Source organism: Malus domestica, chromosome 13 (assembly GCF_042453785.1).
Source record: "Malus domestica chromosome 13, GDT2T_hap1".
NCBI classification, from domain to species: Eukaryota; Viridiplantae; Streptophyta; class Magnoliopsida; order Rosales; family Rosaceae; genus Malus; species Malus domestica.
The window spans coordinates 11,609,870-11,747,614 of record NC_091673.1 but is presented as its reverse complement, the minus strand read 5'-3'; the positions used below and the strand labels follow the sequence as shown (position 1 = coordinate 11,747,614).

The following is a 137,745-nucleotide window of genomic DNA, read 5'->3' as shown; positions in this document are numbered from 1 at the left end:
TCCAAGCTATTTTTTGTGGTACGTATACATTTCTATCATGTATATAATCCACACGTGCTAGTGGAGTTGATCACCATATCTTATAATTTGGATAAATCCAACAAATAGGCAATAATAATTGAGTTAGCAACTTGTTAAATCACGTTCTAATGAGTATTGATACGATGATCAAATTTTATTATAGAGATGAAATCTACCAATATAAGTAAGTCACACTTTTCTACAAAAGATAGTACAAAAATGTGTTTTTTCGTAAAAAATAACAATAAAAAATTAGAATTCATGCTAAAAAATCTACATATATAAAATTATAGTAAATTGTAGCAATGGTTTCTCAACTTTAATCAAATTGGAGCAATGGCCTTCAACTAAAAATCCATTACAATTGATCCCTCAACTCATCAAAATGTGTAGCTATAGTCATTTTCGTCAACTTCGTTAGAATTTTGTCAAAATAAGTTATGTTGGAAGGACCATTGCTATAATTGGGGTCCCTCAACTCATCAAAACGTGTAATTATGGTCATTTTCGTCAACTTTGTCTTTTGTCAAAATGAGTTATGTTGGAAGAACCATTGCTACAATTGAGTTAAAGTTGATGGACCATTTCTCCAGTTGGATTAAGGTTGAGGGACCAATGGTAATTAATTTTTAGTTGAGAGATCATAGCTACACGTTTTGATGAGTTGAGAGACCAATGGTAATGGATTTTTAGTTGAGGGACCATTGCTCTAATTGAGTTAAAGTTAAGGGACCATTGTTACAATTTACTCATAAAATTAATATAAAAACTTTGTTCAGTAGAAGCGTACCTTGGTCTTAATTCACTTTATGTAGACATAGATATGAAAAATTATTATGCGGTACCGGAACACATTAGGTGGTATAACTAATCTACTCATAATTTAGTTACTAAATGTGGATTGATTATTAATATACTATACTCTAAAATATAGTGCTCGTTCGGAAGTGCTTTTAAAATGACTGAAAGCGTTTTTGGTGAAATTATTTTTTGTACCAATCCTTAACAATAATGCAAGTGAATTTTGGAAAGCACTTGAAGTGTTTTGTTGCAAGAAGCACACACCTAATGCTTCTTGCAGAAAGCACTTCAAGTGTTTTTAGAACCCAAAAACATTTTTTCCAAAAGTGTTTTCAGTCATTTTAAAAGCACTTTCGAACGAGCATTCCATCGGATATTTGGACATATGGATTAGTTGGATTAGTTCTACCATGTCTTGTCTTGGTGCGCTACAGTACAATACGATAATTTTTTTCCATAGATATGGCATAATTTATTTGTGACAGTTTACTATCAGTTAATTAGACTCTCAACTCAGCGAGAGATAATTGACACCATTATGTGGTATAACAAGTTCACTCATGTTGAGAATGTAAATTTTACATTGGACAATTATATGATTTTACATGTGCTTATAAGAAGTTAAATTACTCTGTTTTATGATAGAACTTCAACTTCATGCATGATATTGGAATATATTACCCACGTGTTGAGCCAAACAATCCACGTGCTCTCACGTCACCCAACATGTGTTTTTCATGTGTTAAATTTAAATGACTCAGCCATGAAGGGCTTTTTAAGAGTCTGAATCCATATTAGAAACTAAGAAACCTTACATATGCTTATAAAAAGTGATATTACTCTCTTTATATGTTGTTCATGAATTTTATAATAAAACCTCAACTTACTTATTCCATATTATTATAACACGTGGATTCGTTTTTATTTAATATTACATTATAACATAAACTCGTCATCTATACATATTATATAAGGGGTGTGCTATCCACACACCCCTTTTTACTTCTCCCACACCCCTTCTTAATTTTTGTCATTTGATCTTCTTTAATTCATCCGATCCGACGACCGAAAATTAAAAAGGTGTGAAAGAAGTAAAAAATGGTGTGTGGATATCACACCCCATTATATAATGCATGTATCGAGTATACCAAGTAACAATGTTCTAACAGCATACAATATATAGTTTTTCCAACCTAGAATGCAATTAATAATTTTACCAACACGATCAGTATACCCCCACATGATATGGGCATATATACTAATTTCTTCTTTCCCTTTTGGACTTTAGTCAAATTTTAGGCGTACCATCAACACTTCAAAACAGATATACGAAAGAACTCTACCGATTAGCTCAACAGTACTTTGAAAGTTATCATAATATAATCTTCTTATATTTCATTTTCATATCAATAAATTTTTCTCGTACGGTGGATGTTCTAAACAAACCTTCTTATACATATATTAATTAATTAAGGCACATAGGACAGCAGATGGTTTTATTGTGGTGTGGGAATCGCTGGAACATAATGCATATGCAGCGAATTGCCCTAATATATTCACTCTTCTTGTTCTTCTTTCAAGTCACGACGACCGTATTGGATGCCGACTTCTTCTTTTTCTTCTTTGTCCTCCGCATGGCTTAAATCACGAAAACTGTATTTGATGGCAATGTTGTAAGTCTTATGATTGTCCTCTGTGCTTTGGCTAACTCGATTACTGCAAACTTTATACGATGTTTGTTTGACAGATTTTTTGCTTTTCTTGGGCTTCTTGGGCTTCTTGGGCTTGGCGAGGAGCAAGCTGGGATTGATAGTTGTCGCCCTGCCCATGTCCGGGATCTGGAGTAGTACTACTACCGTAATACTGAAGATGATCATCATATCCATACGGAGGAAGAGGAGGTGGTGGTGGAGAATATTGAATTACCATATATTGATTAGGAGGCTGGGCAGGATGGTAATCCGGATAAGGATATGATTGTCCAGGAGTAATGCTACTGTATAACATTGACTCTAGTCTGCAGCGCTCGGACATGGGGTTTTCCTTGTATGATCGATTTAGTTGGAGGCTTGAAACAAGAATTGGTTTAATTTTGCCTGGTCCTGTCTCATGAATGATATGCTATAACTTTATGGTTATTATATGGATGAAGAAGAGGAATCCAATACGTATAAAGCCTTAGCTTAATTCCCAAGCTAAACTACTGTGCATATTTGGAAGGTAGTATATTGGATTGTTGACCCTACCAGTAGGAGTTCTTGTTAATCGTACAACATTAGTTCGTGGCTTCCAACATTAGTTTTGGGCCTATTTTGGAATTCTGAAGATTCAAAAACATGGCTATCTTTTTTATGGGCTGATTTTCTAGTCGGAATAGGAATGTAATTCCTAGTTATCCTTTCGTTATTTTATTTCCTAGTTTTTAGAAAACCTTTTCTATGAGGGTTTTAATTTGGAGTAGTATAAATAACGCTTTTTAGCCATTAGGGTTAGGGTGAGAACGCACGCATTATTTTGGAGAACTTCAGACTTTTTAGCTACAAGGTGTTTTAAAACCTTTTTCTAGTTAATACATTTTCTTTAGTTTTTATAGTTGTTCATAACTAATTTCCGTTTGCTAGGGCAAAGTCATGAGCCTTAGCATGAATATGTGATTTTATTATTAATTTGCTTATGATGCATGATTGCTTTGAATTATTAATCACCGCGATTAAACTATCTAATTGTCTTAATAATTCGCCACCGTTAGGGTTTTTAGACAAGTAATTTGATGCAATTTTTGTTGGAACATCAGCCTGAAATTGAAGAGGGCTTCTTGTACTTTGTTTTCAATAATTAATTAAGAGTTGGTTTTAAACACAAATTATTCATTCAATCTCTATGGAAAACGATCTTGCTTGAGCCGCTATACAACAACTTTGCACTCTTGTAAGTATTTTTAAGTGTTTTTATCTCTACTTTTGCAGGTGGTAAAAATCCTATCAAGAAATTGACGCCGTTGCTAGGAATTGTTTTAAATAATTTGTGTTTATCATATTCTTAGTTAATTATTTTTGTACCTAACTTTTTATTTTTTATTTTATTTTTATTTTGGCAGCAGTGAGGCACGGCTGAATGGCAGCAGTGAGGAAATAAGAAAGGCACGGCTGGAGCTCCATTTAAATCGCAGCTCGTTAGGGTTCCCATCAGCACGTGTGGTCCGTGTGAAGAGGCTCAGCAATTATGTTGTTCCAGCAGGTCATGGGTTCGATACTAGCGCGCTGCACTTTAGTGCTTTCTTTTTCATTGTTTTTCCTGGGCCTTTGTTTCTTGCACCATGTCGCCACTTCGAATCCTCCCCAGGTGCATTCTTTTCCTTCTTTTTGTTTTATTTTCTGTTTTGTTTTATTTTATTTTTTGTTTTTAATTGTCTTTTATTGTCCGTTTCTTTCGTAATATTAGCTATTGTTTATTTTTATTTTTATTTTTATAACTTATTTTGGTTTATTTTTATTTTATTTTCCACACCTTGAGAACAATGTGTGATTTAAGTTTCGGGATGGAAATAGACTTTTTAGGTTTTAAATTTTTGAGTCAAATAAATTTTTTTGTTTTTAAGTTAATATCCATAGATGATTTTAAACCTTAGAACAAATGGACAAGGTGAAGATTAATCTCATAGTAAAGTCTTTTTTATTTATAACTTTATGGTTATTATATGGATGAAGAAGAGGAATCCAATACGTATCAAGCCTTAGCTTAATTCCCAAGCTAAACTACTGTGCATATTTGGAAGGTAGTATATTGGATTGTTGACCCTACCAGTAGGAGTTCTTGACTATTGTTAATCGTACAACATTAGTTCGTGGCTTCCAACTTAGTCATGCATTGTGAAATATTTTGGCTAATGTTAATTAGCTTTTTGTGAATCATGAGGATTTACTTTTGAATGAAAATGTTATAGAATGTAGTAGCTAGCGTATACGCCGTATATTGTAACTATTGTAAATATGTTGTAAAATATTTAGTTACAAGTTATTATGTTACTCTTGAATCATGTATATTTCTTTCGTTGGAAAGAAATTTGGTTTGTATTTTTTATTGACTCTCACTCTCATCCAATAATATTAATTTTGAAAATATCCTTAATAGAAAAGAAAATTGAATAATAATTTAGTCCATGTCCGAGCAAACACCAAACTGTGGACAATACTATTTTCATTATCCTGCTTATTAGTATAATATTACACCAAACGCTTCACTAAGTCAGTCTATCTTAGTCTAATCTAAGCCAACCCGTCTTAGTCTAATCTAAGCCAGTCCAGTTTATTTCCTGAAGTTAATCTGGTATGAGATAGTTCGATGCAACAAATGCACCTAATAAGGCAAGCATAGGCCTAGGCCTACCCTCACTCCTTTTCTTTTCAATTCTAACATCACTCATCTTAAATCTAAATTTAATACCTTATTTGATGAACAAATCAATAACTCTTAAAATTAAAATCTAAAGTCTGGTTTAGTTTAAAAAAATAAATAAAAAATTCTTTCACATTGTCCAACCAAAGAATAATAAACTTTGAGCTTTTCCTTCTCCCTTTCTTGAAATTTATATATTTTGTCCTCCAAATGACCTCAACCCACAACAATATTAAGATTTGTAAATTTCTCTGTTCTCTTTAAATTTTCACTAGATTTTTAAAATTTCATATATTATATTATCCAAATTTTCGAGCCATTCTTCTCATTTTTTTGTCGAAAATTCACAATCCATTCTATATTGACTTGGGTTGATGCTAGAAAGATCATCTATTTGAACCATATTTTGAGACACATGATTTGGCTGTTAATGGTTTGACTACTTCTTTAAACCATTAAACAAGGAATCTAATCATCAATCGCCACATTATTTGGTCTCCAAAATATAGTAAAAAATATGGTCTCTCTCTAGCATTTTAATTGACTTGATATTGGAAGGTCAATTTCAAAGTGAAAAAAAAAAAGCATTTAGCCACTCAAAAGTTTAAAAAAAAAAAAAAACAAACGATAGTATTTACACTAATGAGGTGAGGGAGTGAGATAAACCTTATAATGAGCTTGTCATAATAATGTGGTTCAATTTCACCTTTGGCGAGAATCGAACCTAAGACCTTTTACTTACAAATGAAGAAGAATATCAATATATCGTAGTACTAAATGGCTGCCACTCAAAAGTTTTAATTTGCTCACAACTCCAAACATGTATTCTACTCTCTTATAACTACTATCTATTTATTTTATTTTTTAACATTTATGTGAAGCTTCTTTACACGTAAAATTTTGACTCCGCGACTAATTTCCTTTAATCTTATAGTATGATCTTATTCGAATATTGATATACTTGCAAAGTGATTGCTAAACCGAAATTCCAAAGTACCATGCATGCGGATGCAACATAATGCATTGGGTGTTCGATGTACACTCTGGATTCTTCATGACCACGGTCGCTTGTAAATGTGAGCACTTGGAGGCTTGCATAAATTAATATTCTGCATAAATTAAAAGGAATATTAAGTACTCTGAACCTGAAGTGCATGCTAGATTGATAGCCCAGATGTGCAATGTGACCTCTTGGAATAACTTTTAGTTTTTATGAAAAAAGGGAAGAGAATTACAACACGAAACTTTCCTGAAGGAACCGACACGTAGTACTTTAGTTAATTGGCCGGTGTTTTTTTGACAATTGTACTCTCAGAATGCCAAAACATTTTGACATGGAAAAGATTCCAATGGCTTCGCGGCAACCTTAACGCATCTACTTTGGTGCGGTAGTTGAAATAGGGTAGAGTTATCCAAACATTCATTTTTATTTCTCACACATTTGTTCTTAATTTTTTTTGCTATATAATTGGATTTGAAAATTAATAAGGGTGTATAAGATATAAAAATGGATGTGTGATTATCATTATCGTTGAAATGGGTATGTGAGCATTATTGTTGATGCTCATGGTTCAATCTTGTTCATATCAATGGCTTCTCAAGGTTAATACTTTCAGCGAGCATATTATAGATCGTTGACTTACAAGAGCAGGCTCACCATTTCTTTTGGTTTTGGAATTCTGATCTGGATTATTTTTGGGCAACAAGCAATAAAAAGTTCTCATTATGTTTCAGTTTGTAGATTGGAGGCTCAAAATTAGGATAATGGTTGCTTAATTATTTGCCTTGTTCGCTAGGTTTGACTCAAGATAAAAGCCCTTACATAGATGAGTGAACCAAGGGATTTTGGAGTATCCTTTGCTTGCTTGCCAGGCTGCTACATATGCCTTGAAAACAACCTGAAATTGGGGATGAAACTTCTCTCACAAGCAAGGATGCTATATGCTGCACTAATTTTAAACTTATATTCAAATTTTATAAAGCATACCAAATGATACCTCAATTTCTACAACTCTTTTCAACCAATCATAATGGCACTATCACATTGAATTCCACAATTCATAGAATATTAATCCAAGTAACCTACAACGAGCAAGTCTTTATCAACTTTTGTCCAACTCTAGCCTGGCAATGTGCCTTGGTTCGGACTTATCAAATTGCAATCTACTTATGCCGTCTCCAACCAAAGGTTGACCATAGGGTTCGTTTTAGCCCTCTGACTCTCCAAGATATTAATATTTTAATGAACAATACATGGCCATATTTGCCTCCATCTCCAACCGAGGGTCATAAGACTCGTTTTAGCTCTGTCACAAAAAACCGTATCCAACCGAGGGCCAAAGGGTCAAACATAATTTATTATTTAAAAACTACAACTTAAATATAAAACAAATTTTGTAAAATAGAAGTTATATGTTGTTTCATGTTACATAATTTAATTTAATGTTGTATAATGACTTAGGAAGTTATAGGAAAAAAAGTAGAATTTAAAAAATATATGAAACGAATTTTGTAAAATAGAAGTTATAGGAAAAAAAATAGAATTTAAAAAACAATATGAAACATATTTTGTAAAATAGAAGTTATAGGGAAAAAATATATAATTTAGAAAAAATATAAAACAAATTTTGTAAAATAGAAGTTATAGGAAGTTATAGAAAAAATAGAAGTTATAGGAAAAAAATTGTGTAAAAAAATAAAAATAAAACTGTAAAAAAAAACAAAATTAAAAAATAATGACTAGCTGATGTAACATCCCACATCGCCCAGGGGAGTGGATCCTGTAAGCCTTATATGTATATTCCCATCTTTACCTAGCACGAGGCATTTTGGGAGCTCATTGGCTTCGGGTTCCATAGGAACTCCGAAGTTAAGCGAGAAATGGGCAAGAGCATTCCCAGGATGAGTGACCCACTAGAAAGTTCAGCTCACATGAGTTCCCAGAAACAAAACCGTTAGGGCGTGGTCGGGGCTCAAAGCGGACAATATCGTACTTCGAAGAAGTCGAGCCCGGGATGTGGTATGGGCCCAGGCCGGGATGTGACAGCTAACGTCAGCTAGCTGTTGCATTTGAAATTTGGCCTAGAATTCTTGTCGAATATAACCGACATGAATGCTAGAATTTCTAGCCCAGTCCGGGGCTAGCTGGCTGGCTGGATTGGGCTAGCCGGTTGGCCCTTTGGCCCTTTCAGATTCCGTGGAGCCCACGAGCCCTTTGGCCTAGCCCTCGGTTGGAGACGATTTTGGGCTATTTTCGGCCATCTAGCCCTTTGGACCCTTCGATTGGAAATGACCTTACCACAATTTAGCTTCGTATTCCTTGTAACATCATTACTTTTGATTTTAGAAGTTGTATTTTTACTAACAATGTATAGAAATATAAGCTAATTATGTAACTTATAAATTGCCACTGAGTACTACGGTCTAGTATTTTTTCATTTATAAGTGAACAAAGGTTTTAGGTTCGATTATCACCCAAGGCGAATTCAAACCAAATTATAATAGCTAGCTCATTGTTAGGTGAATTCAAACCAAATTATAATGGTTAACTCATTGTTAGGTGATGTGTCGATATTATACCATATATTTTACCATATTATTAGTATTACTTTATTAGTTATTTTGGTAGAATTTTGATACTTTATTATATATTTTCAATGTAGGACATTCGACTTCCTCTAGAGCAAAAAGTGATCAAACGAATGAATTTTGGAGTGATTCCAATTGGAGGATGTTCGTAAGTCTTTCAAGATGATTGTGTCAAAAATCCAGATTTTTCTACTACGCCGTTTGACCATGCAATGAAATAAAGACCCAGCGCGCAACTTTCCCATATTGACATTTCTGCACGTTTTGGGTATTTTGAAGGTCAAGATGGCATATTTTGAGGAGGATTCCTTCTGAAGATTTGTTAGGGACGTCTCAAGCTTTAAAAAGAGACCTTTTGGGACCAAATCGGTTTTTAGAAGACCTTTTGTAGGAAGGATTTTATTTTCTAATAGTATAAATAAGGCTTTTTAGCCATTAGAAGGGGAAACGCACACACTACTCTAGGGAGTTTTTGAAGTTTATTTTTAAGGTGTTTTGAAAATTCTTTTCTTTTATGGTTGTTAGTAACTAATTTTCGTTTGTTAGGGAGATGCCATGAGCCTTAGCATGAATATGTAGTCTTTATTTAATTGCTTATGATATTATGCATGCATGCTTTGAATTATTAATCATTGTACTTTAAATTGTCTTTTATGTCTTAATGCTTAACTACCATTAGGATGTTTAGATAAGTAATTAATGCAATTTAGTCGGAATGCCACCAGGGAATTGAGTATTGCTTCTTGTGATTAATAGTTGTAATTTCACCTAGGGCGAATGTCATGTCTTAGGGATTGCATGGTTTTTCAAAGGGTTTTCACAAAGCGTAATGAGTTATGCATGTTTATATTTGATCTGAATGTCACAGATGAATTGCATGTTTGATATACGTTCTAGCTTGACTGCCACAAGTAGAATATGCATAAGGAAAACCTAACCTTCAAAATTGCATGTGTAATTCATAAGTAATTGGTAAATCTACATTGGATTGTTAAGGGGATAACGGAACCCTAGGCTTTTACAATTTGGTTTTCAAAACGTTTTCTTTTGTTTTCTTTACTTTGTCAATTTATTTAATTGTTTAATTTAAAATTCGTTTTTAATATTATAGGTCATAAAATCAACCTCTTCCAAACTTTGTTTTCAAATAATTAATTAAGATTTGATATTTACATAAATTATTCATTCAATCCCTGTGGAAAACAACCTTACTTGAGCCGTTTATACTACAACTATCTTGTTCTCTTGCAAGTATTTTGTATGTTTATCCCTACTTTTGCAGGTGGTAAAAATCTTATCATTAGGATTAGCCAATTCCCTCGACCCTAGTAAATAATATCATATGTACAAAAAAAAAAAAAAAAACTACAAATTATCAACATTTTTTTATTAAAAAAAATTATTAAAGGGAAAAACCTCGGCAACAATTGATGTCCAAGCAATCAAGGTTGAGGGCATTAAACGCTACATAAGGAAGACAATGATCCGCAAAGATTTATTAAAGGGAGAATCCTCTACAACAACCGATGTCCAAGCAATCAAAGTTGTGGGCATTAAACACTATAGAAGGGAGACCATGAATCCAAAAATGCGGATTATCAAGAGTGAGAACTAGATAAACTAATGCATCCGTAAAAAATTTGTTTCTCAGAAAACATGGTTCCATTCAATGTGATTGAACTCTGAGGCCATCCCACGAATATCCTCAATAATAGAATTTAGGTTCCAAGGACATCCCATTTTCCTCTATCAACGGTGGTCTTCGAACAAGTCTTTTTCATTTATTTTTTGAAAAATAATATTTTGCGGTCCATTTTTAATTTTAATGTCACTAGAACGAACATTATTGTTGAGGCATTAACGAGTGTAAATACATTTTAGGCTTTCTAGCCAAAATGGTTCCTGAGATTTGCATAACACATCACTTTGGTTCCTGAGATTGAAAATCAATAGAAATGGTCCCTACGATTGTCCACCATCCATTGTTTTGGTCTTTCTGTTAAAAACTCCGTTAAATGTCCAAGAGCTCTTGGCCGAAAGTTTGGGCAATTTTCAAAACTTTGTAATTCAATCGTTTCTTAATCAAATTCGACCCATAATATATCAAAATGAAGATAGGAAAGTGTAGAACAAGATTATACCTATTTGGAAGCCCAATAGTTGTCGGAGAAGGCCAGAAAATAGTCTGAAAGATGACTAGTCTGTGGGAAAACTGGAAAACTCGTCCAAAATTGGGTAAACTTTAAATGTTCATAACTTCTTCAATACGCAACGAAATCGAGTGATTAAAAAAAAAATCATACTTATCGACAAGGCAAAGAGAATGGTACCTTTTTCGATGGCTAAATTGCCATGGTTTGGCCGGAAAACGGCTAGAAAGTTGCTATCTTTGTCTCGAATTAGCCAATTTCGAGCCGTTTTCCGGCCAAATCACGACGAACTAGTTGTCAAGAAAGGTACCATTCTCTTTGTCTCTTTGAGAAGTATGATTTTCATTTTTGAATCACTCGATTTCGTTGAGTATTGAAGAAGTTATGAACGTTTAAAATTTACCCTGTTTCCGGTGAGTTTTCCAATTTTCCCGCTGACCTGTCACCTTTTAAGCTATGTTCCGGTCATCTCTGGCAACCATTGGGCTTCCAAATAGGTATAATCGTGTTTTACACTTTACTATCTTCATTTTAATATATTATGGGTCGAATTTGGTTAAGAAACGATTGAGTTACGAAGCTTTGAAAATTGCCCAAACTTTCGGTCAAGAGCTCCGGGACATTTAACGGAGTTCTTAACGGAATGACCAAAATAATGGATGGTGGACAATCTCAATGACCATTTCTATTGATTTTCAATATCATGGACCAAAGTGATGTGTTATGCAAATTTCAGGGACCATTTTGGTTAAAAAGCCTACATTTCATACTAGTACTAAGAATACCATGTGCATAGTTTGGTCATCGAAACTCAAACTTCTCACTTACAAGCACTTACAAGTGAAGAAGAATATCATTAGACTTCTCACTCATTGAATGTTGGTTATATGTATCATTTGTTACATCATATTGTGAAACCAATATAATACAAATCTATCACATGCATATATGTGTACGCAAATTTCAGTTTTGCCTATGCTTGAGAAACTTCGTTTCCTTGTAAGTCACTCTCCTAACAAGTTGTTTGTTCATAAATAAAAAATAGTTTGAAGAGTTATTTATTAATTTGAACTTAGTGAATGAATAACCTTTCTTCTTTTTTTACGAATGAAAGAGCTAAGTTTTGTGGAACACGCTATGTGTCTCATAATAATTTTTATTTTATTTTTATGAATAAGCAGATTGTCTCATTTTACCATGAAAGATTAAAAATAAACATTTAATTACGAATATAAATATGATTTGTCAAACACTTTAGTAGTACATCATCAAACGATTTTGAGTCTGTAATTGATACCTTGATCAACCATTGATCGGTGAAGTACGTAATGGTTTTATTTGAATTCATAGGCTAGGTGAAAATCATAAGAATAGTTTCTCAAGTATGATTTCCATCATTGACAAGCTAGCGGATGAATTACAATTATTGATGTGCAAATTTTTATTTTGCTAATCCCATGCAAAGCAGAGGGATGAATCATTGTAAGTGTTAGCCTCTTATAAAAATCCAATGCAAACTAACTACATATATAAGTTTTCTTTATTTCTCTCTTAAAATTACACATAATTAGAGATGATTATGTAAATATATAAGCATGTAAATTAATGTACATAAAACGCAGAAAGAGGCCTACAGACCTCGGTTATTATATGTATTTTTATATTATAATGCATATAATTAAGGCAGTGAACAAGCCACTGGTTATTCAGTTATGGTCCAAAAACCATTGATATATAGTAGTTCACTCTTCATCTTCGCTGGTGTCACTTTCATCTTCGGTGGATTCATCATCTTCTTGTTTCTTTCGGCCTATGTACTTATTGCCAAAGCCGAAAACTCCAGCCTTGTCGGCTTTGCCCCCGTTAATGGTATTCCCTTGTACCCTAAAAACATCGCCTTCCGGCTTGCCATTCTTTTTCTTGTGGCCCTTCTTTCTTTTGCTGTCAGTAACTTTGCCGTTCTTGGCAGCTGCAGGCTGGGATGCACTATATGGTGTCCCGGAGCACCTGCTGTTTTGGTGCTCAATGTGCATCACTGTACGTTCTTCCGAACCAACTTGCTTGTGATTATTGCGAGGCCTTAGAAATAGCGTGCCTGCTGTGTCCATTTTTCTTTCTTTGCATACATCTTTGCGATGAGCTTTCTGTCCTTCTATAGTCGAAGTAAGAGAGAAAGGAATCTCAGCAGCTTCGAGAAGCGAATATGATTTTCCTGATCGACGTCCTTCGTGCATAAAGAATCGAATTCTGAATATAGCGGATGATTAGCTTTCGGTTCTTGTTATCGGACATGTCAGTTCATGTTGTTTTCGCGCAATAAGAATGTTGGCAGAATTTCAAGTCTTTCGTGTTGAGGTGAATTCCACATGAGAGGATAGATATTGCATGAATTTATAAACAAATTGAGTTACTCCTCATGTTACCAATTAAATTTTAAGGAAAACTAATGAAAATAGCTTGAAAACTTTAAGTTTTAACGAAAAAAACAAAATAAAGGGTAAACTGAATAGTATCAGGATTAACTTTTAAGTGTAAAAATGTGGTTTTTCATTAAGGTGAACAGTACCAGGAAATTTTCGTTAAAGTTCCCTTAATTTTATTACGGAGGCTCAACTTTCTTCAATTCGACCACAGTTTCATGCTAATAGGTTTGCACAATATTCTTACCACTAATTATCGCCAACTAAATAATATTCTTACAACAAGTAGCACAGCTGGTAGGGCTAGATATATACGACTTCACCAATCAACTTTATTTGTAGGATCAAACGAAAAGAAAAACTTTATTCCATTTTTCTTTATGTTTTTCTCCTTTTGGCTTAACCAAATTTGACTTTCCATAGTATTTGCAAATGTATTCGTTTCATTCCAACGTATATATAGGATGCTTTACTATGAACGAAGGATGTTTTAGATACTCTTATTGATTAAGGGGTGATTCGAATTATGGGTCTCTTTCAACTTAAAAAAATATAAATTCTACTGTAAGCTAATTAATCGTTTTGAAAAGAGTAATGTTAGGGAGACTAAATTTGCAAACTAATGATGTGTCATCAATAGGAGTTAACACGTTTATCAACGTTTAAATAATAAACCAATCATTTCATGTCCTTTAGTTTTCATAACTTTGCCTACAAATTTAGTCTCCTTAGCATTATTCCTTTGAAAATAGAGAAAGGCTAAGGAAACTCTCTCAAAGTAGAACTCTCTGTAGACTTTTTTTTTTTTGGTCAAACACTCTCCATGAACTCTTTACCACCTCAAAGTTTAGGGTAATGCTATGAAGACCAAATTTTTACCAAATTTTGTAAACCAAATGAAGTGGTTGTTGATGATTGAATTATTAATTTTGATAACGTGCTTATTTTCAATTAGTGACACATCATTTGGTTTACAATTTTGATTTGATCCCGTTAACATTATCCCATAGTATAACATTCATTCCCGTTCCAACATATTATAAAAAAAATAAGGAAAATTAATAAAAGGTTTTGAAAACTTTACATTTTAACCAAAAACCATCGAATAACTTTATTTAATGATAATGACAAAAAAATTAATAAAATATAAACATGTGTGCTCAACGTGCGTTATGTTTCATAAACAGTGTAGTACGGTTAAGTTTCACAAATAATGTAGTACCATTAAGTTTCATAACAGTGTAGTAAGTTTTATAAATAGTATAGTACCATTAAGTTTTATAAACAATGTAGTAAGTTTCATAAACAGTGTAGTAAATCTCATTAAACAGTGTAGTACCGTTAAGTTTCATAAACAATGTAATAAGTTTCATAAACAGTATCTGTGACGACGCACGGGTCCTGCGCGTCAGACTATTTTCGGTTCACTGATAAGGAAGATAGAGTTGGAGTGGGGCGTCTACAATGTGATACTCAAGTATGACCCGGGTTTTTTTTTAATTTTTTTTAACATTAAAATTATGTTTTTTTCATTAAAATTTAAATTTTTTTTGTTATTTTTATTAAAGTTTAAGGGTTTTTCATTAAATTTTAAGTCTTTTTCATTAAATAAAATTATAGCTTGGTTTTTTGTTAAAATAAATTTAGCCCAAGCCCTTTTCATGAAAGTTCCCTAGAAAATATTGTGAAAAAAACATAAGGTAGCAGAGAGTCCATGAAGAGTTCCACTTTTGAGAGAGTCTTCTTAGCATTTTTCTTGAATATATTATTGTACAAGTTACGAATAAGGGTTTTAAAGACATAGATTATGAAGAGTCACTTGTGATATTTTAATTTTTTTTTTTTTTTTTGTTGATTATGAGATGCTACTACTAATAAGTCTGTAAGCTACACTAAAATTAAAGAGGAAGACTGCAAGGCAATTCACCACTTGCGATTTATAATCTTATAATACAATAATTTGGTTAATACGCAAAGGGTTCATTATTGCGTAATTCAAAGTTTTGAACTTATGAAATCTTCGTATTTATTCAACATAATTAAAAGATAAATAATTTTAACCACTTGTTTAACAAGGATTAAGTGTTGGTGTAAGATTATTTTGACTTTGTACAAGATATAATTAAGTTTCATTTCGTTTCTTAAAGCAGCGATATTGGGAGGAGGAAATAAGACCTTTTATGAAAAAATAAGTATTTTTAAGGAAAATAATGAAAAAGACTTGAAAACTTTGAGTTTTAACGATAAGAACAAAATAAAGGGTAAAGTGAATAGTATCAGGATTGACTTTTTAGTGTTAAAATGTGGTTTTTCGTTAAAATAAACAGTACCGGAAGCTTTTCGTTAAAATTCTCAACCACTTGAGCTAGAATTCTTACCAAAAGTTTTTACCATTGTTTACTTATTAATTTATTTTTAGAAGCATAACCTATAAGTACATAACAACTTATAAAAACTCTTACCAGACCACAAGTTGTCATTCATGGACTTGGATTGTCTACCCTCCTCATCTCATGCCCTTCCTATCCTCTCCTATTTCCTATGATCACGGTTAAGCCACGTCAACATTTTATATTCCCATTACTTGTTGTCTTATTATTTCTATAAAAAAAAATCAATATAAAATGTTGACGTGACTTAACCGTGACCACAGAAATAGGAGGGGATGAGAAGGGCATGGGATGGGGAGGGCAGACAATCCAAGTCCGTCATTCATACCCTACAACAAAAATAAGCAAACAACACAGTTTCATGGTCCAATCAAGTCTAACGTACGAGATCATGATCAGATAGCTTGTCCAACCCACACAAAAGTAAGGGCTTTTTTTTTTTTTTTTTTTTTTTTTTTTTTTTTGTAAATTGGAAATGCAATATCTGGGCAAAGATGCCAAAAGATTACAAGAAGGCCTACAACGAGGCAAACAAGCACAAACACAAGCTACAGAAACAGTAGTGCAAGAAGGTAGAACAAAAATCATGACGCCGCATCTAATGCTAAAGCGTCTCTTCTCACACTACCAAAAACAATCAAGAGGGGCAAAGAAGCCCATCATTACACAAAACATGAACCAAGGAAGATGGGGGTTAATCGACCCAGATTAAGTCACATACTTCCCTACAATGCCGCGACGCCAAGAAATCCGCAGCCGAGTTGGTCAGTCTTGGGATCCAAGACCAACGGCAATCTTGGAAGACCGATCCCAAACTGGAACACTTCCTAAGAATGGGAAAAGCATCCCAACTGCCCTTCCTTGCCAAATCTCTAAGGCAAGAAATTGATTCGAGTGAGTCCGATTCCACAATTATCGAGTCTCACCCTCTATTAGCCCCTAGCTTGCACCCATGCAAAATAGCCAAAGCCTCCGCCATTGCAACACCATTAGCCTTTATACAGTACCTACAAGCCGCCAGGAAACGACCCTCCTCATTCCTCGCCACCACCCCTGTGAAACCCATCCCATCACTTGCCACCCAACTTACGTCAACATTAATCTTAATAGCACCCGGAATCGGTGGGGACCATTGGACTACCTCATCCTCACTCCTTGGGCAGGGTAAAGACCTAACGCTTGGTGCTGGAATATATTATTTAAAAGCCAAGACGGAGAGGGAAATAGCTGCTAAAACCCTCCTTGGGTTAAGAATTAGATTATTCAATAGGAAGTCACATCTTGATTTCCAAATATGCTAGCAAGTAAAGGCTATGTAAGATAAGAGCATAATCTGTACCTCCATCAACCCAATAGCCAATTTAAACATCTGAAGAAGCCAATTTGCCCAGTTTGAATCCTGCAGCCAGTTCGCTCTAATATTCAACGTACTCCTTAACCAAACACCATCCACCCAAAGGCATTTAAGAAACATATGTTCTATTGACTGATCATGTGACTTACAAATGGGACACAACGGAGAAGGAGAGGACCGACGTTGATATAAGTTCGCCATAGTAGCAATAGCCCCGTGCATAGTCCTCCACATGAAGTTTCTAATTTTCGGCGGTGCCTCTAGCTTCTAAATGATCTTCCATATAGCACCGGGGCAATTGGTCGACGTGACAGGTGAATGGATCCTTCCAATATTATGATTCAAGTTCCAATAGTAACCAGATTTGACGGAATATGACCCCCTCTTCTCATAGGGCCATACTAGCATGTCCTTAAGCACCAGGTCACCAGTTTACATCCCCAAGATCGCCTCAAAATCTGCCTCCGCCAAGAACGAATTTAAGAAATCAATGTCCCACTCCCCACTGTCCTGGCAAATTAAGGACTTCACCATTAGATTTTTTTATACCGGCACCGTCCTTAAAGGGGAAAGTCTACCTAGGGGAATAGAAGGGAGCCACCTATCCACCCAGACCCGAGTATCATTACCATCCATAATCTGCTAGTGAGCCCTATCGCATAGGATCTCCCTTCCAACAAGGAGGCTAGACCAAATCCAAGATGCTCTCCCACCCCGCTTAGCCTCGAGGAAAGAGGAATTCATAAAGTACCGGGCCTTAAGCACCGACGCCTATAGAGATTTTGGCTCCATAATCAACCTCCAACACTGCTTGGGTAAAAGGGCATCATTGTACATCGAAAAGCTTCTCAAACCAAGACTTCCCTCCTCCTTTGATCATCCCAGTTTCTCGCGAGAAACCCAGTGTATCCGGTTTTCACCCTGTTTTTGTCCCCACCAAAACTTCGAAATCATGGCATCCATTTCGTTACAAAAAGATGTGGGAAACTTAAACAAATTCATTGGGTAAGCCGGGATTGCTTATGCCACTGCCTTAATAAAGATCTCCCGCCTTGCTTGTGAAAGAGTAGACTTTTTCCAACCTTTAAGCTTTTCCAGTAGCCTCCCTTTTACATAGGCAAGACCGGCTTTCTTTGATCGGCCCCACATAGCCGGAACCCCGAGGTAAATTCCCGGATCCCCGACCTTCTCCATACCAAGAATGTTCGCCAGATGTTGTGTGACCTCCACAGGCACATTGGAGCCGAAGCATACACTGGATTTCGACTTATCGATTTGTTATCCAGAAGCCGCACAAAAGTCATCAATCAACTGAATAAGGTGCTTACAATTCCCTTCCTCCGCCTCGAGAAAGATGAGAGTATCATCTGCAAAAAGAATGTGGGAAATATTTGGACCCGATGGATTCATCTGCACCCTTCTTATCCACTTCTTATCGCAGGGTTGTTGAATGATGAGCGATATGACTTCACTGACCAAGAGGAAAAAGTAAAGGGATAATGGGTCACCTTGCCTAAGACCACGAGATGGCGCGAACTTTGAACCCGGGTGACCATTGAGCAAGATGGCAAAGTTCACCGAAGAAATACAGCTCATTATCAACTTTCTCCAACTGTCATTGAAGCCCAATTTCTCCATAACCGCCATTAAGAAATCACATTCCACTCTATCGTAGGCTTTGTGCATATCCAACTTGATTCCCAACTCAAATTTGCATTTCGCTTTTCTCGTTTTTAGGAAGTGGAAAAGCTCATGCGCAATACCAATATTATCTTGAATTTGCCTACCTGCCACAAAAGCATTTTGGGTAGGAGAGATCAAGTTTGGCAAAATCTGCTTGAGGCGGTTGGCCAACACCTTGGAAAACACCTTATAGGAATAATTGCATAAACTAATGGGGCGAAATTATGACACATACACTGGATTTTGAACCTTTGGAATCAACACCAAGTGAGTAGCATTGATATGCCAAGGGTTTTCAGTTCCATGCATCAATTCCTTAATTATTTCATTCACATCTGCTGCAATAATATCCCAATGAGCCTGGTTGTTTGGTAGTTAACTTGAATCCAACTTTTTAAACTCAAAAACAATTTCCAAGTTTGGTATGACTATTTTAAAAAACTAAACAAAAAAATATAGTATATTCTTTAAAAACAAAAAAAGTGAGTTTTTAGAGTCTTTAAACTTAAACTCACTCATGTTTTTTTCTCTCCCTCCTCCCCTCTCACTCCAAATTGATCTCTCTTTTCTTCTTTCTCTCTCCTCCTTATCTTTTTTTTATTTTTATAATCTTTTTCGTCTCTCATCCAATCCACTCTCTTCATTCTTTCGGTTATTTCTCTCACTCATCTTCCTCGATCATCTTCCTCGATCATCTTCTTTCTCTTTCCTCCAATCATCTCTTACTTTCTTTCCTCCTCTCTCCTCTTTCTCTCTCTCAACCCCTCTTTTTGGAGAAATTTTTAGTTGTGACGGGAACACGGATGATACATCACATATTTTTATGCAAGTGGTGGAAAATTTTAATTTTTAAGTTATTAACCTTTTAACACACATAACCCACAATTTATATAGGGATACATGGTGTACCACCTCGTGTGATGGTCACACTGAAAAATCTCTCCTTGTTTTGGATCTCTTTGTCCAGTTTAATTATTTAGATTTAAAATTTTTAAATCACATATCAATCAAGTTTTTGAATCTTAAATAAAATTGTTTTCAAGAAATGTTCTTAAGAAATATTTTGAGAAATAATGAAAATTTTCAAATAGAATACCAAACAGGCCTAGCCCATCACATCCAGTGGCCTCAAACAAAAACCTCTCTCCCCCAAAGCACCAAAACCAACCTCTCTCTCTCTCTCTCAACGTACATCATGCTTCTTTGATAATGATAAGTTATTGTTGCTTACAATTAAGCCTTTTGTTTCAATACAAATATTCGAATATTTCCTTCTTTCTTTTATCTAAATTCAATTCAAAATTCATCACTAATATAAATTAAAATGTACAACAGGTTTGAGACACTGACTTCTTGTCATCTTCTTTCACGTAGTCTCTTACTTACGACACTTATTTACATTAGTCTAAACCAAGAGGAATTAACACATTAATGTGAACCAGAACCACTCAATGTTTAAAAATAACAAATAATGAGTGATTGCTAGGTGCTAAGCAAGCAATTTTGGAGTTATAAATGAAGATGGAAGCTGCAGCAATCCTGGATTGGTTTTTGAGGAACAACGCCAGATAGCTCAACACCCCATTGGAAGCCTCTTGCTTCAACCATTCATTCAATCTCATCATTCAGAGCAGCCAACCCGCTCAATATCAATTCGATATCACCGCTTTTGTGATCGGATTTCTTGCAAGCTTTTACCAGCACACTCACCACTAATGGTACAAATGCTCTCACAATTATTTGGACTCACCCACACAATGCGGCAGCATGGTACAATTACTATAAAACTCGTCATTCACGGAAGTCAAAACTCCCCCTTAAACGGCGCAGTAGCGAACGTTATTAACCAACTGTAGTTTGCGGCTTATATACCAGCCAGCGTGTGAAGCCGGAAAGATCGACGGTGCCGTTGCGAATGCTGAGGATGAAAGTACACGCACTAGCATTCAGGTATCAACAGAATCAACACGATTAGTGGTATAAACTCACATTCTGTTAATATAACAAGAATTTTTAGTCATGGCGTTGCGTGTAGCGGGTAAGTCGTGATTTTATGATGAGTATGAGATCACGAAGCAGGGTGTGGTAAGAGAGTACGTCAAATGTAAACTGTTACTCCAGAATAATTTCCTTTAGTTAATTTGGTTCATGTGTTGAAATTTTTTATGTCTGCTGTCGTATTATACTATTTTCCCCATTGATTCTTAGGATGCATTCATGTCACCTTGTTTGGAAAACAAAACCACGAAAACATATGCTCCCGTTATTATTGTTTCTACAAGGGCTATAGCTCCTACAAGAGACGTTTGAAAGTCTTAACATTGACTGCATGGAACTTCCAAACAGAAAGAGAGAGAATTGGAGTTCCTTTCCATCCAACAAGAAGGCACTTCCCGTTGGTCCCCATTGTGCAACTCCTCCCACAAGCAAACTGTTTGGCCGTAAGGTCTGCTTGGTACAGGGATGACAAGCTAAGATCTGCTTCCACCATTCCACATTTTCCAAACAAACTCCTCCACCCATCGATTTTCATCCGCCAGTTTACCCTCTCTTCGTCTTCACTCGCAACAATGTTCTTGATATCAAGACTCAAATATGTTTCCTCCAACTCCATCCGTAGCGCGCTGCCTCTGTCCATACAGGCATCGAGGCACTCAAAAAATGCACTGTAGTAGAAGAGTGCTTCGTAGAAACGGTTTATGAAGATCGGAGAGTTGTGATTTGCCTCGACTTCTTTGACCACCATGAGGCGCGGATTGAGGCTTCTGAGGGCTTTCATCAGAGATTCCAAGCAATTGGGTTGGCTCATTATACTGGATAGCAGTAGAGGGCAGTAAACTGCAACTGCTTCACCAGTATCTAACTCAAAGATACCTTCTTTGATATCTTTGATATCTTTTACCATGGCTATCTTGAAGGTAAAAGGTAACTTCAATGCCTCAGCAAATTGAGCCAGCCTTCTGCCGGTGTCCTCAATTTTCTTCCTTGATTTCACTCCAACAGCAGTAACTTTTAGCATCTCAATTGGGCATTCATATCTTGTCGCAAGCGCTTGCATCAACACGATGCAGTGCGCCCCGGTTCTGATTGCAAGGTCAACGAAATGAATCTTTTTGGTTGATGCCACACTCTCCACAATCGCTTGGATGCCCGCAAACTCGGTAACTTGAAAGAAGGGAACTTCAAGGAAACATGCCATTAAAGAAGGACTTAAAGCCGCCATTGCTTCCTCGACATGCATAGTGGCAACATCTCTACTTTCCGATCCCTGTGATGTGTTTCTGCCAGTTTCTCTGTCAGCCTTCTGTTGGAGAGCTTTGGAAAAATAGTAAACAACTCTTTGAACAGAATTTCCGCTACTGGAAGACAGGAAATCACATAGATTCTGCAGCTTTTTCGCGCAGCCATATTGTTTCTTTGCAACCTTCTCAGCACAAGCTAAAAGAAGGTGCGCAAGCCCAACATCTTTTGTTTCTTGGTCTGAGAGGCCGAAGGGAGTGCTGCCTAGAACATGGTCAGCCATGCAGTCATCTGTTTGCCTCCGGGAAGAGAACTGTATGAACCGTTCCCTTGCAACTCTCATTACTTCGACAGTTGACAATCCAGAGGCACAACTCATGGTTTCAAGAGAAGAATACAGCTGAGCTTTCCTTGTTTTTCGGAGTGCGAAAAGTGTACGAATGTTCTTGTGGGTTTGTGTCTCTTTATAAGCTGACCTTCTACGCTATGACTTGTTTACATGTTTTGACAAAATTTGTAGGATATGCTATATAGCTTGGCCTTCTGTGAAATTCCAAGGCCAGTCTGTCAACAGCTGTATGAAAACTGAATTTGTTAAGTAACTCGATCGGATTAGGACATATGTTTAGAAAACTAATTAGTACAGTGAAAAAATTATGGTTTCCCTCCAATGATTCTTGTTGATCCGCAAAAGCCTGGCAACAGTTTAATACATCCAAACGCTACATACGAAGGTTGTGCATGTAAAGCTAGGAGTATGTGAGCGCTCGACGACATGATCCAAGCAAGAAGCAAATTATTCGTTCTGCTGATATAGTTTTCACCACCAAGGATCTGATATTTCTATAAGTAAATTTGATTTGGACATCAGGCGGCATGTTATGACCAAAAGGATAAAGGAATAAGGATTAGGGATAAGACAAGCAAGAAAAAAAAATACACCACAGAATATTAGAGTGAAGAAAGTACAAACTGGAAGCATGGCTTTCGTAAAGCATCGCAGAACAGAATAATCGAGTTCATGGAAGAAAAGAAGAAATACAAGAACTGTAAAACCACATGAAAAATCAAGAACATCCGATCTTTGAGTAATATGCATACACATGAAACTACAGATTGTATTACGTTTAAGGTATTTGAATTTAGATAGCTGTGGAATAAATTGATACATCCAGTGTCTTATGAACTTATGATCCATAGTCGTAGAGACGTGTTTGGATGCACTTGTACATGTTTATGGTGTTCATAAGCAGTTGCCTCTCTTAACAGCTCAGTTTTCTCCGCGCGGGCATCCTTTCAATGATAACTAGAGCAATGCGATCATCATCTCGATGGACAAAGAGGAAAATTCAAAGAGTACCATAATATTCGACTTATTGTTAACAAATTCACTCGTTAGAATTTATGTGACAAAAGTACAGTTCTGGTGCTTTCTCCCATGTTCGTAGATTCTGTAATCCCTCATGGGAAACATATATATCAGAAACTAGAATTTGAAGCTCAACCAAGAAGATAATAAGATGTCAGAGATTTAAAACTACAGGCAACCTCCTTTTTATTTATTTCATCAAAGAAATTTCCAAAGAGAAAGAGAATGGAGAGGTGTGCCCTTCCATCCAAGAAGCAGGCATTTCCCATCCATATTGAGCGTGCAAGAATTCCCGTACGGAAAATTCTTAAGAATCAGGTCTGCTTGGTACAACGACGATGAACTCAATTCTATCTCCTCCATTCCATACCGCGCAAAAAATGCCCTCCAAACATCAATTTTCACATTTCGGATATTCCTTTCCTCTCCTTCATTTGCCACAATATTTCTAATTCCGGTCCCAAAGTACATTGATTCCAAAATACTTCTGTTTGGATCATCTCGTTGGATGCAAGTTTCCAAGCAGTCAAAGAACGCAGCGAAGTAGAAAAGGGCATCAATAAAGCGAGTTACAAAGACTGGCGAGTTGTGATTTGCCTCAACTTCAGTGACCACAGTTACACATGGACGGATGTTTTTTATCACCTTCATTACAGACTCAAGTCGATCTGGTTTTGGAACCATGCTCCTCAGCGCGAATTCAGAGTAGACCGCAACTGTTTCTTCAGAATCTAGCTCGAACATGTCTTCTTTGAGATCTAGCATGTCTTCTACCATCACTATTTTAAAAGAAAAGGGTAAGTTCATGGTTTGTGCAAAACTCCCCAACCTCTTACCTGTTTCCTCAACCGATTCTCGACAAGTAGTTCCAACAGCAGTTATCTTGAGAAGCTCAAGCGGACAATCATAACGTGATGCTAAGGCTTGCATCAGACCTGTCCACTGCACCCCATTCCGGATTTCCAGATCAATCACATGTACCTTCTTAGCCTCAGCCACATTTTCCACAATGGCTTGAATTCCAGCAAATTGTACTACTTGCCCAAAGGGAAGCTTGATTTGACATGTCAGGGAGGTATCATTAGGAATCTTCATTGCTATATCAACATCAAATGACTGCTTGTTCCCCAAAACTTTTGGTGCGACTCTTCCAGTTTCTCGATCAATCTTCTCTAGGAGAGCTTCAGAAAAAAAATGAACCACTCGTTCAACTGGATTCCCGGTACTGGAAGAACGTGAATCACAACGTTTAAGCAAATTCCCAGCACGCTCATACTGCTGATAACCTACTTTCTCTGCAGAAGCAAGAAGGAACTCAACAAGCTCCACGTCTCTAGCTTCCTCATCTGACAGGCCCGAAAAGGAGGATCCAAACGGATGACTCAGCATGGAGGGAACATCAGACACTTGAGAATAAGTCTGAATGAACCTTGCTCCTGCCACCCTCATGATTTCTTCAGTTGAAAGCTTCCTGCCTGTAGCCACCTGATCTGTGCACGTCTTGTAGTTGCTTGACTCAAAATTTCTTTCTCCATTCAACCGCTTAAACCCGCTGCCATAGCTGTTCAAGAGATCAAGCCCTGCCAATGAGGAGAAAGGGTCTCGCTTCTCTTTCTTTGGTTCAACATGTGGAACCAAATTCGGGATGTCTTCGAGCTTTGCAATCTTCCCTAAGCACGCTTGGAATGGCACTGAGAGAGGATCAAACTGCATGGCATCATACAGTCCATAGTATGGAATCAGTGGCTGCTGCTGTTCTTCTTGTTGATACTTGGGAAGCAAGTTTCCTCCAGAGGAGTAGTCATTTCCACAGAATCCATGATCCGAATCAACGGAACCAAACTCCCCCAACTTCCCCCATTCCTCTGCTCCAAACAAATTCACTTGTTTCCCGACATTGTTCTCCGCTTCCATGCCATCAAAACCTTTCTCATTTGAGCCGAATATATCATGAACTCCACCGAAATTGAAATCCCCGAAAGAAAACATAGCATTCGTCATCACGAAAAATCACGATTTAGGCTCTCAATTCTAGTTGGTAAAAGCACTTTTTAATCGCAAACATGAACACATTAAAGATCGTCTGAGTTTCTTATTCCTAGTTCCTTACTTATGAAAGCATCATTATAAATTTAATATTACCCAATTTTGACAGAGTCCTATATCGCATGGAAATCAAGGGCAGAACAACGACATCGATGTTTTTTATGTTATCAATATGGCCTGCATCCCAAAGTCCAAAAATATGAATGCCATTTGTCCACCAACAGATGTAAATTTAATATACATAATTCTCAATATAGTATGATTCAAACAAGGCGTTGATGTATAAACCCTAATTTTTAAAGAACAACGCTAACGTCACCTCTTTGTCCAACCATTTGTGATTATTGACATGTTTTAAAACTTAAAAGTGAAAAATCAATTTTTTAAGGGTAAATTACACAATACCCATCAGGTTTGAAGTCTATTACAATCGCATACAACATCATTTCACTTTCATACCTCAACTTCCTTCCCCCCACCACGACCTGCGACCCACCTCCCTTCCCCCTGCCGCCAGGATCTCGTGATTTTTAGTGTGGGTGAGTTTTGAAAATACTTTTGAGTTTGAGATGATTTTTGGTCTGGTTTTGTGGTAGATCCACCTAATCTCGGGTGGAATTTTTGGGGGTGGGTGATGGGGGGATTTTTAGGAGGGGTGATGGGGGATGGGAGAAAGGAGTGGCTAGGGTGGGACGAACTGGGGTTTTTTTTTTCTTTTTCTTTTTTCTCCCTCTTCTTCTTCTTCTTCTTCTTGCAGGTTTTTGGATTCTAGGTTAGGGATGGGGATGTGGGTCGCTTGGAAGGGGGTGGGGGTGAGGGATAGTGGGTTTCAATTTTTTTTTTTTTTTTGAGAAAATTTAGGTTTTAAAAAAAATAAAAAATTATTTTTATTTGCCACGTGGCAGATATCTGGCAACCACGTCAGTATTTAACGGATCAATTGATAGAAAATGTAACGAATGTACTATATTGAAATAAAATAGTAGTTGAGGTATGAAAGTGAAATGTTTTGAAAATATTGTATGCGATTGTAATAGACCTCAAACCTGAAAGGGGTACTGTGTAATTTACCTATTTTTTAATCATCATTGAATATATGTTGAGAATGGATCCCATATTGACGAAATAAGAGACCTTACATGGACTTATAAGTAAGTTCGGCTACTCATCATATTGTTAATTGTTTTTATGGTAAAACCCTCAACTTTCTTCAATATCTCTTTAAAAAAAAAATCAAATTTTCAAGATTCATGATGTATAAACCCTAATATCCAAAGGTCAGTATTGCATCCGCCTCTGTAGCACATCTCTTTCACCCACTTGTGATTAACGTAATTTAATCGCACAAATTTCATAATTGATCATTCAGTTTCATAACCATCATTTATAAATCATATCTGTATCAAGCCTGAAATGTTCAGGATTAAACAAGCTTAAGCCGCGTTGATCTATAAACCCTAATAATTAAAACAAATTCTGAAGAAAGTTCCCCAACTTAAGGACCTGGTGCAACTGCTGACCATGGCCGGCATGCAACTTAAACACCTACGTTATGGTAAGCAATCAATAAAAATTTCCTTTATAATTTGGAGAAAATTTCAATTTTAGTTTACAGATTGTTGCTAAAACAATAGTTTAATTTTATCAAATTTTTTACAAAATTAAAACGTGTGTGACATACGAACAAGCCTCGCAATTGCTTCATAAAAAGTTGATCAAATAAAGTCATTGTCCATAAATTTCAAAATCAATATATTGTCTCTATTAATTAATGAAATCCTTTTTGTCAACCAAAAGGATGGTGAAAAGATAACTTAGTCTTCTATTACACAAAAAAAATGATGGGCAATAATATAATTTCACATGTCCAAATTTTACTGTTTTTTATTGAAGCCTCACCTACAAGTATATTTAAAATTTTAAAAATTTAAAAAATAAAAAATAAATAAAAATAAAATAAAAAACAAAAACCTCTCACTCCCCCACGTTCTCTATCTTTCTCTCTCTATCTCTCCTTCTCAATTTCTAAAAAAATGTGTTCATACACATAAAGTGTGTAAGCAAATGCTAGTGTGAATTAAATCGAGACAACTAAACATTACGAACAAATAGGCCTAAATGCAGAGCCCAGCCTCCTACATTGGCCTCTAAAGTAAGAAACTTCAAAACTGGCCCAATTTTCCAATTCCATGTTTGTAAGTTCTTAAGCTAATTAAACTATTGCTTTTCAGAAGATAAATAACCTAAACATGGATTAGGAGCTCAAATGAGAATAAGACTGGACCTATTCATAAGCAGGCTTTTGACATGGATTAAGGCCCATTAAAGATTAAGGCCCAATATAATTAGATTTACTGTGTGACTTGCCAATTAACCCGCCACTTTTACCTAAAAGCCACGACCCCCAATCATATTCTGACACCTCAGAAATCATACATCAGTCGACGTGGCATAGACCCAACAAATATCGTATAAACACCGCCCGGTTCTCTCTTTCCTCTCCGCTTCGTATTTGTATTCCGTATATAATTTGTTCATTTAATTCAACCGGGAGAGGTTGTGGTGGTGGTGGTGGATCGGATCGGTGCAGATCGGACCGGACGGCGATGGCGGAGGACAAGTACAACCGGAAGAACCCGGCGGTGAAGCGGATTTTGCAGGAGGTTAAGGAGATGCAATCCAAACCCTCCGACGATTTCATGAGCCTCCCCCTCGAGGTTTCCCACTTTTCCCGATAATTTTACAAATTCAGACTGTTGATCTTGTAATTTTTTCTGTTTAATTCACTTTGTTGGTGAGATTTGAATTTGATACCCGAATTTTGAATTTAATTGAATTTAAATATTGGGGGCTCGAGCTGAATTTTGATTTTTGTTTCCTTTTTTTCTCTTTCTAAATTTCAATTGGTTTTCAATTTTAGGGGTATTTTGAAATTGGGGATATTGTTTGGACTAGATGCTAATTATCAATGTATCAATATTGTTAGCTGATTAGCGTTTGTTTGCAGGAGAACATATTTGACTGGCAATTTGCAATCAGAGGCCCTAGGGACACCGAATTCGAAGGTGGGATTTACCACGGGCGGATTCAGTTGCCGGCGGAGTACCCGTTCAAACCCCCTTCATTCATGTTGCTGACGGTAATGTGTTGTGCATTTTTTGAGGTTAATGGGCTAGTTTGCCGGTTGGAATAGTTTTTCAGTCATGATGTGTTGACTTGTTTACTTCACTTGCAGCCAAATGGTCGCTTCGAAACCCAAACCAAGATTTGCTTGAGCATATCGAATCATCATCCCGAGCACTGGCAACCGTCATGGAGCGGTAAATTCCACACTCTCTTACGTATTGCGTGTGCTAGTGTATGGTTTATGCAGACAAAATGTCTCAAGAGCTATAATTTTGTAAGCTTATTATTTTACGTAGATAGGCTTGGCAATGTTCCAATATGCATTTTCTAAGCAGCATCCATATTGCTCAGACCAATTCCACACCCGAACTCATAACATTGTATAGATACGTCACTAAGTCATGGTTAGCTTGAAATGGAGTTGGAACTGGACTTGCTTAGGGGTGGTTTGGGAGTGAGGTGCTTAAAAAAAAGGACCCATGAAAAAAAGCTGTGAGGGTTTTAGGTGTTTGGTAAACTGAAAAAAAAAGGGCTTATTTTAGAAGTTGTTGTGAGAATAAGCTGAAATCAAAGGAAAAAGCTGAAGCTGCTATTTGCAGCTTTGGAAAATTGGTTTTTTTTTTAAGCACACGGAGTTACAGTGCTCCTTTAATGAAAAGACCCACTATCAGACTGCTTTTTTTTTCCAAAAGCACTTTTATAAAAATGTTTAACAAACACTCTGCTGATTTTTTTCAGTTTATTCTCACAGCACAGCCGCTTATTCTCATAGCAGCTTTTTTTCAAAGCACAGCAATACCAAACCAGCTTTTAGTCCAATGACCATATCACTATGGTGTTCCTTCTTTCGGACTTTTCCTATTTGTATTCTTAACGTGTCTCTATTCAATTATTGATATTTTAAGCGGTATTGAGAACACAGTCTGTGCTGATGTGATGTGTTTCACACAACTGAAATTTTATTTGATTCCTGGCTGATTGACATTTTATTGTCATCTTGCTAATGTACTGTGTCTGTTGGCAGTGCGGACTGCTTTAGTTGCACTTATTGCTTTCATGCCTACCAACCCAAATGGTGCATTAGGTTCACTGGAATACAAGAAGGAAGAAAGGCGTGCCCTGGCCATCAAATCTCGTGCAGCAGCCCCAAGATATGGCACTGATGAACGCCAGAAGTTAATGGACGAGGTAAAATATCCGCTGAAAGTTTCGTTGCAATTACACAATTGAAGATCTCATGACAGAAACTTGCTAATGGGTAATATTAATTTCACAGATTCATGAATATATGCTGAGCAAGGCACCCCCTGTTCCTCAACTGAGCCCCTCACAGGCTTCGGAAGAGCATCCTTCAAACAAGGAAGGCAATGTTCAGGAGAGTTCCGCAAGCGCTGGATCCACACCCGCGGAGGAAACTGCTGGGGAAGGGCCTGCAAACCCAACAGCAGGAGACAGGATTGTCGAAGAAGTTCAGGAAGCCCCTCTGAATGCTAACCCTGCCCCTGTAGCGGCAAGGGCGGTGGACGAAGCTCCTTCCACTGGATCAAGTCAGCTGCTACAAAGGCCAGAAGTTAAAGTACACAAACCAGCTGACGATCGCTTGTTCACATGGGCTGCTGTTGGACTTACCATCGCAATCATGGTTCTTCTATTTAAGAAGTTTATGAAATCCGGCGGACACGGTGCTGTTTTCATGGACGGATCGTAGATTTAGTGACGATTCGAGCTGCCCTTGTAACAGAATATGCGTATATCTTATACGGTAGTTAAAAGACATCTGTTTAAAGTTTTACATATATTTGAAGTATTTGTGATCCATTACGATCATCTAAAAAGTACACAGTTGTAATTAAACGTAAAATGTTTTGCATTCGTGAGCTTTGGCATCCCAGAAACATTTTCCCTGTCAACAAATCGTTATGTGCGTATTTAAACGCATATAATAAATGTATCGGTTTATTACATGCGTTGTTCTCGTTTGATATTCAATCAGATGGCCAGAAATAAAGAGGCGACGGAGAAAAGGATGGATGCTTGTCATCGCTCTAATTTTAATTAATTATCCATGCACTAAGAACGGTCTTTTTCAAACATGTTCCCCTCGCGCCAAAATTAGCTTAAGGCGTTAAGTTTTTCCATGTTGAATTCAACGTGCTCATTAAGCAGTGAAATATTTCATCCCAAGTCGACAACTTCTCCATAAACAGAAACTTTTCGATTGAGACGGGAAAACACGGGATCGAACAATGTGATCTCTCATCGAAGCACCGAAGCATCTGTTCTTTCATAATTTCCTACTCTAACAGCATTAGTGATCGGAAAATAAATTGGCAAGTGACGATGCTACTACGCCATTCCATGACCGGCTTCAGGGTGCCTGACTTCAAAATGATGAGTTATCCGTTGTCCAGCTTCTAGCAACCTATATCGAACATATTAGTTGGTTCAAGATGATGCGCAGGAGGAGATGGTATCAGCAAGTAATTAGAGGCTGCATCTTTTCGTGTATTGCCCTGTAACACTGGAGACTGCACAGGGGAAGCTTCGACTTGGAATCCCGATACTTGTATGCATTCGTGCAATTTGGACCCGCACATTTTTCGCGTGGGGGAGGATAGCTAAATAACACAAACCATCTAAGTTATAAAATTTGTCAATCTCAAGAAGAAAAAGCAAGATTAAAAACACACAACTGGGGCTGGTTAGAAGAAAGCAAATGCTGTACCTGCAAGGCACTGGACTGAAAATACTAGGCAGACCAATATCATCAGAAAATGTAACGGTGGTTCCATTAGGACCGACAACCCATCGGACAGTGTTTGGTGCCAGTGTGACAGGACAGCCGGTCCTCCCCTGCATAATATTTTAGTTAATACTGCATGAGAATAAATGTGAAGGGCCACGAGAAAAAGGAAGACGAGTGAAAAATGTATAATAATCTCTCAAAGACCTTATTCAATTCGTCCCTTTGCTGCTTCAGTTTTTCTTCCTTCTTCTTCTTGGAATCTTGACCCAGTATTCTTCTGATTGCCCCAGCCTAAAAATTAGAGGTGAGACTGTTTCTACATTTTCCACCTGAGTTAATATTATAAAGCGTGATATAAAGGCCAAACCTCAGCTTCCCTAGCTGCATTCTCTAACTTCACTTTCCGTCTCTGTGCAGCCTCAGCTTTCTTTAATTGCCGTTCCACTTCAGACATTTTATCCTTCTTGCCTGTGGTCAACCAGCCAACAGAAAAACTGAAAACAAGTTCAGTACGGGTGTGCATATGAATATAATCAGAATTATGCAACAGACACGGAAAGAATATGCGCACTTTTACATGGGACAGAAAGCAAATCACTTGCAATGTCAAGAAAACCTGAACCAGGTAAAATATCTTTTCCAGGCTGGAGGGTCCGGTTACGTGTAGTGAGGGTTGATTCTTTCCGCCCTTCTAGAAGTAGACTAAGAGATCCTGTTTTCAGCTTCTTCCCATTTGGTTCAGGTTCATCATCAGATGTTAATTCTTCTTCATCGTCTTCTCCCAAATACTCTTTATCCTCGTGCATTTTTTCTGACCTTGACCTATTTTTACTAGCTGTTCCTAGCCTTGATGATTTATAGTCTCCACTATCATATCCATGAAAGCGAACGTCCATTTGAATTCTCTCTGAACGAGCAACCTTAGATGCACTTAGTCTTCCAAGGAATCGGATTTCTTCATCTTCATCGTCATCTTCATTAAATCCAGCATCCAAGGCGCTTCTCTTAGGAGCCCGCTTGCTCTTCCGAACTGGCTCATTGACCCCACCTCCACCTGCATCATCCTGCATCAATAATGTTATGATACACGGCATTGTTACAATGTAATCATGAACAAATCACACAAAAAAATGGGGGTAACTTTTGAAACCAAATAGCAACCGCTGAACTAGAAACTTTTCAAAGATTTCCTTGTCATTACAGTTGTGATTACACAGAATTAAAAGAATAATCATTGGAAAAATCAGACAGGGTGACAAATAAATTCCACTGTACAGGTCGTACAAAATGAGACAACAATTGCAATAGTAACGAGAATCAGGGTGAGGTACCAGAGCAAGGGGAAGGGGATTCAGTTGGGGTGTGAAGGCATCTAAAGAGCTTAAAGATTTAGCGGTGGACGAGCCACCATCATTGCCAACATCTGCTATATACTTGGTGTTGAGTGTACGAGTAACACCTCCAAACTTAAGCTTTAACTTCTTCGGGTTGTTCTTACTTCCCAATCCATCAGAACGCACTATTTTCTTCTTATTATTCTGATTCCCATCAATGGTTCCTTTGCCAATAGGGATATTATAGCTGAGTGAAAATGTCGGTGGATTTAACCGAGGTTTATGTGATATGATACTCCTCTTCTTCCTGACAATGCAACCTCCAGGCGAAAACCCAGCGCCACCGAAGCTTTCCATCTATGCCGAAACAGTTGCAGTTTTTTTATGATACCTAACATTCAGAAAACAAGGGGTGGAAGATCAACACAATTCCATTATTTTACAAACCCCACAGTGAACCGGAAGATAATAATACCAAGTCCCTCAGTAAGAACTAAATCACGATGAACCTATGAATCTAATAGCGCCAGCAAGTTGTATGAAAGAAACCAAGTCACCTAGGGCATGTCCGGGGCTGCTTCTTAGAGGACTAAAAGTGTTTGACCATGTTTGTCAGAAAAACTTAAACGTGCTTCTAGGTCATTGAAGCGCTTTTTCCAAGTGCTTAATCACGAGGCTTTCGATTTTTTTTTTATAAATTTAATGTATTTCTAATAAAATCACTTCTACCAAAAACGCTTATGAGCCCTACAGAAGCACTCCCAAACGGATGAGCACACCAGTGATACTGATGAGGATGCCAGAAATAGAAAAACAGCACCAAACGGTCCAAACTGAAGCTTAAAGATTTTCATTGCCTTGGTCTCCCTATGGATTTTTTAGTTTTTTTAGACAACATTAACTGTAAGAACAAACCACTTGGAGTACGTTTTCCTCCTTTCACCTATTTCCTATTTTCTGAGCAACCAAACAGAAAATTAAGGCCCCACTAACGTCCAGTACTCTAATTCACCATAAAACTAACAAAAGAAAAAAACAAGAAAGTAACTCCCAACATTTTGGCTTCTTTTCTTGAATCCTGGGTTGGTATTTCAGATTTTCAGTGGAAACAAACAGAGAACAAGAAAATAAAAGAAAAGAAAATTGCGGAAACTGGAAATTAAAAAAGCGAAGTCAAAAGCACATAATTACCTTGACGAAGTCAGGGAGCAGGCGGAAGCACAGTGATGGAAGAGCCAGGAGAAACCCTAACCCTAACCGGGGGAAATGGAAACGAATGGTTGAAATGCAGTGAGTGAGAGTGCGAGAGTAGTGGGATTATGGCATTTTGGGAATGGTCTTGATTTGGTAAAGCATGAAAGTGGATTATTATCTCCTCACTTTCTTCTTCTTCTTTTTCGAAACTTTAACTAAAATTTTCGTTCACGTTAATGAAAAATCATACTAATAAAAATTTATATTTTTATATTAAAAAATTAATTATATTACAATTTACTTTACTATTTATTTTATTTTTATAGTTAAAATTCTAAATTCTAAATCATTTTTATTATTATTTTTTTCTTCATTTACTTAGCGCAGCTTTCTATGCAATTAGTTTTTTATTAGGTGTTTTTGTCCGCACGTCTTTTTTATATTTTATATACTTTTTAATTTACAATCATCAAATTAAATAAAAAAATATCAAAACATAAAAATTAATATTTTTTAATTTTTAATCATCGAATCAAATAAAAAAAGATAGTGATATCCATACATATTTTTTTACTTCTTACACACCCTTCTAATTTTCAACCGTTGGATCGAATGAATTGAAGAAGATCAACGGACAGAAATTAACAAAGGGTGTGTGAGAAGTAAAAAGAGGTGTAGATAGTACATCCCATAAAAAAATCAATTAAAAATTAACGGAACATGCGTAAGAAGGAAAGAAAAAATATATGAGTAGCACCATTCTTTTTATTTTGTGAGGTGGATTGTCTGCCCTTCTATTTCCATACTCTTCTCATCCCATTTTGTTTGTCTGGTCACGGTTAAGTCACGTCAATATTTTAAATTAATTTTTTTATAAAAATAATAAAACAAAAAGTAATAGGAATATAAAATGTTGACGTAACTTAACCATAACCACATAAAATAAAAAGTGATAAAAAGAGTATGAAAATGAGAGGGCAGAGAATCAACCTCCTTTATTTTGTGTACGAAACCAGTCGTAGGCTTGGGAATATTGCTCAAGCGGTCAAACTCAATACTTGAGGCTAGACCTGCCAAGCACAAACGGGAAACACTGCTGACTTTTTTTTTTTTTTTTAATACTGTGTATGTGGACCAAAAAATAATCAAAAAAATTATAGAGACGACACGTGGATTTTTATAATAAAATACAAAATTACTCTTGAGACACATCAGGATTTCCATGCTCATGCAATGGACAATAACGGCTCAATCAAGATCAAATGTGACCCTGATCTTAGGTGTTGATTGTTTTGCAGGTGCATTTTCGTCAAAAAAGAAGACGGAAATTTGCATTCACAATAGATATTTACAATATGGGATGGGGTATGAATTAGTGACAAAGTCGTCATTCACAAAATTTAAACCTAAGATTATTTATTTATAAGTAAAAATAAATATCATTAAATTATAATACTAAATGATAATTCTCTTCAACGGTGATGTCGTGCAAGATATTGGCCTTGACGGTCCAGAATCAAAGCACTGCTTACCTTGATTAGCCATGGAAGAACGTACTAGTTTTTTGTAGATTTCGACATAACTAAAGTTAGTTAACCCATGTGTGTCTTCTGCATTCAACTTAGGATCCAATTTTCCATAGTTAAGATTAGTTTTGAATATTTCTCGAATTAAAGCTACAGACTAGCTGTTTCCATTTTTTTATATTATTTATCCTTGCTCATAAAGAAGTATTCTTGTAAATAATTTTTTTTTTTTTAACTTTTGTGTCTCAATTGTCTACTTTCAAAAGGACGATTTTTGTTACGTATTTGTAACATTAATATTTTTGGTAAGGAGCTTATAACTCGAGTGATTAAATATTTTTACATGAGCATTCCAGATCTTTCATAATTGCTCCTCCCTTATTATCGAATATCAACAAAAAAGAAGATGTAGATAGAAAGATGTATAGTTGAATGGTTGACATAACTCTTTATCTCTTATTTGTTTCTCTTTTATCTCGATCAAGTACTCTTCAAACATAGTGGAATAAGTGATGTAGTTCTCGAAATACAATTTCTCCCTTTTTTCATTTGCTCTACGAACATCACTCTCTAATTTTCTAATAAGAGAGGTGTACAGACATAATAGACATTTTTAAGAGTGCTAATAATAATTTTCTTCAAAGTTTATACCCTTAAATAATCAAATATATGTGGATTCGATGAACTGATTAATATTATCAAAATCTCATGAAACAATTAACCACAAAATTTAAATACTCCAAATCTTTGGTTTGAGATCCCCTATTCAAACACATTCTTTCAAGTTTCAAATCCCTATACCCCGAAATGAATGTGATACAAAAAAAAGTGAATTTGCATAATAGCATATATACAAGTAAATCCTGTAGGCTAGGTGTAATGCTTCTCAAGAAATAAAGACAAATAATACATGCTACAGTACAAAATGTAAGCTTTAATTTATGTATTCCTACATCTCTATTCTTATCAATTTGCTAGTTATGTGAGATGCTTTTCTTGTACAACAAGAAACAGCACAAAACAAAAGGGAAGGAACTGAAGATATATATACAGAGAGATCTTGATCATCACTTGATCAAGGAAGCAATGGCAAGGCAATTGCTAGCCATTTTACGAAGCTTGTCGTCGTAATCACCCAGCGGAGATTACTCTCCTTCAAACCCGTCCCCACACGGCACAGCATCGGTTACCACCCTGCTAAGCATGCTATTAATCGTGCCAATGTCGTGGCTCTGGATTGCATCAATGGCGCTCTGAAGGCCGTCCATTAGAGTACATGTCCTTGCAATCACTGAGAGCAGCGATCGTTCCACGTGCAGTGTTAGGCGTTGTCAGAAGTTTTGAGGCTGCGGCTAGAGACATCTGGGCGTGTGCGGTGCAAACCTTGATTGCCATCCCAAGCGCGGATACGGGGTCAACCTTGGGTGGTTGGAAAGGGGTCAGGGATAAGATGCAAAGATCAAGGTAGTCGGTGTTTTTGCATAGTTCTTGGATCGCCGGGTTAGGAGGGGTTGATGATGAGGCCGTGTTGAGAACAAAAGGCTGCGCAAAGAGGTTTCCGCGCGGGCTGACAGAAGAACGGCGAAGAAAGGATGAGGAGGAAGATGGAGAAAATGAATTGCCAGCAGGGGGTGATGCTTGTGGAGGCTGTGAAGGAGGGTTTGGGGAGGGAGTTGGGGCCGGGGGCCGGAGTAGGACTACGGGTTGGTGGGGGGCCTGCTGACCGCGATGAAGGGAAGACTTGACCCGGCTGTGGCTTACTAGGAGGCACGGAAGCCTGCAAGTTAGGTACCTCAGTTTCAAGTCCCGGGGCTTGCATACAGCTTTCGCGGGAGTTATAAAGCCGAAAATGAAGAAGAATAAGATGATGAGAGGCGTTTGAGTATAGCACCTTGGATCCATTGTTGTTTCTGAATTTGTTTGTAGGGTGGAAGGAATTCGAAGAGAAGAAAATGAAAGAATGGGAGGCTTTTGATACAAGATAATAACCACTGTGTGTGATGATAGGTTGACAGATATGATTAGTGTATTAGATAGAATGACATGTGTCATATTGTGATTGGTTGATGTATGGAGTTAGTTAGGAGTGTTGGTATTAGTATAAGCTATAAATACCACATTGTAATGTAATTATTGTTATGAAGGAATACAAGTGAAAATTCATCTCTCTCTCTCTCTCTCTCTCTTGTTAACACTTACATTTGCTTTCTGCAATATATCATTTTTGAAACAAGATAATAACCACCGTGTGTGATTGGTGAATAATGCCTTATATTGTTTGGCTATCAATGGAATTTAACTTAACACATTATTTGTATTCACAGTTTTGGCTTTCAAATTAGGGGACTAGAATTCAATCTCCTATAATAGGAGGATGATCTCTCTCTCTCTCTCTCTCTCTCTCTCTCTCTCTCTCTCTCTCTCTCTCTACTCGGCTATTTTGTGCACTGCATACCTTATAAAAGAAGAGCTTAAGCTTGTTTTTGTTGTTTGTTGTTACATACCGACCCTAACCCTAATATACTACCCCGAACCCTGGCCGATCCTAATCCTAACCCTAACCCTTTACTCTTCCTTGTTCCTCACCACTTGGGCTAAACTCAAGGTCAACTAGCATCAACATCTTGGACAACAACTTGAATTCACATTATATACGGTAGCAAATGCATATAATGTACCGATATAGGTACATCAAATTTGTCCAACTCCAACATACAGCAACAAACAGCTGAAACCATAAGTTAACTAGATCTTATTCAGATAAAAACTAAATCTTGTGCAAACTAAAAGGCTTGCAGCTGCAAGAAAGGAAGCAATTGATGCATTCTACTTATTCACCAAGCAGGCATTGAGGACAAAGGATTTAGTTGTCATGAGACTCATAGTGACTCTTGACGACAGTAACTGGGCACGAAGCATTATTTACGATATGGATGCTGACACTGCCCATTATAACCCTGCAAAAACAACAAGCACGTCGAAATCCAATCATAATCCTAAACATTGAATCCAAAGATACATACAGTCAACTAAAAGCAGATTCTTAAAAAGGTTCAGAATAATTTCCCATGGAAAAGAATGACACATCCTCAACCAACTCCACCACATGTACACAACAATCCCAAAACACAAACAGAAATTCTAAGTCTGTTTTTAGCCAGTTAACTTGTAAATTTAGTAGACGTATCATAAAAAAATTTCAAAAACCACCCCTAAACTTACAATTCCTGTGTCCATTTTTAATACACAAAGCTATTTTACACTGAAGGGGTGGAAAAATTGAATTATGCCACACAATTGGCCAACATAATAAATTGGTATCAAACTCGATCGTCATTCAGGGAGTTTAACCTATAACCTCCCACTTACTAAACCGTAGTACTAGTGACACAGTTTCTCTGTTCATTAAACTATCAAGTTAACTGCAACTTTTGCACGGTGCAATTCATTTCAAATTAAAATCGAAAACATGCTATGAATTATAATGTATATGAATATGTACCTCTGAATCTTGCCAAGGCCTCTGCTTCCAATAACAAGGAAGCTCAAGGGGGTCTTGTCAATAGCCTCAAGAATCTTCTCACGGGCATCGCCCCAGTAGATCTTCATCACCACCGTAACCTGCTCCAATCCAACCCAATAATTATTAATTATCACACCACTTATTAGTTATCAATTTTTTTTTTAATCATATCATCAAAATATAGCTTAATTAGTATGATTCTTCAAGATTAATAATAATTAAAAGAAATCAATTTCTAAACTCTAACCTCTTTCTGCGTCGCACCGTTGGCGATGTTGATGGTTTCAGCGTCAGGGTTCACTCCATACTTCTTCATAACGTTGGGATCAGAAAAATCCTTCACAGGAATCAAAGCTGCAAACAAGTCCATCGATTTATCAACTAATCACCATGCATGCACTCATAATCTCAAACAAAACCCACAAATCGAATTTAAAAACTAAACACAAATTTTCCAAACTTGAAACAAAAAGTCTTGATAGAGACCACCATAGTTTTATGTATTTTTCAGTTTTTTTTTTTATCAGTGCTGAAAATTGAGTCACACTCATTACAAACAAAACCCAAAAATAAAAAACAAATGACAAAAGCAAGAGAGAAAGTTTAAATCTTGATCTATAAATTTATAGAGAGAGAAAGAGAGAGGGGGCGGCGTACGTGAACCGGTGACGCCCCAGAGCTGCATCTCGCCCTGCTCGTAGTACTCTTCAGGCCGGACCACCACCAGGATAAGGTGATCGCCTTTCCGGGCAACGTTCTCGACAGCCCATTTCAGGGCTGCCCTGCTGCCCGGCGAGAAATCCACTGCCACTCCTACTCTCCTGTCTTCCATCTCTCTCACTCTCTCTGGAAAGCTGGTCAGAAACAACCGAAAGTTCAGAGTCTTGAGAAAGAAGAGCTCTCCATGCAATGACCACCATGAGGGAACTCGGGTATGTGTAACGATGTGATGACTCCACTTGTAGTTTATGCTAGCCGTTGGATGGTTCTTTGTGTGGAGCCCCGAGAATTAGGAATAGGCTTCGGCAGACCGTTTCTGATATTTCGGAGGTCATGTACGAAATTTATAAAAGAATCCCTCTTTAAGATAGTTTTTTTTTTTTAAAAAGTAAAACAATGTATTGATGTTAGGAAACAATTACAAAATCAAAACAAAATTTAGCACTCACTGATTGTAAGTTTACAAATATCATTAATTATACTTAAAAAAAACTGCAAACATAACATTCACTAAATAATAAAAACAATTCAATCTTAAACAACCAAACATGAAAAAAAAAAACTTCAAAACTCTAACTTTAAAATTTCACTTGAATATATAATATTATTATATTAAAATTTTGAAAACCATCATTTTTTTATGTTATTATCGACAATCAGAATATCTCATTGTACTCTAAATTTTTATATTGAGTAATGCTAGGGAGACTAAATTTGTAGACAAAATTTTGTAAATTAGACAATGAGTTGATATATGTACTCATTTCCTATTTTTGACACATCATTTAGTTTACAAATTTAGTCGTCTGAGCATTACTCTTTTATATTTAAAAAGGAAAAAAAATTACTCTTATAAGGAATGCAATGAGGTTTTGAACTGTTAACAAGAGCCAATTTCTAAATATAGAACATTATTACATAATATTATATGACAAAATTTTAAAGATCCCTTCAAATTTAAGGTTTTGTGCGACTACACATTTCGCTCTGTCCGACGTTCCCTCTTGGCATCGGACGGTGAATGTTTTGGGGAAGTGATATTGTTTGTCTTTGCTTCGAATTATGAGAATAAGACACGATTGAATAATGACAGTTGATATGTTAAAATGGTTATGTGTCACTGTGTTGGGGATCCGGGAGTGTTTCGCCCCAAAACGCGCGTAACTGAAACGACATGTCGTTTGCTTTTATGAGCTTCAAATGGAAGGCTTGATTCCGGCTTGTTTTTTACAAGGTTGAGATTCAAAGCAAAGACTGCAAACCTGGGGATTTTCATAGTGTTCTAGAGCATTTAATATTCTAAATTTCCTTTGTTAATAAATAATAGGGATTTTTGAACATTAATCCTTGCAAAAGATTAAAATTTAAAAAAAAATATGGTGCTAGATTAAATATTCAATTTAATCCCTTGAGTGTACTTTTATCAAAATTTACATTCAATTTTTGTTATTTAATGTGTATTTTTATTTAATCTCTCCATATTAAATTTTAATTTTATTAATATGCACATATTTAGTTTTTTTTTTAATTAGAAATGAATGTAAATGAGAAAATATTAAAAAAAAATTGTGATACAAAAATATATAAATACATAAGTGTTCATAAATGATTGTGCCAAAATATATAAAATTGACTTTTTTTTGTACCGAAATATTTGTACCTACATGATTGTAACGAAATATATTATAATGAACCTAAATGTATGTTCCGAAATGTATTATGTTGAATTAATGTACCTAAATGTCAATACCGAAATGTATGTACCTAAATGTCAATACCGAAAATGTATGTACCTAAATATCAATACCAAAATGTATGTACCTAAATGTATTTACCGAAATATAATAATTGAATTAATGTACCTAAAAGTCGATACTCAAATGTGTGTACCAAAGTGTACATAACGAAATACATTATATTGACCGAAATGCATTATATTGAATCAATGTAACTACATGTTTGTACCGATGGATATACCAAAATATTCAAATGTATTAATGTACCTAAATAGAGAACATACAAAATTGTTATCGGAATATATATTATAAAAAAATTAGTTGCCTAAATGTAGACATTAAAATATATTATGATGAATGAAATAAAAATTAAATTTAAATGTAATTAATACATTAAAATAAAAATAAAAGGATAAAATAAAACATCAAAATACAACTAATAAATGATATGATTAAATGTGCTAGGGACTAAAATTGGATTTTAATCTTACATATGGTTATAATCTAAAACTCATCTTTTTTAAGGATTAAAATGAAGTTTTCTATAAATAATAATCATTGTTTGTGAAACGAAGGATGATTCTCTCTTTTTCTAATATCTCTTCTTCTTTTTTATCATACTTGAATGATTATGGTTAAATCACGTCAATATCTTATATTGATTTTTTATAAAGACAATAAGATAAAAAACAAAGTGTGAGAGAAGGAGAATGAATGGGATGAGAATAGGAGGGAGAGAAACCTACTCCCGAATCCCCAATTGTTTAGATTTGTCATTTAATTATCGTTTGAATTATTCAATTCAATGTACGAAATTATACTTGAATGTATAAAGGGAGAAAATGGTTTAGAAAAATCGCTTCTCAAATCATAATAGGCAAAATTGCTTGCTTCTTGTTCTTTTATTTCATGTGAGAAACGTAAACGGTCCGTATTATGATTAATAAATAATGTTTAATTATTTGCATCTCGTTTTTTTACTTTAGTGAAATATGTGATCCGCAACTCTAATAAATGTAGAAATATCTGATGACGCATTATTCATTATTTATCATGTACATACAATCAATTCATATCATTATTAATTAATCATGACTTATTGTGGTTTTATCTAAGCGTGTAAATATGAACGCATCAACATGGTTTCTTGCTAGTTGTTAATTTGTTTTTGGTTTTTCAAGATAATTACTACAAGAATATGAGAAAAGCTAGAGAAGTAAGGAACCTTACGGCCGTGTGCTTCAAGTTTCATGGGTTTAAGCCTGAACCCTCATTTAAAAATGCTTCTAAAATAACTAAAAGTGTTTTTAATGAAAATATTTTAGTAACTAATTCTTAATAAAAATGCAAATGATCTTGAAAAAACATCTGAACCATGTGCTATGAGAACGGAGACTTTGATTTGTGATAATAGTCATAATTATGGTCTATGAATATGGATTGCACTTGATTTTGATGACGTGAGGTTTTTTCTTTGAAATAACCAAGATCTAACCGCTAAAAATAGTACTAAAAAATTTAGTACCTCACGCGCCGTAGCAGATTAACACGTGATTTACAGGATCCACACACGAACATTTCTCCCTCACTCCAGTCCTTCTGCTTGGACCACAAGTTGGTGGTCCGGTAAAGAAAGGATTACGAAGCTTCTTTCAAACTATAAATTGGAGGTCTCAGATTCGAAACTCACTGCTGGTATGGAAGCCACACTTGTGGCCAAGTGTGAATCTTCATAGCCCCAAGAATAAATGGATAATCGTAATTTACCATCAATAGTCCCCATTAAAAAAAAATTTAAAAAAAAAAATCCTTCCACTTGAACTCAAGCATGCCTGACCCGATCAAATCACAGATGTCATCGCAGCCGTCCATCTCAAAATATCCCGGCGAAGAAAGTGGAAGAGGAGCCCCAGTAAACAAGTAAGCTCGATCCACTTCCAAAGCCAACTCCTCCCAGAGATTCTCCCTCCGTCGCTTTTTCGGGTTTTCCTGTTTTCGTTTTGTTTTCTTCGTAGCCAGAAAACGCAACTGCAAGTTTTTGTTTCAGCCTTCTCGTCTCCAGCGTAAGGACGTTTGATTTGTGTTCTGCTTCTAAACGATGGCGTTTTGGTGGGCTCTGTTCGTCCTCGGATTTGCTTACGCCGTTTGTCGGTTCCTCTTGTTGCTCATTCCCCACAACGTGCCTTCTATCGATGTCGATGCTTCTGACGGTACGCTGCTACCTCCCTCTCCCTCCCTCTCTCTCCCTCTCTCTCTCTCTCCTCTTTCTCTCTCTAGATTGTGTGATTGATTGATTAATTGGGCGTGGTTTGATCAATGGCAGTGTTGGATGACGGGAATCAGACGCAGGAGAACAGTTTCATATACGTGAGTTTCTCAAAGATTTTTCGCCCTTTTGATTGTATTTGTTATTAGAATTTGTAAATTTTTGTAAGCATTTGTCTCCAGTTCTTTGATTGTAGTTAATTTCTTCGCATTTATCGGTTAATCTGATCTAGTTATAGTTTTGGAAGTAATTAAATTGCTTGTAATTGCATTCAAATTTGTTTCCTTATGCACTTATTCTTGTCGTTTGAGTTGTATTGAATGTGATTGTGTGAAGCATTCATTTGGTTAGCCTCTCATTGGGGTTTTACGGTGCAGGTACCTCCGAGGGGAAGGACACCACAAGCGGAGACCAAGGTTCAGTGCTATGAGCCTGCAACCATGAAATACTTGGGATACTTCCCTGCACTGACACCCGTTGAGGTTAGACGTGTTATGCATGCTTGGATGTGGGGTTTGGTGAATTAAATGTGTAGGGTGTTTAAATATTGTACTCGTCTTTCTTGAATTCTAAATGGGCAGATTATTGTTCCATTCGGTATTAAGTGATGAGGTTGATTTTGTGCCTGCATTAAATGGGCAGATAATTTTGCATTTACAAACAAGTTCAAATGATAAAAGAGGTGGAGATCACCCAGATCAGAATATCACAAAATTGGTGAATTCCGCTTTGTAAATGTCAGGTCAAGAAGCGTGTAGCTCAAGCAAGAAAGGCGCAAAAAGCATGGGCAAAGAGTAGCTTCAAGCAAAGACGCCAGTTTCTGCGGATTCTGCTGAAGTATATTATCGAACACCAGGAGCTTATATGTGAGTAAGTACTCTATTCAAATCTCTCTCTCTCTCTTTCTCTCATATATGGGTTCCACATGTACTGTGTTTTTATTAGAGATTAGTTTGTGTACTTACACACATAAATTTTGATTAGAATATCTTCACGTGATACGGGAAAGACTATGGTAGATGCATCTCTAGGGGAAATAATGACAACATGTGAGAAGATCACTTGGCTTCTTTCAGAGGGTGAGCGTTGGCTAAAGCCTGAATACCGGTATTTTTTCTTCTGCTTTGTTTACATTTTCTGTATATTATCTGATCTCCGTTAATTTGAGTAGGATAACAGTCTGCTGTGATAAATACCTTGTTGGCCATCTCCATCATGGTTTATTTAATTGCAATATCAGTGATATACATTTTGCGATGTTTGCTGACTTGAATGATATCAGTACCATCTAAATTTTTATGTTAATGTTGACTTCTTATAATGTACTCTTTTTCGGGCATTCACCTTATCACTAAATCAAGTTTACCATTTCAATCAAATTTCTTGCTTTTTAACCCATATAAGGAGCTTCTATCTTTATTTTTTTAATGGTTTTTAGGCAACATAGATTCACTTCCACCAATAGACGTATAATTGTACTGTATTGTGATTATTGCTCATGAAAAAAAATTCAGATGTTGCGGAAGGTCAATGCTTCACAAGAGATCCAAAGTGGAATTCCATCCCCTTGGAGTTGTTGGTGCCATTGTGTCATGGAATTATCCTTTTCATAATATTTTTAATCCAATGTTGGCAGCAGTGTTTTCTGGAAATGGCATTGTGATTAAGGTAGTTATTGTTAGAATGCCCACTGTTATTTTATTTAATCACTAGCTGCACTTTTGTACTTTTTGTTAGAAAGACACTTCACTTGTCTCTGTATCCCTAAAACCTTATTCCATTCAACTTGATGGTTGTGTAAACACCCCATATCAGTGTTAGCTATTATTCGTTACTGGGGATTTAGGCTATATATCATTAAAACCTGGTTCAGAACAAAAAGTATATATAAATAGTTTATCTTCTAATGATTTGCTCTGAAGATTATTTGTTAATTTGACAGAGTTATATGCTTGTAATTGCAGGCTTCAGAACATGCAACCTGGTCTGGTTGTTTCTACCTCCGAATAATTCAATCAGCCCTTGCTGCTGTAGGAGCACCTGAAAATTTAGTTGACGTTGTAACAGGGTATTGATTTATTTTTTTTTAAGTTGGGAGTGGGGTTGTTTACTTCTCTAGTCTTGTTTAACTGTCTGCTTATGATCAAACTTTTTCTATCTCACTAGGTTTGCTGAAACTGGAGAAGCACTGGTGTCTTCTGTTGACAAGATCATATTTGTTGGATCGCCTGGTGTGGGTAAGATGGTATGTTCTTCTTTTGCCTGATTGGATGGATTTCCTGTTCTTGTTTAATTCCTAGAACAGGCTTCTCACTTCCAACTTTCACTTCTGCTATTTCTGCAGATAATGAGAAGGGCTGCTGAGAATCTTACACCAGTTACACTTGAACTTGGTGGAAAAGATGCATTCATTGTTTGTGAAGACGTGGATGTGGAACATGTATGGTTTTTTTCCTACCTCTGCATGTATTTCATCAGACATGAACATTTAATTGCCAATATTTTGGATTATAGTTTTTTGTATTCACTAACACTGTTTAAACTACTCAATTTAGGTTTCCCAAATTGCTGTGAGGGCAGTTCTTCAGTCAAGTGGACAGAACTGTGCTGGGGCTGAGAGATTCTATGTTCATGAGAAGATTTATTCTTCGTTTGTCAGTCAAGTTTCCAAAATTGTAAAATCTGTTTCTGCTGTAAGTATGTCCCTTTCAGCATGTTTGGTATGAAAAATGAATCTTTAGGTTGTTTTGCAACTGTTTTTTCCTTTTCGCGATTTCAATGAAGTTTGATTTCACAGTTAGCAGTTGCATCCACTACATATCCTTTTAATTACAATGTCAGCCAGACGCAGACCCATCTTCCCAGGTTCTTTGTGATTACATAGACTGGAATGGTCGGGAAAAAAATACTGAAAAATTATGCAGCTAGTTATGTGGAGACAGTTATACAACGTATACTTATAGATGGGCCCAATAAGAGCTGTGCATTCTATAATTTTGAATAACGTAAAGCATTCCGTTGAGATCAAGTAGCAGTTTTAAGAACTTAATGTTTAAAACTTGTGAATTATTTGGTCTTATTTGTAGGGCCCACCACTTACCGGAAAGTATGATATGGGAGCTATATGTTTGCAAGAGCACTCTGAAAGGCTTCAAAACCTTGTAAATGATGCCCTAGACAAAGGAGCAAAGTTTGCTGTTCGGGGAAGTGTTGGCCATATAGGTGAAGGCGCAGTTGATCAGTTTTTCCCACCTACTGTCATTGAAAATGTAAATCACACGATGAAGTTGATGCAAGAGGAGGTATCTAAATTCGCGTGTTTTGTGGCATTTTCTGGTGCACCTTTCATCTCCAATTAGTTACATGGAGAAATGCCTTCTACATTTTTGCAGGCATTTGGACCAATCATGCCAATAATGAAATTTAGCACTGATGAAGAGGCTGTCAAGCTTGCTAATGACTCAAAATATGGTCTTGGCTGCGCTGTTTTTTCTGGCAGCCAGCGTCGTGCAAAAGAGATAGCTTCCCAAATACACTGTGGAGTTGCTGCAATCAATGATTTTGCATCAACGTACATGTGTCAGGTAAATATTTTATCAGCTAGCAATTGATATTGTTTCAGTTTTCTTCCTTGTTCTTTTCATTTTTGGTTGAAGATGAAAGGTTTTCATTGTGATAAATCAGAGATCTCTTTAGTTGAGGTGTAAAAGTATCCTTGTTGCAACATAACTCGTTATGATTTTGTTCAACATGATGACATTGTTAATCCAATGAACTAAAGATGTCTCGTACTCTCACGAATTTTCAGTCCCTGCCATTTGGTGGTGTGAAAGACAGTGGATTCGGAAGGTTTGCTGGTGTAGAAGGATTGCGAGCTTGTTGTCTTGTAAAATCAGTTGTCGAGGATAGATGGTGGCCGTACATTAAGACCAAGATACCGAAGCCTATTCAGGTCAGATAACAAAATTGAACTGTAATGTCATCTCTCTCACACATTAAAACTACAAATCTGACTGATTTTCTTACTTGGCCAACAACAGTATCCCGTTGCGGAGAATGGCTTTGAATTCCAGGAATCACTTGTTGAAGCGCTCTATGGCATGAACATTTGGGACCGCTTGCGAGCATTGGTTAATGTTCTAAAGATCGTTACAGAGCAAAATTCTCCTGCTAACAATAAGAGAAGAGATGACTGAGCCTGGCACACGAGGATTGGAACATTTTCATGGGTTAGCAGAGTTACGAGATATCCCGGGTTTTGGTTTCCCGTTGAAATACATAATCACGGAGCATCAACCTAATTGCTTCCCCTTTTGTTTTGTTGGTTCTAATTTAGTCGCAGCATGTATTTCTCCTAAGAATGTCTTGTTAAATCCTTCTAAACATATTCTGAATCGAATGCAGAAAAGGAACAATGAGTTTTGATTTTAATGCAGACTAAGGGTCTACTCTCGACAAACGTATTTTATCGGATTTCGTACTCTCTTTTTCTCCTTCCGCACTCTACCCTTGTTTTTGGTCATAAGAAATTAAGAAGGAATAAATTAAATGAGAATCAAGAGACAAAAACAAGAGAAGTGAAGAAGGAAAACTGGAAGTGCGAAAATCGTTACCGTGTTTCTGGTTTTGGGCTCGGGCTCTGGATTTTGTATCTTGTGGTTTGAGTTCAGTTTGGGGTTTGGGTATTGTGCTTAGGGTTTTGGAACTGGTAAATCTCAAACGACAAACCATTTAACCAGAAACTTGCAGATGCCAAATCTCAAATAGCAAATGTTAAAATCGAAACTCCAAATCTCAAATTACAACCCGAAAAACCTAAGGATATTGGCTCTCTTCACTGTTTAATGCCGTTCCAACTAACTAAAAGAAAAGATGAATACAACAACAAAGTTGATATGCTGAAGAGCTGGGGATGTTTTTGGAACATTGGCACTAAGAGCATAGTAATCAACCCTAGAATTCTCTAGGATCAACAAACACATTCCCAAGTGATCCCTTTACAAGCAGTTCATCTTTGTCATCAGCGTGGTTGATCAAACTCTTGCCGTACCAGACATCTTCGATACATGACATATCGGAATCCTTAGGGACATGCTTTATAAGAGGATCACATAACCCCAGCTCAGTTAAAATCAGTTTGCTGTCCTTCACAGTTTGTCCCAACCTAGAGGCGAAGTTCCAGACGGATTTCATAAGCTCCCCGACGTTCTCTCCCTCTCCATGAAGCCCGTAGAGAAAGAGAAACCCGAAGGAGCTTTGCATGGAGACACTGACCGGCAGATTTAGGCAGGAGAAAATTTTCTCCGTTGCATGGCTTAGGGTAGCATGCAAAGATCTCAGTGGATGAGACTTGTAAGCTTCACAGGTATTCCATATGCTAAAGATGATCCAAGAGCTTTGAGTTTCGCCGGCGGTGTCCTTACTACTTTCCTGACTGTTTAAGTTGATCCAGCCTTGTTCTTCAAAATAGAACACCCAAGTGCCGAGGCTGAGCTTTTCCTTCAAGATCACGTCAATATCTGTTGGATATATGTCTTTGCTCCTTAGTCTGCTTTTGTACAAGAAAATTGCCTCGTCGACATGTAGCTTCTCTATTTTTATATCTCGAGGCATCGGATCCTCTACAGCAGAACAAACTGGCTGAACAAATATGATTAGCGAGCTGAGCTTCCTGTAGTTGCATTTGTAAGTGAATAGATTGGTGGACGCGGTGTTGCTCTCTTCAGTTGCCAAGAATGTGTACTGTGCTCCCTTCCTCAGCAACCACTCCTCCACCGAGTTCATGAGTTTCAACCCGATTCCCATCCGCCTAAATGGAAAACATACATAGTTATAAGTTGTCTAGTTACGGATGATTTGTAAAACAGTTTTTTGTTATGCTATCCGAAAAACAAAGTGGAGAATACCGGTGTATAGGAGAGACGCGAAGGCCTAGTATGCAACCTATCACGTATCTTGCCCCGGAACCAGTCCCTACATGCTTTATGCATCCTCGAACCACGCCAACAAGTTCCCCGTTTTCGAGCAGCTCTGCTACCTGTTGGCAATTTTCAAACATATTAACGGTGTAGCAATGCTACGGGTCATTTGCATTAACAACCCCTTGGAGGGCTGGGGGACAAAGGGACTATTGTATAAAAAGTAGCTAGCTCCAAGAAATATATAAATCATGCAAATGCTTATTGGAAGAGAGATAGAAAAGGATTAATGATTGTGATATATGAAAATTGAAAAGGTTTTCATACTGTTTGGTGTTGGAAAAATATAAGAGGGAAAATAGTAAACCCTAATTAACCTACCAGCATAACATGAAGGGGGTAGAACCTAATCCTACAAAAGGGGTCACCCATCATGCTAGTGAAAATGGAGAACCCCTTTTTAGACTCTAGCTCACAGTCCCTCTCTAGTTTCCCCACCACTTCAATATCTGTGTCTTCACTGAATTCCCTTATGAGAACCTTGGTGTGATCTGCAATTTCAGCCATGTTTTTTCTTGCTTTGAAAGTAGCAAGTTGGTTATTAGATGTGAAGTGGAAATCAATCTTCAGTAGATGAATCTTTCATGAAGTGCCTCTTGTTGCATTCTTATATATATATACTTTTATGCTACCCTAGCTATCAATTGTATAATTTGTTTTCTTTTTTGTCTTTTCTCCTTTTTCCTCGTGGTTTGTGTCAAGAGGTTGAGAGCTATCCAACGTTGATGACTTAAGGTACCGTTTGGTACGTGGTACGGGACGAAACGAAGTGGCACGAGGCGTTTCGTCTTATATTTGGTGCACCTAAAACTGGTGGAACAGGCTGTTCCACGAGATGAATTTTGGGTGAATTTTTGTTCCGCCTCACCCCCTGGAACGACTCGTTCCACATCACATCCGTGGAACACAAAATTATAACATCTATGTCTCCTTCTTCCTCGTTTCCATCAGAGGGCATCTTTGCTCTCTTTCCGTTCCGTCCAGTCATGTCCCGTCCCGTCCCATTTCGTTCCGTCTCGTCTCATCTACATACCAAACGATACCTAAAGGAACCTTGTATAAGCTTATAATAGTTTTGGAGGGGAGCCTCAACCACCGTTTTTGTGTCAAAACAGGTTGACCCATGCATAAAGCTTGATGAGCACATATGCTCGACATCACTCAATATAATGTGTTGTCCACGTCCTTTACTATATACGATTATATATAACATATAAAAAAAATATAATACTTTGTAAAATAAATATTCATTGTTATTCAAAAGTGCACTAGTCACATACAGCATCACAAACAAGTTTAACCAAGCAATCAAATTAATCAACAATCAAACAAATAGAGTAGAATCAGACATCTAGAATCTTAAGGAAGTGCATATACATAGAGTTTTTGGTAATATTTGGATAGGATAGGTAGTCTTAAAAAAAGAAATAAGAATAATAATGTTTCTTTTAAGAAAATAATAAAGCTTTAAAAAAATAATGTTTCTTTTAAGAAAATAATAAAACTTTAAAAAAATAAAAACAAAAAGATGTTTATCTTTTTTCCTGCTGGCAAAATATTCAGAAAAAAAATGCTTCTTTATACTAAAAAAAATAAAAACAAAAATTAAAGATGCTTATCTATCTTACATATGAGAAAAAAATAATATAAAAAATAAAACTTAACATAAAAGAAGATAGTGCGTAATAAATGTCAGAAAAGTAGGATCATTTTAAACTCTAAAGAGAAAAAAAATATAAAAAAAGGAAAAAAAAAGCCCCCGCCACTCATCTTCTTCGTTGGGAAGACAAATGGTCTGCAATCAGAAAATTTCAGATATGGGCAACTCAAAAAGGAAAACAAGGATGCTCAATGAATGCCTTAGGCACGCCTCGGGTGCCTAGGTGCACCTCGTCAAAGCTAGGCGAGTTTTTTGCCCACTCCCACAAAACAGAGGCGCTTTTCCTCCCACCCCACCTCTAAAGCCGACTAGGTGCGCCTTGGGGCAAGGTTTTTAAAACACTGGTTTTGCTATACGTGAGAGAACGTGTAAGATGTGAAAGGTTGTCCCACGTCAGAAAGTTAATAAAGAACCTTACATAGGCTTTAAAGGAGTTGGACTACTCCTCCCATTACGAATCATCATTTCAAGGTGGAACCTCAACCAATTCCTTCATGATATAAAAGCAAGTTGACACAAGTGCGAAGCTCAACGACTACAAATATTTGATGTCATCTTGTTCACGTGTTTGTCTTAAATGTCACTACATGAGGGCATGTGAGAAGGTGCACGCATGGAGTAGACAATTAGCATTTGAATTGTGTATTCCCTTGCTTAACTCGCTCGATTAGCAAGTGAATTGTTCAGATTGTTGCTTTTGGCATTATTCCAATGCTTTTACTGATGTTATTGTTTTTTTCTGTTAAAAAAATAAATTCTTCGTCCATCATATACCAACTTCTTTAATTGATGTACCAAAAAAGCCAGTCTATGTAGAAGAAGAGATGATGTGAAAAGGAATACCTCAATCACATTGAGCTATACATGTTTGCGCAGATCTACCAGTTTCAGATAACATCATAGATGTTCTTTGAAATTAGTCTTCACGTTTATAATTGTGCTTTCTCTGTCCTTTTAACCCTAGTTCCAGTAACTTAACTGCAGAATGCAGTACCTTTCCACGTGTTACTGCTTCCATAACACGCGAGCACACACACCTACATAGCTCATGCAGGATTCAACATGGGATTTCACTGGTAACTAGGGTTCCAGTTTGACAGTAAGAAGATGAAATTGATCTCAAAATTAACTGTCTCACAGACCTGGCTAGGGTTTTGTAGCTTTGTACAGTCAGAGAACTCGTCGTGTTGCGCAATGTGTACAGAATCTTGTGTAATTATTTTTGATCTAGGGCTATAAAACTGCACCTGCAAAGAATTATTACATGAGCAATTTCAACGTGGTAATGAGTGGAGGGGGTCGCATAACCTTTTTGCTGTGTGCCGACGATATCAGAAACGAGGAAATTGAAATATCTATCAGTGCCAGAAAAAATTCCAGAAAGATATGTCGAAGGTGTGTGAATGAGGTTGTTTGAGTACAATGTGGACATGAGTTAGTCTCCCACAATTTGACACGTACGTTTTGGAGGGTTCCCGACAGTAATATTCTCACATACCCCACCTTTTACTTCGCTACAAATTAATGTTATAAGAGATAGACTTCAATCAACTCATAGCTATCACTCTTTTTCAAAACTTACTCATTATTTATTTATGAGAGTCGAATTTAAGACTTCTTACGAAGAATATTTATTAAACCATAGGACTACAACTAATTAATAGGCTTATATTAAAAGCAAAGAATAGTATAATTGTTTTCATGCTCATACCAGAGAGGGGTTTTGAAGTTTTATAGCCCTTTAATCTTATTTCAACTATTAATCCTATCCTGACTTCATGAGTAAGGATTAAGGTGAGCTATTACCCAAATGGTGATGCTATTCACACACTTCTTTCAATTTCCGGCTACCAGATCGAATAAATATCGAATGACGGAAATTAACAGAGGGTGTGTGAGAAGTGAAAAGAGATGTGCATGTGGCTCAAGACAATAATAACTTAAACATGGATATTTTCTGGAGTTGTTATCAACACTTTACAAAATTATATGCACTCCAAATTTATAAAAACACAAGATAAGTTTTGCATAGGCTCAAAATCGTATTGTCTTACTCATCTCAATCCATTTCTCAAAGTCTCGTTTTATGCTAACCATACCAACCCACCAAACGAGGCTTAATATGATGTTCTAATTTGTATTAATTCTAGATAAACTTATTTGTGGAGGAAGTTGAGGTTTATAAAATCAATTGGGAAATGAGTTTCACCCTTAAAACTGAAAAATCTTGAACCGAATAAAATCAGGGGTGTGATATCCACACACTTATTTTTACTTCTCACACACCCTTCTAATTTTCAACCGTCGGATTGAATGAATTGAAGAAGATCAACGGGCAAAAATTAACAAATGATGTGTGAGAAGTAAAACAGGATGTGTGGATAACACACTCCTAAAATAATCAGGTACGTTTCCATTGGTTCTATTCGTTTAGGGCTTAAACTCATTTGATCGTTTTTTTGTTGGGTTCAAATACCCACCAACGAACTCAAATCAAATAAAAACTAGAAAAATCGAGTGAATGACCGCATTGCATCGGAGTGTGGATGGAAGTTGCAAGACTGTGAAGGAGGATAAGTTTTTTATTGTACGCGCAACACGAAAGGTACATCACATATTATCATATAAGTGGAGAAAAGGGGTGTACCACTTCATGTTCTTGGAACACCGAAGGAGAGATTTTTCAATGTGACCGGTACACGGGGTAGTACACCACGTGTCACTAAACAAATGGTGGGATATGTGTGTTAAAAAGTTAATAACTTAAATAATAAAATTTCCCACAATTCCTATTAAAACACGTGGTATACCACTTGTGTTCCCGTTACAACTAAAAATTTCTCACACTGAAGAATCTCTCGAATGAGAGAATGGAGATGAGGAAGGAAGGGTGAGACAATGGGGGAGATAGGGGGATGCTAATTCAGATATCAATATGGGTAGTACTATTTACTCACCTATTTTATTTCTCACACGCCTTTTAATTTTCGATCGTCGAATCGAATGAATTAAAGAGATCAACGGCAAAAAGTTTACAAAGGTATGTAATAAAAATAAGTGTGTGAATAACATTATCCTTTCAATATAAGAAAAACTAGTTACATCGATAAGATTAACTTCATATAATTGGTCACATTTGCTTTTTAAGTGGCAAAAATCAAGAATCGAACTTTTTTTTTTAACAAATAATATTATCCATATTAAGGGCTGGGGGAGTGGAATAAGCCTCGCAATGGGTTAAGCATAATGTGGTTTAAATTCGTCTTTGGCGCAAATTGATCATAAGACCTCTTACTTATAAGTAAAGAGGAATACCATTAGACTGTAGTACTAAGTGACAACAAGAATCGAGCTTGTTCAAGCCAAAATTTTTATTATTGTCATTTCAGTACAGCTTCATTCATTAGTTTATCGGTTAAAATGTCCAGCTCTATGAAAAATTATTCAAGGTAAAAATAAGATAAATTTGGACCAGAAAAAATCCGTGCTCAAAATAAATAATTATTGAGCGGGATTTTTGTCGGTACGAATAGATTAAAGTACAAAACTCTCATTTCTCTGTCAGTTAAATTATCTACTTCTAGTGGAAATTTCACTCTAACAAACTTTTTAGCACCTACAAATTAGTCTTGGGCTGTAATTCCTTGCAAATTTTCATATGCTTCACTAAGATTGGACCGGACTTTCCTGGCATTGTAGAGCCTCGAGCCACGCCTAAACCCATTTCTAAATTCCAAGGCTCAAACCCAAGTCTTGCCCTCCACGAGGAATTCAAGTTCTATAATAGTATTTCAACAAAGAGAAGAAAAGAAATTCCATAGTAGTAATATTTCATTTTCTTTCGGACTTATGCCCCGTTGTCAACAAAAAAGAAAAAGAAAAAGAAAGAACTAACGAAGCTATGTTTTCAAATCGTAAGTAAAGTTATGAATATGCACGTAAGCATATTAGTATTACTACATTCAAATGTTTAACCAAAGTGGTTGATATAGTTGCACTAAATTCATGTTTTGATACATTGGAAGGAATTGAAATATGTGTAGTGTGAAGTCAGGATTTGATAAAATAAGAGAGGTGATTTTCACACACCATTTTTAACTCCTCACACGCATCTCTTTATTTTTAGTTGTTGGATTGAATAGATCAAATGAAAACAACAGAAGTGATTAAACAAAAGTATGTAAGAGTCTAAAAAAGAACTCAAATGTTCTCTAAGACAAATATGGCTTGACTCATATGTTATTTTGAATGTATTTTACATATCATATACACGTTTATATTGGTCTTAGTGCAACATTACATTATTTAAATTCCTTTAGGGGTGCAAAACTAAAAATTAGGTGAAATTTCTTAACTTGGTTGGAATCATGTGAACCCGATAACCCCATCATCTTTTCATTGTTGTTTTTAGACCTGTCATAATCCTAACTCACTACTCGCCCTCCATCGCCGCTTGAGTCAACTCCAAGATCGAACTAACTTTCTAACTACAAACTCCCACCTGGAATGTCAGCTTCTATGCAACACAATCTTGGAACACACAATGCACAAAACAACGCATAATTGAGTTTAAACTAAACAACAAAACAAATCCACTCAAACCATGCCAACCTAGAACACTATATTTAGCTTGTCTTCTTCCTCAACCATCCCAATGTCCTTCCCCCATTTTCTACATTTAGGTGGGCCGAACGCGGCCCAAACACAGAAATCGCAAAAATAGCAAGTTGCTTAAACTCCAACGGTAATGCGAATTCACATTTCTCCCATAATTTTTCATTTCTCTGTATAAATAAATCCCCATGCTTTTTCCAATCCCATCACCCAAATTCCAACCCCATCATTTTTTTCTTCACAAACCCCCAGCCTCCCTCTCTCTCGCTCTCTCCCGTCGCAATCCGCCGCTCCGGTCGACAACGGCTGGCTTTCAGATGATGATCCGTCGCAAAATAGCATCTGGGTAAGATTCTGAAACGCCATTCTCGCACTGGTTTGTGAAAAAATCGAAGAGAGACAGAGGGGGGAGAGAGTGAGTTTATGATAGAGAGGACGACGACAATGGAGGTTGAGAGGATGAGGCAGCTGTTACTTCTCTGGTGTAAAAACTCCTTCGTGGCTCTCGTGGGTGCTAATCACACCGCCGCCAGGTTCTGCGCCCGCTAAATCCCATCATGTTCTTCGCTGTTGTTTTTTTGCCTTCTATTCCTTCGTGAAAAACGTTGCAAACTTGCAATCTTTCAAACTTTTCCGCATCTGGGTACTCCCCAAACCGGCTTTTCGAGCTGTTCTTTGATCGGATCCCGCGCTTTCGCTGAGCTTTTCGCGGGATTTTTGGACCAAAAGTGTTGAAAATTAACAGAGCAATGGAATTGGCTGACGGGTTTGCAGCCAAGGATCAAAACAAGGTGAAGTACCTTCATGGTGGACAGATGGGATTGGATTCCGGGACTTACTTGGTGATCAATCTTCCGGATTCCAAGGCATTGCGGATTATTTGGTGCTCCGTTTTTCTGGGTTTAGTTATTCTTTCACTGCCCTGCTTTGGAACAATTCAGAGGGGATTAAAAGTTTCCCAATTGGATTTGAATTTCGAATCCGAAAATTTCAATTTCAAGCAGTTGGGTCTGCTTTTTCGTGATTTGGCCGGCGAAGGCCTGCGCAGAAAGGGTGATACATCTCTCATTGTGGCTCCTGGCAACGCCGGTACGCTTCAAAATCTTCACCCTTTTGATTTCAATGGATTTGATTTCGTTGTGGATTCGGAGTCGGTGCCGAAAAGCTCGTTCTTGGACGAGTCTATGGATTTCGTTTTCGCATTCAACTTGGCCGATGCTAAATTTGCTGATCGCATTCTGAAGATTGGCGGCATTGTTGCCGTTCCAATAAGCATCGACCCTTCGAACGCCTTTAGGCCAAAACCCAATTACAAAATCGTGTATCTCCGCCGATACGCTGCCACTTTTGTGGCAATGAGGAAGATAAGTCCGGCTTATGACTTGCCCGTGACGTCCCGGCGGCTTTGTCAGTTGGAAACCGAGGAAAAGAAGACGGTGTTAGAGGGTCTGGAAGACGTGCTGCTGGAACCGCCGAGGCTCGTTTTGGCCAAATCGAATGAATACTTGAAGAAAATCAAGTTCCTCCCCGAGTTGTTGGGTGATTCCCTCGACAGTTACAACCGCCGAGTGTTTGTCAATGTAGACCTAAACGAGGAAAACCGCGGCATGATCGAATGGTTTGATCAAAACTACCCGAAAATGAACAATGAATTCGAGGTCTACAACCTCGAGGTAGAGCCCGAAGAGGCTTCAAGCACCCCTGAAAACGACGTTTCGGACTGGTTGAAAGACAATGTGAGGGAAGAGGACTACGTTGTGATGAAAGCGGAAGCGGAAGTGGTGGTGGACATGGTGAGGAAGAGGACAATCTGTCTGGTGGACGAGCTGTTCTTGGAGTGCAGCAACGGATGGTGGCAGAGTGGGAGGAGGAATGGTGGGAGCAAGAGAGCTTATTGGGAATGCATTGCTTTGTATGGGAGGCTGAGGGATCTTGGAGTTGCTGTGCATCAGTGGTTCATGTGATTAAATTGAAGAAAATTTGATGTCTTTTGGTGTCAAGAATTTTGCTGCCTTAATTCTTGTGTGTGTGAATTGTTTGGGTTGGTTAATTTGAGTTATGGTGTAGCTTAAATGGTTTGTTTATGAAACCCTATGAACATAGCTTTTGTTTCCCATCACTTATATTTGAAGTGTTAAGTGGAAGGGTGTCATACCGATTTATTTACAAAATAAAATAAATAATATTATTAGTCTACTAAGTTATTTAAATTTGAGGTGTTTGAAAATTGAGGTCAATGCATGAAGAAAGTATTCCCTTTTTCTTTGTTTGTATCTATTTTATTTTATGACACCATTTCTATATATTGATTCATTCAAATTGTTTCATGTTTGTATACGTGTATTGTTCTAAAAATCTATGCCTACCGCTGTCTAGGCGCTAGGCGGCTAGCCATTGCCCCCATTAATTTCTAGGGTTTGAAAATAAGAAATGACATCTAGACTTGTCTAGGTCACGACTCTTACTTAAACAGAAAATAGATAATTGTCATTCTGCGTTTTATTTTTCAATAAATTGTAAGTGAGTTTATTTTATTTTATTTTATCAAACGATATTATTTATACTAAGAAGGTAGGGAGAGTGCGCTAAGCCTCACGATAGGCTAGCAAGAGGGTGGTCCCCTCTTCTCACGTAAAAGCAATTAGAATTCGAACACGATGCATTTTACTGAGAATGATAGATTTTCTAATACTTTATAGTCTATATGTCATTCTATTTTTACAATTTATGTATCCTAATACAATTATATACATATTTTAAGTATAAATAGACATTATTTATATAAAATGTTATATATAAATTTAATAAAAATTAAAAACAAAACTATTAATAGACGACTAAGCGCTAGGTCTTTGTCCGCCGGCCTATTAGTGCCTAGTATCTTTTAAAACCTTAGCCCAAATATCTCCTCTTATATCAGGTCTCAAAACAAAAATCTTGATTTGCATATTTCTATTTATTTATTTTAATACAAACAATATTAAGAATAGGAGATTCGAATATAGAGCTCAGTGGATAAAGAAATCAAACTTGGAACGTTGTACGCATAATAAATTACTTGAGTTACAAATGACTTTGTTATCGACATGATCATTGATAAACTGATTATTGGTGATTTAATAGAACAAATAGGAAGTGCAAATTCACATCTTGAATAAATGGATGGATGAATTTGGCATCCGGAACCCCAGCAAACAGGGACCATGCCAGTTTTGCGGTTTTTACCAAATGACTTTCATTTGGTACCGGTTGCTTTCTTCTCGATTCCATAGGATCATCCTCCCAATCAAACAGGACGCGCATGGTGACGACTTTTTAGAAGAAGAAAATGGACCTCTCTATTGGTAGTTGGATAGTGCTATTCACACATCTTTATTTATCTCTTACACACTCTCGTTAATATCTGTCCGTTAGTTTTCTTTAATTTCTTCGATTCTATGGCTGAAAATTAAGAAAAATGTGAGAAAGATAAAAAATGAGTGCTAATAGCATCATCTTTTGCAGGGACGAAGCTAGAAATTTGTAAGAATGAGGGCATCTTCAAACAACAAGGTACAATTAAAAAACTCAAGAATTTACTGCACAAAACACTTATATATTAATCCATAAAGTTTTTCATACAACATCTTACAATATTATTCAACGCATTTTCATGCAAATAGATCTCTCTATAAAAATAATCATGTTATCATTGATCCATTGATCTCTCATTCGATGTTCAGAAATTTCATTGCCGAAAATGCTCTTTCAATTGTGGCAGTAGTGTAGGAAATTTGAGTAGTTTGAGTAGAAATTTTTTTGTCCCACATTTGCCATTCTCAAAAGATTTTATCACTTTATAAGGCTTTTTCCTTTAGAAAAAGTGATTGGAGTAATAGGCCTGGAGGCTAAAATTGGGCTCACCCTTGGGGTTGGGCTTTGGGTGTACTAATTAATATATAATTAATTATAATTAATATATATTTAAGGCTTTGGGGTGTACTAATTAATATATAATTAATTATAATTAATATATATTTAATTGTCAGGGCCTTGGGGCTCTTGGGCTCTAATAATTAAATTATTTAATTAATTATTTTTCGGATTTACATAATTATTTTTAATTAAATTCGAATTTAATTATTTATTTATTTTTTATGAAAAGACTCATCCTTTCAGATGAAGTCTGAGAGTTCTTTCGAACACAAAGCAAAGCATTCATCTGAAGAGATGTCTCCCAACAGTCACACCTCATTCTCATACCTGTTGCAAACAGGCATCCATCTACTACATATACATCCATCTGTATGACATTTAGAATATAGAAAATAATCAATTTCATCTTCTACATTCCTAAACCTTCTTACTGAGAGAACCACACTAAATTCGCCAGAAGTTAAATTTTCCGGTGCTGGAATTTTAACTTGATCGTTGAATCCTGGTGAAGCAGATGTCCGTAGAACTATAAGCACAGAGTAAGGACGAAATTTCTGTTTCAATGACATTACGGTACGCAAGCCTCAATCTTCAAGTTGTCTGTTTTATAATTCGTATTCTTATTTATATTCTGTTAATTCCTATTGCATTTATTATTTATTAGCATATATAAATAGTCACAGATTGTTGACATATATCCAACAATCTTGAAACAGAAAATTTATGGATCAACAATCTGTAAATGTGAATGGCACTGTGCCAAAATACTCTGAAAAGCCTGAGAAGTTCAAAGGGTTGGACTTCAAGAGATTGCAACAGAAGATGTTGTTCTTCCTGACAACAATGAATCTCGCTCATGTTGTCAAGGAAGAAGCTCCAAAGTCTAATGAGAATCCAATGACGAGAGAGACTGTCATGGCAATTGAAGCTTGAAATCATTCTGAGTTTTGTTACCGAAACTATATCCTGAATAGTTTGGATGACAATCTCTATGACATTTATTCTTTGTGCAAGACAGTGAAGGAGTTGTGGGAATCCCTGGAGAAAAAGTATAAGATTGATGATGCCGGTTCAAAGAAATTTGTTATCGGTAAGTTTCTCAAATATACAATGGTGGATTCAAAATCTATTGTATCTCAGGTCGAAGAAATCCAGAAGTTGATCTATGAATTGCATTCTAAGGGATGCGAGATCAATGAGCATTTCCAAGTTAGGGCGATAATCAAGAAATTGCCAACTTCCTGGAATGACTTCAAAATTTATCTCAAGTACAAGCGTCGTGAGATGAATATGGAAGATTTGATTATGAGGCTACGTGTGGAAGAAGACCACAGAAAGGCAGACCGTTCTGGACGGTTTGCAGCCATTGAAGCCAATGCGAATTATGTTGAGGGAGGAAACTCCAAGGCTAAGCCGAAAAAGAATAAGGCTCCTGCTCCGAAAACCAAGCAGTTTGTGCAATCTGCCCTTGCTCCTAAAGGCAAGAATCTGAAGAAGATTAAGGGCGCCTGCTATGTGTGTGGCAAATCTGGTCATAAGGCACAAGATTGTTATTATCGCAAGGATGGAAATCATGGCCACGGAAACAACAACAACCATGCTAACATGGCAACCACCGATGAAGAATTGGCTGCTGTTGTATCCGAGGTTAACATGGTCTCGAATGTGAGTGAATGGTTGATGGATAATGGTGCTACGAAGCACATATGCGCTGACATAAATATGTTCATCGAATATCACCCTGCTGCCCCTGGAGAAAAGTTGTATATGGGCAATTCTGCCTCATCTGCTGTGGAGGGATATGGCAAGGTGGTACTCAAATTCACATATGGGAAAAGTTTGACCTTGCTGAATGTGCTGCATGTTCCTGAAATGCGAAGGAACTTGGTTTCTAAACCAATTCTAATTGCTAAAGGCTTTAAACTTGTAATGGAATCCAACAAATTTGTACTTACCAAGGGTGGGATGTTTGTTGGAAAAGGGTTATGTGGCTGATGGCCTTGTGAAACTCAATGTAATTGCCATTGATGATGCTAATAAAATAAATGCTTCTACTTATATTGTTGAGTCTTCTAATATTTGGCATGCTAGATTAGGACATGTTAATTTTCGTTCTATGCATAGAATGGTTAAATTAGAATTATTACCTAAATTCAAAATTGATTTTAATCATAAGTGTGAAACATGTACTGAATCAAAATTTGCTAGGCAAACGAGAAAGTCAATTTTGGAAAGATCAAGTGAATTACTTGGATTAATTCATAGTGATCTTTGTGACTTTAAATCCACACCAACTCGTGGATGAAAGAATTATTATGTCACTTTCATTGATGATTGCAGTAAGTATTGTTATGTTTATTTGATTCATAGTAAGGACGAAGCTTTGAATATGTTTAAGACATATAAAGCTGAAGTTGAAAATCAACTTGAGAGAAAAATCAAAGCACTTAGATCTGATAGAGGAGGGGAGTATGAGTCTACTGCCTTCTCAGATTTTTGTGCACAACATGGAATTATACATCAAACAACGGCTCCATACACACCACAACAAAATGGTGTTGCCGAAAGAAAAAATAGAACATTCAAAGATATGATTAATTCCATGTTAAATAGTTATGGGCTTCCACACAGTTTGTGGGGTGAAACTTTACTTACTGCAAATACCATATTGAATAAGGTTCCTCTAAAAAAATTGACGAGTCACCTTATGAACTATGGAAATGACATAAACCCACTTATAAAATCCTTAAAGTGTGGGGTTGCTTAGCAAATGTGCAAGTTCCATTACCAAAAAGAACGAAACTAGGACCTAAAACTATTAATTGTGTATTCATTGGATATGCAAATAATAGTGCTGCTTATAGGTTCATTGTTGTGAAATCCTCGATTTCTGACATAAATGTCAACACTATATTAGAATCAGCGGATGCATAATTCTTTGAGGATATATTCCCTTACAAAGAAAAAGAATCTGGTTCTAATACAAAGAGGGTTCATGATCATAGTCATGATGAAGTCTCTTCTTCTGGTGTCCAAGGAAATGATGTGGAACCAAAAAGAGGAAAAAGAATCAAAGTTTCTAAAAACTTTGGACCATATTTCATTTCTTTCTTGTCCGAGAATGAACCTAGAACTTTTAAAGAAGTAATGTCTTCTTCTGAGGCCCCTTTATGGAAGGAAGCAATTAAAAGTGAAATGGAATCCATTATGGAAAATAACACATGGGAATTGGTTGATTTACCTCCTGGTAGTAAACCAATTGGTCATAAATGGATTCTCAAGAAGAAACTTAAGGCGGATGGAACCATTGACAAGTTCAAGGCACGTTTAGTAGCCAAAGGTTATCGCCAAAAAGAAGGGTTGGGTTATTTCGACACCTATTCTCCAGTTTCTCGCATAACGTCAATTCGGACGTTAATAGCGATTGCGGCTGTATACAACTTTGATATACATCAAATGAATGTAAAAACAACATTTTTAAATGGAGAACTAGATGAAGAAATATACATGGAACAACCTGAAGGGTTTGTGCTTAAAGGATAACAAGGCAAAGCGTGCAAATTAGTTAAGTCGTTATATGGACTTAAACAAGCACCAAAACAATGGCACGAGAAATTTGATCATACTTTGTTGACACATGAGTTCAAGATAAATGAATCTGATAAATGTGTCTACATTAAGAGTAATGATAAAACTTGTGTTATTGTCTGCTTGTATGTGGATGATATACTCATAATGGGAAGCAATAAAGATGTAATCAACAAAACAAAGAAAATGTTGAATTCCAGTTTTGACATGAAAGACTTAGGTCAAACCGATGTTATTTTAGGAATTCAAATTAAGAGAAATATTGAAGGATATGTCCTCACACAATCCCATTATGCAGAAAAAATATTACGAAGGTTTGGTCAATTTGACTGCAAACCTGCTGCAACTCCTTTTGATCCTGGATGCAAGTTGGAGAAAAATAAAGGCGATGCCATATCTCAACTTGAATATTCTCAAGTAATTGGAAGTCTGATGTACTTGATGAATTCAACTAGGCCCGACTTAGCTTATGTAGTAAGTAGGCTTAGTAGATATACAAGTAATCTGGCACAAGAGCATTGGGATGCTTTAGTACGAGTGTTAAGGTATTTAAAAAATACACTTGACTACGGATTACACTACACAAAATATCCACATGTTGTACAAGGCTTCAGTGATGCCAACTGGATTATGCCAACTGGATTTCTGACACTACAGAATCCAAGTCGACAAGTGGATATGTTTTTACCTTAGAATGTGCAGCAATATCTTAGAAATCCTCCAAACAAAAATGTATAGCTCGGTCCACCATGGAATCCGAGTTTATAGCTTTAGACTTGGCTGGCGAAGAAGCTGAGTAGCTCAAAAATTTTCTGGAGGATATTCTGATGTGGCCAAAGCCGGTCACGGCTATATGTATACATTGTGATAGTATGGCCGCGCAATCAAGGGTCAAAAGTCATGTATACAATGGGAAGTCACGTCACATTAGGCGTCGACATAATACTCTTAAGAAGTTGCTCTCCAATGGAATAATATCCATTGATTATGTGAAGTCAAAGGAAAATATATCTGATTCTTTGACAAAAGGCCTACCAAGAGAGCAAATATTATTTACATCGAAGGGAATAGGTCTTAAGTCAATTCAATGAATCGAACTGGGCAGAAACCTAACCTAGCTGATTGGAGATCCCATGGTCTAGGTTCAATAGGCAAACTGGTTGAGTTTGATTCAAAAGTTGAACACACACCTTACCCATTCTTATGATAAAATGTGTGTTGTCTGTTGACGTTTGAGGGGTTATGTTTTATACATTTAATGACTTTAATATCTTGTTATCAAGAGGAATATGGCAGACTATTCTTAATTAATGTCACCTATATAGGAGTAAATGGGGCCACATTTATGAGAATTGAAATAGCTAAATTCTCTAAAGCTCCTACGAAATCCGGAATCTGTTCAGGGCCAAAATGAACACAACCGTATGAATTGACGTGTGGCAGCCATGATATGTGTGTAGCATATTGTCTCTGTTTACTACTGCGGTGAACAGTTCAAGATCTTCCACATCCACTGCGTCACCAAGTAAACCCGATATGTTTTCACTAGGGTAAGTTCAAGTCCAAAAGACACTTCACCTGATGCATATCATGACTATTCTCTCTCAGTTTTAGGCAGCCTAGTCACACATTTGCATTTACATTTGCATTCAAATGTGGGGTACTTATTGGAGTTTGAATGAAATTTCAACTCAAATGTGGGGTATTGTTGGAAATTTGAGTAGTTTGAGTAGAAATTTATTTGTCCCACATTGCCCATTCCCAAAAGATTTTATCACTTTATAAGGCTTTGTCCTTTAGAGAAAGTGATTGGAGTAATAGGCCTGGAGACTAAAATTGGGCTCACCCTTGAGGTTGGGCTTTGAGGTGTACTAATTAATTGGTAATTAATATATATTTAATTGTCAAAAGATGGGCCTTGGGGCTCTAATAATTAAATGATTTAATTAATTATTTTTCTGATTTACTTAATTATTTTTAATTAAATTCGAATTTAATTAATTATTTATTTTTTATGAAAAGACTCATATTTTCAGATGAAGTCTGAGAGTTCTTTCTGAACATAAAGCAAAGCACCATTCTGAAGAGATGTCTCCTAACAATCACACCTCATTCTCATACCTGTTGCAAACAGGCATCCATCTGCTACATATACATCCATCTGCATGGCATTTAGAATACAGAAAATAATCAACTTCATCTTCTACATTCCTAAACCTTCTTACTGAGAGAACCACACTAAATTCGCTAGAAGTTAAATTTTCCGGTGCTGGAATTTTAACTTGATCATTGAATCCTGGTGAAGCAGACGTCTGTAGAACTACAAGCACATAGTAGGGACGAAATTTCTGTTTCAAGGACATTGCGGTACGCAAGCCTCGATCTTCAAGTTGTCTGTTTTATAATTCGTATTCTAGTTTATATTCTGTTAATTCCTATTGCATTTATTATTTATTAGCATATATAAATAGTCACAGATTGTTTACATATATCCAACAACAATAGCAACTAGAAGAGTTAATGCTAATGTCACAAGCATGTAAACTAGCGGATATATCTTGTCTTTTTTCCATTAGACCATTTTTTTTATAGTTAAATTAGAATTGACGTTGGAATTGAAATGCAATCCAATTTTTCATTTGTAGTTTAATTAGGGCTTCGAAATTGGAATGCAAAAGTACACACACACACACAATTGAGTGGGGGCGGATGCCCTCCTAAGCCCTATACAGCTCTGTCCTTGATCCTTTGTCTTCCTCTTGCAAAGCACTGAGCATTAGAGAGATTGTTAGTAATATGCAAATTTTGTCAAAATACGGTTAACTTGATAATCTGACGAATAGATAGGCCAATGACGTTGTTTGGTGGACTAATTCTATTTTCGGGTGCTTGGAAAATAATTTCCTAACTTAATTGAGAAGCATAACACCATCTTCTTGGCAATATTAAATAATGAGAGGATACATGAAAGAAAACATTTCGGAGCAGAATCATGTCATGCCCTTTTTTACGGAATGAGGAACCAGAGGATTCTTTAATCATATTCGTTCACTGTGAATCGTGTTGTCAGTTTTTATCAAGTACTATTTGTGTTTAATTTTAAATAAATTTTTTAAAATGATTTATGATCGCACGTTTTACGATGAATGAACACGATTAAATGATCCCTAAAATCTTCACAAAGATAATCCGAAGAAAATCCTCATTCCTTTTTTCACATCTTGTTGTTTTGGCCTTGCCATGTATAAGCATACTAGTTTTGGTTAGAAAAACAGGATGCCTTTTGGTGAATTCCTTTCCAGAATCGACGAACTGAGAAATTCGAACCATTTAAGAGAGGGAGGGGTGCCACTTAGTACTACGGTCTAGTGGTATTCTTCTTCATTTGTAAATGAAAGGTCTTAGGTTCGATTATTGTCAAAAGTGAATTTGAACTACATTATTGCTAGCCCATTATGAGGTTAAACCTACCTCTTCTTTTTATATAGATAATATGGTTTTGTTCAAAAAAGAAAAGAAAAGGAAAGAGAGTCTAGTTCGATTGTATGATGTAGGCAGGCTAATCGAGACCTTAAGTTTTAAAATAAGCAGTCTGAATCTCTCGATCTGTGAAATCTAGAATGTGAGATCCTCTTCGGATCTCGATTCCAAATCGGTAAGGATTATTTTTTCCAGTTTTTCAAAAATATGAATAAAATTATTATTCTTTTGAATCAAATTTGAAACCTCTTACTCACAAATAAAATTATAAACCGGTTCGTTTAGCAAAGGCGGGTACGAACAAACCCCGCGTCAGGCTGCCACAAAACCAAACGCCAAACAACCGAAATCAACACGCTAGTTCAATCACAACCGTCCATTCCTTAATTTTTCAAGAGATTTGTTTTCTTTTCTCCGGCGAATAATCTCACGTGGGCTCCATCTCCATCCACCAACTTAAATTTTTTGAAATCACAAAATTAAATTCAACGAGAAAGATCGAAAAATTCGAACCAGACCGGTTACTTAAAACTGAAATCGCCCACCAAACTCTAATCTCTCTCTCTCTCTCTCTATCCGATTCAAACACTTGAACCTCACTGCGACCCAATCCAACCAACCCCCCAAAGGTACTCTCTCACCAATTTCAAATTCCACTTCATTTTTAGGGTTTCGATTCCAATCGATTTGGGGATCAAGATTCATCAACCAATTTTTTAGTTTTAATTAATTTTTTTTGCTTCAGATTTCGTGATTAGAGTTGAAGTTCGAACCTCATGGCGCGGATAAAGCCGCAGGCGCTGTTACTTCAGAGCAAGAAGAAGAAGGGGCCGACTCGAATCAGTATCACCACCATAGTTATGTGCAATTTAATCATCGCCTTGGCTGCCTTGTCGTTAGTCGCCACTTATCGCTATTGGTTCCGAAGGTACCATTTCAACTGATATTTTCAAAATTTTGATGATTTTATCTGTTTGGAAAGTTGGATTATATATGGGTAGTTTCAGCTACTTTTTTTTATCGTGCGCGCTAATTTGCCCTCGTAGGTCGCTGGACCAATCTGGGTCGGAGTTATCTAATCGAGAGGTATTAATTTGGAATGGGTATTTTCCATTTGCGTAATTAATTAAGAATGAATTAATCTTCTTGTTTGGATAATAATTATGCGTAAATGTGTAGTTGACTAAATTAGGTGGGTTTTTTTTGTTTGTTTGTTTAGGATTTTGATGGGTTTGGAAAGAAGGGCGATCTTCCCGGTTATGCTGTAAGTTTCTTAAGTTCTTAAACACATTTGCTGTACTGCCAACTTTCTATTTGGTGTCACATTGCATGAACCTGCAATTTTCGATTTCTAGAATTAACGCGGCGGGGTGGTTGTGGACCTTGTGGTGTTGCTGCGGCCGTTAAATTTGTTATGTAGCAAAGTTTATCAATAAACCTCTTTTCTCGGAAGGTATCTGGGTTGGGAAAATTTAACAATTAGGATTGCTGCACCGGTTTCCTTCGGTGTCATTTCATTCCTAGTCTTTCCGCTGATGTTTTATTTTTAGAGTGTAAGTCACCTGTCTGCTTTTCCACAATTATAGTTATTCACTTTCTTTCTTCTTCCACTTCCCTGTGTATTTTGTAGATTCTAAATACACCAAAAGGTCCTATCACGGTGGAACTTTTCAAGGATGGTTCTCCAGAGGTCGTGGATAGATTTATTGACTTATGGTGAGTATTCGACATCACATGTATCTTGCATGCATACTTGCTGTAGTAATATTAAATCATCTCTATTTGAAGCTATTTCTCTACAGAGTAAGAGAATAAAGTTAAAATTATGGGACGGGGTGACCTTGTACATAGCTGTTAGTAAAATTGCTCGGATCCAAGGGGTTTATTATTTAATATTTTTATCATCTTATAAGCCAAGGGGTATATTTTGTTGTAACTCCTTTGTAAATTATCAAATACGCAACAACAGGTTAAAGGTTCATATAACCTTGGTGATATGGAGACCTAGTTGACTTGTATCCAGGCTAAATTGTAAATAAAATTAGAACTTCGACGATTAGAAATCATTTCAAGATTCTGAGTAGCAGTAACATCCAGAAATAGACTTGCTTGGTTTTTGTTGGTTGTAAGGGCAATAGTGTGTTATGCCGTCATGGCACTTCTAAGGCATTAGTTTTGCAGTCAAAAGGGACACTTCAAGGGGATGTCGTTCAGTCACGTGATCAAGCACTATATAATCAAAGGGGGTGGTTCCCAAGGACTTGGAGCTGCTGAAGATTGGATATCAAAAGGGAAGCTTCGTAGTCAACTTGTTACGAGGTTTGTTTCATAGATAAAACTTTTACATTGGTTGTGTGGCCTGTTGGTCCTGTGTTGCAAAGCTGATAGCTTATTCTTGCCTGTGTGAACCTGTAGTCCGAAGCATGAAGCTTTTATGCTTGGAACTACGAAGGCTAGACCAGACAACAAAGAATTTGAGCTTGTTATCACAACTGCACCAATACCAGATTTAAATGATAAGCTAATTGTATTCGGACGGGTCATCAAAGGAGAGGAAGTGGTACAGGTATAAAATTCTGTGCAGCTTGGGTAACTTATTATCATGCCTAGACTTGGATAATACCTAATTTATAATGCTTTGCATACGGTCTTCCATTCAGGAAATTGAAGAGGTCGATACAGATGAACATTATCGGCCTAAATCATCTGTAGGGATCACCGGCGTGATTCTGAAACATGAGATCTAAGGGCAACTCAATTCTAATGTGAAGTATACATGCACAGCATCGTTGCTGGTTTGAGCGTCGTCTTGCTGGACTGCTCTTGCATTGTTTGTGACAGTACATCATTTAGGTTTCTGATGTTCCCATCCGATTTTTCCTCCTCTCTCGATTTGGGTTGTAATTTGCAGTGGGGAGGGGGGAGTTTTGATACTTTTTTTTTCTAGGTACAGATTCCATATGTGGGGTGGACAAAATACGACAATGCAGCTAAATCTGATATGCGAGTTTGTTGTGGTAATCATTGTGTGATATTTCAAATTACGCTTAATTATTGTTAGTTTGTTATGCCCTCTAGATTGTGACTCATATATCACTTTGCCCACCGAACCTCATTTTGTCCGACTTCGCCCCATGAACATTCTCTGTATCACTCTTTCCAAGGTTCATGGGTCAATTAAGACAAAATGGTTGTGAGGGCAAAGTGAGAATTGAGTCACCTTTTATTTTTTTATTTTTTTTATTTTTATTATTAAGAAACCTCGACGTTATAAGGAACATTTTATTGATTGACGAAAAAAAGAAGTTACACTTAATTGAGAAATATGAATTTTACCCCTCGCAATACCAAAAAAAAAGAAAGAAAAGAAATACATGAAAAAGAATGGACATAAACTTTACCCTTTTAGAAATGAAAATAAGAAAGATACAAGGAAAAGGGGGACATGAAATTTAACTCATTTAAAACAAAATCTAAGACCAACTCCAATGGTGGGCTAAAAGTCAAATTATCTCCCAAAATTTCCTCCCAAACCCAATCCAACCCAAGGGGAAAATTTGGGCTAAATGCTAAATGCTAAACCAAGGTCAGATTTCTCCCAAAATTTAGCCCATAAATCGGAATTTAAATTTTTCAATATTATCGGAATTTAAAATTTTTTAGATTAAAATGTTCATAAAATTAATTTACGATAGTCTACATATTTATTTAAAAAAAAAATTTATCCACAAAAATAGCCTAAGTTCATTATTTAATAATTTTAGGCTAGAGCGGTTGGAGCATAAAAGCTGTTTCTGGACTAAAAACTAAATTTTCCGGGCTAAAATATTTGGTTTTTAGCTCAACCATTGGAGATGGTCTAAAGGTAATAATCTGCAAAACAAAAAGAAAAGACGATCATGCAAATAACAAAAATCATCAAAAAGAGAAGACAAACCTTAGGTTGGTTGGGATGTCTAAAAATCATGTCTAGAAAAGAGATACCATACAAGGGAAGACGAAAGCAACCCTAAATTCGCCAATTTATTAGCGATGGCATTCCCTTCTCAAAAATATGAGAGCAATGGTAAACCATGTGCTGCAAAAGGAAAAGGCAATATTTCCAACGAATTTGAAGCTGCCAAGGAGGATAAAAAGAGGTAGAAGCAAAGTAGGAGATCACATTGGAAAAGTCAATTTTGAGCCACAGATTTTGCCAACCCCGCGAATGCCATTATATCACAATTCTGAGGGCATAACGACAATTGAGCTTTTATTTTAGGAAACTTTAACGAAAAGCTCCTGGTATTATTCATTTTAACGAAAAACCACATTTTTACACTAAAAAGTCAATCCTGATACTATTCACTTTACCATTTATTTTATCCTTATCGTTAAAACTCAAAGTTTTCAAACTCATTTAATTAGTTTTTCTGTTATTTTATGCCTAAGAGAATAGGACAGAGTTGTCAAGCTACGAGGGCAGAGCTTCAACAAGAGCTTTGTACTTTTTTATCGGAATTTATTGGCAGCGTCTAATGATGAAAAGGGGTGGGGAGTGACTAATCCTGATGGAATTAGCGCGTGCGAGGCCCATACCAATCATATGGACTGCGGCCCAGTCCACTACCGAACCCATATTTTTCAAAACTCGCGCCAAAAACCGGAACGATTTCTCTTCCCTCCCATTTAAAACCAAAAAAATGTGTATTACTATTTAATGCAATATTCACTCAGAGCAGATTACCAGGGCGAGTTGTAAACTCAGCGAAAATGAACTCAATCAACTCGGCCATGGACATCGATGAGCAGAAAGACCACGAAGATCCGCTTCTCAAATTCATCGATTACGCCAGGTCCGTCCTCTCGCCCGAAACGGACGAAAATCTGGATCCGAATCAAAACGGACCGGAGACCAGTACTCGACCCAGCTGGAACTGGACCGCCTCTCGGATCCTCAAGACTTGCAGCGCCTACTCCAGCGGCGTCACCACCGCGATTCTGCTCTCAGACCTCGCCCAGGTACTGCCCTTAATCGATTTCCTCTCTCTCTCTCTCTCTCTCTCTCTCTCTCTCTCTCTCTTTGTTTGGTTGCCGAGAAAATGTGGGGAAATGAAAGAAAGGAATAATATGAGAGTTTGTGTTTGGTTTCCGATAGGCGTGGAGCGAGCAGCGTAGGGACAGGCCTCTGAAGAAGATGCCGGAATGCGTGAAGCAGTTGAGGAAGAAGCATAAGAGGCGGAAGCTTCCGAACACCGTGACGATTGACTCCATTTATGAGAAGAATTTCTTGTCATTGAGTAGTGTTTTGGAGGCCGTTGTTGTGGAGGCTTTTGTTCTTCCGGGTAGTCTCTCGTGTCGAAAATTTCAGTTTGCAATGTGATTTTTGTTTGCATTTGTTGTTGAAATTAGTATTTTGTATTTTCTCAGGTACCAACATCCATATGCTTTCCTTGGGGGATTACTGGAGCTCCAATACCATTGACATTTATCTCCACCGCCGGTAATTACCCGAAATCTTGGAGTCTACTGCTTTTATATGTGTATTTGCAAATTACAATTACATTTAAGTTTAATCCGAAACCAAAATGTTGAATTCTTGTGCCTGCAGGTACTGTGACTTAGTAGATCCCCGTAATGGGATTCTGAAGAAGGGGAGGGAGATCTTCCTCACTGGGTGCTATCTTCGTCCTGCCACCGGAGGAGGATCTAGCTATCCGCGGTTGTTGCCAACAGAATATCTAGTGATATTGCTAGATGAGGTAACTTTTACTGTTGGACTTCTTCGGTGCCTTGCGGTTGGGAAAAGGTTTGGGTATGATTTTATAAATTTTTTTCTCTTACATTTCCTTTTTGTCTTCACTAATGTAGGATGACGATGGTGATTCATTGTTGATAGGAGCTAAGTTTTATTCGGATTCATTCTCTTCAATTTCTGCAGCTAATAAAGATGTCCCTTATTCATTGTATGCAAGGTTAGATAAATTTTCTTTATATTTTAATAAATCGAGATGTTCTATGAGGTATAGAGGTGTTTCGTGGGGTTAAATTGTGCGTGGTGGTGAACCACTTACCTTGGTTTTCCTATGTATGCATAGAATTGAATCTATTGGGCCACTGGAAGTTCATGGGAAGTTTGGAACTTTACAGAGAAAACAAATTACTCTTGTTAACGAAGATGATGTCAAGCTACAATTTCTGCTGTGGGGTGATCAGGTTGTCCTGGCCAATCTTTTGAGGTAAACTCTTGCACTAGATTTCATATTTTTTTTAATACTTGTTCCTTATTATGTCCATAATTCAATTTCTTCAGTGTGGGAAGTATGCTTGCACTGGATAAACCATATGTCTCTAGAGCTATAGATAGTGGTATCGAAACAAGTGGTGAAGTTTGCCTTGAATTTGGTAGCGCAACGCAATTGTTTTTGGTGCCTTTCATTCAACATGAGGAGCAAGTAAGTCATTTATCTTCGTTTTACTAATTGGGTTATCACTTGAAGTGCTGCAGACTAATTTCTGTATTAATCAGGTATGTGTAGCACTGACACCAAATCGGTATCAAGGGTCAAGACTTCTGAGCACAATAGATCCCAGTCAGGGTCCACAAGTCTCTCAAGTTTCTTTGCCATGTGATTCACATGGGTCTATTGACTTCAGTAGCTATCCTTTCCGAGTGAGTTTCTTTCTATTATACTTCCTCATTTTATTGACTGCTATTTAGCCATGCCTCTAATTTAACTTCTGTTAGAAGCTACGAGTACCGTGCTTCTAAAGGAATGCATTATGTTTACTTTATCAATGGCTTACTGTTTGAAGCTTGAAGCGTTACTGGATATAACTTTTGCACGGGTTCCTTGTGTATCTGTCTAAGTCATACTATGATTCTTCAGGAATTATCTTTAATGTCCTTATCCATTCATGTAAACCTATCGTGCTCTTATCTACTACCCAATGAATCACCCAAGTTCATGTGAAATCAACTGCCTGTCCTGACGCTCTTGTTACCATTTGTTCTTAATTTTTATTAACATCTCTTGCTTGTGAAGTTTTGCAGTCATTTGTTTCTGGCCTTCGTGACAAGATGACTGGTGTCAGTCTTTATGGTGTTGTTACCAATATTTTCAAAGAAAAACATACCGCAGAAGCAGTTTTCTCCTTGAGAATTGAAGATACCACTGGACCAATTTGGGCAAAGTTTCATTTTGTGAAGAATTGGTATGGAGAATTAGTTAATTGAATACAGATGGTTTTACAGTCTCTTCCCTGATTATAATTTTTACATATATAATGCTGATGCTGATTTTACTTCTATGTATTTATTTCCTAGGTCGCTCGGAAGGTTAAGCCTTGGTCACACAGTGTACATATCAGGCCTGACATGCTCTATGACAAAGCGGAAGTGGTGAGCTTATTCAAGAATTACAATTAGTCACCTCTGATGTCAGTATGTAGGCTGGTTAACGTTTTTTCTAATGTTGGCAACAAGTCAGCTTATAGTTTTTGTTTGGACACTTTCTGATTTGTTTCTAGATATGTGATTTAGTTTGGTTTCCACTTAAACATATTTGCTTGGCAGCTTGGAAGCATCATGGTTTGAGAACAGTGCTGGAGCTTCTTTCTTCAACCTCAGTTGCTTGCCAGCATTACTAAATTCATCTTGTCTTCGTAAGTTGTCAAGACTCGCTGATCTATCCAGCCAGGGTAGCTGCACGCAGGTACGGGATTTGTATGAACTTAACTGTTGGCTAGTAGCCATGATAAAACATTTGACTTAAGTTTCTGTATGTATTCGCTTGTCTATACTCCTGAATTTTCTGCTGTTAATCTACTATGTTCACTGGCCTTTATATTCAGCTTCTCTTCGTGTTTGAGCTTATCAATAGCAAATGTTGGCCAGTTTATCACAACTTTGTTTCCAAAATATGATTTGGAATCAAGGAACGATGGTAGATTGGTAGGCCTGACTCCTGAGTGTGCTCCTGCATTGGTTTTGTAATTATTATCAGTACACCAACACCCACCGCTCATACAAAACTAGTAGAAAAACCACACCTAAAATATAAAGGATTCATAGTTCTGTAACTTTAAGACAAAATTATCTTGCATCCCTTCTTTGAATCAGTTCTCTTGGATGTGTAGTTATCGTTTATCATGTGGACAGATAGTTCAGGTTTGGGCAGTTTGGCTGGGGGCTCAGTCCAATGTCAGTACAAGATTTTCACATACCACATGTGGTCATTTCGTTACCGAGCTCCCCAATGGGGTTATGGAGTGTGGCTTCTGTAATGACAACAACTGTGGCGCTGCAGTTATCCGCACTTTCCACCTGAAAATCACTCTCGCAGACGAGAGTGGGAAGGTTTTTGCGTGGTGTACTGGTCATGCTGCTGCAGAGTTGCTGCAAATATCTCCTGACGAATTCCATGAACTGCCTGAGGTAATCCTATGTCACTTTTACAATCGAGTCACAAGGATCTCCTCTTTCGGGTCCTTAATTTTATGATCTGTATCGATGTTTTGTCGAGAAAACGCTTCCAGTTTTTGGTGTATGCGAAGTTCTTATTGATCTAAAATTTTGCTCTGTATCCCAGGATGAACAAGATATGTATCTGGCGTCATTAGCGAAAGAGCGATTCACGGTCGCGATTGTTAACTGCAAGCGGGAGGGTTGTGAAGGCAGTGATGCTCTTATGCAAGAAATTGAAGGCGTCTCATGGGAGATCACTCGGGCATTGAACAATGAATAATTCGTTGGCTTGAAAGTGTAATACTCTTAATCTTCGAGTAGGTAGTTCAATTTTGTGTGAGCAGAGTATAATAAGAAATCGATATATTTTTGGTGCAAATGAAGTGGAATTTTTTTTAGAAAAACGGACCAACGGTTCAGTATTCACTGCTACTTATCTTCGAAACTATCCTCAACTTGCACAAATAGTGGGCAATGAACCGTTGAGATTTTTTAGGTTTGACGTTTGTGGGATGACAAGTTTCTTTTAAACATTATTATGATGGGTTTGTTTTGCGATTTAATCAAAAACTTTAATCTATTAGTATAAAATATCGTTGTATATAAAAATGAAAAATTAGAGTTAAACTTTGGTTAGTTACTATTGTGTGAGAACACAATGAAAACCAAATCCATCTTAAAATTCAAGATATATTTAGTGATATGTTTGACCGTGATATAATGGAAACAAAAGGCGTAATTGTAATGGTATATTTGACTGCGTTATAATGAAAGTAGAAGACATAAAGGTTATCTTTATAATTTATGAAAGAGTCGTACACGACGCGTTGCTGAACGAAAACAGCGTGTTCAGATTAAAGCTTATAGAGTCGTATTGAAAACGAATAAATCCATTTCTTTTACAAGAAAGAATAGATCTTTACGGATAATGTCGTGTCGGACATTAGAGTTTATTTGCATCTTCCTTGCCATCTTGATTGTGAGTAGTACTGTTGGCTTGAGCACCGTATAAACATGTATTAGCAATTTGCTTAGATGATGAGGCTTGTTATTTTAGGCGGGCCAAAATTTGTAGGAGCCCATAAAAGGAAAATAACTATAAATAATAATTGGCCGTACTAGGGTTTTAGGGATTCAGGGTTTAAGGGGGGGTTTAAGTCACAGAAAGCACTTCAAGCTCCAGTCTTTTGTTCATCAAAGCATCCAAAGCTTATCATTTCGTCGCCAATGGCGGTTTTCCATCACCGTCAGGCAAAACCCTAGCACAGTTTTCCCTCTTCAATTCCAGGGTTTGTAAATTATGGAGGATTTCGACGATGATTTCGGGGATTTGTATGCAGGCGTTGAAGCGCAGGCCAGTTTGGCCATCAATGGCGTAGCAGACTTCGCTCACTTTTACACAGAAGATGTAAGTGATGATAATGGAAAGGCGAAAAACGCTAGTCCTGGCTCCGATTCGAAGAAGCCCGATTCTGTCTGCGAGGAGTTGGGTGAGAAAGTTTCGGCTTTGGAGGAGGATGAGGACTTCAATGGAAGTGATAGCGAGGATGACCTGAAAATAGTGCTGAATGATGAGGACTGTGAGGGCAAAGTGTTTCCAAATGGCGGCCGAGGGAGAGTGAAGAATGATGAGCATGAGGATGAGGGTGATGATGGTTTTCCGCCTACGAAAGAGTATAAGGTATTATCTTTTTTTTTTTTGTCTAAATTAACTTGAAACGAGTAATTTTCAATCTTTGGTTACAGAAAGTTCAAGTATTCGGAATCTTTATGTATAATCGAAATCTTTCTGCTTACAGAACTAGATGTTCATAGATGATGATTACGATTTTTCATATTCATAGATGCTTGGTGCTTTGTGCTTTGTGCAGTACCATGATAATAGTATGTGCTATCAACACAAGGGGTCGAGCTCTCAGATTAGTGGTATTCGTGATCCCCCTAATCGAATGGTGGCTCAAAATAGATATGGTTTCAGACTTCCTTGGTATAGGTTAGTAAGTTACAAACAAAATTTTAAATATTGGACAGACCCAATTTATGTATAATTGGGAATTTTGGCTACAGTTTGAACCTTCTTAAAAACGACGGTTTTAGAGTAATACTGAACTGGACTATGACACATTAGCGTCATTGTTTTCTTTATTCCAGGACCATACTTGATGTAAACATTGAATCATTTGAGGAGAAGCCATGGAAGTATCCTGGAGTTGATGTAACAGATTATTTCAATTTCGGTTTGAACGAGGACTGTTGGAAACAGTACTGCATCTCCCTGGTAACTGAAATAATGCCATGCTTATCATCCCAAAGAAATTTATGGTGTAAAAATAGTGTCCGTTCTAGTCTTCTAGATCCCATTTAGATGTTCTGGCAGGTTGAAAAAGTTTTTTCCCGAAACTTTCTATGCTGTACTTGTGGCTGTGCCGTTAATAGTCTTGTGATATGGCCAACCGGTTCTCATTTGTTTTCTTTAGCACAGCTCTGAGTAAATAAAATCCTAATACTTAAAATGCATTGCAGGAACAACTATGGCTAACATCTATGCAGTTTGGGATCCCTGTCTCAAAAGCGTCAAAATTTTATCAGGTTATTTGTTCTAATTTTTTGAGAATCTCATTATATCACCATAACAATTGTTCAAATTTTACGTGTTGACATGTCCACTAATATCTTCCTTACATAAAATAGGCTAAAGAAGCTGGATCTGCGTATGAGAAATTCTCCCAGGAAACTATTTATAAAGAAACGAACAATGCTGGACCAACAAAGTTTGCTCCGCCTCCATCTAGAGATTCTGATTCCAGTTTCAGAGAGTTGGAACTAGTATGTCACAGTTTATTACTATTCTCTGATTCTTGTATTTAGAAAACTTGGTTGAGATGGTTATGACTTGGCTTTTGATTTCTTCAGCCAAAAGGAAGAGCAATTCAGGTTGAAGATAGTATGGTTGAACGCCAACCATCTTTTGATAGTAGGCATCCACGTAGTTTGGATTCTGATGTTGTGATACAGGTTGGCTGTCACTTTGAATTGTCAGATGGATTTGTTGCATCTACCTTATATTAAGTTATCACTAATTGATTGATTGGGCAGATTGCGGTGCAGGATGGCACTGAGGAAACCTCAAACTCTGGTGAGGAACAGGGCCATACAAATCTTACTGCACATGAGGCATCTGATAATGGAGAATTAACTGCAAATGGCAACCAAATTATTCCTGCCGAAGAAGATGATTTATTGGTAGGAACTCCGGAAGGGAACACAAGAAGATCAGACAGGTTTGTATTCTGTTATATGTGGAGCCCTAAATAATTCAATTATTAGGTTCCAATTTCCATATATAAATTTAATTACAATTTCTGAAGGCACCCATAATTCATATGGTTTTCCTTGACATCATCAGGTGTTCCCCGAGGATCAGTGCCACTTGTCCAATGAAAATAGATTCTGATCAAAGAAATAACCAGGTCGTTGCTCTGGATGGGTATGACCAAATTCAGGGGAATGCTGTCTCATTGGAGACTACTGAAATTGCAAATAAAACAAGGGACGGTGTTGGCAAGGATACTTTGTATGCTGATCAATGCCTGATGGAGGCACAATTATCATTTGGTGATGACGATCAACTTAGCCCCACTTCATCCTGTTTTGGAAGTGATTCTGAAGCATCAAAGAATGGTGTTCATTTTGATCCAGAAGATATTCATACTCCTGTCACATCATCTTTTGAGAACTCGAAAAGCAATGGCATCAAGAGAACAATAGTTGATATAAAAAATTATTCCACACGTAATAGTCATGCTCAAAAGGAGCATAAGCATCAGAAAAGGAGGCTTCACAGTGTTGTCGAACCAAAGATTCACATTAAAGATGATGATGATGATGATGCTTCCCTCACCTCGGAAATGGAGGACCTTTATGACAGGGATAGCTCATTGAATTATAGCAGACAGAAAAAAATTCTGCGAGATTTTGGCTGTAGTGATAGAGAAGATATTTCAGATTATAAAGAATCTCGGAGATATGCCGACAACCATGTTCATACCGCTAAAACAAATTATGTGGATAGAAAAGGTAATCACAAGATCCAAGACAAGCTAGATCCATTTTTCAGAAAAAACTGGAATGAAAGGGAGTATTTTTGTGAAGATAGGGATAGAGATTGGCATCGTTTTGGAAGAGCACGATTCTCTAAGGAGAGGAGTCCTCTCTCGAGCAGGGAGTCCAGGGGGTGGCATTCCAGTTATTCCCCACACACTGTTGAAGAAAGGGATGCTCAATTTAGAAGGAATGCCAAGAAACTGCAGTTTCAGAAAATACCCATCCATGGTGGTGGCCGTTTCGGTTATAAACGTGAAGATGACTTTGTGGGAGAAAAATTTAGGAAATGTGCTTCATTCACTGATCAAAGAACGAATAATTTGGATGAATTTGATGAAAGGCAGTTTCCTCGGCTCAGGAGAGAATTACAACACTCCAGGGGAAGGGGTGGATATGTTGACAGTCCCAATTTTGATTGGGATGATTCATGGTCTGAGAAAATTGAAAATGAATATTGCAGACATGGAGAAAATCAATATTTGTTCGATCAGTCTTACAAAGAATCATACGCAGGGGATGAAGGAAGGTGGATTGATTCCCTATCACCAAGAATTGATGTTTCTCACACAAGAGCAACTGATGAAAGATATTGGAGACATGCTAGAGAAACATACTCTGCTGAATTCAAAGAAAGTAATTGGTTTGATAATCGTTATAATGCTGATGAAATTGATGACATCATTTATCCGAGTGATCAATTTAAGTGGAGAAGATCTAACCAGCGATCTGAAGTCCTACACTGGACTGAGGATCAGTTAACTGTCAGGTGCCGTGGTGATAAATTGTATTCTGAGAAGTCATCCCTTTCATATCAGAAATTTGTAAGACATGACAAATTTCATGCTAAATATGGTTCCTACAATGATGCAATGCATGTTGATATGCTATCAGAGCAGGATAGACTAGAATTGATGAGAAAAGGAAGTAGTGCTAACTGTATTAATAGTAGTTCTAAGATGTATATCGGTAAGCATGAGCGGACGGCCCTGAGGTGCAGAGGTTCGATTGACTTGGTTGTTGGGGAAGGAAAGGTACAGTTGGGGGAACCCAAGGTGAAACCTTGTATCATTGTACTTGTATATATGAGTGCTCGACAAGAGTTGAGCAATCCCTTCTTATTCTTTTTAATGCTATCTCATTGCACTTTTGCTCTCTTCTTTTCTCTATTTTTTTGTTTCCTTTCCTCTTATATCGTATTTTAACTTTCCTCTCTCTTAAGTAATGTGTTGCCTATATGTTCTTAATTGTTGGTTCCCATTAGGATGGCCTTCTATATCCAGTGTGTCAAGCATGTAAGTTGGGGGAATAAGGTTCCCCGTCAATCATTAAGGCATTATTGTAGAATCTTCTATACTTTCCTATTCCTCGTTATCTGTCAGGAATTTCTGGGTAAAGTAGGCTTGTCATGCTTGTTGATTTCATGGAGGTTGACAAGTAAAAGAGACTGCTTTACACCTTGCAAATCAAAACATGGTGCTAAAATATTTGAATAAAATAGGTGTTTTATATTGGATGACATATGATAACAATGGGTGTTACTTGAGATATTGTTCAAGTTAACAGAATCTATAGTATTTAAGGTTCCAAAACCGAGCGCAATGACGTTCTAGGATTCATATAGCCGACCCCACTTAGTGGGAAAAGGCTTTGTTGTTGTTGTTGTTTCTTTTCAAATTTGCTTGTTTTTCCACACTACCTGTCATCACATGCTTCTGTTATAGTTTTGGGTGGTTTTCATATTTATCTCTCATTTATAGAATGTATTTTGTACAATTTCATGTTCTTATTTCCATGTTTGTTTGTGTTTTGATTTTTAGGGTTCATTTGATCTGAAAACTTTGGTCTTCTTTGTAACACCATTGGGTTAATGTGATTTCATTATTAGTCTGCAATTATTTTAATTCCAGTAGTTGTGGGACTCCTTTTGGGCACATACCCAGTTGAAGAAGAAAATGGGAGGGATTCTCCCTTATTTAGCTATCGTCTTTCATTCTTTATTTATTGAGATTCTTTCTTTCTTGCTGTCAAAAAGTTGCAACCTTTGTCTCTTTGCTATTTCCATGCTCTGTTAATTTATACTTCAAACTATGGCTAATGTCCTACTGGCAGTCATGCTCTTTACTTTTCTTTTCTATTGTCTGAATATTCCTGCAATGCACCGACAATTTAGAGCTCTTAATCCTTGTTAGGCAGTCTCCTACCAAGTATCAACTGAATATTCAATGTGAAAATCAAATATTTGTGTTTCTTACATCAAATCTCAGTATCAAAGGGAAAAAGGAAAGTTCCTGTCTCCTGGATTTGATTGATTAGATGTCCTTTGAACACAAGTGATACTTATTGAATAGTCCCTTCACTTTATTTACCTAGTCTTTTACATCTGCCACCTATTTGAAGACATTTTAACGGATGTTGCAGGGCCTGGGTGATATTTCCTTAGTTTGAAGTCTTTTACATCATACTTGGAACTTGCTGGAATTTGTTGGTGGTTCATTCTGCTGCATGTTTCTAATCGTCTGTTTTACTGTTTAGTTGACTAATATTTTACAAAAGTGTGACATTTCCTTGCTTTACGCTGCAGTCTGTAAGAAGCCACAAACGTGGAAGTTTGATTCGCAATGGTATGCTGGAAAATATGGATCCAGAGTTTGGTGGTGAGCAGACAACCTTAGCGGATTGTAGTCAATATGAGAAGGTGAGGGCAGTCCAATTTAACACCCAAAAAGTCGGACGCAACCAAAACAATACAAAAGGGCTCGATAAGTTTCCAGTTGAAAATGGTGATTTGGATGCTGAAGCGGGCCAGACTCTGACAGAAGACCTCAAGACGGCACATCCCTTACAGGGAAAACATGCTTCTGAGTATTCATCAGCAGCTCAGAATGTGAATAGGCGAACATTCTGTGGAGAAATTGGTTCCAGTGGGGACAAGGTTGCAGAAGGATATGACAACCAAAGGATTCTTGCGACGAAGGCAAAAATGGAGAAACGTGGGGAGCGTTTTAAGGAGCCAATCACCCTGAAAAAAGAGCCAGACAAGTTGTCCAAGCCTGAGATTGATCTAGTTGAAACAGCTGAAGCACAGTTACATAGGCCAAGCCGAAAGAGGAGGTGGGGCGGTATAGAGGCTGTTTAGGAGACTTGTGGTTGAAGTCTTTGACAGGATGACTTGTGCTATTTGAAGCAGGTCAATAAACTATAAAACACAACTCAGCAATCAAGATGAAGAATCAGGTTAGAAATTTAATTTGCTTTCCTCTTTCATTGAAATTGGAGGAAAGATTTGATATCTAAATGTACTGACATTTTCCCTACCTGAAAAAAGCTCATTGGTATAATAATAATAATCTCCCATGGTGATTCATTTTTGAGGATTTGTACAATTTCGTAGGGAGTCGCTGCTTTCTGTTAGTTTCTCATACAATCTTATTTCTTTGAAAAAGTGATGGTGATGATCAATTGCAGATGGCCAAACATCAAGTTCATGAATTTTTTGCTCGAATTCGTTACGTTTTTTTTGTTCAGAATGCAGACTGATGCCATTCACTCTAATATCGTTCTTGCCTGTACGCGAGCTTTATAGCTGGTTGTTTATTTTGTTATGGCATACAAGCTCAGCTAATTTTGATCACATATTTTGACATTGTGTGAGCTACTGTCCTGCTTTATACAGGTTACTCCTTAAAATTTGATTTTATGACTGATCATGCTTTAAATGGAAGAAAATGAGATCTAGAAAAAGGGATCCTACGTTTTATGCGATGTAAGAGATACTAATAGGTAATATACGTCTGGTTACGTTGAAAAACTTAGTCCGACTACATTAAAAAACTTAGGTAAGACACACTGCCAATGTCATCCTATACAACGCCTCTTATAAAAAAAATGAGACGAACTATTTTTTGATCTCATCGGATTACAATGAGCTTTCCTGATATGTGGCCATGTAGAAAAGGAACTGCAGAGAGTTCTACCTAAAAACACATGCTCGCATGTTTAGATTTTGGATTGTTTTTGTCGGATGCGCTATCTGATCTTTAAAAAACTGACCAATGAGGGGGTTCCACGTAGAATAACAAATCTGTCCTCATCAGAACCCAGGAAAAAGAGTGGAAACGTGGCAAAATGTAGACCAGTCTACTCAACTCAAGTACATGTCGTCTCACTTGGAGGAAACTGTTACCCGGTGACCGTTAGTTTTGAGATTGCTCTTCTGGAAATTCCAATTGACTAAAATATCCTTTCGAATACGAAATCCCAAGAAACTATAACAAAATGATATAATCTAGTAACTTCACACAAACTTTACTGAAAATCGCAACGCTCATTTGCTGAAAAAACACTAGCTTGTAATGCAAGAATCGTTAATCTCATTCAAATCTCCCCAGCCACAAAAAAAAAAAAAAAAAAATCGTTCATATTCCAAGTAAGAAATGTGCTTAAATTGCCACTGAACTTTTATTCGAAATCCAACTTTTTAGATCAACTAAAATTAAATAATGTGCCAGTTGAATTTTATACCAGTTTATCACCTAAAACTTCAAAGTTTGTCTAGCATGATTATTCGAAATCCAAATTTTGCAGATAATAAATCATTTGTTATTTGTTCACTTAATTCATGCTATGAGCCGATTTGTCATTCTAAATTTTTTATTTTTATTACTCCAGTGAAAATCTATTAAACTCTCATGTGCTAAGCACATGCATGCCTATCATTTCAATACCAAATAAAATGAGAAGAAATACCTTTTTTACTTTGGTTTTTGTTGTTTTTTTTAATACAAGAGAAATGTGTAGGGTCCAAAAGTGCGCACGTCCACGGCTATAAGGATATAATAGTAATTATACAGACGGCATTCTTCCTCTACCCGCCTCACATTCGCGGTTTCAACGTGGATCATACAATACAGTTTAATCCGTTAAAACACACACAGACAGAGTCACAGAAATGCACCTTCTCTCTTCTCCCTCCTCCTCCAACCCCCCCAACTTCTCTCTCTTCTCCGCCTCCCAAAACCCTAACCCCCTCTCCAAATTCACCTTCCGGATCCCCACTTTGCCCCTCCACTCCTCCCCCTATTCCCTCCCCGCCCCTCCGCCTCCCCGCTGCTCTTCCCGGGACTCCTCCACCCCTGTCCTCGACCCGCTCCCCGCAAACGCCACCGTTTCGACCGAGAGCCAGAGTAATGATGTCCCGCCGGAGACAGAGTCCGCGAAACGTGAGCTCGTGGTTCGCCGGCCGGCGATGGAGGTCTCCGGCGAGGGAGATGGTGGCGGTGCGGCAACTACTGTCCTCGACGCAGGGCTTGCCGAGCTGGCGAAGAAGATGCCGATATTCGAGCCGGAGGCTGCGGAGTCGGGCGTGAAGGAGAAGCCGTTGGCGGTGAACTTGGACTTGGCGTTGTACAGAGCTAAGATCTTGACCAGGAACTTCCGGTATGCGGAAGCGGAGCAGATACTTGAGAAGGTATGTATGGATATGGAGTTTGGGAAAGTGTTTGTGAAAATGCGAGTTTGAATATTTTTGGAGTGCTTGATTGGTAATGCTCTGTTTGATTTGTTTTTTGGTTTGCGAAAGTGTATATATTATTGGCCGGAAGATGGGAGAGCTTATGTGGCATTGGGGAAGGCGTTGAGCAAACAATCGAAGACCGCGGAAGCTCGAGCTGTGTATGAGAAAGGGTGCCAAGCTACTCAAGGAGAAAATCCATACATTTGGCAGGTGGGTTTTCTTTGTTTTTCCAAAGTGAACTCTCTGCAATTTGTTATTCATCTAGGAAAAATGGAAGCATAGATGTCTGGAACTTCATTGATTATGACCAATGGCTATTGATGCATGTTAGTTTTCGGGTTTTGTTAAGATGAGCCGCTTACATTCACTAAGAAAGATGGAGTTGCTGCCTAAATTAGTGAATGATTTAGTTGTTGATTCTTTATGGATATGAACAAATCAGGCACTCCGTTGTTTCTTGTAAGCGTCCGAAAGAATCTTGTTGGGAACTATATGTGGGAATAGATCTTGTTAGGATTGATTGATTGATTTTATTAATTGAGGTGGTTTTTTACAGTGCTGGGCTGTTTTGGAAACTAAGATGGGAAACATAAGAAGGGCTAGAGAATTATTTGATGCCGCCACGGTTGCTGATAAGAAACACATTGCTGCCTGGCATGGGTGGGGAGTTCTAGAGCTAAAGCAGGGAAATATAAAAAAGGCAAGGCATCTGCTTGCTAAAGGTCTAAAATTTTGTGGCGGGAATGAGTACGTATATCAGACACTTGCATTGCTGGAAGCTAAAGCAAATCGCTATGAGCAGGCTCGGTATTTGTTCAGCCAGGCCACTAGGTGCAATCCCAAAAGCTGTGCCAGTTGGCTTGTAAGTCATCATTTTCTTGCACGCACGCAGGCTTCTCGATGACAAAGTAACTTTTCATTTCTTTTCTGGTCTGTTGAAATGTTTTCTCCTATTAATTTGTCCAATTCTTACAATGCAGGCATGGGCTCAGTTGGAGATGCAACAAGAAAATAATCGTGCTGCCAGGCAACTATTCGAGGTGATTTTTTATTAGTAAATTATCAAATAGGTCATGCATGTCTATCAGTTCGTCTTAGGACTTTGCAGCAGTATTTTTTCTTAGAAATTTAGAATGATTTAGTTACTAAATGGGCTATGTTATTTTGTTTCGGTTTATTTTCTGTGTTTCTGGTGTTGATTTTGATGTTTTCCACCTCTCTGTAGAAATCGATACAGGCAAGCCCCAAGAATAGGTTTGCGTGGCACGTTTGGGGAATGTTTGAAATTAATATAGGTAATGTTGACAAGGCAAGAAAGCTTTTAAAGATTGGCCATGCACTCAATCCAAGGGATCCAGTTCTCCTTCAGTCCCTTGCTTTATTGGAATATAAAAACTCAACCGCGAATCTTGCTCGGCAGTTGTTCAGGAGAGCATCTGAGTTGGATCCAAGGCATCAACCAGTGTGGACGGTATGACTCTCTTATCAGTACAGAGATCTGAGTTTGATTGTAAATCATAAACCTGATGCAATTTTTTTTGTTTGATATGACCGGCCGTAGCCGACCCCACTTAGTGGGAAAAGGCTTTGTTGTTGTTGTTGTTGTTGTTGATATGACCGGCCTGATAAATTATGTCTGTGACTTGTATAGGTAATGTTTGAAATTAATATAGATAATGATTGTAAATCATAAACCTGATACAAGTGGAATCTGTGACTTGTATACCGCTAATTTATTGGGCGTTTTGTTGCCTGCATAAAGTGACTTGCATCTTCTTGTTGCTTACCATGACATTCTTTTTTATCTTTGTTTCATACAACATCATAATTTCTTTGTACAAAAGAAAAGTGATTTCCCTCTTTTATGCATTGACTACTTGCTGATAAAACCTGATAGAAGTATCTTTAGGATCACAGGGCTTGTTTGTGTATACATGCATCATTGAATTTAACACAAAACTAATTCATTGATTGCAAAATCTTCGGATGTTTAGGCTTGGGGGTGGATGGAATGGAAAGAAGGAAACATAGAGACAGCAAGGAAATTGTATCAAAAAGCATTGTCTATTAATTCAACTAGTGAAACTGCTGCTCGTTGCCTACAGGTAATGACCGTAATTAGGTATCTGGTATCTTATATATACTATATAGAATGTTCAGCTAAGTTTTTAATGAAACTTCCTTTGCGTCCTTTCTATCATGATTGTTAGCAAAAGGATTAGCAACGACACATAAGAAGCAATATTCTTAAAGATGAAACATAGATCAATCAATGTCATTGCAACGTTATCCACATGTGTGATTATGAAGGCTTTAGGCAATGACCATCTGTTTGTGTGGCAGGCTTGGGGAGTTCTAGAACAGAGAGTTGGTAACCTATCAGCGGCCAGGAGATTATTTAGGTCCTCCCTCAATATAAATTCTCAGAGTTATGTCACATGGATGACATGGGCATCATTAGAGGAAAATCAAGGAAACGCTGTACGGGCAGAGGAAATTCGCGACCTCTATTTCCAGCAGGTTAGTACTCACTAATTAGCTAGGTTACTGCATCTTACACGTGAAAAGGCTATTTGTTTGGGATGCAAGTCTTGGAAGGCTTCAGGCCCTCAACATTGAACACTCTTTTTGGCTTCTTGCAACAGCGTACTGAAGTTGTAGACGATGCTTCATGGGTTATGGGATTCTTAGACATCATAGATCCGGCCCTTGAACGTATAAAGAATATCTTGAGGTTGGACCAGAGTTCAAAAGAAATGCGACAGGACGCTTTGCGAACAATAGTTGGAGCAAATGAAAGTAGCATCGATGAAGAGCCAATCAGCCCTTCCTCTAATAGCAATGACATGGAAAGCGAGAGTGGGTTCGATGTGGATGCATTTGTTAAGGAAAAGTTATCTCTAGACCCATCAAAGCTAGAAGTTCAGATGGTGACCTCGCGGCCTTTTCCGGTAAACAGAAGTAGAGTGTGAGCATTGTAGTGAGATTTGCCAATGGAGAACCTGTTACATAAGATGGAGAGGATCTCCAGAGGGATCTTCTAGTACAGAAAAGGTAGAGCATTTGAATCGTATATAGGATTCATTTGACCCTGCAATCTCCCACTGAAATCCGGTTGCAGTATATATACTGGGATAAATTAAGAGGCCTCCTTTCTATGGCCTCTGTGATTAATTTGTAGCATGAATTTTGAGGGTTCGCTTTGTATATTTCATATCTCTGACTCAAAAGCTTGAATTGTTCTATCGGGGCCCTTGTAATTTACTGGACAACATCAATGGCAATACCATTTTAAATTGGGGTTTACACAACAAAGTTACGTCGTCACAGTTGGATTAGTCACACCCAGTTATCGAATTATTTATGTATAATGTACTGCCCATGCATATACGTGAATCGAATTTACAATCTTCTCCAATCAATTAATAAAGGAGGACTATCGTTTGATCATTTGGCTATTGGTCAATTTCTTTTGGTCATTCTGTTGTCAATCAGCACACATGATTCCAATGAGTGATTCTAATTAGTTATTGGTGGAGTGTAGTCGTGTACCACACTGATGAGATGATAAACAAGCATAACCATGCATGTAAATCAATATATATATATATATACACACACACACGATTAATTAATGATTGAATCTTTTGATGGTACTACATAAACGACTAGATGCTAAGGAGACTCTGAAAATGAGCGACCCTAATAATTATTTTTCATATTAGGCCTAAATTCCCATGAAAAATGCTAAGAAGACTCTCTCAAAGTGAGACTTTCTGCCCCCTCACAATTTAACATTAATTATCGTCCCAACATTATAAAATATCGTATAAAAAATAAGGTGATAAAAACTCATTTTTTAGAAAGTCTCCTTAGCATTTCTCATCCGACAATATTATAAGTCGCGAGTTTAAAATTATATTATTGTGGATGAGTCAAATTTTACTTATTTCAAATCAACTCACTCATCATTTAAAAAATAATAATTCAAGTTTCCCTTTACAGTAATTTCCACGTTTTTTACTACAATTCAAGTTTGACCCATCTGTCTTAACGAACAAAGAAAACAGTAATGGAATGAAACCGCTGAAAAATTACATAGGAAAGTATCTGCGTGTCTTGGAGTCCAAGTAAGGAAGAAAATCTCAGAGTTGGAGCAAGAATCAAGATTCAGATCAGGAAGATAGCGGACAGCCGGATTCAATCCCAAGAATTAATCCCAGAAGACCAAACCAGAAATGGTTTGAAGGCAGTGAATTATGTGCCAAGTAATGTTTCATAATTCCTGGGAAAAAACCCTATATATAAACCAAGGTTTAACAGAATATGACCCAAATTGTTTTGCTATCCTCTCCTCCTACCTTTCGTTCTCCGGTAAATTTCTTTATGTAGTTTATCTTTTCTACCCATTTTACTTCCAGATTTCTTGTAAGTTTATAATTTTTGAAGTGTTAGCACTTTTGTTAAGTAGCTTTTTTTTTAATTAAGGTTTCTCAAACACTAAGGGGGTGTAGTCAAACTCGGATTTGAGATGATTTTAAAAGACTTTAAAATCCTAGTGTAGTTAATTAAAAGATTTTAAAGGATTTTAGAATCCATTCAAATCTACGTGTAGTCAATTAAAAGATTTTAAAGGATTTTAAAATCCATCAAAATCTAAGTGTATTAAAAAAATTAAGATTTTGGAGAATTTCAATAAGTTGTGGATTTTGTGGGATTTGAGAGCAAAAGTACATATAACCAAGACTAGAAAGAATCCAACCTCACCCCCCTAGGATTTCAAATCCTTCCACCACAATCCATTCAAATTCTTTAAAATCCATATGAATTTTGTAGGTGTCTTTAATCCTCTTAAATCCTATAAAATCTATCACTTTTAAAATCCCTTAAAATCTTTGTTTAAAATCCATATGAATTTTGTAGGTGTCTTTATTGTTGTTCTTGTAGTTTCTTTCTTTTTGTTACTCTATATTTTTTTTTTGTCCGAACTCTCGATCAATTCGATTCCTGTACTTAGTTTTCATGCCCTTTAATTCTTTCTTGCACTAATTAGTCGCTTCTCATGTATGCACTTCGATTTTCTATTGTTTAAAACATCAGATATCCTAAAAAAATGAAAACCATAAGAAAAAGAAAAAAAACCCTAAACCATTATATGCCAAGAGTTTTTTCTTTTCTCATGTCTGGAGATTTAAATGAGGGAAATAAACTTGGAATTTAAGTAAAAATCAGAATTTATAAATTGACATGCACCAATTTAGAAATTCTCTTGTTTTAGTACTTTGTTCAATTCGTGTACTTCTTTGTTGTGCATCTATATATATATATAATATTTTTTTTTATTGTTGATTGGATTGTATCAAGCACTTTTGGAAAAAGCCACTTCGTGACTCTTGAGAATCCAACTTTGTTTTCAGGTTCTCCCTTTTTTGACTAAAGAAAACATGGCCTCTTCCCATTTATGCTTCGCCTACTTTTTCATGATGCTCATGTTTAGATTCTGCATTCTACATGGAGCACATTCTGGTACTGCAACTCTCACCTCTGCTTAATTATGTATATACATAATACACCTGTGTGTGTGTGTGTGTGTGTGTGTGTGTCCTCATATCAAGATATAAATGTATAAGTGAGTGATTCATGACTTTTTACTTATCTGCAGCAACAACTTTGGAATCACAACATGCGAACTCAACCCACAGAAAGCTTTTGCAACAAGGTAAATATCAAATAAAAAATTTGTATTGTTATTGACACTTAAAAAATGTCATCTCACACTTCTCTGTACTATAGATTTCTCATCTTCGGTAGTCCATGACAATATAGTTTTTCATAAGTTTGTTGTCTTCACAAATAAATCAGAATTTCAAAATTTTGTTTAATTGTAACATGCTACTTAATTAATAAGGTTTGAATAAATTTTGTAGCGAGCTGCGGAGACAGAGACATAAGCATCTCACAGGGCCAAATTTCAGCAACTGGGATCCCAAAGTACGCAGTAGAGATTGTGAACACCTGTACTGATTGTGCTCCTTCACAAATCCATGTCCACTGTGGTCAGTTTGCCTCCGCAGAAGTTATACCCCCATCTGTCTTCACAAGGATCGCGGACGACGATTGCTTGGTGAATGGAGGAGAGCCATTGAGGCCCCATGATGTCATCAGCTTCACTTACGCTACCACCTTCAAGTTCCCCATTTCTTTTAAGTCTGCCCAGTTTTGCTGAGCCCCAAACACTTTCAAGAGATGATATAATAAACAGTTGCATCTTGCATGTAGCTCAGCTTTTAGTTTCCAAACCCTAGCTACTATAGCTAATATTTTATTTCCGATATGATTTATATGTTGATGTAATAATATTTTTTTATATTAAATTTTCAACTCCTGCGTAAGTTATGTGTTATTTTTTAGAAAAAAAAATGGCCTCACAAATTGCTTATTGTTCCTTAGGTATTTTGGTACTGTAGTTTTTGAATTAATGAACTCCGTATCTATATAGCCATGAATTTAGTACCAAATGCAAAAAAATTCTTTTTATTTTTTGGTGAACAGCTGCAAATATTATTTGATTTTGAAGATTGGAACAATTTATTTCCCCCATTCATTTCCTTCAGATACAGAAACCAAAACAAGATCTAACGAAGGCTTCAACCTAATTGGCAAAGTGTGCTGGAATATAATTTACAAGGCATGCATCGAACCTCCAAAACAATTTCTGTGATAGTTTCAATCCTCTATTCTCATATCTATCAAGGTGAAAAACTGAATTGAAGAAGCATAATATATAATATTAGAACACAGCCTACAAAACAAAATTCCTAGACAAAATAAAACATAGGAAAAAAGTGGTAAACGATATGCATAGTCTGTCTCATCTTCCTCTTGGATTCACTATTTGTGAAAAAACTGCACTTGTGTTTAAGTCATCGATCGTAGCCTCACTTGAAACGGTCTCTTCCTCAATTGTCAGTGTGGCATTGTGCATAGCATAAGCATCATTTGCTTTATCTTGAGCAGCAACTGCTTCTCCATCAGGGTTTTCATGCAGTTGAAGAGCAAACTCAAGGTTCCAAAGCACGTCCCCCATTGAAGGGCGTTCAAGTCCATGATCAGCTAAGCATTTCTCAGCTGTCTCTGCAAACTTTTTCAAGCACTCAGGATTAATAGGCGGCCCTGACTTGAGATGTGGATCAATAATTTCGAAGAGAATTCCCTTTTTTAGACAATGTATTGCCCAATCTGCAAGACTAACTTGCTCCTTAGGCAATGAAGCATTGAGGGCCGGCCTTGCACACAAGACCTCAAACAAGACTACCCCAAAAGAGTAAACATCAGATTTTTCCGTCAATTGTTGCCTCCGAAAATATTCGGGGTCCAAGTACCCAAAGCTGCCCTTCACCATTGTACTCACATGGGTTTGGTGAAGATTAGGACCTGTTTTTGATAGCCCAAAGTCAGAGACTTTAGCTACCCAATTCTCATCCAACAATATGTTTGTGGTTTTCACATCTCTGTGGATGATGGTGTATCTTGCACCAGTGTGAAGATAATGCAGTCCCCTAGCAGCTCCAATGCAAATTTCCAACCTTTGCTTCCATGACAAGGAAGGATTTTTGCTCTTGTACAAATGCTCCCTTAGAGTCCCATTAGCCATGTAATCATAAACCAGAATCATCTCGCCGTCCTCTTCGCAAAAACCAATCAAAGAGACTAAATGCCTGTGCCTGAGCTTTGAAAGCATCTCGATTTCCGTTTGGAACTCGTGAACACCTTGCTCTGAAGATGGATTTGATCTTTTAATAGCCACTTTGGTGCCTCCATCAATAATGCCCTTGTAAACCTTCCCAAATCCTCCAACCCCAATAACTTGAGATTCGTCGAAATTCTTGGTGCCATGTTTGATCTCAGGCAATGAGAAATGCCTGCAAAGACCTGCAGCCAGGCTCGAAAGATGGCTGCTACCTGTATTACTCTTGCCCGAAATAGTTGATGTGTTAGAGTTACCATAAAGAGGCAACCAATTGCCCATCCCGGGATCCATTCCACTCTTTCTCTTCTTCTTTATGTACACAGCAATGCACAATGCCGCAACCACAGCCGCGCCGCCAGCAGCCCCGCCAGCTATTCCAATTACTTCACCCTTGCTCTTGGACCCTGCTGGGGGAGAAAAAGTACTTGCTGCAGCAGCCTCAGCGTCTTGAAGCATCTTAGATGGCACAGGATTGGGACCGGCTAAATTCCCACGCGTATCATTGAGCTTAAAGATCTCCAAACCATTAAGAATCGAATCATAGTACTCTGGTTTCTCGGACACAGATGGATGCAATGCCACCCATATTTCTTCGTCACCATCTCTGTCATTAACAAAAGTTGCATAATCCTTGTAAACCGGCACTCCTATGGACCCTGACCAAGCAATAACGTCCGCAGTCTGCTGCGCTGTTTGGTTGTTGAGAAAAATATCGAACACCCTCTGATTGATCCTGGTGAGTTGAAGCTCACAGAAATGTAACCTAACAACATATGTGAAATTTGCATCAACGGTGAAAACCCATGTGAGATTGTAATTCTGATTGATTTTCGAATTCGGTCCCATCGATCGCGCAGTGCCGTAGACGTTGGGAGGAGCAATGTACTCCGGCAAATTACTAGGATATTTTATGCTAACATTTTTCTCAGCCTGACATGTGACTCCAAATGCTGCACCGAACAAGTACGGCGAATCGTCGTACCATGTTCTTGTCAGCCCCGAATCATTTCTTGTCGGAATAAACTGTCCACCGACATTGAGCCTAAACATTGTCTGAAGGGAAGAGTTTTGTACATCGATGGTTTGGTCCTGAAACCCGATCATGTTCGCTGGCTGAAACATCTCGGCCGGCATCGAAATTACCTCAATGCCATTGACAAAAGCATAGGACTTATCATGTTGCGACGAGGGTACGAATGTTATGTTGAGATTGCCGGATTGGGCGGGAACGAGTGAGAATTCTCTCATGATGTAGGCCTGCGTGAGAGCTTGGGTTGTAATGGCGGCGCTGAAATTGCGGAGGAGTGAAAACCCGTTTGCGATCACGTCGAAATACGAGTTCGAAGCCTCGAGGCCGTCATAGGAAGACGGATAAAAATGGAGCCTGACCAGTAGGCGCTGTCGTGGGGAAACAAAGAACTTGTAGGATGCTGCAGAGTTGAAAATTCTTGCAGACATGTACGGGATTTGGGAAGGCAGAGAAGGATCTTGGTATTGCGCCGTCGCGGTCTTTGAATTCTCCGAGGATTTTAGAAACCGGGAATCTGGTACCCATCTGCGGCCGTCGGAGTCGGTGCCACCGCTCGAAGAGCCGCAAGCAATGATGTAAGATTCAGAGCCAGTGTCTTTGCTGAGAACATGAATGGCGTTTAAGGAGAAGGATAATATGATCAGAGAAAGTAAAATGTGGGTTTTGGAGATCATAGCTGGAAAGAGAAACCCTTTTGATGGGAGATTCAGGAACTGAAAGGTGAGGGAGGAAGATGATCGATGTAGGACACAGGAAAAAAAATAGTACAGGAGAACAAGAACAAAAGAGGAAATGTTTTCCTGTCCAAAATGGACTTCTCTAGGGCTCAATTCAATGACAATAGTTTGACTGAAACTAGATCTGCTTTTTTTTGTTTCATTGAAAGGTAAAGATTGAAAATTTACCTGGGATTTTCAAGAGGAGGCAAGAATTACAAAATCAAACTGTGTTTTGCTTTCATTTCTTCTGTATTTTTTGTTCCTTTTTTTGTGAGGGAGGTTTTTTTGCCAGGGTCTAACGGGAACGTTAGGATAGGAGGGGTTGTTACTGGTTAGAGAGTAACGGGGCAAGAGAGAGGAACGGTAAATGCTCTTTGGTATTGACTGCCTTGGCGTTTCTTTAGGTTAGGTTTGGGTGGTGATGCATTTAGATTGTTGGGATATAAATGGGTAAATAATTACTGCACATCATTTTTTTCCTTTTGCACATTCATACTTATTTATGTTCATTGGTACTCGTGCTTTATTCGATTTTTTTTAGTACATTGATATTTTTATAGGAATGAAGAATTCGGCTCACTTTCAAGTATAGAGTAATACCACCAGACTATAGTACTAAGTGACTCGTGCTTCATTCGATTTAGATACTAGAATAAATATCAGTGTGCATGAGAAGAAAAATTGTGTGTAGAAATCATTTTTCTACAAATGTGCTGTTCCATAAAGGAGGTGAGTCAGCTTACTATGATGACTACATGAACATGTATACAATATTTATGCACAAAACACATCATCAAATAAGGAGAAATTTTGATTTTTCTTTCTTTTGTTATGTTGTTCACATTTAACTCGTCGTGCCTTACGCCTGTAAATAGATAGTCGAGAAAAGTCCCATTGAAATACCTACCTGTTAAAAAAAAAAGAGCTGTTTCTTAATCCTTTCTTAAATATTTTCTCACGTTAACCATTTTGATAAATGCCTTCAACGTGAGTACAACTATATATCTCGTAGTAGTCGAGCAACTTTTATAGTCTGTTTTTAAGAGAGAACCGAACGCCACGGCCACCATCACTAACAGTACCACCACCGGAACCAATAACTATTATGAATTCTGTAGGACTTCCATACGGAACCGTGACTAATGTGTTTAACGAATTAACACTTTTCTGTAACCAAAGTGCCATTTCCACTAGGTCCACCACCACACTCGATACTGTACGTTTCCTTGTAAATGGCCAACGTAGCAGGTTCCCATATACCAAAAAATCGAGTGGACAAAAATAACTTAAAGGATGCATGGCCCTTGTAAAGAGTCTTCTCTGTCTGGCTTTTCATTTCAAAATCACAACGCGCAGTTGGTACTTGTTGCACTGTAACGGGATGCCGCAGATGATACCTCTCCCTCTGGGCACGTAGCGAATGATGCTCACCATGTTATGCATTCAATTCCCCACTCGAAGATCACGCTTAGTCGAAGAGAGAAGAACAAGGTGGCACATCTATTGGCAAGACTGAGTTTGGCTTTAGACAATCAACTAATTTGGTTTGAGGAACCCTACTGTAATTTTGGATCTTCTCTTTGAGGATGGTACAACTTTGTAATTTGTTGCTGCTGAACGCTCTTTTTCCTTTCATCCGGTTTGAAATCCCCGATAAAGTTTTTATCGAGGCCCATTTATTGCACCCTATACTCAATTATGTTACATATTCCTTTGCCTATCAATGAATATCGTACTTGCTCTAAAATAATCACAAGTGCTTTTCTAAGATTTACTTGCATTTTTACTATAAATTGGTTCCAAAAATATTTTCTCTTAAAAAATTTCTCAAACAAGCCCAAGATTATGTTACCATTAGTCTTCCTTATTATAGCTAGATGGGTAAATCGCTAAAATGGTCCCTGAGATTTGCATAACTCATTACTTTGGTCCCTGAGATTCCAAGTCGAAAAAAGTGGTCCCTGAGATTGTCCACCATCCATCATTTTGGTCATTCCGTTAAAAACTCCGTTAAGTGTCCCAGAGCTTTTGGCCGGAAGTTTGGGCAATTTTCAAAGCTTCGTAACTCAATCGTTTCTTAATCAAATTCAACCCATAATATATCAAAATGAAGATAGGAAAGTGTAGAATAAGATTATACCTATTTTGAAGCACAATGGTTGCTGGAGATGGCCGAAAAATAGCCTCAAATTTGAAATTGCTCAAACTTCCGGCCAAGAGATCTGGAACACTTAATGGAGTTTTTAACGGAATGACCAAAATGATGGATGGTGGACAATCTCAGGGACCACTTTTATCGATTTGGAATCTCAAGGACCAAAGTGATAAGTTATGCAAATCTCGGAGACCATTTTGACGATTTAGCCTAGCTAGATTGCATGTGGAAAATTAAATAATGCTTTTTTCAGAAATCAATACACAAGTTGAAGGAAAAAACAATTACGGACACTCAAATTTTGTGATTATCTCAAAGTTACAATATTAGTGTTAGTAAAGAGTTTATACGTCTCAGGACTTTTCAAACGCGACAAGGATATTTACACTAATTGTTAGCTTATATAGGTGAAATTAACCCTGAGTCAAATTTATTCAGACCATAGTCGACCATCTCAAATTAAAGTTACAAAAAAGAATCAAAATTGTCAAATTTAAACAAATTTAAAATTAAAACCAGTGAATCAAACTTTTTGGAGTATAATTACAAGGTATCCTTTCCAGAAAATCACTTCAAAACCCTAGGCAGTGTTTGCCAGTATACCCCTGGCTGCAGCGTCTGCCTTAAGAAGCATTTTTGAAGGCACAGGATTTGAACCCGCCAAGTTCCCGTGCTTGTCATTAACCTTAAAAACCTCCAGTCCATTGAGTATGGCATCATAGTACTGCGGATGCGTCTTCACATTCGGATGCAAACCCACCCAAAGAAGATCATCACCGTCTCTGTCGTTCACATGAGTGGCATAATCCTTGTAAACCGGGATTCCGATTGCCCCGGCCCACTGGATCACATCCGCCGACTCCTCCGCCGTTTTATTGTTGAGATATATATCGAACGTTCTCTGGTTCACCAGTGTGTTTTGAAAGTCGCAGAAATGGAACCGAACGACGTAGGTGAAATTTGCGTCCACCTGAAAAACCCAAGTGAGGTTGTATTTCTCGTTGAAGTGAGGGTTCGGCCCCATCGATCTCGCAGTTTTGTACACCGTTAGAGGAGCAATATATTCGGGGACGTCCTTCGTGTGTCCGATGGTGACATTTTCAGGAGCTTTGATCGAAACCCCGAGAAATGCCCCGTCGAAATACGAGGCCCCGTAAGCTGAATTTAGTAGGTATGGCGAGTCGTCCCACCATGTTCGTGCGAGTCCCGAATCCTTGTTTGCGGGAATGTACTCCCCTCCGACGCTTAACCTGTACATTGTCTGGAGGGAGGAGTTTTGGACGTCGATAGTTTGGCCTCGGAAGCCGATCAAGTCGGTCGGCTTGAAGATTTCCTCCATTGGGATCACCTCCACTGAGTTCACGAAAGCGAACGTATTTTCGCGATTCGGGGACGGCGTGAACGTGATATTGAGAATGCCGGACTCGGCGGGGACAATTGAGTACTCTCTTATGATGTAGTACTGCGTGAGGGCCAACGCTGTGATGAAAGGACTGAAGTTTTTAAGCAGGGTGAGGCCGTTGGCGGTGACTTCGAAAACCCCGTTCAAGGAATCGGCGGAGTCGTACGTGGATGGGTAGAATTGGAACCTGACCAACATGCGTTTGCTTGATGGAACAGAGAACTTGTATGATGTTGCAGAGTTCATGATTCGTGCTGTCGTGAATGGGACTTTGGATGGCAGGGCAGGGTCTTGGTACTCGGCTTTCGCAGTCTTCGTATTGTTGGAGGCGACGAGGTATTTGGAATCCGTTGTCCATTTCCGGCCATCAGAATCCGTTTCCCCGTCGGAAGACGAGCCACAGGAAAGTATATAGGACTCTGAGCCGGAGCCTTCGCTTCGAACACGAACGGTGTTTGATGAGAACAAGGATAACAAAACCAGAGGAAACAAAATGTGGGATTTGTAGATCATTGCTGGAAAGAGAAACCCCTTTGAGAGGGGATTTGAGAGGTTAGTGGTGAGGGAGGAAAAAGGTCTATTGTGTTAGAGTACAGGAAAACTTGGAAACTTGGAAGAAAACAAATTGTTTGGCTTTCATTTTTACTGCATCTTTGTTTTCTTTTTGATCTTTGTTTTCTTTGGAAATTGATTGTGTGTGTGTTTTTGTCCCAGGGGTGTAGGGGACGTTGGGATAGGAGGTCGGTATTGGTTGGAGAACAACGGTAAGACAGAGAAACCGCTAAATTGTCATTCGCATTGACCGAGTCCCGGATGATATTTTGGGTTTTGCATATATAAGCCTTTATCCAAAGGGATCCCCATTTTCAATGGCCTCATATTTTTCTTTTGTCACCTAAAGTTACGTAATAAATATGAACCTTATAAATTTTTAAGTACATTCATTTTTGTTGTTGTTTATTAAGAAAACGAAGGATTCAAGCTAGAAACCTCTTTTCTACAACTGAGAGAAAAATATTGCTAATTAAACTAAGTGTGTTAGGTTGTAACAATGCATAAACAAATCATATTTTATGAATATGATTTAGTTTTTTAGTTGTATAAAGGTAAACTAAGAGTGATATCCACGAATGGAGAAAATGGAAGAAGTAGTCTGGCAATTCAAGGAGCTAACCATTATTCAATGGAAGGAAGAAAGTTTGGAATTGTTTCTGGGACTGAGGATTTTACATTCGTTAAGGGGTATGGGATTATGGATACATAGAATCATAGATCTGTTCTTAAGTTGAATGTCAAACTAAAGCACTATTAGTGAAAGTAAACGGCATTTGGTTTCTGTTTGTTTTTGCAAACTGTTGTTATTGACACTGCAAAAAGTTAGTCTTACTCATACAGCCATACTTATAATAGCAACAACACTGCAAAAAAGTCGGACTCACTCATACTTATAATAGCAAGTGCTTAGAAATTGTCCCAACTTTACAACTTAGGTGTTGAGTTTGTAAGAAAAGACTTACTCACACTTATAATAGCAGGTGCTTAGAAATTGTCCAACTTTACCACTCAACAGTTTGTAAGAAAAGACTTTATGTTGTACCCACCCACCCCCACCTGTTTTTTTAGCTATATTTCTATATTCCTCCTGAAACATGTTTAGGTCTATCAATTTAGTCTTTATTCTCATTTAAACCTAGCCATCTCTCTCTCTCTCTCTTCCTTTTAACCGGTTCTTCCACTCTCTCTCTTTTCCCTTACATTTTTTTTTTCTCTATCTACCCACTCACCACCATCAAACACTACTTTACATTTTTTTTTATTAAAATGTACTTTTACTCTCTCTCTTTTTCTTTTTCTTCATCCCTGCAACCTCACTCTCCTTCTAACTCCCGAAGCTCTCTCTCTAGCTCCATCAAAACCAGCCACCACCAGTGCTCGTTCCTTCACAAATTTAACCCCAAATCTTGATACTTCGAACCTTTGGGACATAGGGAACACGACTGCAGCTTTGCATGCAACATCAGAGCAACTCCGAGTCCTCTGCCATTGAAGACCCGAGAGCTTTGAGCTCTTACCCTTAATCTCAGCCCTGTTATCCGCTACATGTGCATGCATACCTTCCCCGAGGACGAACTTCGGCGAGTTTGTTGCTGTGGGTGCACGGACCCCTTTGAATTCGAACCCAGGTAATTAATTACCTTGTTGTTTGTTGGTCAGTGTCGTAAATGTGTGTGCAGTACAGTGTATGTGTGGTGTGGGCTGCGATGTGTGTGTGTGTGTGTGTGTGTTGTGCTATGTGTGTTGTGTCGTGTGTGTGCACGTGTGCAGTGTGTGTGGTGCACGTGTGTGTGTGTGTGTAAGCGTGTGTGAATGTGTGTGGTGCACGTGTGTGTGTGTTGTGCATGTGCTGGCGTGTGTGTATGTGTGTTGTGTGGGTTTGGGCTCAAGCCAAACCACCCCTTTGTTCCTAAACTATCCAAACCCAAAACCCAATAGGTCCTAACCCTATTTAACCTAAACCTAAACCCTAATCCGGATCCAAACCTAAGACCCATTTTCATTTCTTGAAATTCTATAGTTGGGTAATTTGATAAATTGTACATTTTTTTGTGCTTAGGTGAAGTTGCTAATGGGAAAATTCTTAATCCTTATACACACAACTCTATTGCTACGGAGTATCTGTGAGTGGACCCCTTCTAAAATTACATGATTTCATAGTTTAATTGCATAAATGAATAGCATGCCTTACGAGTTTATGAACTGATTTTATATTAAGCATGTTTATGGAACATGTTGCATAAATGTCATTGCTTACATAGACATGATGTCATCCCCTCAAACCAAATAATGGGACGTCTATGTTTACAACATAAGTCTTGTTTCTCCCACGTTTTTTGTGCAGCCGATGTGGGATATGAAAACGTATACACAAACAGCGAAGTGAAGATGGTATTGCCAAAAGCTAATTGGAACTTCAATTTCAGAAATAAAAGGGGATACGAGCTGGGATGAGGAGCGAAGGTCTAAAATAAAATTGAACTAAAGCACCGTCACAAAATTGGTTTCCAACAAGGATGATTGGTATTGCTTAATATATGTTGGGCCTTGAAAATTTTAACCTAGAATTTGGTGGGTCGTGCCAGGCCCAAGCAATAGTGCAAAGCTTGGGGGACACGCAAGAACCCCAGTAGCAAGCTAATGTAGCGAGCCCTCACCCTAAAAAAATTAATTTAATATCATGTAAACCATTGATTCACGTATCAGATATTAAACTGATAAGAACAGATACTACACTTGATCTTAGCCAAAAGGCCGAGAAAGGTATGCTTATGTCAAATATTGAGCATTCATTTTTATACGCAGCTTTGTTCTTCTACTTTTGTCCGTGGTCGATGTGGGATTCTAATGCACTATTTCGAAGTACTCTTTCTGTCCACGTACTTCAACCCAAGCACACCTAGCAGCTCCCGCAAAGCATACATAGAAAAGCAAATGGATTAAGCTAATAAGATAAAAAAAATAGAAAAAATTAGTGAAAGTACATAACTCAAAACTACAGCTCTTGGGAAATATCCGTTAATGGATGTTTGAGATGATGGCTTTGAGCTTCTTCTGCAATGCTTCAATTTCTCCTCACCACCAACACCAAGGTCTCTTCTCTCTCCTCTCTCTCTCTCTCTCTCTCTCTCTTTTTCTCTCTCTCTCTCTTTTTCTCTCTCTCTCTCTCTCTCTCTCTCTCTCTCTAACAGTTAAGTTTTGTGCTAAAAATTTCAGCCAAAGTGAAGGTTACAAGCAGCAAAGGCCTTGAAGAAGTGAAGAATCTCATAAGAACTGTTGGGATTCCATCAAAAACCTCATCTCCAGCAAAATCTCTTGAAAATGGCAAATGGGTCAAGCTCATCTGCGGTGCAAGCTTCGAGGATGTGGTTGATATCAGGAACCGTTCTCTGGTTTACACTCTTGCAGGAGGTAATTAACTAAAATTTAACTGATTTTATGCTGACCAAGTGAGATTAGATATTGGATTAAATTGATGTTAATTGCTTCACAACCGATTGGTTGCGATTGGTTGCAGTTGATTGCATAGACTGCGCAGCGGATGTGTCAGTGGTGAGTGCAGTGAACGAGGGGATTGATGCAGCAGTTGGCATTTTTAGTGGAATCACCACACGGCGTCGCTTGTATCAAGGATTATCCAGAGCATCTCCTTCAGGCACTTAAGAGAGGCCGTTTCTTTGGTTGGGAAACTGTCAGTGTCAAATGTTCCAATAAATACTTGGGTAATATAGGCTACGTTCGGCTTCTTGGTTGGGCTGTTAAAGACTAAACTATGATTTGGTGGGTTGTGCCAGGCCCGAGCAGTAGTGCAACTCTTGGACGACACTCAAGGACCGCAATAGCAAGCTATTGTAATGAGCCCTTACCCTTAAAAAATTAATTTAATATCCTGTGGACCATTGGCCCACGTATCAGATATTAAACTGATAAGAACAGATACTACACTTGATCTTAGCCAAAAGGCCGAGAAAGGTATGATTATTTCACTGTTGGGCTTCCATTTTTATACAAATTAACTCTCCTAATTTAATAAGCTGGCTGATGTGGGACTATAATACTTTCTTGCAGTGATGTTTCTAACAATTATATCTTATCACTCTCAGGCCTATAAAACCACTTCTTATCACCAAAATCCAGAAATTAAAATAAAACTTAACACTACTAGGAAACTAAGCTTTACACTAGGACCTCTACTCTTTAGGATGACTCAAGCTAAGAATATTGAACAAAGAGGGTTAAACAAACAAACTCTCTTTAACGATACTTCAATATCTTACAATGCTTGGTGAACTAAGTATGAATGCTCAACCAAGTTTGTAGACAAGGGAGGAAGTCTTTTGAACCTCATCTAGGACTAAGAGACATTATATTCTTTTGTCGCTTACCTACAACAATGAAAGGGAATCTCTCTTTACAACTTATTAGACATTACTTTATTCACACTTACATTTTATATCTCATAGATTCTTATTTTTGTCACATCACATATTATTTTAAGATACTGTTTCTTTGGATATCACTTAATGTCTTGTCGATGCCACGAGTCGTCATCATATTCCACCACGCTTCCGCATGCCTTAGTCCCATCCATCACTGGGCCAGTACTCGTCATCCAGCTCTTCCGAATCATCATCATACCCATGCCATTGGTCTTGTTCTTCCCAGTACAAGAGTTGTAGCTGAGATCAACTCATCCACTTTCTGGCTGCATCTTGGAGATTGGTACTTCTTCTCCATGGCTCGATTCGAACGACAAAGCTCGAAACAAGAAACTAGATGGGTAAGTGGAATCTGAAAAGTAACTAGTTAATGCTTCTAACTCACTGGAGAGATTGCAGAATGCTATGGTTGAAACATGCCGCATGATATCATACCATTCCAATCTGATGCAATCTAACATCTTTAGGGGATCATTTGGTAGTAAAGTTAACAACAAGATAGTAAAATTTGTATCCCATTCCACGTTTGGTGATTTTTCGTTTTCATGATTTGAGTAATTACTCGAGCCAAATTATTGGGATAACATCTCCCCTGTGTGAAATCGACACCAACGTTCGCGAAAGAACCATATGCCTCATCTTGCTCTCTACATCCCAAGTCCCGACGCTGTATGTGACCTTGTCTCGCAACGTTAACTACCATGACTTCGTTTTGTGACATAGTCCCTGACCTCGTCTCTTAGGACTGCCAAGGTATTTTGTTTTGCGTTTGCTTTAAAACGCAAAGGCACAACACCAATAAATTAAATCAACTCATGTGTTGCTCAGGAAGTACTAAAAAAACAAAAACAAAATAGAAACAAAGGAAGGTATTTTGTAGTCATCTATTCTCCAAAGTTAATTTGAGTTGTGCTCAATCAACTTATTTGATGAATTTTTTAGAGAGATCACATCGTGTTATTTCTCTAATTAGAAGAACGCTGTTGAAACGCTAAAACGATATGGAGTGAATTGCACTCTAAAATAATATTATGTAGTCCAGAGAGGTGTCAAAAACGCTCTTGCTCGCGTAACCACAGAGGAGGCAAGTCAGATCATCGATCACCCACGTGTCTCCTAGTGAGGTTTGCTCTGATTGGGAGGATGTCATTACAAATTCTCCATGCTCATACCTTAACTTCGGGAAGAATACGAAAGCTTGCACATTCCTGAATCCGAAACTCTGTCATCCGTTCCATTCCATCACAACATTTATGAGGATTATAGCAGCAAGCAAATAAGTTACTTGGGTTGGGCCGTCAAAATTTGAACTTTGATTTGGTGGGGTGTGCCAGGCCCAAGCAATAGTGCAACGCTTAGGCGACACGCAAGAGCTCCAATAGCAAGCTATTGTAATGAACCCTTCCCCTTAAAAAATTAATTTAATATCGTGTGAACCATTGGTCCACGTATCAGATATTAAACTGATAAGAACAGATACTACACTTAATCTTAGCCAAAAGGCCGAGAAAGGTATGCTTATTTCAATTTTGGGCTTTCGTTTTTATCCCACGTCTTAACTCTCCTACTTCTTCAGATAGCCGATGTGGGACTCCCCCATAGTTTCTTGCAGCGCCGTTTCTAACTTTGCACTCTAACACAATTACTTCTTACCACTCTCAGGCCTACAAAACTACATCTTATCGCCAGCAAGCAGGAATATAACATCACATGGGATGGGATTGATCGATGAGATCAACCAGTGCTCTTTCTGGCTGCACCAACTTTGAGTCTCCTCTGTGGCTCGGTTTGAACGATAGAGCTGGAAACAAGAAACTAAATGAGGAAGCCGGATCTGCAAAAGCTTTCTGTTCCTTGAAATATTTATGCTTCTAAGTCGTTGAAGAGATTGCTGAAACATGCCGGAGCCGTTTCAATATGCTGTAGTTTAATTTGTTTAAGAAAGTTGATGTTTTGCTGAGAGCAAATTGCTCTAGCTAGAAAATGCTAAGGCACAGACACAATAAGGCAATCAACTATGCTCTTTTCCCTGAACAAAACAACTGAAATAGTTTACCATAGAAAAACCTCTAATTCAACCTTGTCCATGTTGGTCAAAGGGAGGGATACTGTGAATCCACACGTGGGGAGAAGAACGTCATTGACCTAAGTTTGCAAGAGCGTCGGCAACCAAAATTGCTTCTCGAAAAATATGTTCAATGCTGATACTAAGAATTCATGATGAATTATAATATCTCAAAAAACTATATAAATACGTCAAAAAATAGAGCATGTCACTAATATAACCGATAATGATTTTCAAATTTGTTTACTGTCCTGTGTAAAAAGCTCGTAACAATCCATCTCTGAGAGCCATACCTTCAGAAGAGAGAAATCTAAAAAAGCAAGGGGAGAGAAGCCAGCACAAGAGGAATTCCATCACCATGTTGCTTAGCAAACACATAAAATTAAAAGGGTTTTTATCACAAATAGTCCCTAAAATTAACACACCCAATCAAGGTGGTCCTTAAAATTGAAAATCAATCAATGTAGTCCCTGAATATTACTGCTGAAAATCAATGTGGTCTTTCCATTAAATTTCCGTCAAAACTTCTGTTAATGGCTGGCATGGCACATGTGGGATCCAATATAATTAAATATTCCCAGCTAATCCAACTGATTCTCGCCGAACCATGTCCACAATTGCCTCCCTCCGTGTCCGTCTGCAACGTAGCTGCTGCCATGTGAGCACCCAAGAGGCTGTGACCTGTGAGCACCCAACCCAAGCACCAAGCCACCATTTTCCCCACCATGTTTTGTAGAAACACACAATCTTTGAGAGACCAAGAGGAGGGAAAGAGAGAGAGGTCGAAATCATGGGTTGGTTTCTTGCATGTTTTGGTTCTTCCAAAGACAAAAAAACGCAGGAGTAATCAGAGGGAGTAATCTGGAAAGTAGGGTGGTGTGTGGAAGGGATTACCAGATTAGGTCGGAGGGGGAAGGAGATCGTTCGATCTCCTTTGTTCTTTTTTTTCATTTGTTTTTTCATTTTCAAATTGATTTAAAAGATGGTGATTGTTTGGATTTGCAGGAATTTGGATGGTGATGGTTTGGATTTGCAGGGAGGGAGGAAGGGTGTAGGAATTTGGATTTGCAAGGAGGAAGGAAGGGTGCAGGGATTTGGATTTACAGGGACAGATGAAGGGTCCAGGGAGGGAGGAAGGGTGCAGTGGAGTAGGGTGCTCACTCAATCTCGGGCGACCCTAACAACACCACGACTGGGCTCGACGTCGTGGACATGGCAGCAGCTGCGCTGCAGACAGAGGGAGGAATCGAACCTTGCAATGGTGGACGTGGTTCGGTGAGAACCAACTGGAGTAGCTGGGAATATTTAATTATATTGGTTCCCTCATGTCAGCCATGAACAGAAGTTTTGACGAAAATTTAACGAAAGTATCACATTGATTTTCAGCAGTAATATTCAGAGACTATATTGATTGATTTTTAATTTCATGGACTACCTTAATTGGGTGTGTTACTTTTAGGAACTATTTGTGATAAAAACACAAATTAAAAAGAAAATAGCAAAAATATTCCCCACTACTTGTTCTTGTGCTGACTTTGAGGATCGATATAAACTATTCACATGCCTTCCTCGTTATACCCGTATTGCAATTAGTTTATGCTTATTTCACACACCAAAAACAACCATGTTGTGTAAGATATTCAGCATTGATTGATGAGACTTCAAAATTTGACTTATGAGGTTTGACTTGGACAAAAATTTGAAATAAGTTTTCTTGTCACAAGAAATAAAGTTTTATCCAAAATACGAAAATTATTGAACTGAAAATCAGTACTAGTGATCACATCTGCTAAGAAATTTGTTCATCTAAAAATATGGGCCCAAGAAATAAAGTTAAAGGAAGTCACCAACCACTTAATACTATAATTAGGAAGGAAGTTAAGATGAAGAAATTTATGAGAAACGGATTTAGGTGAAACGGAAAAGAAATACCACCCTGCCATGCCTTGCCCAGCTATTGGGAGGGCAGTACCTGCATGACTTTCCTGCATCCATCTTCCTTATACTTCAAGCAAGGAGCTTCGTTACGAGTAACCGGAAAGTAAGACTTATGCCCTTCCCATTTTTAGCGGTAATTTTTTGTTGCATCGTGTAAATTGATTGTCTTCCTCTTTTATTTTCTTTCCAATCATCTGTAACAAATTAAATCCCTGAGTTTTATTCGAACCTCCAGTTCCGAAATTTTCATAGTTTTAAAAATGGAAGGTTCAAAACATGTAGATTCAATTCTTTGATATCATAAATCTCATAACTCTACTTATAGTGGCTTAATAGTTTACAAGTAATTTATAGCTAACACTGGTTCTGTTACTCTTGCGGACGAGGAAAACTTGTCTCTCACAGGGTCCATATTCCCATGTTACTATAGCTCTCAATGCACTATGCCACATGATGAAAGCTATATGAATATGAGGATATACACCCCATTACAGGGGAGTCCTTCTCGATGGGGAAGAAAAGAAAGATGAATAGAGGTGGAGTATATCATACGAAGTATGTAGATACATAGTTTCAACATTTTCGGTGCTGTGAGTTTGTGATAACATTGCTCGGAACAATTGTGGTTTGATTTTGATATAGTTAGATGACCATCAAGATGGTAGTGTGTTGGAAAGGATGCAGAACTGTCCAAGAAGATATTCTTGAGGTGAATGTGGCATCTCCAGTTGGTTTATTGAGGAGGATGGATATGGCACATTGGTAGCATGATGTGCATGAAGTAGACAATATGAACTAAGTGCATTTCTTATATTTATTCTTCGATATCATTAAGTAGCTTATGAATTAGTATCCCTGACTTCGTTCATAGGTTACAAGATTATTCTGTAAAGACAGCTTGTCGATGAAAGTGAGAGATCAAAAATCGACAGTAAGCACCTTCGGGAGCTTAGCTTTCAAGTTGGATCGGTCTACCAGTTCATCGATGAGCTGCTTATTCAACCGGACAATGAGGTTAGTGGTAAATTACAATTACTTTCACTTGGTGATTTTTGGTGCTGGTCTTTTTTAAGAGTCGCAAAGTAAGTTGAAACACCAAAATTTTTTTTATTGAATTGGATGAACAATTTATTTTTCATTATGTCATAATGCATTACATAATGTCTCTTTCAAACACCAAAACTTTTTTATTGAATTGGATGAAATGAGATACAACTAGGTAACCATAATAGCTTTTTCAAACAATGAAACCAAACCAAAACCGTTTAAAACCAAACCAAACCGAACCAAAAGGTTTGGTTTCATTTCGGTTTTAGCCTAAAAACCGCACCGAACCAAACTGCAAAAACTTACAGTTTTGGTTTCACTCAAAACCTTACCAAACCGAACCGCGCCCACCGCTACAAGCAATGACATCATGCATGTATAAGCAACGATGTCATTGCTTACATAGACATGATGTCATCCCCTCAAACCAAATAATGGGACGTCTATGTTTACAACATAAGTCTTGTTTCTCCCACGTTTTTTGTGCAGCCGATGTGGGATATGAAAACGTATACACAAACAGCGAAGTGAAGATTGTATTGCCAAAAGCTAATTGGAACTTCAATTTCAGAAATAAAAAGGGATACGACCTAGGTTAAGGAGCGAAGGTATAAAATAAAATTGAACTAAAGCATCGCTACAAAATTGGTTTCCAACAGGGATTGATTGGTATTGCTTAATATATGTTGGCCTTGAAAATTTTAAACTAGGATTTGGTGGGTTGTGCCAGGACCGAGCAATAGTGCAACGCTTGGGCGACACGCAAGAACCCCAGTAGCAAGCTACTGTAGTGAGCCCTCATCCTAAAAAAATTAATTTAATATCATATATACCGTTGGTTCACGTATCAGATATTAAACTGATAATAACAGATACTACACTTGATATTAACCAAAAGGCCGATAAAGGTATGCTTATGTCAATATTGGGCATTCGTTTTTATACGCAGCTTCGTTCTTCTACTTTTGTCCGTGGTCGATGTGGGTTTCTAATGCACTATTTCGAAGTACTCTTTCTGTCCACGTACTTCAACCCAAGTACACCTAGCAGCTCCCGTAAAGCATTCATAGAAAAGCAAATGGATTAAGCTAATAAGATTAAAAAAATAGAAAAAATTAGTGAAAGTACATAACTCAAAACTACAGCTCTTGGGAAATATCCGTTAATGGATGTTTGAGATGATGGCTTTGAGCTTCTTCTGCAATGCTTCAATTTCTCCTCACCACCAACACCAAGGTCTCTTCTCTCTCTCTCTTTCTCTCTCTCTCTAACAGTTAAGTTTTGTGCTAAAAATTTCAGCCAAAGTGAAGGTTACAAGCAGCAAAGGCCTTGAAGAAGTGAAGAATCTCATAAGAACTGTTGGGATTCCATCAAAAACCTCATCTCCAGCAAAATCTCTTGAAAATGGCAAATGGGTCAAGCTCATCTGCGGTGCAAGCTTCGAGGATGTGGTTGATATCAGGAACCGTTCTCTAGTTTACACTCTTGCAGGAGGTAATTAACTAAAATTTAACTGATTTTATGCTGACCAAGTGAGATTAGATATTGGATTAAATTGATTTTAATTGCTTCACAACCGATTGGTTGCGATTGGTTGCAGTTGATTGCATAGACTGCGCAGCGGATGTGTCAGTGGTGAGTGCAGTGAACGAGGGGATTGATGCAGCAGTTGGCATTTTTAGTGGAATCACTACACGGCGTCGTTTGTATCAAGGATTATCCAGAGCATCTCCTTCAGGCACTTAAGAGAGGCCGTTTCTTTGGTTGGGAAACTGTCAGTGTCAAATGTTCCAATAAATACTTCGGTAATAGGCTACGTTTGGCTTCTTGGTTAGGCTGTTAAAGACTAAACTATGATTTGGTGGGTTGTGCCAGGCCCGAGCAGTAGTGCAACTCTTGGACGACACTCGATGACCGCAATAGCAAGCTATTGTAATAAGCCCTTACCCTTAAAAAATTAATTTAATATCCTGTGGACCATTGGTCCACGTATCAGATATTAAACTGATAAGAACAGATACTACACTTGATCTTAGCCAAAAGGCCGAGAAAGGTATGATTCTTTCATTGTTGGGCTTCCATTTTTATACAAATTAACTCTCCTAATTTAATAAGCTGGCTGATGTGGGACTATAATACTTTCTTGCAGTGTTGTTTCTAACAATTATATCTTATCACTCTCAGGCCTATAAAACCACTTCTTATCACCAAAATCCAGAAATTAAAATAAAACTTAACACTACAAGGAAACTAAGCTTTACACTAGGACCTCTGCTCTTTAGGATGACTCACTCAAGCTAAGAATATTGAACAAAGAGGGTTAAACAAACAAACTCTCTTTAACGATACTTCAATATCTTACAATGCTTGGTGAACTAAGTATGAATGCTCAACCAAGTTTGTAGACAAGGGAGGAAGTCTTTTGAACCTCATCTAGGACTAAGAGACATTATATTCTTTTGTCGCTTACCTACAACAATGAAAGGGAATCTCTCTTTACAACTTATTAGACATTACTTTATTCACACTTACATTTTATATCTCATAGATTCTTATTTTTGTCACATCACATATTATTTTAAGATACTGTTTCTTTGGATATCACTTAATGTCTTGTCGATGCCACGAGTCGTCATCATATTCCACCACGCTTCCGCATGCCTTAGTCCCATCCATCACTGGGCCAGTACTCGTCATCCAGCTCTTCCGAATCATCATCATACCCATGCCATTGGTCTTGTTCTTCCCAGTACAAGAGTTGTAGCTGAGATCAACTCATCCACTTTCTGGCTGCATCTTGGAGATTGGTACTTCTTCTCCATGGCTCGATTCGAACGACAAAGCTCGAAACAAGAAACTAGATGGGTAAGTGGAATCTGAAAAGTAACTAGTTAATGCTTCTAACTCACTGGAGAGATTGCAGAATGCTATGGTTGAAACATGCCGCATGATATCATACCATTCCAATCTGATGCAATCTAACATCTTTAGGGGATCATTTGGTAGTAAAGTTAACAACAAGAGAGTAAAATTTGTATCCCATTCCACGTTTGGTGATTTTTCGTTTTCATGATTGAGTAATTACTCGAGCCAAATTATTGGGATAACATCTCCCCTGTGTGAAATCGACACCAACGTTCACGAAAGAACCATATGCCTCATCTCGCTCTCTACATCCCAAGTCCCGACGCTGTATGTGACCTTGTCTCGCAACGTTAACTACCATGACTTCGTTTTGTGACATAGTCCCTGACCTCGTCTCTTAGGACTGCCAAGGTATTTTGTTTTGCGTTTGCTTTAAAACGCAAAGGCACAACACCAATAAATTAAATCAACTCATGTGTTGCTCAGGAAGTTACTAAAAAAACAAAAACAAAATAGAAACAAAGGAAGGTATTTTGTAGTCATCTATTCTCCAAAGTTAATTTGAGTTGTGCTCAATCAACTTATTTGATGAATTTTTTAGAGAGATCACATCGTGTTATTTCTCTAATTAGAAGAACGCTGTTGAAACGCTAAAACGATATGGAGTGAATTGCACTCTAAAATAATATTATGTAGTCCACAGAGAGGTGTCAAAAACGTTCTTCCTCGCGTAACCACAGAGGAGGCAAGTCAGATCATCGATCACCCACGTGTCTCCTAGTGAGGTTTGCTTTGATTGGGAGGATGTCATTACAAATTCTCCATGCGCATACCTTACCTTCGGGAAGAATACGAAAGCTTGCACATTCCTGAATCCGAAACTCCGTCATCCGTTCCATTCCATCACAACATTTATGAGGATTATAGCGGTTAGCAAATAAGTTACTTGGATTGGGCCGTCAAAATTTGAACTTAGATTTGGTGGGGTGTGCCAGGCCCAAGAAATAGTGCAACGCTTAGGCGACACGCAAGAGCTCCAATAGCAAGCTATTGTAATGAACCCTTCCCCTTAAAAAATTAATTTAATATCGTGTGAACCATTGGTCCACGTATCAGATATTAAACTGATAAGAACAGATACTACACTTGATCTTAGCCAAAAGGCCGAGAAAGGTATGCTTATTTCAATGTTGGGCTTTCGTTTTTATCCCACATCTTAACTCTCCTACTTCTTCAGATAGCCGATGTGGGACTCCCCCATAGTTTCTTGCAGCGCCGTTTCTAACTTTGCACTCTAACACAATTACTTCTTACCACTCTCAGGCCTACAAAACTACATCTTATCACCAGCAACCAGGAATATAACATCACATGGGATGGGATTGATCGATGAGATCAACCAGTGCTCTTTCTGGCTGCACCAACTTCGAGTCTCCTCTGTGGCTCGGTTTGAACGATAGAGCTGGAAACAAGAAACTAAATGAGGAAGCCGGATCTGCAAAAGCTTTCTGTTCCTTGAAATATTTATGCTTCTAAGTCGTTGAAGAGATTGCTGAAACATGCCGGAGCCGTTTCAATCTGCTGTAGTTTACTTTGTTTAAGAAAGTTGATGTTTTGCTGAGAGCAAATTGCTCTAGCTAGAAAATGCTAAGGCACAGACACACTAAGGCAATCAACTATGCTCTTTTCCCTGAATAAAACAACTGAAATAGTTTACCATAGAAAAACCTCTAATCCAACCTTGTCCATGTTGGTCAAAGGGAGGGATACTGTGAATCCACACGTGGGGAGAAGAACGTCATTGACCTAAGTTTGCAAGAGCGTCGGCAACCAAAATTGCTTCTCGAAAAATATGTTCGATGCTGATACTCCCTCTGATTACTCCTGCGTTTTTTTGTCATGGGTTGGTTTCTTTTTTTCATTTTTTTTTTCATTTTCAAATTTATTTAAAAGATGGTGGTTGTTTGGATTTGCAGGAATTTGGATGGTGATGGTTTGGATTTGCACGAATTTGGATTTGGATTTGCAAGGAGGGAGGAAGGGTGTAGGAATTTGGATTTGCAAGGAGGAAGGAAAGGTGCAGGGATTTGGATTTACAGGGACAGATGAAGGGTCCAGGGAGGGAGGAAGGGTGCAGTGGAGTAGGGTGCTCACTCAATCTCGGGCGACCCTAACAATACCACGACTGGGCTCGACGTCATGGACATGGCAGCAGCTGCGCTGCAGACAGAGGGAGGAATCGAACCTTGCAATGGTGGACGTGGTTCGGTGAGAACCAGCTGGAGTAGCTGGGAATATTTAATTATATTGGGTCCTAATTGTGTCATGTCAGCCATTAACAGAAGTTTTAACAAAAATTTAATGAAATGACCACATTGATTTTCAGCAGTAATATTCAATGACTACATTGATTGATTTTTAATTTCATGAATCACTTTAATTGGGTGTGTTACTTTTAGAGATTATTTATTATAAAACCCCAAATTAAAAAGAAAGTAGCAAAAATATTCCCCACTACTTGTTCTTGTGCTGACTTTGAGGATCGATATAAACTATTCACATGCCTTCCTCGTTATACCCGTATTGCAATTAGTTTATGCTTATTTCACACACCAAAAACAACCATGTTGTGTAAGATATTCAGCATTGATTGATGAGACTTCAAAATTTGACTTATGAGGTTTGACTTGGACAAAAATTTGAAATAAGTTTTCTTGTCACAAGAAATAAAGTTTTATCCCAAATACGAAAATTATTGAACTGAAAATCAGTACTAGTGATCATATCTGCTAAGAAATTTGTTCATCTAAAAATATGAGCCCAAGAAATAAAGTTAAAGGAAGTCACCAACCACTTAATACTATAATTAGGAAGGAAGTTAAGGTGAAGAAATTTATGAGAAACAGACGGATTTAGATGAAACGGAAAAGAAATACCACCCTGCCATGCCTTGCCCAGCTATTGGGAGGGCAGTACCTGCATGACTTTCCTCTTTGTTCTACGCGTTGGCATCCCAAGGCTTCATCGATGAAGAGTACAATCTATGAATTATGTTTTGAGAACAAAAAGATCGACCACAACTATGCTGAAATAAACAACATATATTTATGGGATTGGCTAATTGTGCAATTTTCGAACATTAAAAATATATAGCACGCCATGGTTGTTTACCTTGCATGGCTTTTAAAGGCTACCCTTCTCAATAAATCCTTATTGAATGCTTTGCACGACAGGTAGAATCAGTCCAAAACCTCACAGAAATGCATTGGTCAATGATGAGGGGCTGCAATATCATACACAATGTGTATTTTATATCATATACTATATGCTTTATGTATAGAAACAAGGGGCAGTAGTGTAGAAAAACTTACATGAAACGAATTCATCGTTATTACGGCGTTTCGTTCTAATTAAACAATGACATGTACAATTTTTTCAACACATACTATTATACTATTGAAATCGGGACATTACGTAACAGTAAATCCGTTCTATGTAAATTGCTCTTGCACTAATGAGTGTGAAGCGTGAACTATTTGATTTATATATTCATGCTTAGCGTAGAGGAATGGATATAATGATGATTTCACTTGGGACAAGTGAGGGAACGGCAATTGGGAATTCTAACTCAAGAAAATAATGAGTAGAAGAATCTGTACGTGTGCAAGTGGCCATTCTACCACAGTGGTAGAAAGAGTGTTACTCTTACAGCACATCGTATGTTTGAACTCTGTTGATATTTTATCTAACATTTAATTTAACAAATATATCATCTAAAAAAAGGAATAAGTGCGTTTATATCAATCACACACTTCGGTCATATTTGTATAGCTGAGCAATCATTGGGAAACGGTAAGGCATATAGACCTATAGGGGATTAGGCGTCGTTCATTTACAGTGTGTTTGCTAATTTATAACCACAAGAAACAAAAGAAATTGTTATTGTCATTTTAAAATTTTCATTTTGCATTTCAATATAATTAGAAAGAAAAAACACTTGCGATGAATGTAGAATGAAATTTGTAGAATGCTAATAATAATTCCCTAAAAATGAAAATAGATCCAAATTATGATGTATTTTTCAACAAAAAAAAATTACGGTGTATTTATGTGTTCATTAACTAATGAGTAAATCAAAACATAGAGAGAGCCTGCACCTAATAAGGAATTCAACTCCTCGTTTTAAAAGAATTAGATTGTTTGAAGGGAGATGTTATTCTTATTCGAGAGAAACAAGGAATAAGAGATGAAATATTTTTAGGTGCCCTCACGTAATTCAAAATTTTCAAGTTAACTTATAAAATAGTAGAATAAAGCTTATAATTATTCCCATTTTGACTCAAATTTTTAAGGGAACTTTAACGAAAAGCTCTTGGTACTGTTCACTTTTACGAAAAACTACATTTTTACACTAAAAAGTCAATCATGGTACTATTCATTTTACCCTTTATTTTGTCCTTATCATTAAAACTCAAAGTTTTCAAGCCATTTTCATTAGTTTTCCTAATTTTTAATTGAAGATAAACACGTTGAACGAGTGTTGCAAACACAAATGAATATAAATAGTTCTAAGACATTGTTTATGTTGATGCACAAATCGGGTCGATCTTGGATCACGATATATCGTTGTGTTCTTGTGCGTGTAATTTACTGTCAGATCTAAATTGGTCCAAAATCAATCTGATTTTGTGCATCAACAGTTTCCATTTCTTACTACAACTAACTATAATTTTTGTTGAAAAAGGGCATTTTAGGATAATAAACAATGCATTAGACAATAGAGTGAGAGAGAGAGATAAGTGGAATGCTTCTGTGGACGTTGGTATAGATGTTGTAGGCCGAAACACCCTTCATTTTAAAGGAAATTAATCAACCATGTTGGATATTGGTTGTTTTCTTGTCGCTTTTATAATTGAGTGTTATAATGGACTAATCTAAATTAATGAAAATACCAAATGTTTAAAAGTCAAATGAATGGACGTCATCAAGGGTCCACTAATAAGTAACTAGCTTTTGGGCACACACAATGACACACCCCGTCCCGAAGGAGGGCATGCTGGCCGTCACGTGAGAGTGACGTAACCATTTGCACAGTACGGAAGCTTTAAGATACAATTTATAAGTTGATACACCCGAAGGTGAGTCCTAATTTTGTCCAATCTGTCAGAACCCCGCCGTATTCCTCGTAGTCACCACACCTTTGTGATTCCTGAACCTGGAGGGGCGCAAAACCAAAATTGAGTGGGTCAGTAAAACAATTCTTTTCCAAATCCAAACATTTCTCATAACGTTGTAACCCCTCTCCGTAAAACCTGTATACTTTCCCAGAAATGTAAAATATAAATATACATATATATTCTCAATACTTCATTTCACTTTTTCAACATTTTTCATATCAGTTATGCCATGCCACATCATCTCAACATTTCTCATATTAATTATGCCATGCCACATCATCTCAACAGTAATAAGGTATGAATGCATCAACATAATCATATCAGGTGCAAGAAAGTAATCAACCGTAGGCCCTCTAATAGCCCTGTACGGTTGAACCTAGAGCTCAAAATCTATCATTATCACTCTACCGGAGTCACCTCTGTGACCCGTCCGGCCTTCTGCACGCAAGTTACGCTCTAGTGCTTCTCATAAATCATCTGTGCACATAATCTAAGGTCACCCACCAGTCGGAATCTCACTAACACTCTCGCGACTGGTCTGTCGTACCCACTCCGCGTGGACTGTACGACTAGCATCTACTTGGATTCAAGGCGAGCGTGCGATGCGGTGAATACTATAAGCACTAAACCATGGTGCAGGATTTGAGCTCAATATATATCATCATCATCATAACAGTAATTAAATACTCACCTGTGCGTCCACCGCACCATTTCATACATATGCATCATAAATCAATTCTTACTTGTGCGTCCACCGCACCAATTCATACATATGCATCATAAATCAATTCTTACTTGTGCGTCCACCGCACCAATTCATACATATGCATCATATATTAATTCATGCATGGCATTTCAACTCACATTTCTATATACTTTTCATATCAATTCTATGCATGGTATTTCACTTCCCGTTTTTCCACATAACTCATATGCATTTCATTTTAAACATATTTTCATTTCAATTCAATTTCTGGGAAACGTCAAGTATATATATATATATACGGAAAACAAAACTGCCCACTCACCTGGAGTTCGCCCTACAACTCCCTAGCACAATACGCCAAGGCGTCATGACGATCGGCGCCTAAAACAATAATCAATTCCAACCTCAGAATTCATATCGATAGAATATATAACTTATATAAAATACGTCACTACGTAGATTGATCCGGAAGATCCACCCCTCAGATTTTAAATCCATAACTTCCAGAGGTCCACATTATACCTCTAGGACAACATCCTAAAATTTCATTACCATCCAACGGTCGGATCTCCGTCAATTTCCAAAACTAAGTGACGGTTAACATTTTATATTATGGACTTACAATTCCAATTCCGGAAGATCCGCAAATCGGATTCCCAATCTGTAAGTTCCAATAATCCTCAAATATTACGTATTACAACGTATCAAAGTTTGGTGATGATCCAACGGTCGGATCATCAATTCACATTTTCACCTAATGTGAAAACTATAAAACGTTATTTGAACACCTAACCAACAATCCTCAATAACTTTCTCATACGGTGTTCAATTTAGGTATATGAATATACCACAGTGATCTACTCGACGTCACGGACGTCGACATATTTTTAAAATAATTTTTTTTTTATTTTTTTATTTTTACTGTAGCACATTCTTCTTCCTTGGGTCGCCGGACTGGGTATTTCCGGCGGCCGTTTTCCGGGCAGTTTTTCAAATTGCTATAACTTTGTCATTTCTCAACGAAATCAAGTGATTCAAAAACGAAAGTTGTAGCCCTTGAAGAGACAAAGAGAATGGTACCTTGCACAACACCTAGTTCTCCGTGGTTTGGCCGGAAACTGCCTCGAAAGCCTCGGAGGTCGCCGGAAACTGGGTATTTTTCAAATGAGTATAACTTCTTCAATACTCAACGAAATTGAGTGAAACAAAAAGGAAAGTTGTAGTACTTGACGAGACGAAGAGATTGATACCTACCTTGACTCCTAACTCGCCGGGGATTCGCCGGAAAACGCCTCGAAAGCTCCGGCCAAACTTTGAACTTGTCGATCTCCGTGTTCTTACGTCCAAAAACTTCCAACGAAGCACTCCGAGCTTCCTTGGGACCTCACCAAGCTTGCTATGAGCTTGGATTGTCCTAAAACAAAGTCAATTCGAAGATCATGAACAGTGCACTTTCACGGGGAGTTTAGAATCTAGGTTTTCCGAAGTAAAACTTACCTGAAATTGGTGTCTACGTGATCGTGGAGTCCTCAGGAATGCCATGGTAGCTTTAAATCCGACGTTGGTATAAGTTTTAGGTGGTTTTGGGTGGTTGCCTGTGTGTTCGAGAGGGTGAGAGAGAGAGAGAGTGAGGTCTGAGGAAGAGAGAGAGTATGAAGGATAGTATACGGGAAATGGGGAGGGTTTTGAGGTGTGGGGATCCCACATGTCCAATCCAATCCCAATTTCATAAAATTTAAGTCTAAGTCTCCACTCTAATTACCAAATTTTTTTGGAGCTTAGATATAACGAACGTGAAAATTATACCTTAGTCACGTATTAGGGACATTTTCGTAATTTCATGTCCTCGGAATTAAAAATTCCGGGACGGGCTGTGACACACAAAGTGTACGAGAAATTTTTTTATTATTGTTTTTAAAATAGAAGGAGAGAGAAAGGGAGTAATAGAGAACATGGGAGTGGAATATTTTTTTTAAAAATTAGAAATATGTTAGGATTACATGTAGGTGAGGCTTTGAAAAAAAAAATTGGTTGTGTGAAATTACATTTCTTCCCCATATTTCTTATTCATGTTCTATTTTAAATAGAGAGTTAAACTGATAATTTCATATGATTTTGGTTGACAATAAGTGTTTTATTAATTAATAGAGATTATACGATTTTTTTAATATGTAAAATAAATAAATACGATTGATACATGGATTGTAGTGCCAAATACATATTTTCTGGTAAGTTTTTGTTTGATTTCTTAAAGGAAATTGTTATTTGCACTATAAAAATTTCATTTGACACTTCTTATAAGTGTATTTTTTCTTCTTCTAATTATATAAAGTTTAGAGTACAAAATAAGATTTTTGGAGTGCCAATAGTCCAAAGACCACTTGGAGTTTAAGAAATATACATATAAAGGTCTTTCAAGGATCCCTTGAAGTTTGATACGGGTCTTTGTTGTGCTACTAAGTATTTGATGAAATGCCTTTCGCAGGTTGCGTCGATAACACTCAACAAATTTTAGCAATAACACTCATTAGATTTGCTTCGTCATATGTCAATATCATTTGACATGTACGGAATTTAGTTTGGCTAACGACAACAAACCCACCAAGTATTAAATGAAATGCCTCAGTGAATACATTGATTTTTTTTTTTTTGTGCACTTTGTTTCTATCTAAAAGACTTAGACCTTTAACATTGGGATCTCCCAAAATTCAAATTATGGATTCTCCACTGTATTTGCATTGATGTCAATTCGGCTTAGTTTATGAACCTGCCATGATATAACCAAATCTTAATGTTGAAATCTGACTACAATGACTACGATTTGTTATGTTAAAAAAAAAAAAAATTAAAAACACATGTTGTGTTTATATATGTTTATCTATGTGTATGTGATTGATATTTGTTTTAAATGCTGAAGTAACAATAACATTTCACATGAAAGCAACATGATCACTCCTTTAGCTTCTCGGCGAACTATATTTTGACAATTTTGAAAAAAATTGAGCTACATATTTGGGAGATTTTTGCATACAACCGTATATATATATTCACAAAGCTCGATAACCAAATATTTTAGCAAAATACTCGTGTTATTCAACTGAAAATGAATTTACAAACTCATATATGAAGTATATAAAATTGCAAATAAAGAACAAGTTATCAGTGAGGACTTACCTAATATATTGTGTGGTTTGGGGAAAATAAATTTACCCTAAAAGAAAGCATGAGATATCAAAGTCCATGTTGAGGAAAAAGATGGCGCTCCAAAAAAAATAAAAATAAAAATAGACATATATTTAGTTAAGTTTGTTAGAGTAGTGTGCTCAAATTTGAATCTCTTTTTTTTTTTCTGAATTTAAATAAATTTAGTATAACATTCTATATTTTGCTTAAACAAATAAATAAAAATAAAATAGAAGAAGAGGGGGGAAACGGCAGTTGACTATTGTTGACCAATTGGAATCGGCCACTTTCTTTGAACATGTGCAAAACTACAAAAAAAAAATGTATATACCCTTCAAGGAGTAGACTTTTGGAGTATCCAAATATAGCAAGACAAAGATTTGTTCAAGCATGACACAATCCTTGCTTCTCTTACATTGACCTCATCAACAAGCAAAGAAGCTAACAATAAAAAAATAATTACTTAAGCATTATCCTCATTTTGAAGGTGTTTTTAACAATAAGATAATTATAAACAATGTCATTTTTAAAAGGAAATTTTTGGTTCCGGTCCTCAATTGAGTAATATCTTAGACTGAAACTTTATTAATTTGAATACTTTGATTGAAGGACACAATGCTGGATATCAAGTATATTCTTAATTTACGTGTCTTTTAAATTCATTTTTATGTCAAAAATGCACTAAAAATATTAACTAATTTATTGCTATTTTTATGGAATGTCTTCCCTTACTCAATTTGTGGAATATAATATTTGTAACCTTGTTTTATACAAAAATTGTTTGTAACTTTTTTTTCTTCACTAGTCTTACTATTGTTGTTAATGGTTATTTCTCATTTTTTATTTTCTTCTCTAAAAATTCAAGTATGATTAAATTGAAATGTACAATCGTTCTTTAAAAATAAAAATTGATATGTACAATTCAATTTATTCTCAAATTACCTATGCTAAATTAAAACATATTCATATTGAATTAAAATGTATGCTTACTAAATTGAAATGTGCCCATATTGGCTTGAAACATACCGATAGGTTTTAGGGTTACACATAATTTGGCGTTAATTTTTACATACCAAAATTATGATAATATAAACACACCAGTAGATTGGTATGTATCTAAACAAAAAAGTAAATAACATATCAAAAATATATTTTGTACACAAATTTGGATTACATAACATACCAATAATGTACCAAATTCTTAGTACACTATTTTAATATATATATAATGTATGTAATATCATTTGGATTACATTGGTACTTCCAAAATATCATCCTTTGGCTTTTTCTTTGTTAAAAAAACTATCGGCTTTTTTTCACCCACATTTTTTTTTAAACAAACGATTGTATTTAAATTTTTTTTTTTGTCATTATAGAATTTTCTTTAATATATTGAATTAATGGGACACAAATTAACAATATCTTTTGTTAGCAAGATTTTAGAAATTTGTTATTTATTGAATTTAATTAGTAAGTTAATTAACAATTTGTGTAATTCAAAATTAAATAAAATTGTAGAAAAGTAGTTTGATCAAATCTCTAAAAGTTTTAGATGTTAGTCTAAAAAATTCAAAAACCAAGTATCTAGATAAAATGCCCCGATATAATACTAAACGTATAGTTCATCGAATGTGGTTTTAGCATTATTGATTTTAAAATAAATGTATAGTTCATCGAATGTGCACTATATATATATATATATATGAACGATCACTTTCATTGCATGTGGCAAAAAACCATGGCCAAAAATCCTCATTGGAATTAGATTATAGCACTATACCAGCAAAACTGAGGATCATATCTGAAACTAATTGATAGGGTTGACTACATCAACTTTTCTTTTTACGATTTTAATCGAGCACAAGGAGGGCGGTAATGGATAGTCTGTACTTAATTATTGTGACTGATTTATTGTGTAATTTGGCTCAAATTCTTATATTTAAAGTATAATATATTTGTATTTAACAAATATAAACAAAACCTAAGTCATCACGGGGTGGTCTAGTGGTTTGGACAAATTTCAGGCTCGTATTTCATATGGTTGGTTTGTATTCGATTTCTAGCTTTAGTGGATAACACGATGGTAATCAGGAGAAGGTTAAAATACCTATATGGGTATTTCCTACGTACCCCTCTCCTGAAAAGGTAGACTATCGTGACTTTGCCACCATCAGGTCATCTCTTACAAAAAACCCAAGATGTCTATTGATACACTATACATAATATAATAGGTAATATAATGCTAGAATTATGATGATTTATGGTGTAATATTTTATTATAAACTATACTAATCTATAATGAGGAATACAAACTTAAGAGACGATGAGGGATGTACACTACATTGGCGAATTCGATACCAAAATAGGTTGTTCATTGTGTGGCTTAACCGAACTCTCCTCTCACCTTAGTGTAAAATATATTGTTGTCCTAAAAAAACAGGTGAACTCCATACTTTTCTAATTATATGTTCGATAAAACTATTTGAATACATAAAACTGATACATTTGTTAACACACTCCTTTATAAAGGAACGCCCTATCATTATATACGAATCATACATGTATTAGAGAGTGTCAACAACTGTGTCTAATTAGTAATTACCATCATCCTTCTACATATGTTTAGCATAGGAAAAGTTAGGAATTAGAATCATTTCATTAAATTCACACTATTTGTTTCGATTTTTTTGACAAAGGAATGTGGTTTTTTTCCTTTTGGGCAGTTCAAATTTCATGGCAGGGTTGTGGGCAAGGGAAATAAGGAAATATAATGGTGGATTCGTGGTCCAATATCCTTGTGGATATGATGTTAGATTTCTACCAATGTGTTCCGAATTCAAAATCCTCTCACCTCTAAATTATTGTAATAGCTTCGAACCATTTCCCTCACTTTCATAATAATTATTTAAAAATAATAATCATCCCACAATATTTTTACTTATTTTTTGTAGTTAAAACAAATGAATTAAACAAGAATGTGAATAAAATCATGTCATTTATCTAATAAAATAAAATAAAATAAATGGTCAAGCCAACCTTCCTCTCCCCTTCTTGGTCCCCGGTATCCACCTACCACCTACCACCCAACCAGCCACCCCTCCGCCCACCTTTCTCTTTCTCTCTCTTCCAGTCTCTCTCTAACTCACCTCCTCAGTCACATACAATAATCAAAAGAGTAGTAAATTCTGTACAGCGCCAACAAATATTAATATAAAATTAAACAAAAAATAAATAAAAAAAGTCGCGCTCGGTGAGCTAACTACCCTGCGCCACGTGACCAGCTCATCCCGCCCTCCTTCCCCTCTCTCTCTCTGTCTCGTTGGTAGCAACCTCTCCATCTCCGACCCTCCCCCCTCTCTCTCCTCTCCCTCCTCTCTCTCTCTCTCTCTATATAATCTCTCCCTCTATCCAATCCTTCCTAAATCCCAGCATCTGCATTTCGGCCTCAAATCCCAGATTCCACTCTCACAACCAGAATCGGGTAAGCTCCAATTTCTCTCTATAGTTTTTTTTGCTCTGGATTTACTTCGGATTTCCGGTGGACTAACCACCCCGGATTAGGAGAGATCCGCTGTTTGGCTCCGTTTCCGGGATCCCATTTCCTGTCCGGGCTTCAAATTCCCCCGGTTTTCTTTTATCGTTTCTTTTGTTTGTTTTGCTTGATTTGTTGTGTATAATTATGGTTAGCATTGTTCCTGGAGATTAACATCTGCTTCTGCTTCGCTTTTCTTGGATAGTTGGGTTGTTGGGTTTTGTTTGGTAGCGGTTTGGTTGGTACATTGCGTAGAGATCTGTTTGCTAACCATATTTGCATATCTATTTGGCATTAGGTGAGTTTTTCTAACAGAAATCGACCAGTAGATCTATACCTAACTTCACCATTTGATTTGATCTGCTTACCTGTAATTGTTCTGCTAATCCTAAACCGTAATTGTCGAAACCAGAGCTGTGAATTTTGTTTGGATCATGTAATTGATATGTGATCACCATGAATTAGTAGTTGATGTTTTGGTTTTTTATTCTGTGATCAGAAGCCGGAGGTTTTCTTGACCCGAAAACCATGGCCACGGGACAACTTTTTTCGCGCACCACTCAGGCGCTGTTCTACAACTACAAGCAGCTCCCAGTCCAGCGCATGCTCGATTTTGACTTCCTTTGCGGTGTGTGTCATTTCCTAATTTTGACTTAGAACTTGATCTTACTTATAGTTTTTAGTTTTTGAAAAAGATGTAAATGTAATAACTGAGGTTTGTAATAGGGAGGGAGACACCATCAGTTGCTGGAATCATTAACCCCGGTTCTGAGGGATTTCAGAAGCTATTTTTCGGTCAAGAGGAAATCGCCATACCAGTGCACTCAAAGTAAGTCGCCATTCTCTCATCCTCTTCCTAGATTTCGTCTTTCATGGCTGCAAGCCACCTTTTGTATAGTTATGTATATGCATGTATGCATGGTTCATCTTAATTTTCCATATCCAATATATTCAAATCATGTTATTAGTCAGTTACCATTCTTGATCTGTTGTTTCAAGATTGTCTGACCTTTGGGTTGATAACTGTTGCAGCATTGAAGCATCATGCGCTGCACATCCTACTGCTGATGTCTTTATCAACTTTGCTTCATACAGAAGGTCAGTGATTATTCTATGAGTAGTGTTTTGGAGTGCGAAACTTCTATGGTTGTACCTAAGAATGAATGTATTTTGATTTATCTCCAGTGCTGCCGCTTCTTCCATGGCTGCTCTGAAGCAACCAACCATTAGAGTTGTGGCAATCATTGCTGAAGGTGTACCTGAGTCAGACACTAAGCAATTGATCGCATATGCACGGGCAAACAACAAGGTTACACGATTGATGCAAAGTCATCTTAATTTCACTAACGTGGGAAAATGAACTGGCGATACTAACTTTAATTAACGTATCTTTTGCAGGTTGTCATTGGCCCAGCTACTGTTGGAGGAATTCAAGCTGGAGCTTTTAAGATTGGTGACACTGCTGGAACAATTGATAACATTATTCACTGCAAGCTATACAGGCCTGGATCTGTTGGTTTTGTCTCCAAATCTGTATGTAGCTAATCCAATATCTTGAACTTCAGAAAATATGGTTATTCATAAGACTTTCATGATGTATATACCTTAAAACGTTTAGCGTATTGGAATTCAGTTCATTCATTTCTGTCCTGTGCCCTTATGTTTTAGAAACCACCAAGAGTAGTCTGGTTATTTGATGTGCCATGAGTTACCACATAGTTATTCAATCCGCAATGTGGTGTGCCTTGTCAAGAAAGTCATATTTGTGTTCTAGAATTCTTACAAAAGAATTTTTGTGATATTGCAGGGTGGGATGTCTAATGAGTTATACAATACTGTAGCTCGTGTAACAGATGGGCTTTTTGAAGGTGTCCATATTTGCTCTGCTTAATTTTGTTTTAATAGCTGACAATATTTGAACAAGGTTTTAATACAATTTTGGTATGTCTTGAAACTCTTCAGGTATTGCTATTGGAGGTGATGTGTTCCCAGGGTCTACTCTTTCTGACCATGTTCTGCGGTATAACAATATCCCCCAGGTACATTATGCTTTCATTACTTTTTTTTAAGGGACTGCCCACGATTTGCATATTGTAGGAAGTCATCAGAATTCTAAAATTCGGAATCTGGTTTTCTGATCGAATGCAGGTCAAACTTATTGTTGTACTTGGGGAACTTGGTGGGAGAGACGAGTATTCTCTAGTTGAAGCTTTGAAACAGGGCAAAGTTACCAAACCAGTGGTTGCTTGGGTTAGTGGGACTTGTGCAAGGCTTTTCAAATCCGAAGTGCAATTTGGTCATGCTGTAAGTTCTCATCTCAGTTGCCCTTGAATAATATCTTCTGAAGACAGTAAGTGGGCAAAGGATTCTAATTCTTCCTTGACGTTATGTAAATCAGGGCGCAAAAAGTGGTGGTGAGATGGAGTCTGCACAAGCAAAGAATCAAGCCCTGAGGGATGCTGGTGCTGTTGTTCCCACTTCATATGAAGCTTTGGAAATTGCTATCAAGGAAACATTTGAAAAACTGGTAATTACAGCACGCCTTGAGATAAACTCCACAAAGATTGCTTGACTTAGTTATGGAATTCCATGAGGATCTGTGGCAGACTAACATTACATGTTTCGCTTATTTGTGCAGGTTGAAGAAGGCAAGATTGCACCAGTCAAGGAATTCAAGCCTCCACAAATACCTGAAGATCTCAACTCTGCGATTAAGAGCGGAAAAGTTCGTGCTCCAACTCATATCATATCCACAATCTCTGATGACAGAGGTATATACTAAACCCTACAATGTTCCTGTATATTATTGATGTGTTTGGCAGAAGACATTATCATTGACTTCTACTTTTTATCTACTATGCAGGTGAGGAACCATGTTATGCTGGTGTACCTATGTCTTCCATTGTTGAGCAGGGTTATGGTGTCGGTGACGTTATCTCTCTTTTGTGGTTCAAGCGTAGCCTTCCCAGTTACTGTACTAAATTTATTGAGGTAGGTTCCTCATTACTATAAAGCTGCTTACTTGTACTTTTTCCCCCTCCTGTTTAATGTGGTCGTCCTAGAAGCACATTTGCATATTGTAGCTCTTTCACTAATATGTATGACATTGATATCAGATTTGCATCATGTTATGTGCCGACCATGGTCCTTGCGTCTCTGGTGCACACAACTCAATAGTAACTGCTAGGGCTGGCAAGGACCTTGTTTCCTGCCTTGTTTCAGGTAGATATATTCCCACAGAAAATGTTCTATACTTTGTTATAAAGTTTCTAGTTTAAGGATTAGAGATAATTTGGTTGCGGACTCAAAGATGAGCTTCTGAAACAGGTTTGCTCACAATTGGACCACGATTTGGTGGTGCCGTTGATGATGCTGCTCGATATTTCAAGGATGCATATGACAGGGTGAGCTTTATTGGGCATTTCATGTTTAATCGTTGAAACTTTAAACCTTAAAATTATGTTTTAAACAAGCAGTCCCTTTGCTGTGTTTTATCAGAATCTTACACCTTATGAGTTCGTTGAAAGTATGAAGAAGAAGGGCATTCGTGTGCCAGGGATTGGGCATAGGTATTGAGAGTTTTCAAAAATATGCAACAGTACAATCTTGGAGTTTCAGTTTATGCATTTTAGTAGCTGCGTTTGAAATCTTATTGATGGAAGTTTTTGTTTCTTTGCTGTGAAAAAGGATCAAGAGAGGGGACAACAGAGATAAGAGAGTAGAGCTTCTACAAGCGTTTGCACGCACACATTTCCCTTCTGTCAAGTACATGGAATATGCCGTTCAAGTTGAAACCTACACACTCTCGAAGGCAAACAACCTGGTCCTCAATGTTGATGGTGCAATTGGAACCCTGTTCTTGGATCTTCTTGCTGGCAGTGGAATGTTCGCCAAACCAGAGATTGACGAGATTGTTGAGATTGGATATCTGAATGGGCTATTCGTGCTGGCACGTTCTATTGGTTTGATTGGGTGAGTACTGGCTAGAATTATTCTCTATTTATTCTTTTCCGCAGATATTTTATAGGTTAGTTTTATGTTGTTGCGGATTAAGGTACAATCATATTCTAGATAACGACACATCAACAATCAGAACACTGAACCTACATAGGCACACATCTCCTCTACCTGCAAGGATAATGTACTTTGGACTTCCTACCGTCCCTAAACAGACACGGTCTTATGGTCACTGATACATATAGGACTTACTAGTCAATTTCCGATCTGTTGGCATAATATAGGATTAGATACCTGGCTTTGTCATTGAGGGTAACACAAAACAACTGATTGTTCTTAATGACAATGAGGTTCATCACCGTTCGATGGTGGATCAGATAAACAAGGGAGAGAAGACATCATTTTCTGCTTGTATATATGATGCTTTCCTGAGTACATCCGTAGAATATACTTTTACTCGACTGATTTCTCTCTGCTCCAAATTTCAGGCACACATTCGACCAGAAGAGGTTGAAGCAGCCCCTATACCGCCACCCATGGGAGGACGTTCTTTACACCAAGTGAAAAAACATCGGATAGCAGGTTCTGATTCCGGACTACCTGCTTTTAGACGAGCATTGTTGTTTCCAAGTCTCTCAAGTCTACGATTCGCCTGGAACGATTATTGTTCGGTTGTTAGAATAGTGTGTGTGTATCGCTAATGCTGGAGCTGATTTTTATCTTTCATTTTGCAAGTCCGTATCGAAAGTTCATAAAACGAAGAACCCTCGATCATTTTACTAGACAAATTTATGTTTTCGTATAAATTTCTTGGTTTCTGGTTTTGGGAGAGAATGTAGAGCAACTGGGAATTGGATATATCAACAGTGTGTGCAATTGTTCTCTCTCGAGAAAAAACAACCGAATAAATAGAAATTTGTTGCCTCACAGGATAAATATTTTCTCAAAACTAGCGTTGTATAAAGTCATAAAATGTAAATTGGTCTTATCGGTTGAACTTCTTTTTGTGGAAATTTTCATCATAAAGTAGCGTTAAGTAATGCTATTCATACTATATTTTTATACCATATTTTCATACCACATTAGGTGGCATCTAATGTGGACAGCCACATCATTTGAAAAAATTGCAAAACCCAAGGAAATGAAGGAGAAAGATTCCTCGTATACCACAATCATTATTTAATTAACTACTTTTTCTTAATTATTAATTTATTAAATAATGAACTAAATTTAAAAATCTAATTAATTTAAATGATGTGGCTGTCTACATCAATGTCACCTAAGTTGGTATAAAAATGTGGTACAAAATATGAATAGCATTACTCTTAATAATTTTTCAGACTTTTTATACACCAACGAGACAATGCATTTATTCAATATATTCTTTGTAATTTTGTGTCTGTCTAACCCATATATACCTCTCTCCAAGTTAACATTACGCGTTATAACAAGATATTTAAATGTTGTTGGTATAAATTTGTCCACTCACAAAACACCTCCAAATTAGTTATTGAACGCGCATTGAACCGTCAATACATAATAAGTTCTTGATTAATTTGGAAAGAATATTTGATCATATCCTCTATAAGTTTAGGGAGTTCTAGATTTATTTAAATCGATATATTACAAGTGAAGAAAAAGAAAAAAAAGGAAATGTATTATAGTATAGTAATATTTTTCTTCACTTATAAGTAAGATGTCTTATGTTTGATTCTCGCAAAAAACGAATTTGAACTACATTATTATAGTTTAACTCATAGTGAAGCTTAACTCATTCGCTATTCCTTTAGTATAGATAAACTTTTAAGACATGGGTCTCTTTAGCAAGGTCTCTTTAGCAAGGTCTCTTTATTGCTAAAATTAGAATGGGTCTCTTTAGCAAGGTCTCTTCAGCAATGTCTCTTTATTGCTAAAATTAGAAAGGACAACTGAATTCCCTTCCATTTATAGTTCTACTTTTATAATATATTGGGGAAAGAACCTGACTTGGATCTCATGGTCAGTGCAAAGATTTTTAAGTCCCAACTTTAATTGGCAAAAATAAAATATGCAAAGATTTATATAAAAGAGATAAAAAAAAATTACTATTAATATTACTTCAAAATTTTAATATTTAAAGTGTCAATAATTATTTTTTAAATAAGAATTGTATACAGGAGAATTAAAATTAGAAAAATGTGAAGGAGATTCTTTTAAAATAAATTATCTTAAAAGTAGGATTGTATGTATTTTCTATCATCTCAGTTTTTTACACATATATATATTTTTTTAACACGAAAATTGATATTAAATTATGAAATAATAAAAAATTAATGTAAAATTCTACTTTGAAAAAGTGTCGTTAACATTTTTCTCAAAATTATTGTCATTGATTCATTGGCTCAAACTCCCAAACGCACAGGACCACCAATCGAATGATGGCCACCATTTTTATTCTCACCACGAATAATGCAAAACGAAAATCAAGAAAATTAGAGATAAATCCACACAAACAAAAAAACAACAATTCAGAAGAAAAAAAAATAAAGAAAAAAGAAGAGAGAAATAAAGTGTCGTTTTCATTTCTTCTTTCTCTCTCTCCCCGCTCGCTTTCTTTCTCTCCCAGCACAGAGAAGAAAACACAACAAAACAAAAAAGAATCAAGCCAAACCAGCTTTATTACGGACCGCCATCAGAATTCACAAGCTTTCTTACATTTTTTTTGAAAAAAGTCACAAGCTTTCACTTTGATCGGCGTCGAATTTTCATGGGGTATTGGAATTTACCCCCTTTTTTTTTTATATAATTTTTCAGCGAATATAGGACTAACCCAGTGAGAATTGAGTCAAACGGGGAGGACCCAAGTCAGCAGAAATGGCGTCCGGCGGTCAGTCGTCGGGCACCAGCAATATCAAAGCTCACCACAACACGGAGTCTATGAGCAAAGCCATTGCTCAGTACACCGTCGATGCTCGGCTGCACACGGTGTTCGAGCAGTCCGGCGAGTCCGGCAAGTCGTTCGACTACTCGCAGAGCATGAAAACCACCAAAGATTCGGTTCCGGAGCAGCAGATTACGGCGTACCTGTCCAGGATTCAGAGGGGCGGCCATGTCCAACCGTTCGGGTGCATGATGGCTGTGGACGAAGCCACGTTTGGAGTCATTGCGTACAGCGAGAACGGCCGTGACATGCTCGACCTAACGCCGCAATCAGTTCCTATCCTTGAGAAGCCGGAGATTCTCACAATTGGGACCGACATCCGTACGCTGTTCACGCCGTCGAGCGCGGTTTTGCTGGAGAAGGCATTTGGCGCTCGGGAGATTACGCTTTTGAACCCGATTTGGATCCACTCCAAGATTTCTGGAAAGCCCTTCTATGCAATTTTGCATAGGATTGATGTTGGGGTCGTGATTGATTTGGAGCCTGCAAGAACAGAGGACCCTGCGCTGTCGATTGCCGGCGCGGTGCAGTCGCAGAAGCTGGCGGTGAGGGCGATCTCGCAGCTGCAGTCACTGCCAGGCGGTGACATTAAGCTTTTGTGTGATACTGTGGTGGAGAGTGTGAGGGAGCTTACTGATTATGATAGAGTTATGGTTTATAAGTTTCATGAGGATGAGCATGGTGAGGTTGTGGCTGAGAGCAAAAGGCCTGACTTGGAGCCGTACATTGGGCTGCACTACCCGGCCACGGATATTCCACAGGCGTCAAGGTTCTTGTTCAGGCAGAACCGGGTTCGAATGATAGTAGATTGTCACGCCAATCCGGTTAATGTGATTCAGGATGAAGGGTTGATGCAGCCTTTGTGCTTGGTCGGATCCACACTAAGAGCCCCTCATGGTTGCCATTCCCAGTACATGGCTAATATGGGGTCCATTGCGTCATTGGCGTTGGCCGTAATCATCAATGGAACTGATGAGGAAGCTCTTGGAGGGAGGAATTCAATGAGATTATGGGGCCTGGTTGTTTGCCATCACACCTCCGCTCGGTATATTCCATTTCCGCTTCGGTATGCTTGTGAGTTTTTAATGCAGGCCTTTGGACTTCAGTTAAATATGGAATTGCAATTGGCTTCACAAATGTCTGAGAAACATGTTTTAAGGACGCAGACTCTGTTGTGTGACATGCTTCTGCGTGACTCCCCGACTGGCATTGTCACTCAAAGTCCTAGTATCATGGACCTTGTTAAGTGTGATGGTGCTGCACTCTACTACCAAGGGAGGTACTACCCGCTTGGTGTGACGCCTACCGAAGCCCAGATAAAGGACATTGTGGAATGGTTGTTGGCTTTCCATGGAAGTTCAACTGGTTTGAGCACAGATAGTTTGGGTGATGCCGGGTACCCTGGAGCTGCCTCTCTTGGTGATGCAGTTTGTGGGATGGCGGCTGCTTATAGTACTAAAAGGGATTTTCTGTTCTGGTTTCGATCCCACACTGGGAAAGAGATCAAATGGGGTGGAGCAAAGCATCATCCAGAGGACAAGGATGATGGGCAGAGGATGCATCCACGCTCTTCATTCAAGGCGTTTCTGGAAGTAGTTAAAAGCCGGAGTTTGCCATGGGAGAATGCAGAAATGGATGCAATACACTCTTTGCAGATTATTTTGCGTGACTCGTTTAAGGACACGGAGACAAACCATTCAAAAGCTGTTATGCAGACCCAGCTTGGTGATCTGGAGTTCCAAGGGATCAATGAGCTCAGCTCTGTAGCAAGAGAAATGGTTAGGTTGATAGAGACTGCAACTGCTCCCATATTTGCTGTCGATATTAATGGCTGTATAAATGGGTGGAATGCAAAGGTTGCAGAGTTGACCAGACTCTCAGTTGAGGAAGCTACCGGGAAGTCTTTGGTTCATGATCTCGTTTACAAAGAATCTGAAGAAATTGTTGACAAACTTCTGTCCCGCGCGTTAAAAGGTAATCTTTTTGGACCTAATGTCTTTATTCCTGTTTACTTAGTGAGTTTATTTATGCGGTGTTATTGACATTTTTTCAAGTATTTTCTCAATATCAGTGACACCACACCGCTAATCAAAATATAAGTTTCTTGCCAAACGTTGTCATCATAAAACTGATGCATGAAGGGTGTATGTCAAATTTTGAAATTCTCCGAGTAAATCTTTGAATGGCACAGGATAAAGTCATAGCAATCTTGGATACTTCAAGTGCTACATGAACTTCACTGAGATAGTTTTATTGTGATGACTTGATACCTTCTAATTAATTAAGCTTCACTGGAAAGATCCAAAAATGTTAGCCTTTCTTGTATTAGCAATGTATTGTAGTTATCGCTTGTATTCTGTCTTAATAATGCAATTCTATCTGCAAGAGAGACTTAGGTCATTACTTTTTCTGCCTTGAAACTGGTCAATTAGGTGATTGCTCAGTAGCAATGCAACAAGGGCAGAGCATGTGTTTGCATACCATATAGGTATGAATTTTGGAATGTTACCTTAAAACAAACAGGTGCATACCGTTAATGTCAGCATGGCTGAGTATGGCAAAATATGGGGCTAAACACCTAATTGACCATTTATTAGTTGCTGGCCTTAAATCTCAAACCTTCTACATCAAATTATAACTTGAATATTTTTGTGGAGTGGAGACTCCCTGTTACCAACTGATGTTTCCCTGGTATATTTTGTTGTTCGGGCCTGCATGCCTCCTTGGTTTTGCTTTGTTTTAGAACTTGTGCCTTTGATTGTTAGTTGTTTCCCCTCTTGGATTGTTTTAGTTTCAGTATCCTTGAATGAAATTGAATTTCCAAAAAAGAAAAGCGAAGATAAGAAAGATAGGGGGCAAAACAGCTTTTTATTTGATATATTTTTTGTTTCATCATGGATGATTTGAATGGAATGATTAATATTAAGTCTGAAAGTAAGTCTATTTTTGGAAAAGGTTGGATATTTGACCACATTAGCTTTTTCAATTCAGGTGAAGAAGATAAGAATGTGGAAATCAAAATGAGGACATTTGGCCCAGAGCATGATAACAAGCCTGTTTTTGTTGTGGTTAATGCTTGCACTAGCAAGGATTACGCTAATAACATAGTTGGAGTTTGCTTTGTTGGTCAGGATGTTACTGGTCAAAAAGTAGTAATGGACAAATTCATAAAAATACAAGGTGATTACAAGGCCATTGTTCATAGCCCCAATCCTTTGATCCCACCCATATTCGCTTCAGATGATAACACCTGTTGCTCGGAATGGAACACTGCCATGGCAAAGCTCACTGGGTGGAGCCACGGAGAAATCCTTGGAAAAATGTTGGTTGGAGAGGTCTTCGGCAGTTGCTGTCGTATCAAGGGTCCAGATGCTATGACAAAATTCATGATTGTCTTGCACAATGCCATCGAAGGGCTAGACACAGATAAATTCCCCTTTTCATTCTTTGACCGGAATGGGAAATATGTACAAGCTCTCTTGACAGCAAATAAGAGGGTGAATACAGAAGGTCAGGTTATTGGAGCTTTCTGCTTTTTGCAGATTGCTAGTCCAGAACTGCATCAGGCTCTTAATGTTCAGAGGCAACAGGAAAAGGAATGTTTATCTAGGATGAAAGAATTGGCTTACATTTGCCAGGAAGTAAAAAATCCTTTAAGCGGTATACGTTTTACTAACTCACTTTTGGAGGCTACAGACTTAACTGAAGATCAAAGGCAGTTTCTGGAGACTAGTGCTGCTTGTGAGAAGCAAATTTTGAAGATTATAAAAGATGTAGATCTGGATAGTATTGACAATGGGTAAGTTTTTCTTATAAACTTATGTTGTTACGTTCTTTTAACAAAATTCTTCTCACATGTCTTCTGTTTCTTATCTTCTGCTAGTACTGCATTCTTATCCTGAGACATAATACAAATCAGTCCCCTTGCTTTAATTTTTATTTGTATCTGTTGATTCTTTCTGTGTCCACTGATCCTTTCACATCCCAGTGTTTTTTTTTTTAATATAAATACTGGCACCTTAATTTTTTCATAATTGAACAGAAAAACATAATTAAGTTTCTTACTTCTTTTTGGCTTTTCAATTAGATCACTGCAGCTTGAGAAGGCAGAATTCTTACTTGGGGGTGTCATAAATGCTGTTGTTAGCCAAGTAATGTTATTGATGAGAGAAAGAGATCTACAGTTGATTCGGGATATTCCTGAAGAAATCAAAACATTGGCTGTTTATGGTGATCAAGTGAGAATTCAGCAGGTCTTGGCTGATTTCTTATTGAATATGGTACGTTATGCACCCTCTCCTGAAGGCTGGGTGGAGATTCATGTTCTTCCAATCTTGAAGAAAGTACCTGATGGAATCACTCTGGTTCGTACTGAATTCAGGTGGTTTGTCTTCTCACTATTAATATTTTATTAGTTGTGGATGTTGATGGGGATGAGATAACAGAGTAATGTACGCAACTTGTCCTTGCAACCTGACTTTGCCTGGTGTCCTGTGGGCTGAAATGATAATCATGTTCAACACGTAGGGTTTAACATATATATGCTATGTGCTTTAAAAAGAGAAAGTTATGATCATGGTTTCGGAGCCAGTGACTTACTTGATGTATGTTGAATGACTTGGTTTCATGAATAGGAGTTAGTAATGCAAAGTTCGGTTTTGTACCTAATGAACCTCTTACTTTCTATTGGCGTAGTCTAACCAGAATGATTGTATGCTTCATGTAATTGCAATTTCTCTCTCCCAGCTTTCTTCACAGTAATGGCTAGTCTCGTTGGGCACTACTTACAAAATGCAACACTTAAAATCGTCACTTTTCTTCTTATATTGTTAATGACATAAATATTACCGTTGTGATATTTAAACGACTAATCCCGTGTTTATGGTGAAGGTTGGTATGCCCTGGTGAAGGTCTTCCTCCTCAATTAGTTCAAGACATGTTCCATAGCAGTCAATGGATGACTCAGGAGGGGCTAGGACTGAGCATGTGCAGAAAGATTTTAAAGCTCATGAATGGTGATGTCCAATATATCAGAGAGTCCGAAAGATGTTATTTCTTAATTACTCTCGAGCTTCCTATGCCTCGGAGACCTACAAATAGTAGTGACTAGCTGATCAAACTTCCAAGAATTTACAGTTTCAACAGGGGATGCTTCTTATCCCAAGAACAAACTGCACAGGCACCACCAAAACTGCCGGATTCTTTTTTACTGTACTAAACAGAACATATTTCTTCCCACTTTAGCAAGCGACCCAAGACTGGCGTTGGACAACACCAATTCAGCTCACCAAGACATTCGAGCAAGGTATAGCAGGTAGCCTAAGTGCAGTCTTAATGATTTCTCTAATGCAGTTAAGCCAAACCTTACTGCATTAATGCGCTGCTGTGTGTTATTCATGGAAAAGGACCGAGAGGGTGCATTCAAAGGCTCTTCTTGTAGTACTTCTTCCACGCATGTATTCTACTCCATTGTTTGTACTAAATCGTTTTACACCACTTGTTCTCAAGTGTCTGCGACGAAAGCGTTTTGGTCTTTTCCCTTTAAATGTATAAATCTTCTCCTGTGTAATAAAGCTGATGGTCCTCTTCTAGCTGCTGGGTAAATGTAACATAAATTGACTGACGTTATGTTATTTAATTCATATATGAAATGGTGATGGGGTGAGTGGATTGATGTTTGAGATGGTGATGAATGGCCCATACCATTTGTTGTTATTTCTCATTTTCTGATTAATGTCAGAGATAGTGACAATGAATAAGTACAAACTTACTTATTCCAGCCTCCACAATAGTAAGTTTTTTCTCTTGCCAAAGGAGCTATGGTTAATTGTCGGTTCATCGAGCAAAAGAGATTATTAAATCTAGATCATAGCCATAGGTAATGTTGAAGACGGAGGCCAACTTCTAAGTTTTGTCTAGCAGAAGGTAGAAGATGAATTAGTGACGATGAATAAGTAAAAACTTACTTATTCCAGCCTCCGCAATAGTAGGTTTAAACACGTGGATGACCCTTGGCAAACCCAACTTCTTAGGCTATGGGGGCAGAAGAGCGGATTCTTAATTCATCTAATTCATATAACTTAATAAACTTCAGAACTCAGGATTATCTGATCCAGTCTATTTCTATGCACCATAAATGACTCGAAAGTGAGACAAAATTTGAAATTTAAGATTATAACTTAATAAAGCAAGCGTGGGCATTGAAGTCCAAGTAGGTCATTACTTAATTTATTATAGAAATGGATGTAGTTAGTATGCCTAATTAATTTAGTCAACTGGATAGGTCGGTCACCATGAGCTTTATAAGAGCTGGCTTTGTTATTTGAGATAATGATATTTTAGAGGGCATGGAATTGGGGTGGTCTATTTTTTTTATGGTAAAGTTTAAGCACTTAATAATGGTAATAATGGAAGTGTCACTTGTTCTGTTTGCTAATGATAATATTATCTCCTCTAATTAGGAAATATTTTTTTTCTTTTATAAAGGGATTAGCTAGTGACTTCACCATAACAGTCCATTTTTTTGGAGGTCGAAAAAACTCACAGAGACATTTTAACTTTCTCTTAGTCACCATCGTGTGATTCACTAACACCTGGAATCGAATCCAAAATGTGCTTTGTTGTATGCGGGTCCGAAATTCGTCCCCAACCACTAAATCACTCCGTGGTAATTCTCTAATTAGGAAAGATAACTAAGGAGATTTTGTTGCTGCTGCTAATTGTCTCTTTCACTCCAAAAATTGTGCGCATGCACGTCCACGATAGTGCTGTGCACGCAAACCAAAGCTCAAGTGCTAAAACTTTTGTGCAACTTGCTTCTTGCTTGCTTCCAAAGTTGATAGTGTCCTATTATAAAAAACAAAACTTTTCATGGAAAAATAAAGAAACAAATGTTAGCCGCCTCAAAATGAATATAAGACACGATTTAAGCGTGGGATTTTCAAGTTCTAAGAAATTGACGTAAAATTATAAGAAATGAAGTACAAAACGATAGATGTGAGAGGTTATAATTGTCGCTTGTAATCGTTACAAATGCCTGTGAAGGAAATTTAGAAATGATTTATTAAAAGTAGGAATTTGTTGATCTCTTTCAAAGACATTTGTAATGCTTAACAAGGGTGTTTCTAATCCTTATTATATAATGTTTAATAACTTAACCTCAATTCCATGCAGCATAGAAATTTCTCACTCAAACATAGCTTAAGGACGGAAAAATAATAATTAAGCAATGCCTTATTACTTACAAGTCTTAATTACTTTGTTTTTTTAATTTTAATTTGGTTTTGAGCTTTCTTAAACTTTTAGTTCATGCCAATTCCCCTTCATTTGTCCATATTTTAGTAGGATTCTCCACTTCTATTTGAATGGTTACAATAGCTA

The 137,745-nt window shown here is 37.4% G+C and overlaps 18 protein-coding genes, 3 long non-coding RNA genes and 6 other non-coding genes across 30 annotated transcripts; 12 read left to right on the top strand and 15 right to left on the bottom strand.

Annotated features, from left to right (window-relative positions):
• Positions 1-21,095: 21,095 nt before the first annotated feature.
• Positions 21,096-22,385, bottom strand: LOC103414569 (DELLA protein GAI1-like). Its single transcript, XM_008352938.2, has one exon. The coding sequence runs from the start codon at positions 22,383-22,385 to the stop codon at positions 21,096-21,098; it is 1,290 nt and encodes a 429-aa protein (XP_008351160.2).
• Positions 22,386-23,415: 1,030 nt separating this feature from the next.
• Positions 23,416-25,600, bottom strand: LOC103414570 (DELLA protein RGL1-like). The gene has a single exon (XM_029092014.2). It carries the CDS (start codon positions 25,410-25,412, stop codon positions 23,610-23,612), a length of 1,803 nt encoding a protein of 600 aa, XP_028947847.1. The 5' UTR covers positions 25,413-25,600; the 3' UTR covers positions 23,416-23,609.
• A 2,280-nt stretch (positions 25,601-27,880) lies between these two features.
• LOC103452767 (ubiquitin-conjugating enzyme E2 32) lies at positions 27,881-30,545 on the top strand. The gene is made up of 5 exons (XM_008392301.4): positions 27,881-28,174; positions 28,465-28,596; positions 28,693-28,777; positions 29,608-29,771; positions 29,860-30,545. Exons 1-5 carry the CDS (start codon positions 28,064-28,066, stop codon positions 30,289-30,291), a joined length of 924 nt encoding a protein of 307 aa, XP_008390523.2. The 5' UTR covers positions 27,881-28,063; the 3' UTR covers positions 30,292-30,545.
• A 155-nt stretch (positions 30,546-30,700) lies between these two features.
• On the bottom strand, positions 30,701-34,103 carry LOC103452768 (uncharacterized). The gene is made up of 7 exons (XM_008392303.4): positions 33,855-34,103; positions 32,661-33,054; positions 31,901-32,393; positions 31,697-31,797; positions 31,534-31,620; positions 31,309-31,436; positions 30,701-31,201 (listed from the first exon to the last, which is right to left on the bottom strand). Exons 2-7 carry the CDS (start codon positions 33,018-33,020, stop codon positions 31,057-31,059), a joined length of 1,314 nt encoding a protein of 437 aa, XP_008390525.2. The 5' UTR covers positions 33,021-33,054; positions 33,855-34,103; the 3' UTR covers positions 30,701-31,056.
• A 3,902-nt stretch (positions 34,104-38,005) lies between these two features.
• LOC103452782 (universal stress protein PHOS32-like) lies at positions 38,006-39,827 on the bottom strand. Its single transcript, XM_008392318.4, has 4 exons — positions 39,564-39,827; positions 39,154-39,260; positions 38,886-39,004; positions 38,006-38,340 (listed from the first exon to the last, which is right to left on the bottom strand). Exons 1-4 carry the CDS (start codon positions 39,736-39,738, stop codon positions 38,247-38,249), a joined length of 495 nt encoding a protein of 164 aa, XP_008390540.2. The 5' UTR covers positions 39,739-39,827; the 3' UTR covers positions 38,006-38,246.
• Positions 39,828-43,050: 3,223 nt separating this feature from the next.
• Positions 43,051-48,059, top strand: LOC103452783 (aldehyde dehydrogenase 22A1). The gene is made up of 15 exons (XM_008392321.4): positions 43,051-43,282; positions 43,410-43,572; positions 43,686-43,729; positions 44,006-44,110; positions 44,371-44,498; positions 44,613-44,735; positions 45,143-45,296; positions 45,593-45,696; positions 45,795-45,873; positions 45,973-46,068; positions 46,184-46,321; positions 46,715-46,930; positions 47,021-47,212; positions 47,437-47,580; positions 47,669-48,059. Exons 2-15 carry the CDS (start codon positions 43,461-43,463, stop codon positions 47,822-47,824), a joined length of 1,791 nt encoding a protein of 596 aa, XP_008390543.1. The 5' UTR covers positions 43,051-43,282; positions 43,410-43,460; the 3' UTR covers positions 47,825-48,059.
• A 299-nt stretch (positions 48,060-48,358) lies between these two features.
• LOC103452770 (probable N-acetyltransferase HLS1) lies at positions 48,359-50,202 on the bottom strand. The gene is made up of 3 exons (XM_008392304.4): positions 49,928-50,202; positions 49,535-49,665; positions 48,359-49,437 (listed from the first exon to the last, which is right to left on the bottom strand). The coding sequence occupies exons 1-3, from the start codon at positions 50,111-50,113 to the stop codon at positions 48,582-48,584; spliced, it is 1,173 nt and encodes a 390-aa protein (XP_008390526.2). The 5' UTR covers positions 50,114-50,202; the 3' UTR covers positions 48,359-48,581.
• A 6,427-nt stretch (positions 50,203-56,629) lies between these two features.
• On the top strand, positions 56,630-57,844 carry LOC103452820 (uncharacterized). Its single transcript, XM_008392356.3, has one exon. The coding sequence runs from the start codon at positions 56,630-56,632 to the stop codon at positions 57,842-57,844; it is 1,215 nt and encodes a 404-aa protein (XP_008390578.2).
• Positions 57,845-67,256: 9,412 nt separating this feature from the next.
• Positions 67,257-69,884, top strand: LOC103452779 (peptidyl-prolyl cis-trans isomerase CYP21-4). Its single transcript, XM_008392315.4, has 8 exons — positions 67,257-67,492; positions 67,609-67,791; positions 67,910-67,949; positions 68,083-68,127; positions 68,494-68,579; positions 69,045-69,182; positions 69,279-69,429; positions 69,524-69,884. Exons 2-8 carry the CDS (start codon positions 67,640-67,642, stop codon positions 69,608-69,610), a joined length of 699 nt encoding a protein of 232 aa, XP_008390537.2. The 5' UTR covers positions 67,257-67,492; positions 67,609-67,639; the 3' UTR covers positions 69,611-69,884.
• Positions 69,885-71,469: 1,585 nt separating this feature from the next.
• Positions 71,470-75,713, top strand: LOC103452781 (uncharacterized). 2 transcript variants are annotated; one of them, XM_008392316.4, is made up of 13 exons: positions 71,470-71,864; positions 72,001-72,187; positions 72,273-72,345; positions 72,454-72,604; positions 72,714-72,817; positions 72,941-73,081; positions 73,156-73,297; positions 73,372-73,515; positions 73,897-74,057; positions 74,170-74,244; positions 74,419-74,557; positions 75,004-75,279; positions 75,434-75,713. In XM_008392316.4, exons 1-13 carry the CDS (start codon positions 71,616-71,618, stop codon positions 75,587-75,589), a joined length of 1,998 nt encoding a protein of 665 aa, XP_008390538.2. In that variant the 5' UTR covers positions 71,470-71,615; the 3' UTR covers positions 75,590-75,713. The 2 variants fall into 2 exon arrangements, with proteins under 2 accessions (XP_008390538.2, XP_070666576.1); XM_070810475.1 differs by having other exon boundaries at positions 71,473-71,864; positions 75,013-75,279.
• A 723-nt stretch (positions 75,714-76,436) lies between these two features.
• Positions 76,437-82,781, top strand: LOC103423952 (FIP1[III]-like protein). 3 transcript variants are annotated; one of them, XM_008362026.4, is made up of 9 exons: positions 76,437-76,990; positions 77,181-77,302; positions 77,461-77,587; positions 77,833-77,898; positions 78,001-78,135; positions 78,223-78,324; positions 78,406-78,590; positions 78,716-80,444; positions 81,995-82,781. In XM_008362026.4, exons 1-9 carry the CDS (start codon positions 76,610-76,612, stop codon positions 82,547-82,549), a joined length of 3,402 nt encoding a protein of 1,133 aa, XP_008360248.2. In that variant the 5' UTR covers positions 76,437-76,609; the 3' UTR covers positions 82,550-82,781. The 3 variants fall into 3 exon arrangements, with proteins under 3 accessions (XP_008360248.2, XP_008360247.2, XP_017184656.2); XM_008362025.4 differs by having other exon boundaries at positions 78,716-80,465; XM_017329167.3 differs by lacking the exons at positions 77,181-77,302; positions 77,461-77,587 and having other exon boundaries at positions 78,716-80,465.
• A 1,487-nt stretch (positions 82,782-84,268) lies between these two features.
• LOC103452777 (protein high chlorophyll fluorescent 107) lies at positions 84,269-88,221 on the top strand. Its single transcript, XM_008392313.3, has 8 exons — positions 84,269-84,880; positions 84,992-85,135; positions 85,482-85,787; positions 85,906-85,965; positions 86,151-86,396; positions 86,920-87,030; positions 87,269-87,445; positions 87,571-88,221. The coding sequence occupies exons 1-8, from the start codon at positions 84,362-84,364 to the stop codon at positions 87,895-87,897; spliced, it is 1,890 nt and encodes a 629-aa protein (XP_008390535.2). The 5' UTR covers positions 84,269-84,361; the 3' UTR covers positions 87,898-88,221.
• LOC114820539 (uncharacterized) lies at positions 86,534-86,838 on the bottom strand. Its single transcript, XR_003767983.2, has 2 exons — positions 86,621-86,838; positions 86,534-86,567 (listed from the first exon to the last, which is right to left on the bottom strand). It is a non-coding gene; the product is annotated as an uncharacterized lncRNA (long non-coding RNA).
• A 3,271-nt stretch (positions 88,222-91,492) lies between the features above and the next one.
• LOC103452778 (receptor-like protein kinase ANXUR1) lies at positions 91,493-94,836 on the bottom strand. The gene has a single exon (XM_008392314.4). The coding sequence runs from the start codon at positions 94,377-94,379 to the stop codon at positions 91,797-91,799; it is 2,583 nt and encodes an 860-aa protein (XP_008390536.2). The 5' UTR covers positions 94,380-94,836; the 3' UTR covers positions 91,493-91,796.
• Positions 94,837-97,159: 2,323 nt separating this feature from the next.
• Positions 97,160-98,494, bottom strand: LOC103452816 (receptor-like protein kinase ANXUR1). Its single transcript, XM_008392353.3, has one exon. It carries the CDS (start codon positions 98,492-98,494, stop codon positions 97,160-97,162), a length of 1,335 nt encoding a protein of 444 aa, XP_008390575.2.
• A 1,243-nt stretch (positions 98,495-99,737) lies between these two features.
• Positions 99,738-102,569, top strand: LOC139190760 (uncharacterized). Its single transcript, XM_070811228.1, has 5 exons — positions 99,738-100,164; positions 100,596-100,659; positions 100,881-101,628; positions 101,753-101,947; positions 102,054-102,569. The coding sequence occupies exons 3-5, from the start codon at positions 101,562-101,564 to the stop codon at positions 102,197-102,199; spliced, it is 408 nt and encodes a 135-aa protein (XP_070667329.1). The 5' UTR covers positions 99,738-100,164; positions 100,596-100,659; positions 100,881-101,561; the 3' UTR covers positions 102,200-102,569.
• On the bottom strand, positions 101,108-101,303 carry LOC114820767 (U2 spliceosomal RNA). Its single transcript, XR_003768245.1, has one exon. It is a non-coding gene; the product is annotated as a U2 spliceosomal RNA (small nuclear RNA).
• LOC114820765 (U2 spliceosomal RNA) lies at positions 102,317-102,512 on the bottom strand. Its single transcript, XR_003768243.1, has one exon. It is a non-coding gene; the product is annotated as a U2 spliceosomal RNA (small nuclear RNA).
• Positions 102,570-104,295: 1,726 nt separating the features above from the next.
• LOC114820762 (U2 spliceosomal RNA) lies at positions 104,296-104,491 on the bottom strand. The gene has a single exon (XR_003768240.1). It is a non-coding gene; the product is annotated as a U2 spliceosomal RNA (small nuclear RNA).
• A 4,250-nt stretch (positions 104,492-108,741) lies between these two features.
• LOC114820768 (U2 spliceosomal RNA) lies at positions 108,742-108,937 on the bottom strand. Its single transcript, XR_003768246.1, has one exon. It is a non-coding gene; the product is annotated as a U2 spliceosomal RNA (small nuclear RNA).
• Positions 108,938-108,973: 36 nt separating this feature from the next.
• Positions 108,974-110,026, top strand: LOC103452776 (uncharacterized). Its single transcript, XM_029091556.2, has 3 exons — positions 108,974-109,261; positions 109,325-109,519; positions 109,626-110,026. Exons 1-3 carry the CDS (start codon positions 109,195-109,197, stop codon positions 109,769-109,771), a joined length of 408 nt encoding a protein of 135 aa, XP_028947389.1. The 5' UTR covers positions 108,974-109,194; the 3' UTR covers positions 109,772-110,026.
• On the bottom strand, positions 109,887-110,082 carry LOC114820766 (U2 spliceosomal RNA). The gene has a single exon (XR_003768244.1). It is a non-coding gene; the product is annotated as a U2 spliceosomal RNA (small nuclear RNA).
• Positions 110,083-111,871: 1,789 nt separating this feature from the next.
• LOC114820761 (U2 spliceosomal RNA) lies at positions 111,872-112,067 on the bottom strand. Its single transcript, XR_003768239.1, has one exon. It is a non-coding gene; the product is annotated as a U2 spliceosomal RNA (small nuclear RNA).
• Positions 112,068-112,084: 17 nt separating this feature from the next.
• On the top strand, positions 112,085-113,275 carry LOC139190724 (uncharacterized). The gene is made up of 2 exons (XR_011575080.1): positions 112,085-112,744; positions 112,867-113,275. It is a non-coding gene; the product is annotated as an uncharacterized lncRNA (long non-coding RNA).
• Positions 113,276-115,825: 2,550 nt separating this feature from the next.
• LOC139190658 (uncharacterized) lies at positions 115,826-118,495 on the bottom strand. Its single transcript, XR_011574999.1, has 5 exons — positions 118,271-118,495; positions 118,028-118,187; positions 117,854-117,922; positions 117,096-117,154; positions 115,826-116,105 (listed from the first exon to the last, which is right to left on the bottom strand). It is a non-coding gene; the product is annotated as an uncharacterized lncRNA (long non-coding RNA).
• A 4,494-nt stretch (positions 118,496-122,989) lies between these two features.
• Positions 122,990-128,381, top strand: LOC103452775 (ATP-citrate synthase beta chain protein 1). Its single transcript, XM_008392310.4, has 17 exons — positions 122,990-123,437; positions 123,988-124,116; positions 124,215-124,317; positions 124,521-124,586; positions 124,674-124,797; positions 124,887-125,021; positions 125,296-125,356; positions 125,451-125,527; positions 125,637-125,792; positions 125,887-126,015; positions 126,127-126,259; positions 126,352-126,479; positions 126,605-126,710; positions 126,816-126,892; positions 126,987-127,057; positions 127,176-127,460; positions 127,934-128,381. Exons 2-17 carry the CDS (start codon positions 124,017-124,019, stop codon positions 128,007-128,009), a joined length of 1,827 nt encoding a protein of 608 aa, XP_008390532.1. The 5' UTR covers positions 122,990-123,437; positions 123,988-124,016; the 3' UTR covers positions 128,010-128,381.
• Positions 128,382-129,953: 1,572 nt separating this feature from the next.
• LOC103423949 (phytochrome B-like) lies at positions 129,954-136,046 on the top strand. The gene is made up of 4 exons (XM_008362021.4): positions 129,954-132,339; positions 133,357-134,164; positions 134,453-134,746; positions 135,256-136,046. Exons 1-4 carry the CDS (start codon positions 130,299-130,301, stop codon positions 135,473-135,475), a joined length of 3,363 nt encoding a protein of 1,120 aa, XP_008360243.2. The 5' UTR covers positions 129,954-130,298; the 3' UTR covers positions 135,476-136,046.
• The last annotated feature ends 1,699 nt before the right edge of the window (positions 136,047-137,745 follow it).

Coding starts and splice junctions, on each gene's coding strand:
- LOC103452778 (XM_008392314.4), bottom strand. CDS start 94,379: ATGATCTCCAAAACCCACATTTTACTTTCTCTGATCATATTATCCTTC.
- LOC103452776 (XM_029091556.2), top strand. CDS start 109,195: ATGTTTGAGATGATGGCTTTGAGCTTCTTCTGCAATGCTTCAATTTCT. Junction 109,262..109,324: donor TCCTCACCACCAACACCAAG/GTCTCTTCTCTC, acceptor TAAAAATTTCAG/CCAAAGTGAAGGTTACAAGC. Junction 109,520..109,625: donor AGTTTACACTCTTGCAGGAG/GTAATTAACTAA, acceptor GATTGGTTGCAG/TTGATTGCATAGACTGCGCA.
- LOC103423949 (XM_008362021.4), top strand. CDS start 130,299: ATGGCGTCCGGCGGTCAGTCGTCGGGCACCAGCAATATCAAAGCTCAC. Junction 132,340..133,356: donor TCTGTCCCGCGCGTTAAAAG/GTAATCTTTTTG, acceptor TTTTCAATTCAG/GTGAAGAAGATAAGAATGTG. Junction 134,747..135,255: donor CTGGTTCGTACTGAATTCAG/GTGGTTTGTCTT, acceptor TTTATGGTGAAG/GTTGGTATGCCCTGGTGAAG.
- LOC139190760 (XM_070811228.1), top strand. CDS start 101,562: ATGTTTGAGATGATGGCTTTGAGCTTCTTCTGCAATGCTTCAATTTCT. Junction 101,629..101,752: donor TCCTCACCACCAACACCAAG/GTCTCTTCTCTC, acceptor TAAAAATTTCAG/CCAAAGTGAAGGTTACAAGC. Junction 101,948..102,053: donor GGTTTACACTCTTGCAGGAG/GTAATTAACTAA, acceptor GATTGGTTGCAG/TTGATTGCATAGACTGCGCA.
- LOC103452775 (XM_008392310.4), top strand. CDS start 124,017: ATGGCCACGGGACAACTTTTTTCGCGCACCACTCAGGCGCTGTTCTAC. Junction 124,318..124,520: donor GCCATACCAGTGCACTCAAA/GTAAGTCGCCAT, acceptor TAACTGTTGCAG/CATTGAAGCATCATGCGCTG. Junction 125,022..125,295: donor TTGGTTTTGTCTCCAAATCT/GTATGTAGCTAA, acceptor GTGATATTGCAG/GGTGGGATGTCTAATGAGTT.
- LOC103452782 (XM_008392318.4), bottom strand. CDS start 39,738: ATGGAAGACAGGAGAGTAGGAGTGGCAGTGGATTTCTCGCCGGGCAGC. Junction 39,261..39,563: donor CTGGGGCGTCACCGGTTCAC/GTACGCCGCCCC, acceptor ACTTGTTTGCAG/CTTTGATTCCTGTGAAGGAT. Junction 38,341..38,885: donor GGCCTTGGCAAGATTCAGAG/GTACATATTCAT, acceptor TTGTTTTTGCAG/GGTTATAATGGGCAGTGTCA.
- LOC103414570 (XM_029092014.2), bottom strand. CDS start 25,412: ATGACGAATGCTATGTTTTCTTTCGGGGATTTCAATTTCGGTGGAGTT.
- LOC103452820 (XM_008392356.3), top strand. CDS start 56,630: ATGGAATTGGCTGACGGGTTTGCAGCCAAGGATCAAAACAAGGTGAAG.
- LOC103452779 (XM_008392315.4), top strand. CDS start 67,640: ATGGCGCGGATAAAGCCGCAGGCGCTGTTACTTCAGAGCAAGAAGAAG. Junction 68,580..69,044: donor GATAGATTTATTGACTTATG/GTGAGTATTCGA, acceptor TTAGTTTTGCAG/TCAAAAGGGACACTTCAAGG. Junction 69,183..69,278: donor CGTAGTCAACTTGTTACGAG/GTTTGTTTCATA, acceptor GTGAACCTGTAG/TCCGAAGCATGAAGCTTTTA.
- LOC103452781 (XM_008392316.4), top strand. CDS start 71,616: ATGAACTCAATCAACTCGGCCATGGACATCGATGAGCAGAAAGACCAC. Junction 72,605..72,713: donor TAGTGATATTGCTAGATGAG/GTAACTTTTACT, acceptor TCACTAATGTAG/GATGACGATGGTGATTCATT. Junction 73,298..73,371: donor TCATTCAACATGAGGAGCAA/GTAAGTCATTTA, acceptor TGTATTAATCAG/GTATGTGTAGCACTGACACC.
- LOC103452767 (XM_008392301.4), top strand. CDS start 28,064: ATGGCGGAGGACAAGTACAACCGGAAGAACCCGGCGGTGAAGCGGATT. Junction 28,175..28,464: donor TCATGAGCCTCCCCCTCGAG/GTTTCCCACTTT, acceptor GTTTGTTTGCAG/GAGAACATATTTGACTGGCA. Junction 28,597..28,692: donor CTTCATTCATGTTGCTGACG/GTAATGTGTTGT, acceptor CTTCACTTGCAG/CCAAATGGTCGCTTCGAAAC.
- LOC103452777 (XM_008392313.3), top strand. CDS start 84,362: ATGCACCTTCTCTCTTCTCCCTCCTCCTCCAACCCCCCCAACTTCTCT. Junction 84,881..84,991: donor CGGAGCAGATACTTGAGAAG/GTATGTATGGAT, acceptor GGTTTGCGAAAG/TGTATATATTATTGGCCGGA. Junction 87,446..87,570: donor GCGACCTCTATTTCCAGCAG/GTTAGTACTCAC, acceptor TTCTTGCAACAG/CGTACTGAAGTTGTAGACGA.
- LOC103414569 (XM_008352938.2), bottom strand. CDS start 22,385: ATGAGAGTTGCAAGGGAACGGTTCATACAGTTCTCTTCCCGGAGGCAA.
- LOC103452770 (XM_008392304.4), bottom strand. CDS start 50,113: ATGGCTGAAATTGCAGATCACACCAAGGTTCTCATAAGGGAATTCAGT. Junction 49,666..49,927: donor ACCCCCTTCATGTTATGCTG/GTAGGTTAATTA, acceptor AATTGCCAACAG/GTAGCAGAGCTGCTCGAAAA. Junction 49,438..49,534: donor CGCGTCTCTCCTATACACCG/GTATTCTCCACT, acceptor TTTTCCATTTAG/GCGGATGGGAATCGGGTTGA.
- LOC103423952 (XM_008362025.4), top strand. CDS start 76,610: ATGGAGGATTTCGACGATGATTTCGGGGATTTGTATGCAGGCGTTGAA. Junction 77,588..77,832: donor AACAGTACTGCATCTCCCTG/GTAACTGAAATA, acceptor AATGCATTGCAG/GAACAACTATGGCTAACATC. Junction 77,899..78,000: donor AAGCGTCAAAATTTTATCAG/GTTATTTGTTCT, acceptor TACATAAAATAG/GCTAAAGAAGCTGGATCTGC.
- LOC103452816 (XM_008392353.3), bottom strand. CDS start 98,494: ATGATCTACAAATCCCACATTTTGTTTCCTCTGGTTTTGTTATCCTTG.
- LOC103452768 (XM_008392303.4), bottom strand. CDS start 33,020: ATGGAAAGCTTCGGTGGCGCTGGGTTTTCGCCTGGAGGTTGCATTGTC. Junction 32,394..32,660: donor ATCCCCTTCCCCTTGCTCTG/GTACCTCACCCT, acceptor TTATTGATGCAG/GATGATGCAGGTGGAGGTGG. Junction 31,202..31,308: donor TTCAGTCCAGTGCCTTGCAG/GTACAGCATTTG, acceptor TGTGTTATTTAG/CTATCCTCCCCCACGCGAAA.
- LOC103452783 (XM_008392321.4), top strand. CDS start 43,461: ATGGCGTTTTGGTGGGCTCTGTTCGTCCTCGGATTTGCTTACGCCGTT. Junction 46,069..46,183: donor AAGACGTGGATGTGGAACAT/GTATGGTTTTTT, acceptor TACTCAATTTAG/GTTTCCCAAATTGCTGTGAG. Junction 47,213..47,436: donor CATCAACGTACATGTGTCAG/GTAAATATTTTA, acceptor ACGAATTTTCAG/TCCCTGCCATTTGGTGGTGT.